Raw genomic sequence first — 144,179 nt, forward strand, 5'->3', positions numbered from 1 at the left:
TGTTGTTCCTTATTTTGGGAAAAACTTCTCAGTCTTTAATTATTAAATAGGATGTTAGTTGTTTGTAGTCTTCCCCCCCAACCCCCCCGTAAGGGCCAAGTTTGAATCCGCCACCTCCAGTATATGGGGCCAGCGTCCTACTCCTTTGAGCCAGAGGTGCCGTCCATTGTTTGTAGTTTTTTAAAACAAGTTTGGTGAGTGTTCTCATCATGAAAACATGTGGAATTTTATCACATGTTATCTCTATAGCTGTTGAGATGGTCACGTGTTTTCCCATTACTCTAGTGATACGTCACATACCACATTTTAGTGGTATTTCAAGTTCATCAATATTCCCATGTTAAAACCAACTTGCATTTCTGCTACTATTTTGTTGAGCATTTTTGTATCTATATGTATGAGGATAGTTTTGGTTTGTCGTTTTCTTTTACTTCGAAGAATTTATCTAGTTTTGGTGTCAAGATAATATGTTGACCTCAAAGAATGAATTAGAAGTGTTTTTTTCTTTCTCTCTGTCTCTCTTTTATGGGAAAAGCTTAAGAAGGATTAGCATTAGTTTTCATTTAAAGATTTGGTAAAGTTTACAAGTGAAGTTACCTTGTCCTGGCCTTTTTTTGTTGGCAGATTTTTGATTACTAACTCAACATTTTTATGTGTTATACGTGTATTCAGATTTCTATTCAGGATAATCTGGGGAATTTTTGTGTGTTTTTATCTAGGTTATCTAATTTGTTATTATAAAATTGTTCACTGTATTCCCTTACAATCATTTATTACTTCTGTAATTTATGAATCCACCTGTAATTTCTGATCTTAGTGATCTGAGTTTTTTTCTCAGTCATCATTTTAGTTAAAGGTTTATCAAATTTAACTTTTCAAAGGAACACCCTTTGGTTTTATTGATTTTCTCTACTGTTATTCTGTTTTCTATTTTGGTTCTTTATGCTCTAATCTTTACTATTTTCTTCCATCTGTTTTCTTTCCGTTTACTTTGCTCTTATCTGTTTCATCAAAGTGAAAGTCCATTGATTCGAGATTCTTTTTCATATGGGCATTTGCAGCTGTGCGTTGCCCTCTGGTAAGTTTTAGTGCACGGTGCTTTCATTTTATTGAGTTAAAGTGTTTTCTAACATTCCTTGTGCTATCCTCTCTGACCTAATAGTTATTAAGCAGCCCATTTTTAAATATTCACGTATTTGTGAATTTCCTGATTCATAATTTTGTTCCACTGGTGGTTGGATAGCGTACTTTATAAGATACTGTTATTTTTAAAATTTCTTGAGCCTTGTTTTATGTCCTAACTTAGGCCCTATCCAGGGACATGTTCTGGGTGACAGAGCCTGGGGCCCAGTTTTCTGGGCAGAGGGCTCCACACTTGCTGGTTGGAGGAAGGGCCCCTGAAGTCTGTCTGACCAACCAGAGTGAGAGTGCTTGTTTTTGGTGCAAAAGGAAGAAGAAATCTTTAAAATGCTTTTTTTAAAGGCCAGCGGGTACATAAAGTGAAAAAGAAGGAGCCCTGTCTGCCCACCTGGGGGAAGCAGCCATGTGCTCCTAAGGGAAGGAGCTACTAAGGCTGGAGCTTCCCTCCCAGTCGACCCCAACTTCTGGGGCCTGTGGCTTCTCACTGGGCTACCAAGAGCCTCATAAACTTGGTACTTTGAACCCACTTCTAAGCGCCACCCCTCCCACCCCCCACCCACCCAGTCTACCTTCTTATGCTCCCCCAGGTTTCTCTGGTGAGTGACCTTATCTGAAGCGCAATTCTGGCAACAAATACCCGGGGCACTACAATGAGGGCACTGAGTCCAGTGTCCAAGGCTTGGATTCAGGGGGCAGGTGGTGGAGTGGAGGTGGTGTAGGGGGTGGGGGGGCTGCTTTCCCTCTCCCAATGTGTGTACACAGGGGGCTGCAGAAGCTGGGGCAGGACCACTCTTCAGCCCTCGCCTCTGCCCATGGGGATGAGGGTGGAACCCCACACCGCTTAGTCACGGACACCTGGACACGGAGCTGGAAGGACGCACAGGAGCTGCTGCCCCTCAGCAGTGCGGCAGGACAAGACCCACAGGCTGTGACCACTCAAGTCTCCTCTTCCAGAGGGCACAAGCCCACCAGATCCAAGTGTGAGACCAGCGAGTCCCCAGGGCCCTCGCTCACAGCAGAGCTGCCAGGGCCCAAGAGGGACGCTCACAGGCTCCGCAGCCCTGGCCCCTGCAGCGTCACTCAAGAGTATCTGTCAGGTACTAGACCCCTTATGGCACTGTCCGATGCCGGCTGGCTCCTGGGGCCCGTTACTGGGACCCCTGATGGCATTGCCCAAGACCAGCTGCTCCTGGGGCCCGTGCAGCTCCGAGGGCGCAGCTGAGGGTGCAGCCGGGTGGAGCGAAAGGGACGGCACTGCTGGAGAGTTGGGCGGCTCCGAGGACCTCTGATGCCAAGATGAGAGTTTCTAAACAGCCACTATCGCTCAGGCCCTTCCCTATTTGTAGGAATGGCAGTTGGGCCGGCCTGGTCGGAGCACCTGTTCTGCCGGGCAGGCTGCCTGAGCGCGGGGCTGCGCTGACCTCACCCAGGCTCCTTTCTCTTTCCTGTTTTCCACCTGTCCCCCCATCTGCATGGGTCACCCTTCTGTAACAGGTTACCTGCGTGGTCTCTAAGTCAGGAATCAAGTCAGACCATCAGGCTGAAGGGTCAGGAAGCGGCTGTTTTCCGGGGTCAGCAGAGTGGCCAGTCGGCTCACTCCACGTCTTCGTCTGGGCCCGAGGTACCCAGAAGCTTTTCAGTGAAGCAAGCCGAATGCAAACTCACACGAGAAATGATCCTGAGATCGAAACTGCAAATTTAGGATGAAAAGCAACAATGCATTTAGATGGAAGGATTCGATTTGTTTAGAATTGAGCTTTGAGGACTGTGGGGAATGGAGGGAGGGACAGTAACGAGCTCAGGCTGGGCCGAGAGGGCAGCCCGCAGTGGTCCAGGCAGCAGGTGCTTGGTCCCCGGGCGCTGGTGACACAGACCAAGGTGGATTTGAGTGGGAAGAGCCAGGGCCCCGCCACAGCCCCTCCCCACACTAAATCATATCACGTATGGGTACAAATCAAGTCGCTGACAGAGTTTGGTTTCTTGGGGGCGACATCACTTACACGGTGGCACCTGGAGAAGGAGGGAAGCTGCCCCCGGAGTCAGGTGCCAGTTAACTCTAAAGAAGGATCCTCGCACCCTGAGATTTTTCGAAAAATTGGAAAATGCTGACACCTTTATTTTCTCCCAGCATTTTCAACTCATGAGGCTTCTGGGGAGAAATATTAACCCTGAAATTTGAATTGCTCTGGAGCCCCACAAAATTGAATAAAATTCTATCGAGTAAAATAACTGTTCATGACTGTTCCGTCTCACAGACACTAGAAGCAAACGGTTCTCCGGTTGGCTCTTGGCTGTCAAGGGAGGAGCAGAGAAAGGTGACGGATGCAGAAAACTTTCTTACAAATGTATAAATGGCAATTCCACAGCGGGTGTTGCTATCAATATCCATTTCAATATATTTACACCTTAATTCCTCATACGGCTCCCGAGAAGAAGTGGGATCTCACAAAGAAATTTGATTCTGTAAATTAAAAAAAAAGTTTTGAATCTGGAGGAACATTAACACAACAGTTACCATCTCTTACAGGAAGCGTAACTCTGTCACCCTCCTCTCCTCCCTCCCTCCTTCTGTCCTCTCCTCTCCTCCCTACCCTCCTTCCACCCTCTCCAATCTCTTTATTCCCTTTCCTCCCTTCTTTCTTCCCAGCCTTCGCCTTCCTTCCTCCCTTCTTCCTTCCCCTCCCTTCCTTTTTTCCTCACTCCCTCACTTCCTTCCTTCTCTCCCTTCTTTCCTTCCCATCTGTCTTTTTTCCTCCCATACACAGTGCAGAGATCCATTCACCTCTGAAAGGACAGAAAGGAAGACAGCGCAGCTGGGAGCACCCTGGTGCAGGCTGCAATCCTGGTGAATAATGCTGCTGTCATAACAGCGGGGATAATTTAATGCTGGCACTTAGCAACATGGTAAATAGCTTGTCAGACATCAGTGGCGACAGAGTCGACTGAACTGCCCATGACAAGTTCTGAAATATTAATCTTCTGTTAGGTTGAGGCTGTGTCAGGAGGAGAGACCCAGGGAGCAGCTGCAGGACAGATTCAAATGTAAGCAAATCAGTATAATTTTTAACAGAAAGTTTTTTTTTTTTGGTTTGTTTTTGCTTTAAAATATTTCATCTGTGAAGCAGTGACTCAAGAGTTCAGATATAGTTCCACCTTAGAGAAAACGATTAGCTCTTCTAAATGATGGAAGACTTTTTTCTGTCAATGGTATGTAAACCTGGCCAGCACTTCCTTCTTTTCCTTCCTGAAAAAAATGTGCTTTTACTCATCAAAAGTTAGAGAATGTGTGTTAGAGTTTAAATATCTTATTATAGAAAGTAATAAATACTCAACCTTTTAAATATCTTATCATAGAAAGTAATAAATACTCTAACCTAGTAATAATGTTAGACTTATAAAAGGGTACACACACTTCAATATGTAAGAAAACTAACAAAAATGTCTTTAGCATCTACCATTTAAAATGATGTACATGAATTTCCAATTTTTTTTATTTTTAACATGATATTGACAGTAATGTTGGAACCTATTGGTTTTTACCTCATATTTGTCTAAATGTAATTGCCATACAGGAAACTAATTTTACCCATTAGATGTGATTTGGGTGCAAGATTGAGTGAGAATGATGAGAGGGGAAGTGGATAAAATAAAAGTATTTATAGTTTGTCTTTTCCCAGGATCCTCTTGAAATGGCCAATGACAATATGTCTGATAATAATTGAAATACATAAGTAAAATGTAAATTAAAAGGGGGAAAAGAAAAAATGTCTTCTGCTTTTAGTATATATTTTAATTTCTTGTATAAGTCTTATGTGTTTTTCTTCCTCTGCAAAGAGATTTCATGAATTTATGTGAATATTAAAAAGAACCAGACAAGGCTGTCCTCACTCACCACCACTATTCCACATAGTGCTGGAATTTCTAGCCAATGCAATCAGGCAAGAGAAGGAAATAAAGGGCATCCAAATGGGAAAAGGAGGTCAAATTCTTGCTCTTTGCCAACAATATGATCTTATACTTAGAAAACCCCAGAGACTCAACCATAAGACTCCTGAAAGTGAATAAGAAATACAGTAACATCTCAGGGTATAAAACCAATGTCCACAAATCAGTAGCATTTGTAGATGCCAATAATAGCCAAGTCAAGAAGCTAATCAAAGGGACAATTCTCTTCACAGCAGTTTCCAAGAAAATGAAATACCAGGCAGCACCTGTGGCTCAGTGAGTAGGGAGCCGGCCCCATATACTGAGGGTGGCAAGTTCAAACCCTGCCGTAACAGAACTGCAACAAAAAATAGCCAAGTGTTATGGTGGGCACCTGTGGTCCAAGCTTCTCAGGAGGCTGAGGCAATAGAATTGCCTAAGCCCAAGAGCTGGAGGTTGCTGTGAGCTGTGATGCCACAGCACTCTACTGAGGGTGACAAAATAAAACTCTGTCTCTAAAAATAAACAAAAGAAAGAAAGAAATACCTAGGAATATACCTAACAAAAGTGCTGAAGGACCTCACAACCTCACAAAGAGAATTATGAAACCCTAACAAAAGAAATAGCTGAGTAAATTAACAAATGGAGACATACCATGCTCCCAGCTGGGAAGAAATAACATTGTCAAAATGTCTATACTGCCCAAGGCAATCTACAGATTCAATGCAATCCCATTAAAACAACAACATCATACTTAGAAGAACTGGAAAAAATAGTTCTTCATTTTGTATGGAACCAGAAAAAAACTCCACATAACCAAAGCTATTCTTCGTAATAAAAACAAAGCTGGAGGCCTTACTCTACCAGACTTCAGGCTACATTACAGTCCACAGTGATCAAAACAGCATGGTATTGGCACCAAAATAGAGACATAGACAAACGGAACAGAATAGAAAACCAAGAGATGAAACCAGTCTCTAGTAGCCATCTGATCTTTGATAAACCAAACAAAAGCATATACTTGGGAAAAGAACCATTATTCAATAAATGGTTCTGGGAGAGCTGGATAATCGCATGTAAAAGACTGAAATTGAATTTGCACATTTGACCACTTACAAAAATTGACTCAAAGATGTATAAAAGATTTAAATCTAAGACATGAAATGATAAAAATCCTAGAAGAAATTGCGGAAAAGACTCTTGAGGATGTCGGCACAGGGAAAGAGTTTATGAAGAAGACTTCAGTGGCAATTGCAATAGCAAAAACAAATAGGACTTAATTAAATTGAAAAGCTTTTGCACAGCTAAGGACAAAATAATTAAAGCAAACGGACAAGCTTCAGAATGGGAAAAGATATTTGCATGTTATGAATCTGACAAAGGCTTGATAACTAAGATCTATCGTGAACTAAAATTAATCAACAAAAAAGAACGAACAATCCCATCTGTCACTGAGCAAGAGATATGAACAGACAAATGGCTAAGAAACATGAAAAAATGCTCATCCTCCCTAATCATCAGAGAAATGTGAATCAACACCCCTCTGACATATCACTGAACCCCAGTGAGAATAGCCCATGTCACACAGTCCAAGAGTTGCAGATGCTGGCGTGGGTTTGGAGAGAGAGGGACACTTTTATACTGCCAGGGAGCCTGCAAACTAGTACAGCCCCTTTGCAAAGAAGTATGGAGAATCTTCAAGGAACTTAAATTAGACTTTCCCTGTGACCAGCAATCCTACTACCAGGCATCTGCTCAGATGAAAAAAAAATCGTTTTATCATAAAGAGATTTGCACTAAAATGTTTATCACAGCTCAATTTACAATAACCAAGATGTGGAAACAACCTAAATACCCATCAATTCAGGAATGGATTGACAAGCTGTAGTATATGTACACCATGGAGTACTATTCAGTTGTAAGAAAACATGGAGACTTTACGTCTTTTGTATTAACCTGGGTGGAGCTGAAACACATTCTTCTTTATAAAATATCATAAGAAGGGAAAAGTAAGTATCCAATGTGCTCAATTTTATTATGAAGCCAGTAGATGATCTAGCACATACCCACATAGGGGAAAAATCTTAATTCTATTCAAGTTGAGGGGAGAGGGAAGGAGAGAGGGGGCAAGGAGGGGACTGGTGTGCTCCCACCTAAAGGGAACAATTTAGGGGTCTATGGCACACCTTTTAGGTATGGGACACAACTACAACAGGGACTTTACCTAACAAATCCAAACACTGTGGTTTGTACCCTCACAATTATCTGATATAAGTAAAAAGTAATGCAAGGAATTAAATTACATAAAAGGAGAATTGAGACTTTTTAAAAAGATTGGTAGAATTTGGGGAGTTGTTGAGGATAGACATGTCCCCCCATGCCTCTGATATGTGGTCTTGTCTGGACCCAGTTGGGAAGCCCATGGCACCATCCCAATGGCACGGGTAACCAGGGCTTCCATAATTCACTTTATATACTTCAGCAAGAAAAACATTTCTTTTTTTTTTTTTTGTCTTTCTTTTCTTTTTTTAAATTAAATCATAGCTGTGTACATTAATGCGATCATGAGGCACCATACACTGGTTTTATAGATCGTTTGACACATTGTCATCACACTGGTTAACATAGCCTTCCTGGCATTTTCTTAGTTTTTGTGTTAAGATATTTATATTCTACATTTACTAAGTTTCACATGTACCCTTGTAAGATGCACCGTAGGTGTAATCCCACCAATCACCCTCCCTCCGCCAATGTCCCCCCTCCCTTCCCAATATTCTTAGGTTATAACTGGGTTATAGCTTTCATGTGAAGGCCATAAATTAGTTTCATAGTAGGGCTGAGTATATTGGATACTTTTTCTTCCATTCTTGAGATACTTTACTAAGAAGAATATGTTCCAGCTCCATCCATGTAAATATGAAAGAGGTAAAGTCTCCATCTTTCTTTAAGGCTGCATAATATTCCATGGTGTACATATACCACAATTTATTAATCCATTCATGGATCGATGGGCACTTGGGCTTTTTCCATGACTTAGCAATTATGAATTGGGCTGCAATAAACATTCTGGTATAAATATCTTTGTTATAATGTGATTTTTGGTCTTCTGGGTATATACCTAGTAGAGGAATTATAGGATTGAATGGCAGATCTAGTTTTAGATCTCTAAGTTTTCTCCAAACATCTTTCCAAAAGGACTGTATTAATTTGCATTCCCACCAGCAGTGTAGAAGTGTTCCCTTTTCTCCACATCCACGCCAACATCTCTGGTCTTGGGATTTTGTGATATGGGCTAATCTTATTGGAGTTAGATGATATCTCAAAGTATTTTTGATTTGCATTTCTCTGATGATTAAAGATGATGAGCAATTTTTCATATGTCTGTAGGCCATGCACCTGTCTTCTTCAGAGAATTTTATCTTCAAGTCCCTTGCCCAGCCTGTGATGGAATCACTTGTTCTTTTCTTGCGTACAAGTTTGAGTTCTCTGTGGATTCTGGTTTTTAAACCTTTGTCAGAGACATAACCTACAAATATCTTCACCCATTCTGAGGGCTGTTTGCTTGCTTTACTTACTGTGTTCTTGGCTATGCAGAAGCTTTTTAGTTTGATGAGGTCCCAGTAGTGTATTTTTGAAGCTGCTTCAAATGCCTGGGGGGTCCTCCTCATAAAATATTCACCCAGACCGATTTCTTCAAGGGTTTTCCCTGCACTCTCTTCTAGTATTTTTATAGTTTCATATCTTAAGTTTAAATCTCTAATCCAGGGAGAGTCTATCTTAGTTAATGGTGAAAGGTGTGGGTCCAGCCAGTTCACCCAGCACCATTTGTTAAATAGGGAATCTTTTCCCCACTGAATGTTTTTAATTGGCTTGTCAAAGATCAAATGACAGAAAGTAGCTGGGTTCATCTCTTGGTTCTGTATTCTGTACCAGACATCTACTTCTCTGTTTTTGTGCCAGTACCATGCTGTTTTGATCACTATCGATTTATAGTATAGTTTGAGGTCTGGTAGTGTGATTCCTCCTGCTTTGTTTTGATTTCTGAGTAATGTCTTGGCTATTCAAGATTTTTTCTATTTCCATGTAAAATTAAGTATTATTTTTTCAAGATCTTTATGACAGTGGCGCTTTAATAGGGATTGCATTAAAATTGTATATTGCTTTGGGTAGTATGGACATTTTAACAATGTTGATTCTTCCCAGCCATGAGCATGGTATGTTTTTCCATTTGTTAACATTTTCAGCTATTTCTTTCCTTGGAGTTTCATAGTTCTCTTTATAGAGATCTTTCACGTCCTTTGTTAGAAAAACTCTCAAATATTTCATCTTCTTTGGCACTACTGTGAATGTAATAGAGTCCTTAACTGTTTTTTCAGCTTGACTATAGTTGGTGTATATAAAGGCTACCGATTTATGAATGTTGATTTTGTAACCTGAGATGCTGCTGTATTCCTTGATCACTTCTAAGAGTTTTGTAGTAGAATTCCTGGTGTTTTCCAGATATACACTCATATCATCTGCGAAGAGCGAAATTTTGATCTCTTCTGACCCTATATGGATACACTTGATCGCCTTTTCTTCCCTAATTGCAATAGCTAAAAACTTTCATTACAATGTTAAAGAGCAGTGGAGACAATGGGCAGCCTTGTCTGGTTCCTGATCTGAGTGGAAATTATTTCAATTTAACTCCATTCAATATGATATTGGCTGTGGGTTTGCTGTAGATGGCCTCTATTAGTTTAAGAAATGTCCCTTCTATACCAATTTTCTTAAGTGTTCTGATCATGAAGGGATGCTGGATATTATCAAAAGCTTTTTCTGCATCAATTGAGAGAATCATATGGTCTTTGTTTTTTAATTTGTTTAGGTGCTGAATTATACTTATAGATTTATGTATATTGAACCAGCCTTGAGACCCTGGGATAAAACCGACTTGGTCATGATGTATAATTTGTTTGATGTGTTGCTGGATTCTTTTTGTTAGGATCTTATTGAATATTTTTGCATCTATATTCATTAGTGATATTGGTCTGTAAATTTTCTTTGCTTGTTGGGTCTTTTCCAGGTTTGGGGATGAGGGTGATGTTTGCTTCATAGAACATGTTGGGTAGTTTTCCTTCTTTTTCTACATTTTGGAACAGGTTGAGTAATATAGGTACTAGTTCCTCTTTAAAGTTGTGGTAGAATTCTGACATGAAGCCATATAGTCCCGGGCTTTTCTTTTTAGGGAGATTTCGTATGGTTGATGCTATTTCAGAACTTGATATTGGCCTGTTCAACATTTCCACTTGATTCTGGCTAAGTCTTAGAAGGTGACATGCTTCTAAGTATTGGTCAATTTCCTTGAGATTTTCATATTTCTGAGAATAAAGTTTCTTGAAATATTCACTAAGGATTTTTTGAATTTCTGAGGAGTCTGTTGTTATTTCTGACATTTTTGATTGATGAGATTAGAGATTTTACTCTTTTTTTTTCCTGGTTAGTTTAGCCAAAGGTTTATCTACTTTATCGCCCTTTTCGAAAAACCAACTTTTTGATTTAATAATCTGTTGTATAATTCTTTTGTTTTCAATTTCATTTAATTCTGCTCTAATTTTGGTTATTTCTTTTCCTCTACTGGGTTTGGGGTTGGAATGTTCTTCCTTTTCCAGTTGCGTGAGATGTCCCATTAAGTTGTTAACTTCCTCTCTTTCTGTTCTCTTGAGGAAGGCTTGCAGTGCTATAAATTTCCCTCTTAGGACTGCCTTTGCGGTATCCCAGAGGTTCTGATAATTCGTGTCTTCATTGTCATTTTGTTCCAAAAAATTGGCAATTTCCTTCTTAATCTCATCTCTGTCCCAGCTATCATTCAGCATAATGTTATTTAACTTCCATGTTTTTGTATGAGTATGCAGATTCCCGTTGTTACTGAGTTCAACTTTTATTCCATGGTGGTCTGAGAAGATCCAAGGAATAATTTCTATTCCTTTAAATTTACTGAGGTTACACTTGTGACCTAAGATGTGATCGATTTTGGAGTATGTTCCATGGGCTGATGAGAAGTATGTGTATTCACTTTTGTTGGGTTGAAATGTTCTGTAGATGTCTGCTAAATCCAAATGTTGGATGGTTAGGTTTTAATCTAAAACTTCTTTGCTCAGCTTCTTATTGGAGGATCTATCCAACACTGCCAAAGGAGTGTTGAAATCTCTGACTATTATGGAGCTGGAGGAAATCATGTTGCTCATGTCTGTTAGAGTTTCTCTTATAAATGGAGGTGCTTTCTGCTTGGGTGCATAAATATTAATAATTGAAATCTCATCATATTTAGTATTACCCTTAACAAATATGAAGTGACCATTCTTATCCTTCTTTACTTTTATTGGTTTAAAGCCTATTGTGTCTGCAAATAGAATTGCAACACCTGCTTTTTTCTGAGTACCATTTGCCTGAAATATGGACAACCATCCTTTCACCCTGAGTCTATATTTATCTTTTAAGGTAAGATGTGACTCTTGTATGCAGCAAATATCTGGCCTGAATTTTTGTATCCAGTCAGCTAACCTGTGCCTCTTTAGAGGACAGTTTAAGCCATTCACATTAATGGAGAATATTGATAAGTTTTATAAAATTTTGGCTATTGAGTTTTTCAAAAGTCCAGTGGACATTTTTAATCCTTTTGCCACTGTGGAAGTTGGAATTTGATCAAAAGTTTCTGAGTGAGATTACTTTTGTGGAGGATAGATCTGAGAATATCCTGAAGAGCTGCTTTGGTTATGGCAATTTCTTCAACATATGAATGTCATTAAAGTATTTAATTACTCCATCATAAATGAAACTCAGTTTATCTGGATACAGGATCCGGGGTTGACAGTTATTTTGCTTTAGGAGATTAAAAGTCGATGACCACCCTCTTCTGGCTTGAAAAGTTTCAGCAGAGAGATCTGCAGTCATTCTAATATTCTTCCGTTTGTAGGTAATGGATTTCTTACATCTGGTTGCTTTCAGAATTTTCTCCTTCTTTTCAACTTTAGTGAAGTTAATTATGATATGCCTGGGGGATGTCTTATTCAGGTTGAGTCATGCTGGGATTCTGAAACTGTCTGCTATCTGAGTTTCAGAATCTCTCAGCATGTCTGGAAAATTCTCTTTCATAATTTAATGAAGAATGGCCTCTGTGCCTTGCAAGGCCCCTTCATCACTTTCAGGGATTCCAACGAGGCAGATATTAGCCTTCTTCAAATTATCCCAGAGCTCTCAGAGAGAATGATCCATTTTGCTCTCCATTTCTCTTCCTCTTTGAGAGTTTGGGAGCATTCAAAAGCTTTGTCTTCAATGTCAGAAATCCTTTCTTCTGTTTGCTCCACTCTGTTACTGATGGATTCTACTGTATTTTTTAGATCTTTGAGGGCTGCAAATTCTTGCTTCAGTGTGTCGAAATCTTTGGTGGTTTTGTCGTTAAAGTCATTAAATTCTTGAGACAACTTTTGAATTTCTTCTTGAATTTCTAATTCCAACTTTTGGATTGCTCCTCAAATTTCTAATTCCAAATTTTCCGGCATTCTATTAATCTTGTTTGCAATCCAAATTCTGAATTCTATTTCTGACATCTCGGCCAGCTGTTTATAAATGGGATCTTCAGTTACATCTGCCATATCTTTCCTTGGTGGGGGGGGGTCGATCTATTCTGGTTATTCATGTTACCAGAGTTTTCTTTTTTCTTATTTCTTCCCATGATTATTTTACACCATTTGATTTTTCCCCTGGAGCTTTGTTGAGGACCCGTACAGCGCTATGGCCTGAGAAACTGGGGCCTATTTTGTGTGGTGGGGCTAAGTAGTTCTGTCTTGTTTTCAGCTGGTCTCTGTCCAACCCTAGTGAAACAGTTACTCTGGGTTGAAGTCTCAGATGTGGAGAAATATCAGCAATTAAGTCACCCCGTCCCCCACAGGCAACAATTGGAAAAGAAAAATCAAACCTTCCTACAACCACACACCCAGGGAACCACTTGAATAGTCCTTGGGTGATAGGCTCAGTTCAAAATGTCCAAATCAATTGTTTCGGTCAGCACTTGTCTCAGGTCAGAGAGTATAAAAGGTCTCTGGCAACTGGATGGCAGGGGTCTGGTGACAACTCAGATATGACTTGCTCCAGTGCTCCATGAAGTCAGGAGGATCCACCCAGAAAATAGATTAGTCTGGGAAGGTTGAAGCCTCCTTCCCTACCTTGCACCTCTGTCACACCCAGTCACTGATAGCCCCTCAGGGCTGTGACCCAGTTGCCTCTAGTGAACAGATACTCCAGGGGTTTGCACCTGCCTGAATCACAAGGAAATCTATATTTGGTCAGCCAGGTCGCTGCGCTCTGCCTCTATCCAGCAGGGGAATTTGAGGCCTGACAACCTTGGGCTCTTCATGGAGGCTGGGGTTTTTCACTCAGTTCCAGCCCCGCCCCTGATTGATGTTACTGACAGAACAGAAGAGAACAATTTTGCGGGAATTTGTTTCTGTCCCTGCTAAATTCCCTGCAGAAGAGAAGCTGTTTTGAGTTCCCAGAGCCTGTGCCTCCAGCCCTGTCTTTGCTCCTGCAGGTTTGTATTCGGTTAGCTGTCAGTTCTAGCCTCCTGCCTTCCTTTGTTTATAGGCAGATGATCCCCTCAGGGCCGGGTACGTCTTAGGCTCAGTAAAGCGGTCCTCTGGGTCAGCCCTGCCCTGGGAATTTCCTAGCTCTGTGCGTGTGTTTTCTAGTCCCCACACTCCACCCAGGCCGATACCACCCAGGCAACACCTTTACTCATGGGGCCTGTGTTTCTGTCCCAGATCTGTTCCGTGGTGGTTGCCACCTGAGAAGATGCCCGGCCTCCTCTGGTTGCCCAGGGAGACAGGGGGTGTGGCTTTGGAATATTCAGGAGTGAGCCCTATTTTTGCCAAAAACGGCTGCTGCTCTGCACCTCGGGGCACTGCCGCTCCAGTGTGGTTCCCTCTCAGCCAACCATCCTCGCCTCACTACCGTGCCAAAGAATCAGCACTGACCAGCTGCAGTCTAGGCCCTGTCCACACCGGCTCAAGAAATTACCCAAGAATCTGGACTCCTGGGGGACAAGCCTCCAGACCTCAGAGTGAGAGTGGAGGGGAGTGCTGGGAGCTCAGAATTGCAGGTAGAGAATACATACAGTTTTATGCCTGGCAGGAGAATGCTGTGGCACCCTAGTAAGTGAGGTAGGTTCAGTTTTTGGAGGGTCTCTCCTGTGGAGTGTAGTGGGAGGAACTTTGAACTCTGCTTGTTTATTTGTGGGGCACTCCAAGCCATTCTCATGGGGGAGGGGACTCCCATCCACTTGGTGATGGATTTTGTACCTTTCGTTTGTATCCTTGGGGTTGCAGCTCGCCTCAGTAGGGTTGATGTGCATTCTTCAATCTTCTCTCTTGGTGCAGCTCTAATCCACCAGGTTCCTTGCTAAATTTCTGTCCTTTAACTCTCCTTCTGGACGGGAGCCTCTGTGGTAGGCTGGCTTCAGTCAGCCATCTTGTCTCCACCTCCGAGCAAGGAAAACATTTTAATATGAGTTTGTTAATTATTTTCACCTCCATCATGTTTCAAATATCAGCATAGCAGCTGAATTTTATTTAAAATAGGATTATGTAAAATTCATTTCAGATTGTTTCAGAAAAACTCCTCTGCTTTCTGCTGAGAAGGCCCCCCTTGCCTAGCGGGCAAGCCTTGGGAAGTGTGGTCAAGGGAAGAAGGGAGCATTCACCGTTAGCCAAAAACTCAGATGTCCACTTACAAATTCAGTGACAGGACTATTCTTGGCATTTTTGGTGTCTCTTCACAGACTTGAATTAATCTGCTGCAAACACCATTGAAATAAATACATTTTAGAAAAAGGTGGAAATGCTTACCTGACCTCCCAAATTTCACGTCATGTATGAGAACTGACACCTGCCGCCCCCATTTCTGATGCCTATTTTTAATTTCATAAATCTAAATGGGATGAAAGTAAACTTTTGGAATGTTGAATTACTTGCACTGTATGGGGGGATTCAATGTGCAATTCACCTCTTCCTATTTAGCACTTTATTTGATTCTACTACCAATTACTGTTGGACTAAATTGATTCTCAAGGCACCAATTTCTCCAAATGACTGACAGGGGTGACTGGCTTAGGCGGAGCAATGAGCACTCGGAGTGGGGGGAGCTGAGCAGACTCTGGGTGTGACTGGTCTTGCAGCTGGAGGTGAGGAAGGAGCAGCCAGGGTTCTGTGTCCCGGCCACGGCCTTCAGGGCTGCAGGGCCTGCACTTCTCAGCAGCACCATAGCAACAACACTCCTGGCCACCCTGCACTGGTACAACTACCAGGCCAGCCCAGGGACCTCCCTGGGTCTAAGAGAGGTTTCCTCTAATCCAAGTGTAAGAGGAGAGGGCCAGAGCCAGACCAGGGCAGCTCTTTGCCTCTGGGTATGTAAGGAGTACAGAGGCCACTCAGCTGAGCCCTTGTGATATGCGTCTGAACACTTTTTTGCGAAAGCAGTGCTCATTTAGCAGCACGGTTAAATGTGTACAATAAATATGCCTTACGAACAGTAGTACAAGACTGTTATGAGTTGAGGACTATTAGGGATGGCAATTTTCAGGACCTAGTGTACTATTCAAATTATAACAGCATTGCACATGCGTAGCGGGAACATTGAGAGGTGTATGCGTGCGTGGACACATGTAGTCCCTCACACATGTCAGGGGACACCTCCGGCCAGCACGTTTGGAAGAGCATACTTGCTCAGCAGCATCTGGTGTTCCCTGACCCTCCCCAGAGAGGGCACACATTTAAAACAATGTTGCTGTGTTGCACACGGAGACCTTAGGTATGAATCAGGAAAGAAGCACAGGTCAGCTATGCTAGGGTCACTGGCAATCACCTAAAACCTAAGTTTTAGGGATTTTGGAGGAGGCCTTCACCATTCACTAGACTGGGAGGGATTACACTGGTAGGTTGGGGCCAGAATATATCTTGACTCTCCAGAGAAGTTCTATACCTCTTATAGATGTGAGTGTCATTTAAAGCCAGAAGCTGATAAAGCGAATGAAAAATGAGACTGTGGTATCGACTTGTCAAATGATTTCATCACAAGGGAAGATTAGGATGCGTGGCAAGGAACTGGCTTCCCAAATCACCAATTCCAATGATATTAATGGTCCCTGATCTAGGAAGCTGGCACAAATAATTCTGTCAAAAGATTGAGGGTGCAACATTAGATGCTATTTACTGATAAATGATGGGCCACTTCATTAGCTAATGTTGAAAAATCATGGTAGACATAACAGAATTATTAAGGCTTGTATAGAAATCCTATTCTATAATGAGTTATTACCTTAAAATAATAGCAGCAATATGTTACAATTAAGCACCTTAAAAAGGAGCTTTCCTCAAGAAAGGTGTCAGCCTTTGAGTGATCCCCTGAACCGCTGCTCGTTACAAATGAGTTCTGCCAGCCACCATCCATCAAAAATGCATTTTCATTAACTAATTAAAAGACACGGCAAAGTTGCACGGGCCAGCATCTTTCTCGGTGACAGGAAGTAACACACCTGAACAGTGAGGCCATGGAGCACTCTCCTATCGTTATGGCATTTTGCTTAGTTGTGTTAACACCAGTCATGGCCCTGCTCCCCTCAGCATTTGCTGCAGGGCGGCCACAGAGCAGCCAGGCCCTGGAAACGCAGGACCCCTCTGCCTCCTGTGCTGGTTCCTCTGCACAAGCAGGCTGATTGGCTGAGATGTAATTAGGATACTTCTGAGGACTGTAATTTTTGTGCACCAGTTTGGATTATTCCTCTTAGAAACATAAACACAAAACAAAATATAGCACAAGACTGCTGAAAAATAAGGGATGATAGCTGGGCATTGTGACTGGCACCTGTAGTTGCAGCTATTTGGGAGGCTGAGGCAAGAGAATCGCTTTAGCCCAAGAGTTTGAGGTTGCTGTGAGATGTGATGCCATGGCACTCTACTGAGGATAACATAGTGAGACTTTGTCTCAAAAAAAAAAAAGAAAAAAATAATATTTCTATTAGGAAAACACTTTGTATCCTTAGTCATATAAGTAAGCATCAAAATGTTGCTTATGGGATTATATATTTACTTGAATTTGACCCTTAGTTCCCAAGTGGAGCTCAAAGAAATTGATCCAAATCATCCCGGCCTTTTGGGGATGAGACCTATATTTATAATTGAGTTTTGACTTTGTACAATGGTTGTTACTCATTATGCACCTGCTGGAGGCACATCTAATTCTAGTCAGCCGTGCTGGTCATCATGCTCTCACCAGGTCCATTTGGTTGAGATTTTCTGGAGTTGCAGGTAGAGAAAGACCTCCAGGTCTTTGAACCCAAGGTCATGAATTCTGAGAGGCAACGCTGGGAGGGGACAAACCCAGAGCTGGCTCTTAGTCCCCACAGCTTTCCTCCATGGCATGACTTGCCTTGCGTGGTGTTTGCTTTTGTTGTCAGGGAATTTAATTTGAAACTGAAGCAACATCAGATTTCACTCAAGAAGTACCAGTGATTGCTCTTGTCTGAATACAGTTGCAGTCATCATGGATATTTCTGATAGTTGTCAAAAAATCCAGGGGAAGGACATAGATGGTTTTATAAGATAATATATTTTCACTTGGTTCACATTGAAGAGATTTGACAAGGACAGCATGTCCTATGGCTAGAACAATTGGAGACCACATGTAGATCTCTAAGTTGATATGAATTTCAACACCCTTATCTTAACATGTTTAGGAATAGGAAAGTTTTATGATTTATTATTACAAGCCATAAAATTTCTTGATGAGAAAATACAGCTGCAATGATGAGCCTGTTGAACTCATCTTCTTTCAAGTCATGTTTGATAAACAAAATTGTTTACACAATTGAAATTGTGGAAATTAATTAATGACGTTTGTTGATCTATGCCTGCCTGGAGCTGGAATGTCAACCCCCCATCATAAAACAAAGTTGCATCCTCTGCATTGCTTTTTATGTGTCATGTGGTCATAAAAGAAAAACCGCAGGAGACCAGTGGGAAAACTGGTAAAGATTTCTAAGATAGTACTTTGATGTTAAAATATAATTTATCTGGCTGGGTGCAGTGGCTCATGCCTATAATCCTAGCACACTGGGAGGCCGAGGTGGTAGATTGCTTGAGCTCAGGAGTTTGAGACCAGCCTGAGCAAGAGTGAGACCCTGTCTCTACTAAAATAGAAAAACTAGCCAGGCCTTGTGGCAGGTATCTATAGTCCCAGCTACTTGGGAGGCTGAGGCAAGAGGATCTCTTGAGCCCAAGAGTTTGAGGTTGCTGTGAGTTATTTTGCCACAGCACTCTACCCAGGGCGACAGAGTGAGACTCTGTCTCAAATGTACACACATACATATGTTTATATGTGTATGTGTATATGTGTGTGTGTATATACTTATGTTTGTGTATATATGTGTGTATATATGAGTGTGTGCATATATGTGTGTGTATATATGTCTATGTGTGTGTATATATGTATGTGTGTATGTATGTATATAAGTGTGTGTGTATATAAATGTATGTGTGTATATATATGTGTGTATGTATATGTATGTCTGTGTATATGTGTGTATGTGTATGTGTATATGTGTGTGTGTATATATGTATGTTTGTGTATATATGTGTGTGTGTATATATGTATGTTTGTGTATATATGTGTGTGTATATATGTATCTATGTGTGTGTATATATGTATGTGTGTATATATGTGTGTATGTATGTATATAAGTGTGTGTGTATATATGTGTGTGTATATTTATGTGTGTGTATACATATGTATATATGTGTATATAAATGTGTGTATGTATGTATATAAGTGTGTGTGTATATATGTGTGTGTATATAAATGTATGTGTGTATATATATGTGTGTATGTATATGCATGTCTGTGTATATGTGTGTATGTGTATGTGTATATGTGTGTGTGTATATATGTATGTTTGGGTATATATATGTGTGTGTATATATATATCTATGTATGTATGTATATATGTGTGCCTGTATGTATATAATTGTGTGTGTATATATATGTGTGTGTGTATATTTATGTGTGTGCATACATATGTATATGTGTGTATATAAATGTATGTGTGTATATATGTGTGTATGTATATGGATGTCTGTGTATATGTGTGTGTATATGTCTGTATATGTGTGTGTATATGTATGTGTGTATATGCATGTGTGTATATGTGTGTGTATATATGTATGTGTGCGTATATATGTGTGTATGTATATGGATGTCTGTGTATATGTATGTGTGTGTGTATATGTGTGTGTGTATGTCTGTATATGTGTGTATATATGCATGTGTGTATATGTGTGTGTATATATGTATGTGTGCATATATATGTGTGTATGTGTATGAATATATATGTGTGTGTATATTTGTGTTTGTATGTGTGTGTATATATATGTGTGTGTATATATGTATGTGTGTATATATCTGTGTATGTATGTATATAAGTGTGTATGTATATATGTGTGTGTATATATATATACGTGTGTATATATGTATGTGTGTATATATGTGTGTATGTATGTATATATGTGTGTGTATATTTATGTGTGTATACATATGTATATACGTGTATATAAATGTATGTGTGTATATATGTGTGTGTATGTATATGGATGTCTGTGTATATGTGTGTATGTGTGTGTATATGTCTGTATATGTGTGTGTATATGCATGGGTGTATATGTGTGTCTATATATGTATATGTGCGTATATATGTGTGTATGTGTATGAATATATTTGTGTGTGTATATATATCTATGTGTGTATACATATGTATATATGTGTATATAAATGTATGTGTGTATATATATGTGTGTGTATATGGATGTCTGTGTATATGTGTGTATGTGTGTGCGTATATGTGTGTGTATATGTCTGTATTTGTGTGTGTATATGTGTGTCTATATATGTATATGTGAGTATATATATGTGTGTATGTGTATGAATATATATGTGTGTGTATATTTGTGTTTGTATGTGTGTGTATATATATATCTGGAATAAGTATACATATACATGGATTAATACAGTATATTAACTGTAGAAAATAAAATTAGTAAGTAGGAATTTTGTGTTTTGTTCTTTATATATGGACTTTCTAATGAGGTATATCAAAATTCTCTACCCATTTATTAACTAAAAAGCTCTGCTCACATCTCTTGATAAATATTCCCTGTGTAGTATGGCAAAGATTGTATTTAATTTGGCTAATTTAAGGTAATAAATAACTAAAAATATATATTGCTTCCACAACTTAAGTCTTCAAAGTTAGAATTATTAATTGCATTTAATTTCTGTATAAAAAGTTGTGATAGATGTTACAAGGAGATAGATGGCATCTCAGTCTACTGAAATTATGTTCCTTGGAGACAGAATCACTTCTTTGACCAGAGAAACTGAGCTATAAAGTGGAGGAGCCAATTTTGGTGTCACTGTTACATGACCTCAGAGATCACTGCCACGAGAGCGGCCAATGGAAAGTCCAGGTTTCTGAGAATGGAAAAAAATCTAGAACTCAACACAGGGACAGGCCCTCCCGGAAGGGTTTCCCTCCCGGAAGGGACCTCTGCACCTGCCCAAGCTCCGCCAGGAGGAGGCCCCACGCAGCACAGCTCTGCGCTCCGCCATTTCCCACCAAGTGTGTTGGGAAAAGAGAAGGGAGTTTAATGGCAAAGTAATTATATTTAAAAGGTGTGGTTTTCAAAGCCCAATTATGAAGACATTTCATTGAGCAAGCTATCAGGAGAGTCTTATTTCCTTTTCTGGGGCGTGTGTGTGTGTGCGTGGCGGGGCAGAAGAGGCTGATCCATGGCCGAGGCAGGGGTGAGTGGAGGGAGACGGGAACAGGTCGCCGGCTTCGCTGGAGTGTCTGTCCTTGTGTTAGGGGCCACTGGGCTGGGGCCCTGCGGGAACAGGTATCCCAAGGGTGCCAAGCCTCCCCACCCCCACCCCATGCACACACACCCCTTACCCAGAGAGCAAACTGTGGACACAGGAGACCCTCGGTCCCACTTTCCTAGATTATATGACGCTTGGGTTTATAAGGTGGAGCCAGAAAGGAAATCATTTTGTCAAAGGCCACAGGGACAGGGGTCATGGGCGGTGGCCCCACACCTTTCAGCAACCCCCACCGACTGCCAACACGGGAACATGCTCCACCTCTCGGGGGCCTCTGCCCTCTCAAGGTGGGGGCCTGGCTCAGAGCCTGTGGTGGGCCACCGAGCGGGTCCCCCTCAGAGCCTGGTGTCCAGCTGACCGCAGGGCAGCGCCAGCCTGGCCCTGCTGCTCCACTGGTTGTGTGGGTCGCTGGCTGGACTGGGCGCTGTCTTGAACCAGGCAGATCACACCGTCCCCCCTCTTTAAAACAGCATCTGGTTAATATAATACGGTCCCATAATTCATTTTTAACTCCTGTAATTGCCCCAGTCACTTCATCATTACAAATATTAGGAATCAGAGGACAGGAGCAGCGATCCTTCCGCCCGGACTGAGGACTGCGGCGCGGAGGCAGCTAATCTAATTAGGAGGGAAGCTGAGCTGAACCGCCGGTTCCCCAAGCTTAGCATTCACAAGCCGGGTCCCAGCAGATGCACTGCGAAATTAATTTCCTCTGGTGTAACCAGAAACTCTCTGTTATGCAATTTCCATTTCACAGATGATAACCTATTATCACTTTATTCAAGGAAAATGTGTTAATAGCCACGAGGAAAATTGAATTATTCATATTTGCTCATTTCTGTTCTGAGGCGGGCCCTGCTCTTTGCATGCGCTGGGAGAAGGCTAATGTAAACATGACCAGATCCTTGTAAATTGGCTTGTAGAAGAGGCTGTTAGCGCACTGCCTGGGGACACTCCAAGATCGGGGATGACTGATCCGGGTGAAGTGATGGCATGTGGGAGGCAGGCATTTACCAGGTGGTGGTGTGCGCTAATGGGAGCCAGGTCAGACGCGTCAGCTGCCACTTCACAACTTCAGCCTCGCTGGGATGCAGAGACAGGGAAGCAAGCGCTGTGTAACAAGTGGCTACGGCTCCTGGGTCTGAACGTCTGGGCTGCGCAGGTGTCTGGAAAACAAAGGGAGGCTTTTGGGCAAAGCGGGAGGGGACGCCCCTCCCACGGGCTGGGGTGAGTGCCAGCCTTGGCCACGCTCCATCGGGAACCACGCCCACCAGTCGGTGCACGTATTTTCAGGGTTTTGCAAAAAGCGAGTGACATGTTTTTAGAAACCACTTTAGACCAGGGATTAAGACCCCAGGTTCTCTCTCCTCTGAGGTCACCCGCGGTGGAGACTCGCTGGGTCCCTGGTAGCAGTCATCTCTTTTTCCTCATAAATCCAGAATTCCCAGGTTGCTAGTTTCTTTCCTTGTTATTAAATCACAGGGCAGGTGATATTTGGCTTGTATGGAGTTTTCAGATCCCTGCGGCTTCTTCTGTCCTGACTCTCTACTGGGAGATGTCAGATGCGGAGACCGGGCGAGCACCCTGGTTTCCAACACACTTTATGTTTTATAAGCAGAGAGGGAGAAAAAACAGACCAGGTCCTTTCAAAGTTGGTAGAAGGAAACAGGCTGGGGCGGCTGGGCAGAGAACTGACCAGAGGCCCCTGCAGGAGTTCCCTCCCTCAGCCCAGTCGGGAGTCCAGAGGAGGGTCTTCCCATCAGGGGAGGGGGTGAGTGTGAGGAAGGCTGGCTGTGGGGAGTGTCTGAGGGTCCGGGTTTTAGCCAGAGGGGACGGAGACAGAGTCAGGAGCTCAGGTCCACAAGGGGCCGGGGAGGCTGCTCCCTGGTTGGGGACAGGTCTGCGGATGCCTGATGGCCGGAACCGCATGAGGCCGAGAACTGTCGGTGGGAGGGGCAGGGAAGGCCTCTGGGGAGGCTGATGCTCCATCAAAAGGTCCTGAGGACACTGTGGAAAAAATATGTCCAAAGCCCTTGGCAGCAGTAAATAATTGACCAACCTGACCAGCTGTGGGTGAGAAACGTCCTCCCCTGGCCGTGGGCTGAGGGCCTCCTCCCTGCCTGTGGCCACAGAGGAAGCTCTGGGCTTCAGAACCCCTTTTGCTTTTTGAAAATTAATATTCTTCTCATTCTAAGGCATGATCAACAAAGACATCATAAAAATAAAGAGGAAGCTTTTTGAAGATCGTAAAAATGAAGAATAAATTGAATTCACTTATGCTGTAGATACAATTCTCTTGTTGCCCTTTTGAGAATATCAGGCCTGGCCCTGGCAGATCAGAACAAAAGCATTCTGAATACATTAATACAAATATATACATTCTGATCAGACATTACTTCTTAGGTATTTATGAGCATAATTATCTTCAGAGCAACAGAGACAAAGTCTCAGCCCCTCCAGAGACGCTCACTGGTACTTTTTGCACAGAGTATGACTGGAATTTCAAAACTATCATTTTTATGACTAATTAAAATAAATATCTAAAGCATAACATATTCTATTGTTTACACTGATCTTTAGTATTAAGTATTGTAAGCCCATATTTTATTATGTAGAAGATTTTATTGAGATACAGTGATAGATTGATAGAACAAAGTCTTAATTCTCAGGGTCAGCATGTAGCTGTCACATTGCCCCACATTTCATTTTGTAATCAAATGCTTTATATTGAGATGATCGTAGATTCACGTTCAGTTATCTGAGGGAGTCCATGTGCCATTTATCCATTTTCCCAAAAGGGTGACAAACTTTGGAACAGTGTCACTCCCAGAAATTGACTCTGATGCAATCCATTTATTATGTTTGAATTTCCACAATTTCATATGTGCTTGTGTGTGTTTTTAGCATGTTATTGTATCACATGTGCAGACTGTGTGTCCATGAACACAGACAGCCAGGATAACAGCACCCACTAGCATAAAACCTTTCACAGACCCCGACCCTCCTGCCTCTCCCTCCCCACTCCCCAGCCTGCATCCTTAACCCCTGGGCACATCTAGACTTTATATTATATGAAAGATATATATAATATAATATATATATAAATATATACATTATATACATTTATATATTAATATAAATGTTTAATATAAATTTTAATATAAAATATATATTATATATTTATATAATATATATTATTTTATAATATCTAATAATATAAAAATAAAATTGTAAATTAAGTATATTTTTGGGATTTGTTTTTTTTCACATAACACAGTTCTCTTTAGCTTGTTGTGCATGTCAATGATTCCTTTTTATTGCCAAGTAATATTCCCAGAAATGATATACCACAGTTTGTTGATCAGTCAACCGTTGAAGGACATTGAGGTTGTTTGCAGTTTGGGGGCTGCTCAAACAGCTCTGGGAACATTCCTGTTCAGTATTTTGTATGAATCTAAAATTTCCTTTCTCTGGGATAAATGCCAGGAAGTCAATTTCAATCCTGGCACTTGACACAGTATTTTAAGAGATTGCCAAACTGTTTCCCGGAGGGACCATTTTGCATTCCTGACAGCATCTTATCAGGGATCCATCTGGTCAAAATTTGGTGTTGTCAACCTTGCTTTTTTGTTTCAGCCGTCCTGATAGGTGTGTAGTGACATCTCCTGTGGTTTTAATTTGCATTTCCCTAATGGCTGATAATGTTGAACATCACTGCATGTGCTGCTGCCATCTGCGTGTCCTCTGGGGTGACATGGCTGTTCACGTCTCATGTCTGTTTTCAGATTGGATTGTTTTATCCCTGTTGAGTTGTGAGACTTCCACACGTAGCGGAGATACTACCACGTTTCCCCGAAAATAAGACCAACTTACAGGAAAGATAAGACGTCCCCTGAAAATAAGACCTAGCACATCTTTGGGAGCACACCTTAAAATAAGACATTGTCTTATTTTCGGGGAAACAGGGTAGTTCTTTGTCAGATGTGTGACCTGCAGATATGTGTTTCTCTTCTCATCCGTTGCCTGCCTTTTTGTCCTCCCAACAAGAACTTAAATAGAGAAAAGCTTTTAATGTTGATGAAGTTGAATGTGCCAGTTTTTCCGTATGGATCACGCCTTTGGTGTCAAGTCTAATAAACAGTACCAAGTGCAGAAGATTTTTCTCAATTTTTTTCCGAAATGTCTTCCTTCCTTCCTTCCTTCCTTCCTTCCTTCCTTCCTTCCTTCCTTCCTTCCTTCCTTCCTTCCTTCCTTTCTCCCTCCCTCCTTCCCACCCTCCTTCCCTCCCTCCCTCCCTCTTTCCCTCCCTCTCTCTCTTTCTTTCTTTTTCTTTACTGTACATTGGAAGAAGAGTTGTCTTGGGCCACCCATTTAAATACACAAACACAGTGAAAGCTGATGAGCGAAGAAAAAAAGGATACAGCCCATAGAGCAAAGAAAAAAAGGATACAGTCCATAGGATATGGTGATATCCAACACCATAAATAAGCAAAAAGTACTTACAAAATCAGCACTGAGCCCTCAGTCTGCAGGTTGAATGCCCTGATCTAATTCGTCTCAACATTAATGGTGAGAGGTGGTTATTTCTTATCCAGGTTGTGATATTCCTGGTTCTTAGTATGATGAGTGATTATTTTATTGTATCCTGGACACTTTGACTATTACATTAGGGACTCTGAGTCTTATTTAATTTTTCTTACCTTAGTACACAGGTCTTGGTATAATTTTGTGGGCTATGGTGCCAATTTGATTTTCAGCTTTGTGATGTTATTTTGGTCTGGCGGCATATGTGTTTTGCTGGGGTGCATGGGACTTGCAGGTCTCCCCTGAGGGGTGACAGGAGTTTCCTGGGACCCTAGCTCCCTGTCCTTGGATGAGCTGCTTGTGTCAGACCTCCCCGTGCTGCAGCCCATCAGTTGCCTGGTGTCTCTGTTTGAGGAAGGAGGACTTCATGCTTGTGGGACCAAGAAGCCTCCTGGGTCAGCTCCCAGGATGAGCTTCCTCTCGCTGTGCCACCACACCTGCCCAGGTGTATCTAGGTTGGGAAGAAAAGGTCAGGCCCAGATGGAGAAAGAAGCCACTTGTTGTGGCAGGCTCCCCCTCACCAGGCCATGGATCTTCCTGGGCTCACCCACTATTGGTGGCAGATTTAATCCAGGGAGATGAGAGCCTCCTTGGGCTGCCTTCTGTTCTAAGGCACAACACTTTCAGTCAGCACTTTAAATAGGGTTGTTTTTGTTGTTGTTTTGTCTTGTTGCTTAGAAAATAGTTACGGATTTTTTTTTTTTTTTAGACAGTCTCACTTTGTTGCCTTTGGTAGATTGCTGTGGCATCATAGCTCACAGCAACCTCAAACTCTTGGGCTCAAGCGATTCTCTTCCCTCAGACTTCCAAGTGGCTGATACGATAGGTGCCCACCAAAACACCTGGCTATTTTTAGAGATGGGGGTCTCACTCTTGCTCAGGCTGGTCTCAAACTCGTGAGCTCAGGCGATCCACCTGCCGCGGCCTCCCAGAGTGCTGAGATTATAGGCGCAAGCTACCGCATCTGGCTTAGTTACAGACATTAATGTTACTTGGTACCTCACAGGTTTTCTCTTCCTTATTGGTGCCACCTAACCAGTTTTCACCACCTGCCTATTGACCCTGATGCAGCCGTTCTTGTACTTCTGGTGGAATACTCCCTTATCTGGGCACTCCAACAGACTTACACAGCGTGCATTCCTGTCCAGACTACATGATTGAACTTCCGTGCAGGGACAGACGGTGCTCTCCAGATTACTCCAACATCTACCTGGACTCTGCCCTGAGGTCAGCTTCTGGGAACTGCTGGAGTCTCTTAAAATCCACACACACCAGGCTTGGCACGTCCAGTGAAGCACCCTTCCTGGGGACACCTGGGTGCTTCCCTGGGTGGGGGGTGGACACAGGGAGCTGTGGGCACCACTGGCACCTAGGACAGAGTCCACACACTCACATAGGGCTCCCATGAGGTGCTTCTGGAAGAGGGAGGTGCATTTTAGCAGCCTTGAAGTACAAGGTAGAAGGGATTGTTTAGTAAACTTCCTGGGATGGAGAGTAGGCCCAAGGATGCAGAGGGATGGGGGGCCCAGCAGTGAGAAACACCTGAGGTTAGGTGCAGGCATTGCACTGTAGCCTGGAGAGTGTGCCCAAAATGCCTTTGCCTTTGTCCCTGAGGCCTGTCAACATCTGTGTTCCATGGCAGGGATTCCGGCTGTAGCTCGAGGCAGGTGCCAATCAGTGGCCAAGCTCTGAGCGGGCTCAGTGTGACCGAGAGTCCTTACCCGCGGGAGAGGGAGGCCAATGTGATGGAGGGAGGGGCTGGAAGGGGAGAACAGGCGGCCTCCAGAAGGTGCAAAAGGCAAGGAAAGCACTGTCCCGGGGATCCCCAGACAGGAGTCCTTGTCTCGCAAACACCTTGATTTTAGTCCAGTGGGACTCATCTGACCTCTGACCTCCAGAATTGTAAGATGATGCGTGACACAGTGTGAAGCAACTCAGTTTGTGGTGATTGTCACAGGGGCAACAGGGGACGGACAAGCCATTGGAAGGGATGCCGGGAAGAGCATTTCCACAAAAATGGCCCTGTAGGACCAGGAGGCTGTTGACAGCCTGGAGCCAGTCCAGAGACTGCAGGACTCAGGACTCAACTCAGAGGTGGGCTGGGGCCAACAGGCCAGGGCATCAGGGTCAGGACACAAGCCGGATGGAAACAGGACACTGTTTGGAAAGGACAGGGGAACCAGTGCAGTGAGGAGCAGTCTTTGCCGTGGGACAGTAGCATTTAGAATCGGGAAGGAGAGCAGGGTCCTGGCAGGGGTCTTGTTGAGAGCTGGACAGATGGCCATGTGTGGTTAGATGTTTATGGGGCATGGCCTAGTGTGGAAAGGGTCTGGGATTAGAGAGGAGGTAGGGGCAAGAGATAAAAGTTCAGAGGTCATCAGCATATAGATGGCAATTGGAACTTCAGCTAGGGATCAAGAAAGAAGGTACTAAGAAAACCATAAGATGGCAGAGTGGAAGAGGTTATAATAAGAGGAACAAGGATAAGAAGAACATGTGGGGAAAAGAAAGGGAAACATAATTAAAAAGAATAAGTAGACGAGGAGAAAGGGAGGCAAAATGGTAGTGATGCTGTCTGGAAGAAGATGGGCCCAGGATAAACTTCCCTCCCTGGGACTCTGCTCTGCCCTGCTGCAGAGCCCTGAATGGGAGGGCAGGTCACCCCCACCCAGCCTGCTCAAGGGTAGTGATCAGGTCTGTTCTGAGCAGGGCACCTTGGGGAAGACCCTGAGTCAGTCCAGTCCTGAGGGCCTAGCATTCCCCAAGATCCCCTGAGGGAAATCTCCTGGCAAAGCATTTTCGCCAGCCTCCTCGCCCACCAGCTCCTTCACAACCCTGCCCACCTGCTACTTCACAGCTCCACCCACCTGCTCCTTCATAGCATCACCCACCTGCTCATTCATAGCATCACCCACCTGCTCCTTCACAGCCCCTCCCACCTGCTCCTTCACAGTCCCACCCACCTGCTCCTTCACAGCCCCACACACCTGCTCCTTCACAGCCCCACCCACCTGCTCCTTCACAGCCCCACACACCTGCTCCTTCACAGCATGACCCACCTGCTCCTTCACAGCTCCACCCACCTGCTCCTTCATAGCATCACCCACCTGCTCATTCATAGCATCACCCACCTGCTCCTTCACAGTCCCACCCACCTGCTCCTTCACAGCCCCACACACCTGCTCCTTCACAGCATGACCCACCTGCTCCTTCACAGCCCCACCCACCTGCTCCTTCACAGCCCCACCAACCTGCTCCTTCACAGTCCCACCCACCTGCTCTTTCACAGCCCCACCCACCTGCTCCTTCACAGCCCCACACACCTGCTCCTTCACAGCATGACCCACCTGCTCCTTCACAGCCCCACCCACCTGCTCCTTCACAGCCCCACACACCTGCTCCTTCACAGCCTTGCCCACCTGCTCCTTCACAGCCCCACCAATCTGCTCCTTCGCAGCCCCACCCACCTGCTCTTTCACAGCCCCACCCACCTGCTCCTTCACAGCCCCACACACCTGCTCCTTCACAGCATGACCCACCTGCTCCTTCACAGCACCACCCACCTGCTCCTTCACAGCCCCACCCACCTGCTCCTTCACAGCCCCACCCACCTGCTCCTTCACAGCCCCACACACCTGCTCCTTCACAGCCCCACCCACCTGCTCCTTCACAGCCTTGCCCACCTGCTCCTTCACAGCCCCACCCACCTGCTCCTTCACAGCTCCACACACCTGCTCCTTCACAGCCCCACCCACCTGCTCCTTCACAGCTCCACACACCTGCTCCTTCACAGCCCCACCTGCTCCTTCACAACCCCACCCCACCTGCTCCTTCACAGCCCCAGCCCACCTGCTCCTTCACAGCCCCACCCACCTGCTCCTTCACAGCCCCACCCACCTGCTCCTTCACAGCACCACCCACCTGCTCCTTAGCACAGTGTAGTTCTAGGATCCCTTCCTGCTTCCTTGGCATCACTGTTGACAGCCCTCTGAATGGCCTTTGTTCTATGCTGCTCCTCTTGAAAACAATACCTGGCCAGCCTTGGTGGTTCACACCTATAATCCTAGCACTCTGGGAAGCCGAGGTGAGTGGAATGCCTGAGCTCATGAGTTCGAGACCAGCCTGAGCCTGAGCCAGAGCCAGAGCAAGACCTTGTCTCTAAAAACAAAAAAAAAAGAAAGAAAGAAATCTGAGTGTTCTGGTGGGCACCTGTAGTCCCAGCTACTTGGGAGGCTGAGGCAAGAGACTCACTTACGCCCAAGAGTTTGAGGTTACTGTGAGCTTTGACGCCACAGCACTCTACCAAGGGTGACGAAGTAAAACTTTGTCTCAAAACGAACAAAAAAGGAAAGAAAACAATCCCTCGGATGGGACTTTCCTCTTGCAAAGGGAAGCAGGACAGTGACTCGTCCATGCAGCTGCGACAGCACTGGCTAGCATGGCCAATGTCGTACCTGTGCCCACACTTTCTAGCCAACCTCCCTGGGAGTCCTGGTGCAAATTAAGATAAATTAAAACACGTGAAGATCTTGAAATCGGGCAGGACAAACTCATTGTTGGTTCAGCAGCCACGGGAGTTGGCTCTCATCAGTGCCGGAGCCAACTGTTAAATTTTCGGGAGTTTCCTGAGCCAGTTGACATCAAGTTGTGGCTGGAAATCAGCCACAGTAGGAAACTGGCAAGCAGCACAAATTGGGTATTTTGTTTTTGGTTTTGAAGAACCAGTTGGTAAACATTTATCAGTATGCCACTGAATCATCCTTTGAATCTTTTAGTAGTGACTTGTTTCAAAGTGTACAGCTGTTATATCTCCTTATTTTACTTATCATGATCACTTGGGATTTAATTTTTTCAGGTAACATACTCCCCCAGGCCTTATTGCCACTGCCCAGTTTGTACTGTCCCCAGATTGGGTTAGAGTCCTTTTGTTTCATGGATGAAAGCTCCTACAATTCACTGCAAGGGGAGACTAAAGACAGAGCCCTGAGCAGAAGCAGGGAATAGCAGAGTCACTGCAGTGGGGACCCAAGGCAGTGTCGTGCTCACTGAGGGGACCACAGGCTCAACAGAAGCCTGGGAGGAAGGCGTAGGATGGAGGGGAAGCCAGGCTGGGTGCAGGAGTGTCTGGGGACAATGCCAGAGTGTCCCCCCTTGGCCTGACACCTGCTGCAGACGCTGCTGCTCTCAGTCCCTGTCCCTGCTCCTCGCCCCCCACATCCCCTCTCACTGCGCAGATCCCAGGGTCAGCCTGTAATCTCTAGTTGCTGAGATCACCGAAAGTGACTTCTCTGTCCTCTTCTTTCCCATTTCCTAAGTCAGTCCTCCCTGCGGGAACTCCTTACACACAGGATGAAGATACTAACGCAGGAACTTCAAATGACCACGGTAGCACATATACAAGGTGGCCCCAAACTGCGAATGCCCTGTCCCTCACACTGACACTTGCCAGTCAAAGTTCCTGCTTAATAAAATTCTATTACTGCTCATGTAACCAAAAATGGACTCAATTTCTTTCTTCAAATAAAAATAGTTCAGATGATCCCAAGTTGATGTTCCCAGCCGTGAGATCTTCTGATGGGTTTGTGAGTTTGATCTCAACACCCCACAAATCACGTAGTAGAAGGCAGAGGTCAACCACCCTATAAAAAAGAATGGAGGAAAGAAAGTGAAAAGAAATGAGACAGCAAAATAAAATAAAAAACACAGATGGGAACTTTTCCTAAAAAGAAAGTATCCAGGGACTAAATGAAGACCAGTCCTACCACCGGACAGGACGGAGGGAGCATCAAAAAGTAAGTGGTGTCCTTCAGGGCAGAAAATCAGCTGCAAATCAGGTGGTCACCTCCGTCCACTGACCACCTCAAGTTGACCCAGGGTTCACGGACTGGACATGTACCACACCCAGGCTCAGCACAATAGGCCTAGTTCCTAATGTGACCACCTCCGTCTGTTACCAGTTTGTTATGGTACCTTGAGGGCCAATGTACGGAGGTTCTGCAGTATTTATTTTAAATAGGTAGATTATATTCCTGCCATTGGCCTCAACAGGTGAATATATACTATTTTCAAAATTATCAAAAATCTACATTTATCTTTAGCAACTCAGATTGAAATATCCTCAATGTCTTCACATAGAATCCAAAATGCCTATTGGATAGAGAACCAACTGTCTTAAATATAAACTGCTGTGTAATGTTTTAAGAATTTAGATGATTCAGAAACACATTTCATGCAGAGAACTCAAGAAGTGTTATTCACAGTTACTTTGATCTCTGGTGAGTTATTTAAGAGAACTTTGCATATTATTATACTGTTCTTTTATTATTATTATTATTATTATTATTTTGGGGGTTTTTTATTTGTTGTTGTTTTTGGCCAAGGCTGGGTTTGAACCCACCACCTCTGGCCTATGGGGCTAGCGCCCTACTCCTTTGAGCCATAGAAGCCGCCCTATTACACTGTTCTTAACAAAACTATTTGACTATTTTATTACCTTAGTTATAATTTGTGATGCCCAGGGTAAATATAAATTTGACATATCAAAAACAGTACGTTCTGTTTGAGACAAGTGTGCATGACTAGTTTCTTTATTTTTCACAATTTTTATCTCATTGTAGATACATGCCTTAAAAATGCTGTTGATACAGTGTTGTTGTTAAAAAAAAAATCTTGTAATGTCGCTCACCACAGTTACTATAAGGGGAGACTGCTCCCCCACCATCAGACTGCTCCCTCTCCACGTCCAGGCCAGCGGTCACTCTTGTTGACCCGTATGTGTCCAGAGGGATGTGTTTATTTAGAGCCAGCCTCCACCAAAATGAGCTCCTAGCTCTCTGGCTGAGGCACAGAGAACAGTGCAGGGGAAAAGACAAAGGATTGTTCATAAAATGTTGATAGAAGAAACCACACTTTGATGTATGTGCAGGAAGTGTGTCAACTTTTAATCCTGAAAGAGGAGAATGGATTTGATTCTTTTTGTCAAACTTATAAAGTGGGAATGGATAAAATGGATAAAATTTTATCCTCAAAATCCATTTCGAGGATAAAAATAGCCCAACTCTGTGCCTAATTGTTAAGCAAAAGGCATGATGTAAGTACACACGGTTTTTATTATGGTTTGTAAAAACACTTGGATTTCTGATTATAATGGGAAAAAAAAAAAAAGAATTCCAGAATCCTCTCCTCTCCAAGCCTGATGAAAACTTAAAATTACTGTCAGGTGTCAAAATTCAAGCACCGTAGCAACCCAACCAGTGTGGTCTGGAAACTTCTCTGCTTCTGGGTAGCCGGTCAGCAGACAAAGCTTGGCCGCCCTGTGAAGGCAGCACCTGTTGCCACTTAAGGCCCCCCCAACAAGTCATGGGAATTTGATGTCAGTACTGGTGCCAACAATGGAAAAATCTAATTGATTTGAAAATATAGTTTTCTCTCAAAATAAGCAGAACAGGATTCCAAAATTAAGGCAGTTCTACAATGGCAATGCAACAAATTTGATTCTTGTAAAACAGCTTAGTGTCATTCAATACCTGATTTAATCCAGTGTGTTAATAAGACTGAGGTTCCTGATGTGATGTTTGACCCAGACAGAGAAGGGCTCTGTTCACCCACCTGCCCTCCGCCCGCCGTCCCCACCCTCTACCCCTCCCCCCAACCTGCCCATAACCCCCACCCCACCCCTTAACTGCTGAGCAATTTTAGACCCTCTGATCACAACCATAAGAAGGCAGCTCCATGGGAGAAACCCCGACGCCCCTGAGAAATAGCGGGACACCGTGTGAGGTGAGGTAGTGGAATATTGACATCCCAGGTAATTTAAGGACAAACAGGAGTGGAGGGAGAGGATGGAGGAGCTCCTTGAAAAGGGAGGCTGTGAAGAAACAAGAGGAAAGTGGTGGTGTAGCCAAAGAGCATTAACTGTTCTGATGTACATACCGTGTTCAGGAGGAGAGTCAACAAGATACAAGTCTGAAGATCAGTAGGCAGATCCTAAAATAAATTCACATTTTGAAACTATTTGATGATGGGCAATGATGTTTGATTAAGACCTGCCCCTCTCCCTAAAAAACGAAAAAGAAAAAGAAAGGCATTGATTTCTATTTTACTAGCCTCACTCTTGCTGTGGTGAGTCTCTTTCTGAGCAACGGGAAGGAGACGTTTTTTCTGTGGCCGTAACAAGCATGGAACACAGTTGTCATCAGGACAGACGCTGAGGGACAGCATGAGAAACTGTAGTTACAGCAATAAAGTTGATACCCACCAGCTTCCCTCCACACCAAAATGTCTCCTCCACACAGCTACAGAAGAGACAGCGGCCCAGTTATTGCCTTCTGCGGTTTGTTTAAAGGAGGCAAAATTCCCCCAGGACCACAGACAATCTCAGACACTGTGCGTCCAACACTCATGCCAGAGTTACAGACGTGGTTCTGATTATAGAAATTCAAAATATTTGAAGGGGAAAAATTACCTCTCTCTTTCCTGCCTCCCTTTTTTTCCCTCCCACTGAACAAACAAGGCACCTGATGAACATATATTTATATATTTTTTTCTCTGTTTTTTTTTTTTTTTTTTGTAGTTTTTGGCTGGGGCTGGGGCTGGGTTTGAACCCACCATCTCTGGCATATGGTACTCTTGAGCCACAGGCACCACCCATGAACATATATTTTTTAACATCAAAGATTGTATCCATTGAAAAGAACTCAAGGCTAGAGTTGGTTACAATCTTTTCCTAGAGGCTACGGCTCCCACAACCCATGGAAATGGGGCGGCACAGTGCTGCTGTCTCCTGTGGCTTCCCCCAAGTGCCTGCTGTCCCTTAAAGTGTCCTTTGGGATACTCAGCTTTAAATTGACCAACTTTCACAGGAAAGTGAGAGTAGGGAGGGTAACCCACAGACTCAAGTCTGGCCCCGGGACGTGTGTGGCCACAGCCTCAGGCCGCAGGGTCCCTGCCAGCAACACCCAGGAGGGCAGCTTTGTGGTTAGAACCGCCTCTGCCTGGCTGAAGAGGCTGAGTGTCTCGCAGCTGGAAGAAAGCTCTCCAACTCTCCTAAGCCTTAGCTCCTGAAGCCTAAACCCATTTCCTCTTCTCCTGTCCTCAGGGTAGAGAGGGAACAGCTGGTCACCACCCTCCACACAATAGCCCTTCACTATCCTGAAGACGGTTATTAGGTCAGCTTCCCTCCTCCAGGCTAAACAATCCCAGATCCTTTAATCTTCCTTTGCAGCTCCTATTTTCCGAGTCTTTAATCGTTTCTGCTGCTCTCCACTGAATCCCTTTCAGCTCCTTAAGTCCTCCCAGCCACCTCCTCAGAGGGCGGCTGGGAAGCCGAGCAGCCGGAGGGCACAGCAGTGCTGTCTCAGATGACAGCGAGTCCTGCCCCATGGCACAGCCCAGTGACTTTAATGCCTGTCCACGTTCCTTCTGATAGGAAGCAAGGAGCTCAATCACCTCCTCCTGCCAATAAAAAGGAAGGTGATAACAACAGTTATGATAATTAAAAAAAAAAACCTGATGTAACAAAAACAAGACATTGGGACAAATGTCAAATTTTTAAAACCATAAATATGGCAGTTGGAAAAGTGTAAGTAATTACCATTTGGATTGGAGACTATCTCCCCTGTGAATTTTAAAGAATTAACTAGGTTACTATATCAATCCTTTTTTCTTTTTTTAGTTCTGAAACTATCTTGTTGCATTCTTTCTGAAGAGGGTCTAAGGCCCTTTTCTGTCCAAGTTCAGCAAATTCCTGCAACAGGGGCTTGCAAACTGAGCTATGGGTTGGCATCACCTGAGGACCCCTACTCCTCTGAGTCCGGCTGTTTGTGTGGGAGGTGGCCCTGGTCCAGTGTGTCGGCAGCGCTCCCCATGAGAAAGCCACCAGCAGCAGGTGGCAGCCTGGCACCAACTGCGCCTACCCTGCCCACGGGCCTGAGTGTGGGAGGCAGCACTCCACTGGGCCGAATGGCTCACTTCCTCTGACCATCTAGTTGAATTTCATGGTCATGATTAAATCTGGTGTTATTCTTGGCGTTACCTGCCGCTCCCAGCTTGGTTTCATTGTACACTTAATGAACATACTTTCCATCCTACCATTCAGAAAACTGGTGAAAGTCCTTAAACAGCATCGAACCCAAGATTTTCCTCAGGAAAGCCCCACTTCTTGTGCTCTCTGGTGTTGACTCTGAGTGCAGCCTCCCAGGGTCATCTTACCTGTGATGTGCACAGTCTTAGCCGTGTGTGTTGGATAGAATTTCCTGTACCACAAACACGAGCGTCCCAGGAAACAAAGAAGAGTCTGAGTAGAGTTCCATGTTTACTACAGCTCAAGTGAGACATTTCTTACCTATCTGGTTAAAAGTATCCTGCTGATTTTTTTTCATTAACTAGCTACTTAGAAAAGCAGTTGATACTATTTCCAAAGAAGAAATAAATTTCTTCAAATACATGAATAATATTTCATTCACATCATTTTTTAAAAAATATTTAAAATGTGTGAGTTTAAAGCACAGCTGAACATATAATAGCTTCAATTGAATTTCATAATATATTTTCAAACTCAAGATATCTTGTACTATATATTTTCATACTAATAAGTGGTAAAATGATGGAGTTTTTGAATATCTAAACATGCTTTTAGATTCTTTCAATGAGTATTCATGGAACACCTGCTATGTGCCCCAAACATCAATAAAAATGAGCTCCGGGCTCTTTAAAATGCATGTCTACATTTAATAGATGGCCCTAATCTTTGAGTCAGATGCTGGGTCATTTCCAGACAGATCTTTGGGTCCTTCTAAGATACTGTTTGTGCTTCCTGAATAGAAGCAGAGGGAAGTGGTCTTTCTCGAAAGACCAGCACAGATCTCTAGAGTCAGAAGTTGGGACAGGATTGGCTCCAACCACTTTAAAGTGTCTCAGCCCTTCCTTACAGTGATTAATCAGAGATAGCCAGAGAACATGTTATCTTCTGATGAAACGATGCCTCTTTTTTCCCCCTTTATTTAAAAGTAATCTCTAGTTTTGTCTCTGCAGTGATACAAGGACCACGGAAGTCTTTGCCTAAAGACAACTGAAGACACAGCATTTGTTCTAACCTGTCACCCTGGGGGCGCTTTCCAAGCTCTTCCTTGTTTAGAAATGAAATAATATTGTTTCACATGTGGCAATTTCCTTTTATTCTTGAAACAAGCAAACTGTAATATGCAAAATAGAACAGGATAAAAGCACAATTACAGCCTTATTTATTCATACCATATTAATGTAATATAATTATCCAGTAAATAGGCAGAATCTTATGAATATGCAACAGTAACAGCAACAAAAGCTACAAAGTGGTTATTTTAATGAACACATATAAAACAAGAACTTTAAAGGACTAGACAATATTTTTATGTTCTAAAATGACAACGAGTTGAGCTTGGCAAACACCAAGTTCCGTGGCAGTGACTCGATCTCCCACAAGAGGGAAAGCAGAGGGGAGGCCCCGTATCTCGCCTGGAGACTCAGCAAGGGGAGGACTGGCCCCTCACGGGCTGTCCCTGCATGCACCGGGGGAGGAGGGCAATGCTCCCCTGTCGTCCTCCACAAGTAAAGGTGGGAAAATAAAAGAAGCTGAAATGTCAGACAGCTTGACATTCAACCAAACAGGTGGCTGCAGTGTCCCAGGGCCTTCTCTAAGGGTTAAAATTAGTAAGTGGCAAGAGAGGTTCAGGCTGCTCTCAGAGCAGGCCCAGAAGGCGGGCGCTGGTCATGCAGAAGGTTCAGGGGCAGCATGGAGGGGACCAGATAGAACAACCTGACCACAGCCCCCAGCCCCGCAGGTGAACAGGGCCCAAGGGGCTATCAGGGGAGACAGCAACCCAGGCTCCATGTGAGGATGGACACGTCACAGTTCCCACCGCGCGGTCCCAAGGTCTCACCTGGACACACAGTCCTCAGCTCCGGTTCAGCTGGTCAGCCTGTATCTGTAGCCCACTAGACTCAGCCCATCGTGTGTTCCTGCCTCAAATAAAAGTTGATCTGAAATATGAAGAGTAAGGAAAAGAGATCTGGCTGTGGGGGGCTCCTTCCTATAATCTCAGCACTTCGGGAGGCGAGGCGGGAAGATCACGTGAGCTCAAGAGTTCGAGATCAACATGAGCAAAGAAAGACCCCATCTCTACTCAAAATAGAAAAAATCAGGCAGGTGTTGTGGTGGGCACCTGTATTCTCAGCTACTTGGAGGCTGAGGTAGGATCACTTGAGTCCAGGAGTTTGAGGTTGTTGTGAGCGAGACTGACACCATGGCTTTCAAGTCTAGGAGGCAGAGTGTGACTTCGTCTGAAAATAAATAAATAATAAAAATTAATTAATTAATTAATTAATTAATTTAATTAAAAATAAAAAGGAGAAAAATCTGAGCCTAAAATGGCACAGTTACAATATACATAGTTTTTCTGAGCTCTGTGTACCAACATTGTTGAATTACTTTCTCTTATTTTACCTGATCCTAAAATACTTTGTAAATGCTGTACTGTATTTACTTTGTAAATACTGTACGGTTATCTTGCAGAATTGCAGAAAGATTAAACCATAAATTGAAGGAGGAAAGGAAAAAAGTAAAGTAGAATAAATTCACTGATGGTTGTTTAGGTAACAGAAGTCAAAGAATATCATTAAAATACGTATTTGTAATATATATATATTTAAAGTTTGATCAAGAAAACGGGGCAAAATAGAGGTTTTAAGGACAGTTTAAATACAAAGTTAACCATGCAAACAAAATATTAAACTTTCCTAAATACTAAAATAAATGTGAAGCATACAGAGAAAAATATGGTTTTCACATAGGAAAGAGTATAGCAAAACTAACATAATATCCATAGAAATATTAAAATAAATATGGTGACAAAGTTGAGACAAAATATATCAGGCCTATCAATAACTAAATGAGTTTCAGTCACCTATTAAAGAGAATGACTCTCAAATCTGACCAGCAGAGTAATCGCACGTGTGCGAGTGGGTGCGGGAGTATGTGCCCTGTGTCCATGTGATTATATATAAATATATGACCGAACACAAATATGCACAGCTATAACTGAGTAAATAAGAAACCCAAGAATAAATGAAGAAGAAACAATATATCATTAAATCAAAACAGTAAAATGTGGACTTTGCAGTCTCTAGTACCAATCAAAATATTATCCAAGCTCAAAGGCAAGGGCTTCTTTTAATACAAAAAGATTCAATTAATACTAAATATATCACAAATATAAATAACTTTGTATCAAATAATATAGCAACTACGTTTATAAAGAAGAAATAAGGGAAAATTAAAGACAAATAATACTGACAGGAGATTCTAACACTGCTCTGAGTATGAGGCAGAGCACGGGAACCAGCTGTGACTTTACAAGGGAATTAGCAAGTTGTGTAAAGGTCCAGTATAAATAATAATCTCGTAATACAATAGAATGAAAAGTAATGTCAAATTACTTTCAAAAATGTCTTCTATTAAGAAGTTTAAAGGAGGGCGGCGCCTGTGGCTCAAGGAGTAGGGCACCGGTCCCGTATGCCAGAGGTGGCGGGTTCAAACCCAGCCCCGGCCAAAACCACACACACACACACACACACAAAGACGTTTAAAGGAAAAGAACCTTCTAAAATAGTGGTTCTCAACCTGTGGGTTGCGACCCATAGGAACTGTATTAAAGGATTGCGGCATTAGGAAGGTTGAGAACCACTGTTGTAAAATAATTTGTAAATAAAAGAAATATAGGCTATAATATGGAATTTAGAAAAATAATGATGAAACATTGACAGTCAACATTATGGGAAATATGAAAGAGTGATCACGAAAAACGTTATGGCTTTAAACAGTTACATCAGCTTAAAATGAAAACAAATGAATGAATTAAGTTTCCAGCTGAAAGTCTAGTAAAAATTTCAAGATAAAGCCTATGAGAGAAAATAATGAAAATAAAAGTCAAAAGTACTGAGCAAAAATAAAAGTTTGTTTAATAAACCTAAATTCTCTTTTTAAAATAAGAAATCACATAACTCATCAGCCAATTTAATCAAGAAAAGAGAGACACCAAAAGTCTACTTATTCAGAAATGTCAAAGGAGAAATATGACAGAAAAAAAATAATGACATTGCTTGAAAATGTCTCTTGTCAATAAATTCAAAATGTTGGATGAAATGAAGACTTTTATAAAAGAAATGATTACCATACTAGAGCACTGGTGTCAGAAAACTCACAGGGAAGAGAAGGACCCTGGTGAATCCATGGGGGGAATGTACAGAGCTTTGTAAGACCAGGAAATTCCACGATACAAAAATTGCTCCAGAACGTATGCATAAATAAAAGCCTCCCAAATATTTTATGAAGATAGATAGTGTAACAATGATATATAAACCTTATAAAAAGAAAAATATTCCCCGTGTCCAAGTGGGATTCATTCCTGGAATGCAATATGGGTTCAATATTTTAAAAAACACAATGCACATAATACATCATCATATTACTGGATCTATGAAGGAAATCCTTATACATTGTTTTAAACCTTGAAAAGCTTTTATTAAAATTCAACACCTATTCTTGATTTAAGACAACAACAACACAACACACAGAAAGGAATAAGACCTGGCCGGTCCTTCCCTGTCACGGGCCTCAGCAGGTCACTCAATGACATGTGCCAGAAACAGAATTTGGTAACAAGTTGCTCTGGAGGAATTACTAGAAACAAGGCACTAATTGGTTAATGGAAGAAACCAATTAGACATAAAAAATTAAGAGGGTCCCTATTTATAGATGACATGAATATATCTGGAAAATGCTAGATAATCCAAGTGAGGAATAACTGAACCAGTAATTAAATTCAACGAGTAGTAGGAAACACAATCAGCATGGGGCATCCATCTTTCACAAACACAAACCACAAAAACTGGGGATTAATGATACAAAAATGCATTTAGAAAAACAGAAGGTATAATAATTAGCAATAAGTTTAAAAATATGTGTGCAAAATCTTTATCAGAAGTGTCTTAAGACCTCCTGAAGGACACCAATGTGGACATGGACAGATTCAAAGGCATCGCTGGTCTTGAGTAAGATGACTCAGCCACAAACGTGCACTGTTCACTAGTAAATGGCACTCTGAAAACACCAGGGGGCCCTCTCACGGAGCCAGACGTGTTGATACTAATGTCTTCATGAAAAGTAAACGTAGGGCAGCGCCTGTGGCTCAGGGGGTAGAGCACCAGCCCCATATACCAAGGGTGGCAGGTTCAAGCCTGGCCCCAGCCAAACTGCAACAACAACAACAAAAAAAAAATAGCTGAGTGTTGTGGTGGGCACCTGTAGCCCCAGTACTCGGAGGCTCAGGCAAGAGAATCGCCTAAGCCCAGGAGTTGGAGGTTGCTGTGAGCTATGATGCCACAGCACTCTACCGAGGGCAATAAGGTGAGAATCTGTCTCTACAAAAAAAAAAGTAAACGTAAAGTGAAAGTAAAAGTAAAGATTTCTCTGTAGCACAGGATGCTGTGTGATACCATTTGGCCCACAGTAGAGTTGCTTTCAAGAAAGAGCCAATGGGGAAATGGGGAAAATGGACTGAACGTTGGAGGAAAATAGGAAATGCCGAACTAGGTCTGTACATGTTGAATTTAGACGTCCTGTGGAGACAGCGTGGGTTTGACTCCAGACCACGGCAGCAACGGGCACCTGGCCATGAGTCACATAAATTCTTAGGCTTCCCCCGGGAAACCAGCACGTCATGTTTACGCTGTGCCATGGTCTATGACGTGTGCCGTAGCATCGTGTGAAAACAGTGCACATGCCTTCGCCTTACTGCGAAAACATCCTGACCATCGTTTGGGACTCGGGATGGTACTAATCTTGCTGCTGGCGGAGGGCCTTCCTCAGTGCCGACCGAGCCACTGACCAGGGAGGAGGCTGCTGGCGGAGGGGGTGGCTGTGGCTGCTGCTTTAAAATAAGACAACAGTGACATTTGCCGCATCCGTTGACTCTCCCTTTGGTGAAAGATTTCTCAGTAGCATGAAAGGCTGTTTATAGCTTTTTACCCACAAAAGAATTTTCAAAATTGGAGTCAATCCTCCCAAACCTGCCACTGCTTAATCAACTAAGTTTATGGAATATTCTAAATTCTTTGTTGTTTCAATAATGCCTACAGCATCCTGGCCAGGAGTAGTTTCCATCTCGGGAAATCACTGCCTTTGTTCTTCCATGAGAAGCTTCATCCTGAGATCGCAGCAATTTGGTCCCATCTTCGCCCCGACTTCTGAACCCGGCTCTCTCCACCACACCTACAGAGATTTCTTCCACTGAAGTCTTGAATGGCCAAATTCATGGTGGTGGGAATCAGCATTTCTTAAACTCCTATTGATAGTTTGACCTCCTCCCATGAATCAGCGGTATTCGTAATGGCATCTAGAATAATAAATCCTTTCCAGAATGTTTTCAACCTACTTTTCCCAGACCCATTAGAGGAATCACCGTCTATGGCATCTACAGCCTCAAAATACATATTTCTGAAATAGTAAGTCATGGAAGTTGGGTTACTCTTTTATCTTGAAGCTTCAGAGTGGTAATCAGGTGACCAGGCATGATAACAACATGGTTGTCCTTGTGTGTCTCCACCAGGGCTCTCCAGGGACCAGGTGCGTTATCAGTGAAAAGTAATATTTGGCGGGGAGTCTTTTTTCTGGGTCATATTTCTCAAAAGTGTGCTTAAAACATTCAACCTAAACCATGCTGTAAACAGATATTCTGTCATCTAGGCTCTGTTGTTCCATTTCCAGAGTATAGGCAGAATGGGTTTGGTATAATTCTGAAGAGCCTTAGATTTTCAGAATGACCAATGAACACAGGCTTTACCTTAAAGTAGCCAGTGGCATTAGCCCCTTGCAAGAGAGTCAGCTGTTCCTTTGACACTTCGAAGCCAGGTGTGTGTGGACTTTTCCTGCCCAGCTATTTTAGGGCCGACGCCATCCTCTTCCACGTAGCAGGCTGTCTTCTCTACATAGCAAGCCCCCTGCTTAGTGGAACCCCTAACTCCATCCCTTCCAGGAGCAGGCTGTCTTCTCTACACTGCAAACCTCCCGTTTAGTGGAACCCCTAACTCCATCCCTTCCAGGAGCAGGCTGTCTTCTCTACACTGCAAACCTCCCGCTTAGTGGAACCCCTAACTCCATCCCCTTCCGGGAGCAGGCTGTCTTCTCTACACTGCAAACCTCCCGCTTAGTGGAACCCCTAACTCCATCCCCTTCCGGGAGCAGGCTGTCTTCTCTACACTGCAAGCCTCCCGCTTAGTGGAACCCCTAACTCCATCCCCTTCTGGGAGCAGGCTGTCTTCTCTACACTGCAAACCTCCCGCTTAGTGGAACCCCTAACTCCATCCCCTTCCAGGAGCAGGCTGTCTTCTCTACACTGCAAATCTCCCGTTTAGTGGAACCCCTAACTCCATCCCCTTCCGGGAGCAGGCTGTCTTCTCTACACTGCAAACCTCCCGCTTAGTGGAACCCCTAACTCCATCCCCTTCCAGGAGCAGGCTGTCTTCTCTACACTACAAACCTCCTGCTTAGTGGAACCCCTAACTCCATCCCATTCCGGGAGCAGGCTGTCTTCTCTACACTGCAAACCTCCCGCTTAGTGGAACCCCTAACTCCATCCCCTTCCGGGAGCAGGCTGTCTTCTCTACACTGCAAACCTCCTGCTTAGTAGAACCCCTAACTCCATCCCTTCCAGGAGCAGGCTGTCTTCTCTACACTGCAAACCTCCCGTTTAGTAGAACCCCTAACTCCATCCCCTTCCAGGAGCAGGCTGTCTTCTCTACACTGCAAACCTCCCGCTTAGTGGAACCCCTAACTCCATCCCCTTCCGGGAGCAGGCTGTCTTCTCTACACTGCAAACCTCCCGCTTAGTGGAACCCCTAACTCCATCCCCTTCCAGGAGCAGGCTGTCTTCTCTACACTGCAAGCCCCCTGCTTAGTGGAACCTCTAACTCCATCCCTTCCAGGAGCAGGCTGTCTTCTCTACACTGCAAACCTCCCGTTTAGTGGAACCCCTAACTCCATCCCCTTCCGGGAGCAGGCTGTCTTCTCTACACTGCAAACCTCCTCTTTAGTGGTGCCACCTCCATCGGAGATCTGAGCTAGATCTTCTGCTATGGTTTCTACATCAGCACTTGGGCTTCACCTGGCACTTCTATGTTATGGAGATTTCTTTATCCTTAAAGCTTGAGAACCAACCTTGCTATCTTCACACTTTTCTCCTGCAGCTTCCTCAGCCCTCTCAGCCTTGCTGGAGTTGAAGAGACCTACAGCTTTGTTCTGGATTATGCTTTAACTTACAGGAACATAATAGCAGATTTAATTCTTCTATCCAGACCATTCAAACGTTCACTGTGTCAGCAATAAGGCTGTTTTGCTTCTTTAAGATTCATGCGTTCACTGGGGTGGCAGTTTTAATTTCCTTCAACAGCTTTTACTTCGCCTTCACGAGCTGGCCATTTGGCACAGGAGGCCGTGCCTGGAGCCTACCTGGGCCCTCTCCTCCTTCTCATCATGCCTAAGCATTTCTAGCCCTTGATTTAAAATGAGAGGCACATGACTCTTTCTTTCATTTGAACACTTACAGGCTGTTTTAGGGTTTTTAATTGCCCTGATTTCAATATTGCAGAGTCTCAGGGAGGAGGGAGGCCCAAGGAGTGGGCTGGGGCCAGAATAAGAAGTGAAAAATCTGTAAAACACAATAAAATGAGGTTCTCCTGTGCAATGAACGTAGCATCTCAGGAAGCAGGCCAGAGTTGTTTTTGCTGTTTTTGCTCCCTCCCTTTTTAATAAATGGTTCTTGGTCATCTGAGCGGCCGTTCAGAGGAAGATAAGTTTAGATCAATACCTCACACTGCACATAGAGTAAGTTGAAATCAATCAGGAATCTAAGTGTAAAAACAACATCATAAAAACAACAGAAGGAAACTCAAGTGAGTTTCTGTAGAGAAATTATAAGGAAAGGCCTTCTAACCGTACATCACAATGTCCATGGGGCAAAAGGAGATACTAAGGTCATTTTATTAAGGAAATACTAATGTTAGTTTACTAAAATAAAATAGAAGAAAAGTCAGTAAAATAGAATATCTGCTTGAGAAAAATGCTGTGTGTCTATGTGTATCTGTGAGTGTGCGTGTGAGTGTGTGTGAGTGTGCATGTGGGAGTGTGTGTGAGAGTGTGCATGTGGGAGTGAGAGTGTATGTGTGTGCACACATGTGGGAGTGTGGGAGTGAGTGTGCATATAGGACTGTGTGTGTGAGTGCGAGTGTGTGAGTGTGTGTGAGCATGCAGAGTATGCGTGGGGGAGAGTGCATGAGTGTGTAAGAGAGTGTGTGAGTCAGTGTGTGGGAATGTGTGTGTGAGAGTGTGTGAGTGTGTCTGCAAAAGTGTGTGAGTGTGAGTGAGTGTGTGGGAGTGTGATTGTGAGAGTGTGTGAATGAGTGTGAGCATGTGCACAAATAAACAGCTGAAGCTGCTGATGCTCAAAGATGCCAGCAGCTCCAGGGTCAGAGTGTAAACCCGCAGCTTTGCACAGCTCGGTCCCTCCGGATTTCAGAGGTGGTTTCTTTGGGATCCGTTAACAACCCACTGGTGCACGTCTGCTCCTCAGAACCTCCCCAGCGCCTGTAAGTCTCATTTACATCCCAGGTGTCCCAGCTGGGTGCTCGGTGTAGCTGTGGGTGGGCAGTTTGGGGGGTGAGGTGCCTTCGTAGGAGCAACCCAGGGCCCAAATTTCCTTACAATTTCTTTTTGAAATCATTCTCCGAAGCGAGGTAGTGTGGGAAAGTGTTTCAAACCCTGACTCTGGAGGCGGCCTCCCTGGGTGCAAGTCAGCTGTGTGTGTGACGTGAAGCAAGCCATTTAACCTGGGACTCTGTGTCTTTACCTGCAAAGGGGGAAATCGTGGCCCTCACTGAGGGGGTCTCTTGTGCCAGAAGAAGGATGATGCAGATGGAGCCTCGGAGCGCCGCCTCGCACACGGACCCCCAGCTGCCTTCCCTGTTAGGCTGTTACTTCTCACATAATTACAAAATTTTAAGTCATCGTATGTCAGCTCTAGAAAAGATAGAAAAATATATTAGAAAGAATTATTTTTTTCCAATATAGGGCTAATTATTATAAAGGTTTTTTCCATGTAACTATCGTATTTTTCCTTAAAAATCAGTTAAAAAAATGTTAAGTGTGCTCCATACACACCTGAGATGTTCTCCTTGAGAACGGGGCCCGTGTCTCATGTATCTTCTCTTTCCTGCACCTCACACTGCACAGAGTTGACAAAAAATAAAAAAAAAACAGACCTGAAAAGGTGTGAGAGTAGAATCCGTGAGATGAAGTGAACCTAGTGCAGTCGACCATTAAAAAATGCTGTGTCTGTTAGTGACACTGGGCTCACCAACTGTGCAGTAAGGACATGAGGTGGCTGCCACCCCACACGCTTAGGGACATCTGGACCTCCCAGACTTGACTCTGCCCTGGTCTTTCATGCACCCCCCCAATCCCCACAGTCTCTGCTTTACTTCCAGGACATCCTGCACAGTTCATTTCACTGCACATTTTTACATTTCCTAAAATAACCTTGACAGTAAGGAGGAGGTTTTTAAACTTTGCAGAGAATTCTTGTTCTTTCCCAATGCAGTTACCCTCTCATCATAAGACATTTTCAACTAGCAATTCTGTAACTCTAACGATTCTAGTCACTAGAGTGTAAACGTAAGCCCTCTACAGGTCAGGAGCTCACAGCCAGCTCTTCCCCCACCTCCTGCACCTGCTGACCCACAGTGCTGTGCACCTGAGGATGGAGAAAAACAACACAAAACGTCCCCTCCCCTCCCCAGGAGGTGATGGGTTTTCTAGGTTTGGCAATGGAGACATTTAGAAGAGTAAAAGTGTGCCATTGTTCCACCATCAAGAGATACCTCAATCTGAAGATGCTGCTGTATTTATTTTTCTACAAATATGATTTGGTTTCACAAATTCTAGATTCATGTAGTGCAATAAGGACATTACAAAGGTTTTAAAAGGTTTTAAGAAACAGCCCCAAATTTCTGAGAAGGTAACATACCCCTTTCCTGGTTTCCAGATGATTGTGCATTTAGCTATAACCTTGTCAACATTGGTATTATAACTTGTTTAAAATTCAGCCAATGTTATTGATAAACAAAGGTAATGCATTGGAGTGGCTGCGCTTTGCCTCACAGATTGAGGCTTTTTTCTTGTGTCAATGGCCGTTCGTTTTACTTACCGCTGCATTGCCTGTTCATGTTTTTTATCCACTTTTTTTATCCTAATGACTTGTAGTGGTTTTTGAAAGCTATGTGAACAGTAACCCTCTGTCATATAGATTGCTGCCAGCTTTGAGTTTTGCTCTGGGTGTCTGTGACAATATCAAGGCTGAGCCTGGCTCCGGTCTCTACCATCCTTGTTTTTTGTATTCTCTTCTACGCTACTCGAATATTTAAAATGTGTTTTCCTATCTATCTGCACAGCAAACGTTTTTCTTCTTTTTCTGTATAATGTCATTTTTCACTTTCAGTCTTTGATCTCAGTGGATATTAGTTTATGTTGATGTCAATGTAAGTACATAAATGTAACCTATAAATGTAAGTTTGATATGAAGTAAGACTGAACTTCTTTTCTTCTAATGGGTAATTTCTTTTATCAGAAATAGTTATTGAGCTATCATTTGTTTTCCCATTAATTTACAATGATCATGAATTTATGTGCACCCCATTTATATAATGTCAGACCGGACTTTGGATCATCTATTTTCTTTCTTTTATCTGTTTGCCTTTTTATTGTTATCAGTATGATATCCTCTTAAATATTGGAGTTTTTGTGACTTTTCACCCTTTTTCTTAGGAAAATGATTAAAATTAATTCATTTGTTATAGAAAATACAGAGGCAAAACAAAAAAAAAAACACCTATAATCTTGCAACTAAGAGATAATCATATTTGCATTGCAATTTATAGCATTTCAGATTTTTTTTCATACATTCTATTTATTTACTTATACATTTCTTCTCAATTGGGTCAGACCCTCCATACCACACATTTTCCTGGAGCACTGTTGTTCCCCCACTGACCTCCCTCTCCCCCACCCTGTGACCTCTGCCAAGACCACAGCCTCTAGGAGTGGCCTGTACTGGGGTCTTCTGGGAAACGTTCCCCCAGCTTGCAGCCACCAGGGTCTCTGTGCTGCTCTTCCGATTCCCTGACATCCTGTCACCCTTCTGTCCCTACCTCAGAGAGCAGCTCCCAGGACTTTATCACTTTCTGCCCTCTGTGGAGGAAAATCTTTCCAGTGCTAGCCTGGGTTTCGTCAGAGGAATGCTGGATCATTGCTTATTAAAAACTTCTCTTATGTCATAAAGTGGCCGACTCCTAACTCCCTTAGCTTCTCAGAGCTAAAGAAGAATTGTAAAATGGGGCATAGACTTTAATCATACTGTGAAAAGTCCTGACAGACGCAGGGGCAGCAATATAACATCAGCAGCCCCATAGTGGGGGAATTGCTGTAACCCTCATAAAAACACCTGTGCAAACGAAACCATTTTCCCTTCAGGAGGCATGCGGCTCTGAAAGGTCAGGCGGCTCATTTCCCTCCAGTGCCGGCAGTCAACGGGATACAGGCGCCGCCAACCCAGTGAAGTTCCACGGGGGTTGTGCATGCCTGTATGGCAACAGAGAGATTGAATTGCGATTATTTACTATTTATTGCAGAAGAAGATAGTTGATTCAATGTGTCAAGGTCTCGGGGGGTGGGGCAGGGAGAAAGGAAGTCAGAGAGACAGACAGAGAAGGGAGGCAAAGACCCTGAAACACATCAACTTCTGCAATGAGCCTTTATGGCTAAAGAATTAAGCAGGTTATTCCTGCAGCCACCATGTGCAATCACAGTGAAGTTAAAACTATCTGGAAAGGAATCCTACTGATCCTACTGGGAGCGTTTAGGTCTACAATTACAGTAAATGAAGATTCAGAATTAGCAAAACCATTTCACTTAATTAGAAACATTAAATAAGCAGTACCAAATGTACAGTAGTGTGTGCACTAAAATGAGGAAAAAGAGCTGACCCGAAAAGCGTTTTATTTATTTGCTTTTTTATTTGTTTACTTATCTTTTTTTAGAAAACTATTAATATGTTAGCAACTAAGAGATAAAATAAGATGTTGTTACTAAAGCAAGTACTTTTGTCCCTAACATATATGCGTGTGTAAATATAAACCAGTATATAAAAATAGACATGCACATGTCAGTAGCTTTTGAAGATTCAGTACCCTGCAATAACTAAATAAAAAAGTGGTTTTTACAGAGGATGTTAAACAGCTATTTTTTAAAGAAATATTTTCTTCTGTTGACATAATTTTCCAACAGTTATTTACTAACCTTGATGATTTTCAGTATTAATAGTAATTCTCTGAGTGTGAGCTTAGCGAAGGGCTAATGGAGTCTCTAATCGAATTTCTGGAAAGACAAAGGGAGAAGGATGGAAAGAGGAAAGGAGGAAGATAGATAGATAGATAGATAGATAGATAGATAGATAGATAGATAGATAGATAGATAGATAGACAGACAGATAGATAGACAGATAGAGAGGAAAGTGATGAAAAGGATCTCTCCATGAGAGCTTCCAAAGACGGCCCACGAGAACTCCACTGCTCCACTTCACAATCTGACATGTACAAGGAAAGTGTTAGTAGAACTTCCTCTGCACTGGAATTTTTCAAAGGAAGGGAGCAGTTCAGACACAGATTTATCTTTAAAGGCAAGTATGTGAATGTTTTTCAAAACTGTATCATTCTGTCTGTGACCTTAGCAAGTCTGCTGCAGGAACCCACATCCGCCACAGTCTACACCAGGGTCTTCATCAGCAGCCACGGTCTTGAGTGCAGTCAAGTAAGAAAGTTTGGCTTGACTGTTACCTCAGTCAGCTTGGCCTCTGATTATTTTATCTGTATTATTTTCATTTCAAATATTACAGAAAAACATGGCAAACCCCATTTTTCACATTGGGATCAGCTGTGACATTGTGTTGTCATGTCTCGACACACGTTTAAGATAGATACCAATTAAAGTTGCGGAACAAAACATTTAATTATCCCGATGCTTGATTAAATAATGAAATTATTTTCCCTATTACTCAAGTCGCATTTACTATTCTTGGGTCAAGTGTTTGATTAAATAGACAATTGCGAGATGCAACCTTTCAAACGCTTCGTGAGTGTTTACCTCCAACTTCTTAGGAACCATAGTTAGAATTAGAAACTTTCACGGCAATATTTGTTCTACTTGCTGGTACTACAAAAGGCCTGCAAGAGATCGCCGTCTTCCAAATCAGGAAAATCCTATGTAGAGTTTCTCTATCAGATATAAAGACAGAACGTGAGTATGAAAGAAATTAACTGTGTATAACTTTTATAAAATAATGTCTATTTCTGTATTCAGAAATACATTAAATGTTTTCCTTCCAAACATGGTTTTCCTTCCTATGATACTGAAAAGATGAGGATGGTTTGGAGATGATTTGTTCTATAATTATGGGGACCAAATTTTCCAAAGCAGAATGAAATCTCGCCAAGGATGCCTGCTCTGACAAACTGGGGCAGTAATTCTAAGCAGGTGGCCACGTTGTGGCCACCAGCCAATCCCCCGACTGTTGTGAGCAAAGCCTCATGGCAGCAGGGCCACGCTCTCTTGCCGGTGCATGGCCAGTGGCCAGCTTTGTGCAACAACTGTGGGTCCAGTGGAGAAGGGAGTCACTGCGACGGAGACCACATGACCAGCAAAGCTTTGAGCTATTGGCTGTCTGGTCCCACCCAGAGACTTTGCTGATTCCTGACTTTGCGTGTGGGTCGTTCTGAGCAACCAGAAGGAAAGGGCTGCTGCAACTCTGACTTCTGTGGCTGTGCTGCCCCAACAGTGGCTCCAGGGAAAAACACAGTCCAGAGAGAAATGTCAAAACAAAACTGCCCGCTGATGATGGCAATCTCGTCCACACCAGAGATCACCACTCCCATCGTTCTGAAGCCGACTTGCCTCCGAGGCTGAGTGTTCCCCATGGGGTGAGGCCTGGAGAGGGGCAGACACCTTCCTGGCCCCTGCCCCTCAGCCTTGGACCTGCAGCTCAGGAATTGAGCCCTGACCAAGTGGGGCATTTGTATGTGTCTATTCCCACATTCTTTAAAATGTGAAAGAAAACAAAATTATGCTCCTTGATGAGATATGTACTTCGAATTTGAGAGGAAAGTTAGGATTTAAATTTCCTCCTTGTTGGGCTATGGGCACACTAAGCGGGCTCACTGCACCATCACAGCCACATCGGGGTCCGTGCAGCAGAGAGGGCTGCTGGGTTTCACTCTGACCACCAAGATGGACTGATGTCCTCGCAGTTAAGTGTATTTAACGGCTTGTCTGGGTTGAATTCTGTCCGTCACTAGTACCTGAGCTGAATGCTGGCCACGTGTTGTGGAATCCACGTATCTCTGTTTCAACATAATAATTTGAAACTACCAAAGGCTCCTCCCCTTCCTATGGGTTGTGGTTTGGAGTCCAGCAGCCCATGAGTGTGGCGGTCAGCTGGTGTGGTCATCTCCTCCCGGTTCCTGGTGTGGTGCGGAGGGTTCCCCATCTCAGACTCCACCAGTACAAGCGGCCCAGCCCAGGAGGACGGGTCCCCCCTTTCCCTGAGGTCTTCCAGGAGGTGAAGCAAGCCCGCCCCCAGCACCTCCGGGTTTCCCCGTCCGATGGAGCCTCTGTCGGTGCCCTGGGTAACTGGCCATTATTTTCATTCCTATTGTGAACAGAACCAAAATGTAGCCAGCTGTGTGAGTGGTGACCACCTTTGCCATAGGAAAAGTTAAAACCTAACCAACTCAGAGGTTGCCAGAATTAGGAAACCCCAAACAGTTTTCATTTACATGACAATGCACTTCTTGGTCACAGATAGCAGCCAAGGAGTTAGTTCTTTTTCAACATTTCCCTGATTTCCATGTGATTTTGTTTTGGCTCTAAAATTTATACTCTCAAATTCAATGTTGGCAGAAATATGAAATTAAACAAGTTTTTTGACTTGTTGATTTAAAAATATGAATGGCCTTATTTTTGCCTTTTAAAGAAAATATGCTGGCGAGAACATATAAAAATCTGAAAGTCAACAGTAAAAAACTTAAAAGAAATAATTTGTGATTTTCATGCTTGTGTATTTGGCTTTTTATTATGAATAATGTACATTTGATTATTTTAACTAGGTATCCATGTATTTGAAATTTCAATGTCAAGAATACAAAAATGAGTTTGTAATTTTCTTAGGAAAAGACTAATTGTTGTCCTGAATGTGTCAAATATATATGGTTAAACATAATGACTGCGAAGAAATCCCACGCAGGGTGGTAGAGAGGGTTTGGTTCTTTCCTGGGGGCAGCTTTTTCCTAACTGGTATTTGCTTGGTTCTCCACCATGCCTGGCCTCCGCTCTGAGCAGAGAGGCCAGTGGATGTCCCAGGGATGGGAGCTGAACTATCTCAGACACCCCAGGTCCTGGTCAAGTGCAGGCAGCACAGAGGAAGATGCTTTCTTTAAAATAATGGGTCAGTGGCTCTTCTGAAAATATTATAGTTTCCGAAAAGAAAGGACACACAAGTTGTGTATGTGAAGAGTGCCCACTCCTGCAGGTGGGCACGCGGTGAGAAGATGCTGTCCAAGCAGTGACCACACAGCCCTGTGCTTCCGCCGGAGGTCAGAGATCCAGCAGGCAGCCTCTGAAGCAGAGCTAAGCTTTTGTGTCTCAGAACTGTTATTACAGATTTAGTGGGACAAGAAATGAGTCTTCTCTATTATCATCAAAAGCATATTGTTTCATATAAACATTTATTGATGCGTGCTTGAAAATTAGTTCCTTTTCCCCTTAGACTTGACATAGTCCAGTACACAGGAAAAAAAGAATCAGCTATTTTTTTAAATTAAATACTCATTATAGAGAAAGGGGTTTGTGATTTTTCTTTGCAATATTTGTTATATTTATATAAATATTTATGGATGTGTATACTCTGTGCTTGTGAGTCCACACTAAGTAGTACACTCTGTGTTAGAATATTCGTTCCCTTATAAACCATATAACCAGTATGAGTTCCCTAACTTGGTTTTTTAAGATTAAAAAAAGAATATCCTTTAAAGAAAGCCCTTTAACAGTTTAGGATAACCCTCACATAATTTTCACAGGTTTGAAATCAGAAAACATCAGTTCCAGTATTTTTTTTCTTTTCTCACCATTTGCAGGGTGCAGTGTTTTACTCTCACTTGGTTATTTTTAGTGCTTTCCAAATAGGCATCACCTTTATCTTGATCACATATTTAAAATATTACTTACTAATTTCTCTGAACAAAAGAAGTGTTTTCTCTATAAATCTCAAACATGAAAGGAAACTTGAAGCAGTAGAAATAAATGTTTGAATCAGGAAACTTTTGTTACCTAATGTTTTGTTTCCTAGCATCTTAATAGGCCCTGGTAGTATTTGGATGACTGCTTCCCATTAGCAGTCACTGAATGGCTAATTCCCTCCTCATTTTTTTCCCAACTTGCAACTTCAAGCACCCAACTTTCCCGTCGTCACCCTCTAATTGTCACACCCACTGGGGAGACTCTGGGTGGCTTAAGGAGAGGCAAGGAGTTTGTTTCTTCCGGCTCCTCCCTGGCCTCCCGGGGGAGGCTGCTACTCCCTGGGCTCCCAGCAAAGGGAGGGTGCTGTGGCCTCTCCCTGGTCTCACTGGAGGCCCCAGCTGGAACCTGCCTACAGATCAGACCCCACTGCTGTGAGAGCCACCTGCAGGGAGCTAGGCGCTTGCAGGAGCCTTGGATGAGACAGGGAGTTGGGAGGCCAGCAGCAGGTGGGGGCGGGGCGGGGTGGGGAGCGCGGAGCCGGCGGTGGCCGCCAGGTGGCAGCATTTCCCCCGCGCGGTGGCAGGTGGCAGCCCCAGGCCAGGGCGGCCACCCAGACCAGAGGCCCAGCAGGTGAAAGGGGCTTTCCTCAGCTTCTGACGACCGTCTACGGCCCTCAGTGTCCACTCTTGTCAAGTATACCTCCAGCCCAGGAGTCTCAGGAGAAGCCCTTGGATGTTTTTCCTTCTAAATTTCGAACAGGTGAAGCCTATTTTTTTTTCACCTAGAAAATCAAACTTTTATTAGGTATTTCCTTGGCTCCGCCAAAAATATTTAGGCAGTATGCCTACTTCCAGAATCTTTTTGACTTTACATTTCCCTCATTACTCTCAATTTCCACGCCAAAAAATATAGCTAGATATATGGATAGATACTGCAACTCAGAAAAATAAGGTGGGCATTTATTAATGAAATTTTTCACAGAGATCAGATTTGTTTTGTTTCATACACATATAGAGTATATTTGAAATGAAGTTCTGAGAGATGACCAGGGTTATGTAGCAATTGGAGCCTGTGTGTTAATCATGTAAAGTGTGTTAAGATGTGGCTCCTTCATGGGACAGCAGGGTTCCCTTCTCAGGACTGACCATGTTCGGGGGGACCCGGTGTCTGCTCAGCCCAACAGCACTGCAAGGTGGTTTGAAATACTTAGCAGCCTTTATTGGGATGCGAGTTTGTAGTTGGGTTTTTACTGGGAGCCCTTGACTATTTATTTCTGAACAATATTTGTTTCTTTTTTTGTTTGTTTGTTTGCAGTTTTGTCTGAGGCTGGGCTTGAACCCACCACCCCCGGTATATGGGGCCAGTGCCCTACCCCTTGAGCCACAAGCGCCACCCAATATTTGTTTTTAGATCAAAAATTCTTACTTACAGTGATTTTAGAAACTTAACTCTATATTTTATATTATTTTTTTCTCCTGAAGGTTAGACAGACAGATATATTGTATATGTGTATATAAGTGGGCGTGTATATATACATATATATAATTTAAAGAAATTTACTAATATTTTGTTGACAGCATAATAAAAAATGGTTAGAAAGGTGATTTTAAAAGTTGTTTGAAATGTTTGTATGCTATATTTGGTAAAGATGTACAAGGTATTTTCTTCAATACTATCTTTGAAAATTATGAATGGAAATCACTGCCAGGGTTCCACACTATTAAGTGTGTGCCCTTTCATGAAAATTGCCAAAATGTCATCATTCTAAGATTCCAGATATGCAGGGCTCATAGCCATGTGGAAAGCTGAAAGCGTCCGCGTTCTCACAGCCGTGTGGAAAGCTCACAGTGTCCGCGTCGCTGAACAAGGTCCACAGTCTGCAGCTTTGGGCTGGTTACGTATCCTAACAACATTAGTTACCACAGCACTGTGTGAGCAAGCAGGGCATTTATAAAATAGTGAATATAATACTGTCTACAGTTTAAATTCAGGAAAAATATAAGGTTGTAGTTGACTGTGACTCTGATCCAAGGCCCTAAAACACTTCCATTATTTGCAGAATCTATTGAACATCACACTTATTTTTCTTTTCAATGCTGTCTAGGCCTCCCAAGGAGTTTTGATACACAAAAATTATTGATCAAATAATTGGACCTTTTAGCATTTTGATCTGAGCAATTATATGGAGTTGAATAATTCCATCTTCAATCATTATTTAAAAATATAAGATAGACTCTTGGTCCCGTTCTTTATAGAAATGGAAAGTGCTTGTAGAATAATTGTGAGCCCAAACATGGGTCATGCAAGTGGTCTTCTTTGCTTCAGTTCCTCACAGTTACAAGTTATTTCATGACCAAAGACCCTGAAAACGAAATCTTTCTTGGCTCCACCTTATGTAAAGCAAAATAGAAATAAAATTATTTATGCATAGAAAATGTGTCCTTCCTTCCTATGCATTCCTGACGTCTGGCCAAGTATGTCTTTGGAGTTATTTAGCAAAAATACGAAATGATATCATTTTTTAATTTTTTTATTTAATTTTTATTAAATCATAACTGTATACATGTATGGGATACAATGTGATGATTTGATGTACCATCACCTCACTTACTTTTTTTGGTAAGACATTTATAATATCCTCTTAGTTGTTCTGAAATGTACCCTCGCCTTGTGCACCTTAGGTGAGATCCCACCAAACACCCTCTGTCCAGTCACCCTCCCCACCTCCTTCTGTCTGGACTATATTTGTGTTTTATCATTCATATGAATGTGTACATGATTATATATTGGTTTCATAATAGTATTGAGTACATTGGATACTTTTTTTTTTCAATTCTTGAGATACTTTACTAAGAAGAATATGTTCCAGCTCCATCCAGGTAAACATTAAAGATGTGAAGTCTCCATCGTTTTTATGGCTGCATAGTATTCTATGGTGTATATATACATATATACCACAACTTGTTAATCCATTCATGGATTGATGGGCATTGGGGCTGCTTCCACAACTTGGCAATTATGAATTGGGATGCAAGAAACATTCTGGTCCGAATTTCTTTTTTGTTTTCTTTTTTTTATTACTAAATCATAGCTGTGTACATTAATGCAATCATGGGGTACAATGTGCTGGTTTTATATACAATTTGAAATATTTTCATCTAACTGGTTAACATAGCCTTCACGGTATTTTCTTAGTTATTGTGTTAAGACATTTATATTCTACATTTAGTAAATTTCACATATACCCTTGTAAGATGCACCATAGTTGTAAAATGATTTTTGTTCATCTGGGTAGATACCTAGTAATAGAACTGAAGGATCAAACTCTAGGTTAACTTTTAGTTCCTTGAGAATTCTCCATACTTCTCCCAAAATGGGAGAAGATTTTTGCAGGTTATGATTGTGACAAAAGTCTGATAACTGGAATCTACAGAGAATTCAAATTAATAAGAAAAGAACAAAAAACCTCATTTCTTTGTGGGCAAGGAACTTGAACAGAAACTTCTCTGAAGATGACAGGTGCATGGCCTACAGACACATGAAAAAATGCTCATCACCTTTAATCATCAGAGAAATGCAAATCAAAATTACTTTGAAATGTGGGAGGGGAATAAAAAAAATTACTTTGAGCTACCATCTAACTGCAGTAAGATGAGCCCACATTGCAGTGTCCCAGAACTGGAAACACTGACACGGATACAGAGAGAAGGGAACACATCTACCTTGATGGTGGGAATGCAAACTGATACAGCCTTTTTGGAAATGATATAATTCTTACTTTCATATTTCATTTTTTTAGAAAAAAATTCTTGCCCAAAATTCTGTTCTGGAGTAGCGTTCAGAGTGATGTTTTCCCTCAACTTTAGAGTACTCTAATCACTAGCACCAGATAGCGAGCTTGTGGGGGTCTAAACTGGAAGGATACTCAGGGCCTCTCCAGGTACAATTCTCAGATTCAGAGTGATTTTTGCTCTGTGACCAGAAAACACATTTGGGTTTACAAAACGTGCACAAATTATCAACCAGGATATGTGTAGTTTGTATGTCCTGGGTCCACAAAAGCATTAGCTGGGCGGCAGTTTGGTATTGTACGGGATAAAATACGTGCTCTGCTCGTGAGAGGTCTATGCGCTGCCCGGGGCCGGCCTGGGGCTCAGCCTGGGCTCTCATCTGAAGCTACATGGTCAGTGAGGACAAAGACACAGAGGGTGTCCTCTGGACCACTGTGATTCCAGCACATCAGCAGGGGCCTGTGGGCCCGGCTGGCACCTGGGTGTCGTTGACACCTGTCCTGCAGTTTGTGAAACCTGTGACTGGTCATGAAAAACGTAACGAGTGTGCACGATGCCATCTATGACTGGCCATACTGACCGTTGACTGTGCTGTAGTCTGGTCCTCACAGCATTTGAACTTTCTGGGCTGGGCCGGGGCAGCAGCCACACAGGGATCTCTGGAGTTGTCAATTGTATTCTGTGTGCCTGGGGTGATACTAAGGCCCGGGGGCTCCTGGCCCTGGGCAGAGGCAGGAACGCACTGGACAGAGACTGCTGGTGTCTGGGCTCCCCACCCTGTCAGGCACTTACACTCAGCGAATGCGGGGACGATTGATACTGAATGATAAGCTGTACTGCTGAATATTATATTTTTTCTAATGACTCATTATCATGAAATGATGAGGAGATGAGTAGAATATAAGTGTATTAAAAACATAATTGCTTTTCTATTCAAACAGCACATGCTGTGTGTGTTGGGGGGAGAAGCCGAGTGAATAGGAGAATTTCAGTTGCTTTTTGGTTTGTGACAGTGGTTGCCATAAATGCATATTTAAAGTACTATTTGCCTTAATTCCAAACTGACCTGGTCATTTCTTTTGGCCACAGCACACACGTACTGTGCATTCGGAAGGCTTTCCCAGCAACATTGCTACCGAAGGCTGTGCAGTCACCTGTAAGCCGTTCCTGGCGTCTTCATCAGCCCAGACTCGGTATTTACCGATAGAGCTTGCAGCACTGAGGGAGGGACACAGCTTAATAGGAAATCGCATGCACTGTGGCACACGCACACATACATGCATGTAGGCACACTTGTGAATATTTGCACATTCGTGTAGTATGAGTACATAAAGCTTGTGCACGCATGTACATATACATGCACACATATGCTTCACATGTACATAGTACATAGAACAGCTATCTGGAAATACAAAACTATATATATAAAATTTAGTAAAACTTAGAGTGAACAAAAAAATGGTATCCATGCAAATTATTAACACCCATAAACTTAGACTAAGTGCTTAAGACGTGGGCACGCACACACACACACACACACATGCACAGAGGGTGTGTCCTGGGCGTGTGTGGGCTGTGTCCTGGTCACACAGTGTGTCCTGGGCGTGTGTGGTCTGTGTCCTGGTCACACAGTGTGTCCTGGGCGTGTGTGGGCTGTGTCCTGGTCACACAGTGCGTCCTGGGCCTGTGTGGTCTGTGTCCTGGTCGCACAGTGTGTCCTGGGCGTGTGTGGACTGTGTCCTGGTCGCACAGTGTGTCCTGGGCCTGTGTGGTCTGTGTCCTGGTCGCACAGTGTGTCCTGGGCCTGTGTGGTCTGTGTCCTGGTCGCACAGTGTGTCCTGGGTGTGTGTGGTCTGTGTCCTGGTCGCACAGTGTGTCCTGGGCGTGTGTGGACTGTGCCCTGGTCACACAGCGTGTCCTGTGCGTGTGTGGTCTGTGTCCTGGTCACACAGCGTGTCCAGGGCGTGTGTGGTCTGTGTCCTGGTCACACAGCGTGTCCTGCGCCTGTGTGGTCTGTGTCCTGGTCACACAGCATGTCCTGGGCGTGTGTGGTCTGTGTCCTGGTCCAGCAGCATCTTACCCACACTCACTGTCTGCTCTCTCATGGTCAGCATGCATGCCCTTGCCTCCCCCAGTCCTCCAGCGAAATCAGGCCCTATATTTCTTGGGTTGACCATTTCATTCCGGAACACTCTTGGTTTTTTAGTAGTTCCTTTGAAGCATCACTTGTTTCAGGTACTATCAAAATTAGAAATTGCAAAAGAACTATGCATAACACATCAAGTTATTTATTTCATCTCATATCTAAACGCATCCCGACTAAGTGTGTTACACTGTATGTATTTTAATTTGATGTTTAACATGAGTTTTTTAATTCCTCATATTTTAAGGAACCAATAAATCACTGCTAACATTTAGAAGTGACCTGGTACCCGTGAGCGTCTCTAGGGTGTGGGACGGCTGAGTGCCTGTGGATGGGTGCAGGGACATGGGCTGGGAGCTCCACCCAGCACAAATTGGATGGGCTAACCCTCCCGCCGTCCTCTGAAAGGAGCTGTGACAATAGAGAGATGACACTTATACAGTCAGACATCGTTATATAATTACTGCATTGAATGTTTCCCCGCGTATAATGTTCAAGTTCAGAAATCTCAGTCAGGGGCCCATAAAACGATTCTTGCGTTTTATGTTTTTCTGCTTATGCTGTTTTATTTCCCTCTTTTGGGGAAAAATATAAAAATAATTTACTGAAGTAATAATTAGCGCTTATAAAGCACTTTGTAACCTACGACAATCTGTGAATTGCTACCCGAAGGTGGTTGTAGTTGCCTAAATGTTTAGTACTCGGGGACACTGCGGGAGAGGCCTTTTCTTGCAGGTGACATGTATGAAACTTGTTAAGCCTCACACAGTCCTGGAGAGGTGGAGGCTCCCTGGGACTTGGCTGTGGGTCCAGATTCTTCCCAAGGTACCTCCCACCACTGTGATGACAGGTGACATCAGCCTTCAGGCGATGAATTTTGGGGGCACCCCGGGAGCACAGGTGGCCCGGGATCACGCCCCAGCTGCGGTGGTCCCATGAGGACGCTTGGGATCACCTGTAGAGGCTGATGAGCCTGCACTCTGCTCCAGTCCGTCCTCTGAGCCCCGGTCATCGTGCCAGCTGAGGGGGTGCTGCTGTCCCTCCATTTTACAGACGAGGAGATTAATGCAGCTGGAAAGTGGTGGGATTGCAAATTCCCTTGGGCCTGGCTGCAAAATCACTACATGGAAATGGTTCTTCACTGGGGAGCAAAAACAGGCCAGCACAGCCTGGGGGCCCCTCTGCACCTTCTGCTGGTGTGTTTGGGGGGCACCTGCCATCACCAGGCACCGTGGATGCCTGAGTGGACGGTCCATTGGCAGGCGGGGTGCGGCCGCCTTCTGCCTTCAACATTGGACTCTGGGCAGGCCTTCTCTCGGGGTGCCACCCATTGTTCACACCGGGCCAGTGGCGTCTTCCTCTCAGTCACACCCAATGAAGGCTGGGCCTCTGCTCCCAGGGCCTCCCTCACTGTGGACACAGCGCCGCCTCCCAGGTACCAGTGCGTTCCTCAGGCCTCCTGTCACCCGCACGGCTGCGTTCCTGGCCTCCGGCCACCTCATCGCCTCTCACTGCTGCCAGCTCTGGCCACACACAGCTCCCACTCACATGTTCCTGCACATGGCTGGCCAGGACCACAGCCTGTGAGGACAGTGACCGCTGCTCTGCGGGGCGCCCGGTGGCTGCGGCACACCCACACCCTTCCAGGAGGGTCCCTGGGAGCTGCACTTCCATGAGAGTGGACGAAAACGAAAGCTGGGAAAGGGACAGTTGTGTTCCTTTCAGAAGCTGCTGTGTGTTCCACGCGCACACACCCGTGTGCCTGAGAGCAGAATGCTAGTCCTTCCTCCCTTGAGCCGGCGTCCTGAAGGATACTTAGCTCTGCATTTGTAAATCCTCCTTTCTCTCTCACACACATACATACGTGCGTTCACACGTGCACATACATGAAGTCGTTGCAATTCAGCTTTTTCCTGAGTCGAAAATGATTTCCCTGTGGCTGCTTTAGTGACTGTCCTCGTCAAGCTCTAGCGGCCAGGAAGCTCTTCCACACGTTTTATTCCAGGTCCTGTTTTCCAAGTAAATCGTGCTCAGATTTACTGGCTCTCATGTCCTCCCCTTTATATCTTCTTCTCCTTTTCAATGTCCACAGTACACTTTTTTTTTTTAATTAATTTTTTTTTTTTTTTTTGTAGAGACAGAGTCTCACTTTATGGCCCTCGGTAGAGTGCGGTGGCCTCACACAGCTCACAGCAACCTCCAACTCCTGGGCTTAAGCGATTCTCTTGCCTCAGCCTCCCGAGTAGCTGGGATTACAGGCGCCACCACAACGCCTGGCTATTTTTTGGTTGTAGTTTGGCCGGGGCCGGGTTTGAACCCGCCACCCTCGGTATATGGGGCCAGCGCCTTACCGACTGAGCCACAGGCGCCGCCCCACAGTACACTTTTTGAACTCAAAGGAGTGTGTCCCCCAGAGTCAGGTCCGTCCTGGGCAGAAAGGTTAGACATTTATTGAGTTGTATCGGCAGCCGCGGAGACGCTGTTAGAGACTCTGTTAGGGGGGTCTGCGGCTGTAAGCCTTAGTGTCCCTGTGGCCTTAAAAGATGTTGCATCCTAGGGACTGTAAACATTGCATTTGGAATTTTAGGACTTTATATGGTGTGATATTATTGTGCCACACACACACACAATCTCCATACATATTTGCAGAAATAGATGGGGGATGCAATTCTGTCTTACTTTGTATGCACAAAATAGCAACCATTTAACTGTTAGCTGTGTTTTAATGGTGCCTTGAGATGAATTTAAGAAAAATATACTTCCAGTGTAACATCACTGTCATACGTAATGGATAATGATGGTGTTTCACTTGAGCGGAGATATATTAGGATGTTAGGACAAAAGTACATTTGAGATCCCAGCCTGACTAGCTGTTCTTGCCCACACTTGTCTCTGTACTTATTTATATGTTTTCAAAGTGTGGGATCTCTGGGAATGAGAGAATCATTTTTCTGAGCTATAAAACACTTCCATTTATTTAAAATGTAAAGAGAATTTGGTCATGCACACAAAGAAAGTTTACCTTTGTCTTCCGCCTTGTTTAAAAGTCGTACAAGTTTTATTAAGTTAATGTCAAATAATTACTAATATTTTGAAGTAAAATGTATTATTGTATGTCGACGGTTATTTTAACAGAGACATGGTGTCTACTGCTGTGGTACATGTATGTTTTTTTCAGGCATGGGCATACAGATGCAGTTCTGGAGAGAGAAATAATAGGCACACACGTGTGTTCAAGTTCAGGTGATTGAGTTTCTGAATTCATCCCGGACAAAGTGCTCCACAGCTCCCTCCTGCACATCACTGCAGCCGCCTTCCAGGTCCTCCCCCGGGACACTGTGCACTGACCCAGCTCCTGGGCCTCCCTGCAAAGCACTGTTTCTAAGATGAGTTTGCAAACTTAATTGTCAGACCTCATACTGTGACAGCTCTGATGTCCATTCTAGAAAAAAGTACTTCCAAAATTGCTTTGAAGGGCAGACTAGGCCCGAGTGTCAGTGCACAGCTTCCCCAAAGGAGCACTTTGAAGGTGACCAGAGTGATATTCAGCAGGAAGGGGTGTGGCACTTTCTCTAGGATGACTCTGCAAACTTCATTGTCCAACCTCCCATGTGCCTTTGTGTAATTGATATGTCATTTTATGTGTAATTTACTTTTACCAAATAGTAAAAATAAAGATGTGTTTAGTCAAAAAAGGACATACAATCCTAAAGGTAGAGATGTGTAAAATTAATCAAGCTTTTTTAAAAATTGTATTTCTCAGAGCTCATGCAATGCTATTTTAAATCTTATTGGAATGTGTCTCCGTCATAGAGTGTGGTGCCCTTGCAACCCATGTGGGCGGTTTTAGGAGTCCATCAGCATAACACACGCCAGTTTCCATTCTGATTGTCAGACAAGAGCGTGCCCTTGCCTGGGGACAGCCCAGGAGTGAGGAGCAGCCGGGGGCCTTCCCAGGGCCACAGTGGCACCTGGTGGGCAGGTGCAGGCTGAGCACACATTGTCCTCCAGGGCACCACAATGGAAATATCATAAACCCAGAAGACCAAGTATAATTTAGCCCCATTCTCAGCTGCTGAAGACTCAAGTTCAGAGTCTTAGTGGTATCTTTCTACCTATGTTTATTGGACTTTATTCAGAGCCTGAGACTTTACCAGTGGACACCCTGACCAAAGGGCCCCTGGAATGGCCAGGGTGCTCTGTCACCTGCAGAGACCTACTCCCAGAATCTTCACCAGCTGCAAGACACAGTGAACCCTGAGATAGCTCTCACCTGTGAGCCTCCTTAGAGCACTCTGTAAGAGAAAAGCCACACCCCCACAGGGAAAGCACTCATGTAGGCTCCAGGAAAAATCCGAGGGGAAAGTACCTCCATGTGAGCAGCTTGTCTTTTGTAATCCTGCAGGTTGTAGATGCTGACCTCTCAGCATCAGGGAGCCGGTGATAAAGAAGTCAGAAACAACAAAGGGAAGAGAGGACTGGGCTTTGCGTCAGGTGCAGCTGAGGGTGTGGGGTTCTACAATTTCTCTACCATTTGGCTCTTCTGGATGAAATGGGAGCGAGTTCAAGGCGCCCGCATAGGGCTGGCGCGGCAGTGCCGTGACCCAGCCAGCACCTCGCGCTTCACACCAGCCATTTTATTCCTTGTAATGACGCTGAATGACCCAGTATCTTGTAAAATGAAATTGAAATCTGCAGCGAGGCAGTACTTCTGCTATTAAAATGATTTTTTCTTTGTAATGGAGCACTGCCAGTCCAACCATTTGTAAATTGCAATTAAAATCTGAAGCCGGCAGCACTTTTGCAATTAAAACTGGAATTTAAAAAAAAAAATTCTGCACCAATCTAGATAATTAGATAGGAACCGAAATACCCATTTATTACGCATATGGACATGTACGAGGAAATAATTTGAAATTTATTATACAAGATATTCTCTTTGTAACGAGGAATATGCTAAATAGCAAAACAAATTGTTTTCATATTCCCTCCAACTGAACCTGCTCTGGAGAAGGGTGTTGGATGTGCAGGCTCCAGTCCGCTCACGGCTTTCTTTTTCCCACTTCCCTTCAGGTTCTTTGTTTTGGTTGTCAATTATGATGATGTTAAAGTTGTCAGAGTACCTATGGAAGATGACCAGCGTCTTATGGCATGAATCACATTGATTTGCTAATTATTTAACCGCAGTTTTCAGGAAGTTTGCAGTACAGTTGTAATTCAATTCTGCTGGTGAAAAGTTTCATGAAACATGAGAATTATCTCCACTCAGGAAAGTTATCTGAAGGTTTAATTCTCCAAATCTCTTCCCAGAGAGGACATGCTGTCACAAGCCAGTGAACCTCGTGACAATATCTTCCTTCTCTGATTGTGTTAAGGGTCCAGTCTGCGCAAAGCTGCATTTAAGGCGTCATGGTAGTGACATCTGAGGATCATGCTGAGTCACCAGGCGCAGTTCCCTGACGATTATCTTCATAAGGGTTTAGAAATTCATATTTGGTTGAAAATTCAAATTCACCTACACACAGTTGTATACATATTCTGTTTATTCAATACTTGTGTAAAAACATGTGGCCCTTTGATTTAAACTTTGTATTTTTATATAGTAGTGTCTCTTCCTTTGATTTCCTCTGTAAGTGAAATCATACTATTATCACAATGTAGGCGGTCTGGTATTTGGAAGGTAATACAGCATCGGGCTATTGGAAGCAGTGTCATTTAGGAACCAAAAACTTAAAAAAATGACCAGGGCAAACCAGTTGTTTCTCTCCCTGGACCAGAATGCCTGGCCTTTGTTTCCTCTTTCACCTGAGTATTTTTGCTATCAAGTTTCTCTGTCCTACAATACACGGATTTACATGTCAGCATCCAGCAGCAACCAGCTTGCCCGTCCCCCACTTGAGAAACGAGGGGCCCTCTGGCTGCTCATGCAGGTGGCTCGCCTGGGCGAGGGTGGGCTCCGGCCCTGGGGCACGGAGAGGGCTTCCCTGAGCCAGCCGAGGCGCCAGAATAACACACGTCCTGCTCAAGCACAAGTCCATCTGTTTTGCACACTTTCTAGAGAGGAAAAATATTTTTAAACAGGTATTTTCAAATAACCCCACACTAAACCATTTTGGCCCACTGAGTTTACAGGGAGATGTATCTCAGGAGAGTGACTGGGAGTAGAAGGGTCCTGAGCGGGGGAGCTGACGACAAGGTCCACAGCCAAGGAGGCAACAGGAGAAGATGGTGGCCACGGCCGACACCCGATGATTGGGATGCCCACACACATTTCAGAACTCAAAATGCCACATGCGCCCCAATAGCTCAGTTCAGACCCAATTAAATTATACCTGTCCAGCATTCCCCGAAACACCTGCCCAACCTCGGCCTTGCCAGACCGTCCCAGGCGCCCCCTAGAAACCAAGCTCCTCTCCTCAGCCCACCCTCAGGGCAGCCTGACAGTCTGAGGTGTTTTCACCCTCATTATCTTACCTTGCTCTGAATTTACACAATTGAAAATACAAAGCATAACGACCGGAACCTAATTCTCTGACTTGCTCAATCTGTACCTTAAAGCAAAATAAACAGATTGGTTCTTACCCCGCATTTGTGATGTTTCCTGTGGTTATTACAGACACTTCTCTGGGGTTATATTGTTGTTTAAGACACAATTCAGATACCACACTGTAGTTCAGCATTTTTAGTGTATTTGAGTTGTGTGACCATCACCACAATATACTTCTAGAACCTTCCATCACACCAAAATAGACCCTGTCCCAGGAGAGCCGTCTCTCCCCACCCTCCCTGCGCCGGAGCCCAGCCCTGACCAGCTTTCTGTCTGTCAATGTCCATGTTCTGGACATTTCCTGCAAATGAAATCACACGTGACCCTATGTTTACCCTCTGCTATTGCTTTACTTTTCTTGAATTTCCAGCTCAAGGTCCCACAACCATCTTCCCTTGTGGGTGTCCAGCCTCTTCTTGCCAGAAGCCCACAGGGCAAGGTTGGGCTTGGACTTGGTTTGGGTTCCCCAGAGAACCACTCCCTTGAGTCACCGTACATCAGCCCCACCCGCCAACCTTCCTCTGCCAAACAGTGTCTTCTCCTCACATTTTCTACTGACATTTTGGTACTTTCACTCTGAAAAGCAGGATGCCATATCTGTGGGCTGTGATGCTGACATCTCACCCCATCTGTGAAGGAGCCCAAGAAACTCCCCACTCTGAGCCTCTGCAGAGACCCCTGGGGACTGCTCAGGGACCACCCGGCATTCCTGCAAAGAATCTATTCCATAAACAAATTCCCCTTCAAATATCTTCTTTTATAAATACATGAAAATTTCAGAGATTGGTTAGAAAACAAAGTATTGAGAAAGGAATATTTATTTCCTTAACAGAGGAAAATAACTACACCAAGTGGGCACTTAGTAGCGCTCTGCGGCTCTCAGTGCGGGAGGAGTTACTCTTGTGCACTGAAAACAAAGGCTCATTTCCTGTTTCTATCTTAAGCAAAAGAGATGATGAAGGAACAGGGCGAAGACCACAAATCCACATCCGTTTAAACCTCGGAGCCCCGGCTCTTTCTGGGATGTTGACATTCGTATGTTGTGGAGTGACCCAAATGCACTATACTCATCAAATTTCTATCAATACTAATTTACTAATATCAATAATAATCTGTTTCCCAGTGGATCGGCCCTCCCAAGCCGGGGGTTGTGCGCCCCCCAGCTCCCTGAGCTCTTCAGCGTAGGTGTCGATAAAACTGACTGCTGCTCTCAAGCTATTGACAGTTATTAAAAATGACCTTGATGTAATTTCATGCCTATCAAAACAAAGAGCATATGCTAAGGATTATGAGAAGCTGCGTGCAGGGAAGAGCTAACAGTGGAACCACCGGGCAGGGATGGCTCTGCCTCTTGCCGATTATCAGGTTTTCTCAGCCTCTCCTTCCTTCCCTGAAACACTGAGCGCTCCCGGGGACAGGCACCTGCTCTCTGGAGGGCTTAATTGGAGCTCTTTGGGGGCTCTCCTGTGTTTTGCAGAGAGCTGCTGCAGCGCTGTCCTGGCAGTTAATGTGGTGTAGAATGTCATAGGCTCTGCTTAAGACCTCTGGATGCAAACGGCACGGGCTGATCAATGGTCCTGGTGGACACCCCGGCTCCTGAGCAGAGGCCCCAGATCCAGAGCACTCGTCCTATTTTTCCATCACGTTGTCAGTGCATTGATCTGGCCCATTTTTAAAAGCCTGCCTTCCCTCCAGCTGTGCAGGAGGATGTATTTAATAGACAGCCTTGTATGCATCCTTGAAAAGCTACGGAGTGTGAATATTCAATAGCTAGTTTATTAATAACTGTAACTAACACTGTGAAAGGCACCCTCTGTGTGCACAGAACCATTGTGCTGAGCAAGCGTCAGGGCGGCATGGAACCTGCCAGTTAGGGACGTCGACTGCTCCAAGGTGACCCGAGCTGCAGTCCTTCTGTGGAGTGTCCTAACTGTGGACCCTTAAACCACCACTCGTAGATTCTTCCAGTTAAGACACATCCCCATTGCCTTGATGGGGGTTTATATAGCATATGGCAGACCATTCAACTTTTGCTTTTAAAGAAAACATACTCATTGTAAAACTTGCCATTCACTTATTTCTTGATGGGTATCCCTGAAAGTGATCGTAAGGCCCTTCCAGGAATTTTCCTCAATCCTGTCGAATGATAATTTGTTCTGCTGCAGTCTTTTTCAGTGGGCAATAATGGCTTGGAGAAAATTCAGAACAGTTTCCTGCATAGGAGAATTGCAATTGATTGATGCTGAAAGAAAAAATAAGCAAAACGAAGCAAACCCCATCAGAAGAACACGCCGCCCACGCTGGCACCGTCCACCAGCGAAGCCTCAGCAGCTTGGTTTTTATTTTCTTTCTTTGACTTTTGACAATTTTTTGTGTTTATAAAATCGGAAGTTCCTTGGCTTGTTATTCTTTTTTATTTAGGGGGATGAATTCCAACGGAGTAGTCTCTACATGCAGCTCTTTCACCTCCAAGGCCAAATTGCTGTTTTGGAAACCTCTAGAAGGATTAGCAGTTGTGATGACAAGGGGCTGAGGCACACAGGGCTGGCAGGAAGCTGCTGCCACGGCCTTATTGGTGTGTGGGGGTGTGTGTGTGTGCGCGTGTCTGGGCATGTGTGTGTGTGGCATGTATGTGCGGGTGTGGAGTGTGTGTGTAGAGGGTGTGTGTGTGTGCGTGTCTGGGCATGTGTGTGTGTGTGGTGTGTGCATGTCTGGGCATGTGTGTGTGGCATGTATGTGCGTGTGTGGAGGGTGTGTGTGTGTGACACACAAGTGTGCGTGTGTTTGTGTGTGTGTACTTTACTACAGCACAATAATTTCCAAACTTTCTCACAGCATGCCACACACACCACATGTGGGAAGTTGAACAACATATTTACACCACAGGCTGGTGGTTGGCCTTTTACCACATTAGGCTCATATTTAAGGGGAAGGCACATGCCCTAATTTTTGATGGTGGGAGGGATGTCAAGAAATGTAGGGACTTGTTTTAAAACAACTGCACATGGAAAGGAAAAGTCACAGTAGGGGCCACTGCTGGCTGTTTGTCTGTTTAGAGCAGACCTAAGGAAGTCCTAATAATTATTTCTACTCACCAAAGGAACAACATATTTGCATTTGGGACTGTTGCACCAGTTCATCACATAGATGACAGGTGGCGCCCATACGCCATGTGTCTGGGAGGAAGTATTCAGCTTTCTACCTAAAACTCCATGACCATGGCTTAGCTCCCTCCCCCAGGAGTCACCTGTCATCAGTTCAAGAATTCTTGAAAAGTCTTACTCATATGCTTGAGTAAAAGCAAGTGAAATGCGTTTCTGAGAAGTTGGGAAACCACTTCTGGACAGAGAGAGCCAAAAAGAATAAGTGAATGAGAGACTTGGGGGAGACACATCAAAGTGAAGAGACGTCCTGAGGGTGCTTCTGATCATGGATGGACACACCCCAGATGGGCTTCATGCACCCTGATATAGGACATGGGACAGGATGTCAGGGTGACTTGTCAAGGTGACCACAGAGCAGGTGCACTGGTGCCAGCAGCCCCTCCCCCATGAACAGCGCGCAGATGAAACCAGAGACAAGTCAGGCAGACTGAGGGACAGGTGGCATATTGAAGTGTACTCATCCATCCACCATCCTGGTCTCTCTGGGTTTCTGCCCTATGCATGTTAAATCACAGTTGTCACAGTTGCCACATGGTCCAAAGGAGGGCTGCTGGAGCACCAGCCATCAATCTCATCTTCTGGAAGGGAGAAGAAGAGGCAAAGGGAAAAGGCTGTGAAATCCCCCACTGTCTTCCAAGAGCCTGTCCTGGAAGTCCCAGAAGGAAGAAGAGGCGGTCCCCCGATGACTGCCGTGGCCTCACATGCCTCCTCTCTGCCTTCCAACTACTGTTTCTTCCTCTCCAGTCTCCCACGGAAAGTGCCCAAATCTGGATCCTCATTTGTGGAGACATCTCCACAGCTTTGACAGAGCGTGTCCCCCTCCTTGAAGCAACATCTTCATGAGACCCTGGATTCAGAAGACGTGTCATCTCAGTCACTAGTGAGAGTGACGGAGCCTCGTGCCCATGTGGAGATGTGGGGCGGCTGATCTGGGCCTCACCTGTGCTCTCATTGATGGCACATTTGAAGGGTCAGGTGAAACTCCCTCAATTTCTCTCCCCCGGCTGGTGAGTGAGGACACACAATACTCAGTTTTGAGAGTGGTGAGGACTAAGTAACACATGCGAGGAACCTTCCACAAACCACATTCACCCAGTTCTTAGCCTCCTCACCGTTGCTGCTGTTATCAGGCTGGCATGAGGCACAGCGGGGCCTCCACAGCTGACCAGACGCATGCCCCATGTCTCCGTGAAGACTGACCTCTGTATACTGATCCCTTCTGTGACTTGCTTCATTCTGCTTAGAATACAGTTCAGCCAGAAATGATAGAGAAGTGTTTCAGGAAAGTTGGTTTCGTCACAAACCAAGAGCGCAGTGTTTTGGCCCCGTCAGACAGTCCATCTCCCACGGCAGAATTTGCAGGTGTAGCTTTCGAAGGTTTTGTGGCCATGGATGCTGAGGTGACAACCTGTAATGCTGTAACGCACCTGGCCCAGGAGCAACTTCCAAGTGATAGTGACAGAAGTGCAGACCAGCATAAAAAGTGCACAAAGCTGCTGAGGAACTGGAAGAAACAATTGAGGGAGACACAGAAGCTGCAGAGACTCCAGCAGAAGAGGAAGTCGGGCGCTGATCAGGCAGCTGGAGTCATCGCAGCGGGAAAGTGCCCAGCGGTGCTGGATGGTGTGGTCAGCGCTGGGAGCCCTTTCTCCACTTACATTTTGATAAGAATAAGAAGCAGACCAAGATTTACTATGTTTTCAGGAAGTGTGATTAAACCACGAGAAACGGTAATGTTGGTTTTGCATGATACCGTGTGTATGATCTTACTGTGTTCTGATGACGTAGGATTTCGTGTATCTCTGATAAAAGCTGCACAAGAAAGTACAGCGCTGGTCTGTATCAGGACAGCTGGCCACTTCCTCAGGTTGGCCAGATGGCTGCAGTCCCTGAGGTGGTCAGCCTACGGGGGCTGTCCTTGTGGGAGAGGAAGAGAGGGTGCAGGCTGTTCAGGTGAAAACTCCGAGCGATCAGCTGGACAAGCCTCCGGAATGCACTGCGTGTGACAGGAGTTACGTTTCAAGTGGCTCGAGAGTATACATGTTTTGGGAGTCTTGAGCATTTCAGGAGGTTGCAGAGAGCTTTGGGAAGTGAAGGCTGCTATAGTGAGTTACTTCAAGACATGTGAAGGGACGTGGGAGCAACAGTGAGGCCACAGCACGTCACAGACAGTGTGACAGGCAACACCTGAGCGTGGGCTCCCCATTTCCTGTCTTCTCCGAGGTAACCAGAGGAAGTCTTACAGAACCTGCTGTTCCATCCATCTGTGGAGGGCTGTGCCCCTCAGGGAGGTCAAGGCCTTCAACAAAGCCTCTGTGTGCTCACAGTGGGTGCAGAAACAGTTCTCTGGGGAAACCAGCTCTGCCCCATGGCACAAGCTCATTCCCATGATGTGAACACTCACACCCTGCCAGCTTCCAGAACCCTGGGAACATCAACTGCTGACCATGTCCTGAACACCCTGGCCGTCAGCTCTCACAGATGCCCAGCCCTTGCAGCCCACCATGGGCTGCCCACTCCTGGGACCCGAGAGTAACACTGTCCCCACTGTTCCCTCTTCTCTGCCCTGTGTAGTTTTACACACTGGCTTCCTATTGTCCTCAAGATTTTATTGAAGGTGAGTATTCTACAGTAAAACAAATAAACATACAAACAACATATGTATATGTTTGTATGTCTGCATATATAGTATACCTGTGTATACGTATTTACGTAAAAAGACATAGCTGTGCATATGTAATTTTTACATAAATATTTGTAAATATTTGTATATTCTATATGCAAGCATTTGTATATTCTATATGCAAGCATATATATGTATATATTCATATACACACATCAAACTGTCAGTTATATGCATGGAAATCATATATCAAATCATATGTCAAATGTCAGTGTTATATTGCTGGAAAAAGCTGGCATATATTATAAATTCTAATCAGCTTGTCAAATATTATTCATTAGTAAACAAGAGAAGGATATCTTTGTCAAAGTAACGTGAAACCCATTTTCCAAGTTTGTGGCTTCAAGTCAAGAACCACGGGCAGTTGAGAGGGAGGTTCTTGGCGACAGCCAATGTGTCACGTTAACAGTAAGAGACAGAGGTGGCCAGGCGGAGGCCTGCAATCCACTTTGCTGGCCTCGTTTGCATCCAACACTTCCCGAATGAATTTGCGAAACATAGAGTCTCGAGTGTGATTGATAATTTACCTGCCTATGACTAATTTTCAAATCCATCTCAACCAACACCTCCTTCAGCCACAGACCCTCGAGTTCATCATGTGAACTGCAGATTGAACGGAAGATGCACCTGTTGCTGCACTTCAGATAATGGGCCCTCCCACCTGCTGCCACAGCTCAATCATCACACACACACACACACACACACACACACACACACACACAGCAGTTCATGCTTAAAACACCACCATCTCTGACCATGAGCCCCATCCCCTGAGAACTGACCCCGCTGATGCAAGATCAGCATTGACCTATGTCAATGCCAGTCACTCTCTGATCTGAAGCTGACAACGATTCTCTTATGACTCAGTACACGTGTTCAACGTGTTCAAGGTGGGGCCTTATCAAACATGCTGTGTGACATCTTCATCACGTCCATCCCCAGTGACCCCATTAGTGTCCACTGTCTCATGGAGGCTTTACTAGGACAGGATGCAGACGTCAGGACGTGCCAACCTTGCCCCGTCCTTGACAGGGTGGGTGTGGGCACCCGGCACTCTGCAGCCTGTCTCCACTCTCAGGGTACCAGTGATTGGACAGCCCCTGACCCTCTGTGTGAGCTGCAGGGCAATCTGCCCTGGCCACAGTGTGCTCATACTATGATTTGCCTGCCTGATAGTCATAGCCCGTTCTTTTGTGCTAAGAACACTGACTTTGTGTGTGTGTAAATGATGTGCCTGAACACTGAAGTTCACTGTCAAGGTGACCAGGCCAGAGTGCCCAGGTGCTGGGCAAACAACAGGCTGGATGCTGCTGTGAAGGTGTTTCTTGGATGGGGTTAACATTTACATCAGCCATTAAAAAGATGGAGACTTTACATCTGTTGTATTAACCTGGATGGAGTTGAAACTCATTCTTCTTAGTAAAGTATCACAAGAATGGAAAAACAGTTATCCAATGTGCTCAATACTAATATGAAGCCAGTAGATGATCTGATGCATGTCCACATAAGACAAAAAAGTCAATTCAAGACGGGGGGTGGGGGTGAGGAGCGGGAAGGAGGGAGGAGAGAGAGAAGAGGGAAGGGTGGAGGGGGAGAGGGGAGGCCGAATGGGGAGAAAGGAGGGGAGTGTCGTGCTCCCGCATGATGGTGGGTACAATGTAAGAGTATCCAGCACACCTCCTGGGTGGGGGACTTTACCACAGGAACTTTTTCTAACAAATGCAAACATCATAACCTAATTGTACCTTCACATTAATCTGAAATTTAGAAAAAAGCCATTTACGTCAGTCGACTCTGAGTAAAGCAAATCACCTTCCATCATGTGGTCTCTTTGAATCCACAGCAGGCCTTACAAGGAAACACTGGCTTCCCTCAAGGAGAAAGAAATTCTACACAGACTCAAACCGCAGCATCAGCTCTGTCCTGGTCTCCAGCCAGCTGCCCACTTGACCAGTGCAGCTCTCAGACCTGCCGGCCTCAGTTCCTTAAATTTACTTTCTCTCTCTGTATCTATGTCTCTGTCTGTGTATACGTATGTGTACACCTGTGCCTGTGCACACGTGCGTTTCTGTGGGTGTCTGTCCGTGTGTGCGTCTGTGAACATTACACATGCCTGTGTGTGTGTGTCTACAAGGGCACAGATGTGTGTAAGTGAACACACCTGTGAATGCCGCGTGTGTGTCTGTGTATTTCCACGTGTGTGTTCACTTGCACGCCTATGCCTGCATGTATGTCTACCCTGGTATCTGTGTCACACGTGTGTCCGTGTTCATGTGTGTGCCCATCTGTGCTCATGTGTCCACATGCGTGTCTGTGTTCACGTGTGCATGTACACATGATGTCTGTATGTATGTATAAGCACATCCATAGTTTCTGTTATGCAGTGTCCACATTAAAATACCAAACTTTCTTACAGTTAGGTTTGGTCATGGTAATACCCAGTGGCAAGTGACATCTCAAAAAAAGATGGCTGGATGTAGTTACGGGGAAATTTATTTTCTTGTTAAAAAAGAACTGGTTTTGGCCAGGCATGGTGGCTCAAGACTGTATCCTAGCACTGTAGGAGGCCGAGATGGGTGGATTACTTGAGTTCATGAGTTCAAGACCATCCTGAGCAAGCGTGAGATCCCCATCTCTACTGATAATAGGAAAACTGAGGCAAGAGGATCACTTGAGCCAAGAGTTGGAGGTTGTTGGGAGCTGTGATGCCACAGCCCTCTACCCAGGGTGACAGTTTGAGATTCTGTCTCAAAAAAAAAAAAGAAAGAAAGAAAGAAAAAGACCCAGTTTACTGGCTGCACCCTTCATCCTCGCCCCTCCCTCCAGTCCGGAGGGCACACTTGGACTTTGGGCCCGTAGACTGCTGAGCTGGAGGAGGAAACAGCTGCACACCCAGGAATGCTGCGGTCACCACAGAGCGTCAAGTTAGAGGCCAGACCCATGAGCACAGAAAGAAGACGGCCAGCATACACAAGCCAACTTCCAGACATCTTCCTACAGAAATACAGGCTGGAATACAATGGGAAATATTTTTCAGTTGTAAAGAAAATAGCAATCCACTTAGATTCCTACAATAAAATATATTTTAACATATAAGTAAAGATGTAGTAAACGTCTTTTCAAACATTCAGAGTGTTTACCACTCCTGAACTCCAAACAAAAGTAGGAATGAAGAATGTAATGACAAAGCAAGCAATTTGTCCTGTAGAAGGAAGAAATTGAGATGTAGAAATAAAATTGATTTATGTAGCAAACAAATAAATATAAGTAAGCATCAACTATACAAAATGGCAGATGACTAATAATTTTTATGGATTAAAATTAAAGTGGGAAGTTATATCTGGCAGTGTGATAAATGATATTTCTAAAGAAAATTATTTCTATGACCTTCTCTGGGGCAAAATATTAGAGGCTTGGAATAGATAAGGTAATAACAACAGGAGGTGAGATTTTGACCTCCAGAGCGGGACACTAGGGGCCACTGCAAGGCCCTCTGGACCCTGTGATGGGCCCTAAGCCCTGGGAAAGGTTAACACACCACCTGCCTGCTGAGGAGGAAACTGGGAGGGGCCTGCATCTGTTGTCTTGCTCTTCTGGTTAGAAAATACAGTAACGACTACAAACTATTCTCTTGTGAACATGTAACTATGCAGCCCTGTCCTGATCTATCCTGAGGTCACATGAGTGTTCTCAGCACCCTTGGGGGAAGCCAAGCAGGACTCCCTGTCTAACTAACCCCAGGGAGCTGCTCCCGTCCCTGCTGAAGACACAGGAACCAAACACCCCCTGGAGAGAAGCCTCAGTGCAGTCCTGGGATTCTCAGAGAAGAAAGTAAGTAATAATAATTACATAAGTCACCATAAGTTAAGAGTTGGCAGAAATCAAGATAAAATAAAAACAAACTGTAAGTTTGACCTCCTTCGATTGCAGGTCATTGAATAATACTAAATAATTAAAAATAAAAAGAGTATAAGGGTACACAAGATAGGATTGTAAATATTCAAGTCTTAAAACACTACAAAAAGTAGTTAGATTTGTAAAAGAGCATTATTTGTTTCTCAAGCTTATTTGTTCTAGAGTTTTAGAAGTACAGATGTTGCCTGTAAAAACAAACAAACAAAAATAAGGGATGTTTCAAACAGCAGAGCTGAAGCAGCCAAAAAGTACATAGTAAACCAATGAGCTGGAAGATAGATTAAATGAAAATTCCTAAAAATAAAAAAAAATAATAAGTCGACAAGGTAACAAAATAATAAAACAGAAATTGAGACCAGAAAGGTGAAACAGCGGCTCTCATACAATTGCCAGTGATATCATTCTAATCAACGTCCCAGAAAGTTGGAACAGAGACTACCTAGTTCAGTAATTTTTTAGGCAAATTCTTATAAAGAAGAAGATCCTAGAGCTCAAAGTTAGCGAGCTGGGTGGTGCCAGTGGCTCAAAGGAGTAGGACGCCAGCCCCGTATGCCAGAGGTGATGAGTTCAAACACAGCCCTGGCCAAAAACTGCAAAAAAAAAAAAAAAAAAGTTAGCAAGCTAAGAATTCTATAAACTGAAACTGCTGCAGTTTGAAGGTGTGACCTATTACAAAAGCAGACTTTTTCACACTCAAAACAAAATAAAAGAACTCTGTGAAACTACCTTACCTGGGTACTCACTGTTGTCTCACCCAGGTACATATCGTGGCTATTTCTCTCGCTTTTTCCTTAAGAATTTATCAATTTAAAAAATACTTATGGTTTGATCACATTATACGTATTTTTGATTCTTAGCTAATTAAAAATATTAATTGGTAATGAACTCACAGACAAAAATCCCATTTTTATTTATTTTTTTTAATTAAATCATAGCTGTGTACATCGATATGATCATAGGGCATCATTCACTAGCTTCACAGACCGTTTGACACACTTTCATCACACTGGTTAGCATAGCCTTCCTGGCATTCTCTCAGTTACTGTGCCAAGACACTTACATTCCACATTTACCAAGTTTCACATATACCCTTGTAAGATGCACCACTGGTGTAATCCCACCCATCCCCTTCCCTCTACCCACCTCCCCCTCCCTCCCCTCCCTTTCCCCCTTCCCCCTATTCTTAGGTTGTAACTGGATTATGGCTTTCATGTGAAAACCCTAAATTAGTTTCATAGTAGGGCTGAGTACATTGGGTACTTTTTCTTCCATTCTTGAGATACTTTATTAAGAAGAATATGTTCCAGCTCCATCCATGTAAACATGAAAGAGGTAAAGTCTCCTTAAAAATCCTATTTTTAACCTGATTAAATAATCTCCTTAATTTTCTGCTGCACCCTTCACACAGAACGCCCTCTGTACCTTTACTCAGCTGGGCTCCACAGCACATACAATCAAATAGCCATGGTGAAAAGTCTTTAGCTTTGATTTATGTATAATCTGAAACCATATTGTCTGGTCAGTGATGAGGTAGCTGCTTGATACATTAATTTAAATTTAACTTATATTCTTAACATTTGCCCCTGAATTTAGGTACTCCATTTCAATTATTTATGGTGTATACTTTTGGTACATATCCCTCTAGGGTTGTTCATTTTTATTTCTTTTTAGAAAACTTCCAATTATTAATTTTGCAACATGTAGTCATAAATTCTGTAGACTATTACGGTTTGAGCCTTTGCTTCTCCACTGCAACGACAGCTTAGGTCTTCAGTCAGAGATGAAATCTGTATGTCACCACCTGCTGTTATTGATTTGCTGACCGTTTCTCCTGCCACATTGTTTGTTTCTGTTTGAACAGATTTAAAACTAAGTGGCCTTTAGATGGATAGAGATGGTAAAGATAAAGGTATGGATACAGATATAGATAGGATATAGCTAGAGACAGAGATATAAAAATAGATATTCTCCCAGCGGGGTGGGTGGCAGGGACAGCGTGTGGGCAGCCAGCAGACAGGAGACCAAGCTGCTACTCACTGCCCCTAACTAGGGGCCCCTGCGGCCAAGTCATGTTTGAGGATCTTTCAGTGGCTCACCTACAAAAGTGGGACTCTTGGTTGACACCATTGTTTAGTTCGCTTAGTGTCAAGATTATAAAATTGCATAAATCATAAACGTGCCCTCTCCATTTGTCTGACCAGGTAAGAAACTTACCGAGGTGACAGACATAGAACTCGTAACCCACAGGCTTCCCACTGAGCCCTCCCACCGCACTGCGTCTCTACTCACAGAACCACACACCTTAAATTTCTGCTGGCTCCCAGACAATGATTCTGACACTATGCCACCAACTCCTAGAATTATCCCCAAATGAGGCAATCTTATCTTTTAGAAAGGGGCCGGCCAAACATCCTACTTCATCGAGAACTTATGATAGGCAGTTTGACATACCTTCAAAAACTAAATTCCCCAAAGACTTAATTTTAGCTCCTGGGTGCTCACTGGGAAGTTTCTTTTTAAACCATAATGACATATCTCAACTGACTGCATCAAAATATTTTTCTGCTGAACTCAATATCTGGGCCACTTGAAGGCAATTTGTACAGCCTTATTATTTTCTATGCAAACGTCACACGATCCTGTTCTTTGGATGTCTGGTAACTTCTTTTGTTGTGAAGTGGACATTTTGGATATGACATTGCAAACACTCTGAATTCAAATGAGCCTGCTTCCCCATGCAGACACAGATGTTGGTGCTGCTGTTCTTGTTGGTTATTTATTTAGCGGCTTTGCTGGGCAAATGCAATGAAGTTCGTTTCCCCAGCCCTGTGAAGCCTCTAATGTTTCTGTTCATTTTTCCTTATTTTTAACTTTTTGTTTTTAAGCACAGATTCCCAGAGTTCTCCCCTGGGTCAGCATAACTCAATATTAGCAAGGATTGGTAAGAGCTAGTGCTTAAGCCTCCCAATCCTGCAAAGCTCTCGCCCTTTGCTGGAAGATCTGTGTGTGGAGGGGTAATGTTCCCAGGTCCTTCCCCGGTCCCACCAGGGACTCGTCACTCCAAATGCCAGCTCTGGTTGCCCCAAGCGGGCACACCCTAGTACTTACATGCATGGCATTACAGACCCCTGAGGATATAATCGTTCCAAGGCCCTTTTAATTATCTTTTAACCTGGTTCTTTCTGTTCAAGTCATCAGTGGGATGTTGTTTTGTTGCTACTAATTGTATGAACGTCAGCCTTCTCTTAATTGCACACTCCTAATATCGATATTAATTTTTGATAAAGCCTTAAGGCTTGTATTCCTTCATGCCATATCCCTACACATTCAGCTTCCTCAGCATTGGTAGGTAGGTGTTAACCTTGTGCTACTTGGTCAGAGCTGGAGGTGAGAGAGAGGGTGGCCTGTTTCTCTCGAGTGACACCTCCACCTTAAAATAGAATTGGGAGCATGGACGTCCTCCATCAGGGAACATCTGACTTTGGGGTGGGAGTTGGTGACAGTGGTGGGGGTGACTGAGAACATATATTTTGGCTTGATGCACTCAGGCTTGAGCCTCCAGCCTTCAAGGGGGAGTTGGGCATCTGAAACAACCCTCCTGTTCTTGGTCACTCCCACCCAGAGGAGAATTTTGACAACACAGAGCTTGAAGGGAGATGTGAGACAAGGGGACACCTCCAGGCTGAAGCTGTAGCCTTTGTTGAAGAGCTTGGGGGAAAAAGCGACTTGGAAGCCATCCTGAGTAGCTGTCAAAGCAGGGAGCAGATCATGACTCAACAGCACCTCACACACTTCCAACTGAGATTCAGCAGATTTTCTAGGACAAAAGATTCTGAATTTGCTGTCTGTCCTGAGGTCAAATGCCAGACACTTTAAATGGCTTGTATTTTGTAATTTTCATCAGTAAAATGGTTGTTTCATTGAGGAAGAATCTTCTGAGCTCCTGGCATAACCTTTTCAATTCTCCCAAGATTGTTTTTTTAATTGGTTCTCTGAAGCATCACGACTGTGGCTGGGTTTCATAGGATAGGAGGATTTGACATGGATATAAGCACCTAGAACTCTCACAAGGCTGCGTCCTGAGGCTTCTCACTGTGGTGGGGGGGAGAAACGGGATCTGGCAGAGGGTGGCTGGGCCATGAGGGGCAGTGATAATGTCCTCTGTGGGTCTTGTGTTAGCTGGGATGGCCTCAACATGGTCCTGAAGGTGATGCCCTTTACATCTTCCTCATCAGCCTGGCACTGGATGTAGGCTGTCCCTAGGAAGGGGGCATGATCTCAGAGAGATGGCTCTCCCTAGCAGAGAAATTCCTGCAGAGGCCAATATCATGAGCTGAGAGTCAACATCTCACCTCACTCAGCCCCTGGGAAAGATTCTTATTTGTTGTTCTTCCCAAGTAAAGGCTAAAATTTATGTATTTTATCAATTCTGAGGAGTTATAATTCATTAGATTTTATAATGCAACCTCTTTCCAATTTTCTCAGTTGTCTGATTCAATTCGATTCTATTCAATCTGTCTGATATTTCTTTTAGAATTATACTAATCCATTTATTTCTGTCTCTTAATCTCAAAATTATTTTGGTTCAGTTTTTTTCTTTGAGATGCCATTTGAGTGCTTTCTTAGATATATTTTTTCAATTTGCTAATCATTTTATCATCTCTGTTTATTTATCATTTATACTTTCCACTGAGCATTTAATTCAGTTACTGTAGTTTCTTTTCAAACACAGTCATTTCCAAATTGGGTCATTTTTAACTATTTCTTAAGCCTTCTTCATGTTTCCACTTTTCATTGCTTCACTACGTCATGCGTTCTGTGCTGCAGCTGGTAGTTCCGACGTCTGTGGTCTCCGCGGACCTGACCCTGCTGTTCCTCACCAGGTGCTACCTATCCTTGCATTACTTTTATTGTGAACTCGTATTCCTAGGAACTGTTTCTTTGAGAATATTTTAACTCCTAGGTTTAAATCACATTCCTCCAGAAAGGATTTTCACTTCCCAGTACTGGTCAGTAATTCCCAGGGGATATGACATTCTTCTCCATATTTCCCTAGCTCCTCTGTGAGGAAGTCACCTACTAGGGACCCCAGGTCGGTGACAGGGGGGTCATCCTGCCCTCCAGCTCTACATGAGCAGCCTGCTGCTCTACGTTGCCAGGGAACCAAACTTGCCCCTAGAATAACTCTTCAGGCTTCCTGCTGTTTTTATCCTCATGATACATGTGGAACTGTACGTCTTCTTCACCTCTTCTCCTGTACCGAAGCCTCTGCTCACATCGCACCTGGACAACTGCAAGCCCCTCCATACCAACCCCACCTTCTATCACCTACACTGAGCTTCATCAGCCCGCTCCCCACACTGCATTCAGAGCAACCCTCTAGAAACAAAAGTCTGTCTATGTCACTTAAGCTTTAAATGACATGATCACACACAAAAAAATTCTTTGTAAATATACAATAAATTCCAACAGATAAATTCCAATCTCTTATCTTTCTTATCTGTCCTCTGCCTATGTTAGTGTCCCCCCACGTGCTGTGTTTCAGACACACAGGCATCTGGTTTGTTTGTCAGGAAAGCCATACTCCTTGTGCCGATAGTCCCCACACCTGCCCTTCCCGCTGCACCTGCTGTAGATCAAGGTCAAAGCTTGATACGCTCATGATACAGTGAAACATAAACCTTATGACACAGGAAACATAAAGCCTGTGGTGTTTTCTCTGTGCACAGGAGACACAGCTCCTGTGGGTAAGTCGCCCGGGGTCCTCCACAGCTGCCTCATACCCCTGAACCGACCTTCCATACAGGCCACACGCTGGCAGGACCCAGGGCACAGTTTGCAGCTGTGCCCACCACTTGTGCCTGTGAGTCCCAAATGGCGGATGCCACTGAGTGGCCTGAGCATCCTCACACCCAGTTAAGGCCTTGCACTGTTTCCTAGAACATAGCTCTCCCCAGATCTCCTGCCCAGATCCCTTCTCATTCCTTAGGAACACACTTTGCCTTTCTTTTCTAAGAAGGGTTCCTTATTCTAAACTAGTTTTCTCTATCCCTGCACCCTGTTTCTTAATACTCACCATGATCAAAGTACACAACACAGAGGCATTCACTTGTGCAGTAAGTACTTGGCCTGATAGCTAAGTTCATGAACTTGCCACCGCACCCTTACTTGGGCAGCACTGTGCACACAGCTCACTGAGGTTTCCCAGCCTTGGTGCATCAGCGTTCCCGGCTGTGTTTGTGTTAATGTGTGGCCGTGTCTTGCCGAGTAGTTTCATTCTTGTGGTGTGTTTTTTGTGTGTCATCATGAGAATGTTGGCGCTTGAATTAGAGCAATGGACATTCATAAATTTCTCGTTAAAGTTGGTAAGAGTGGAAGTGAAATTAGGGACATGTTAGTCCACGTTTATGGGGATAATTCTAAGGAAAAAAATTTGAGTGTATAAATGGATTAAATGTTTTTTTGAGGGGAGAGAGCATCACTGATGAAGAGAGATCAGGTGGCCAGGAATGAGCAGAACTGAGGAAATCTTGCAAAAACTAGTCAAAGTATGCATCAAAATTGTCAGCTGACTTTGAGAATCAGAGCCGGTCAAGGGAACGTGGAGAAACAGGAAAATCTTCACTTGGCTCTTGCACCCTGATTATGACACACCAGCTCACAGGGTCCTGTCTGTGAGGGAGTTTTTAGCCAGTAAACAAATAGCTTCCCAAGGGAGATACCTGGAAGGTTATTGCAGTGATACTCACCAAGGAGGTACTAGCCCAGTTTCTAGGTCACAGTGAGGTATATAACACATTTCTAGGTTGAGTTCACAAACTTAACTGTCAGCATGTGCATAATTCCCAGTCTGTAAAATTGGACACAAGAAATATGGCATTTGACTTCTGAGAAATGTCTCTTAAAACATCTCAATTTCGCTAGACAACCCCTCAGAGTATCAGGTGCGGCCCACACGCCCACCCACCCTCTCCAGCGCACCCTGGGGCTTCCCTCTGTGTCCTGGACGGCGGGACCTGCTCTGTGCAGCAGGAGACCCGCAGCAGCCTGGCCAGCCGGGGGTTCTGTCCCGCTGCCCAGCACTGCGGCTCACCTAGGGTGGACCTCTTCAGGCCGCCAAACCCATGCCTGGCAACTCCCTGCATGTTTTATTACATTTGTTTTAAAACCAATATGGTGACCCTCCAGGGACGCAGAATGCTTGATGAGGCCCACAGTGCAGGGTCCGCAGCATGATGCGCCTGTTCTCACCTGGCACCTGCTTATCACCTGCGCCTGGCTGAGCTCCTACGCCCCGCCTCTCCCGGCTGCCGAGCTGCAGGGCTGCTCCCCGCCCCCCACGATCTCCCCCTGCTGGCCATCCCCGTCCCTGCTGCTCCCAGACCCCCACACCCTCCCCCTGCTGGCCGCCCCTCTCCTTGCTGCTCCCAGCTCCCCTCACCTCCACAAGCTGAGGGCCAATTCGTTTAATTGCCTGACTTGTTTGCGCTCCGGACACGAATGGGAGCTGGTACTTCTGTTTGGGCCCTAAAACATAACATGTGCCTTCTGGGAATAAGGAAGCACAGAAGTCCTGGCGAGGATCTGGGCTGCAGTCACAGCCCCAAGGTTCCCCTCCTGTTGGCGCTGGGCCTCCCGGTCAGGCTCTGCCTCTGTGGAGAACCCGAGCAAGTGACCACACGCAGAGCCCAGGGCTTGTCCCTGGAGACCCTGTTGGGGGGGGGGGGGGGAGAGTGGCTCTCCCTGCTGCTCCTGTGTTCAACTCTCTGTCCTCTGGTTGCACAGATGCTCGTTCACACTTCCCTCAGGGAGGTTCTGGGGGAGTGGATGTGTGTGTCCGGGGCTCATCTGTGACCTGTCGGTTTATGGGGACTTAACTTTCCTATATGGTACGTAGAAAGGATCTATTTTGATTTCGTCCTCAACTACTCTAGAACTAGTTTGAAATATTTCCTCTGTGAGTAGTTTATTTGTATAAGGCAAAATCATCCTACCACAATAAATGGAGTGAAAACGCTCCAATCATAAAAATTCAGGGTTCTCTTAGGTGAAGTCAACAAAAATCAATGAATCAACAATTTTTAGCCCATACTATCGCAAAAGGCACAAAAGTAAAGATTGGTGTAATCTATGTCACTAAGAAAATGCTGATGTCACAATTTTATTTCCTAATCATACCTCTCCTTAACCCATCTTCCATTAAAAACAAATAAGCAAGAAATCAAACAAATCCAGAAATAATAAATGACATTTCTCATTATTTGAGCAGTGTGTGTGGCAGAAGGACAGGTGCCAATTTCCAAATGTGTGAGACTGGATTTTGAAGTATTTACTATACTCCACTCTTATACACACTAAGGGATGTTTTCAGATATTTGACTGTTTTTACGTAATCTGTCAATTTACTTTATCAATAGTGTACTTTTACAAATTATTAGATCTTTGCCTATGTTTTAGCATCTGCTAGAGAAACATCCCATTGTCTAGAATATGTGAAAATGGGTTCCAAGCTACTGTCAGGTAAGCTGCTGACAGGCCCAGGGAAGTTTCCAAGAAGAAGGCAACCTTCCCAGCAGTCTCAGAGGTTTAAAGAGAACAGGTTTTATGCTTTTTGTTTTGTTTTGCACTGGGATAGGAAGTGGAAGAGTGAAGAAGTTTCCAAATTAAGACTGACAAACCTGCTTTCTTCTGCCAGTGTAGCAAGATGTGGCACATTCTGTTAAAAAAAAAATCTAATTGCTTCAACTTTGCAGCCAGTGGAAATTTTATCCGCATCCTTCAAATAGATCTGATTCTATCATTTGATGATAATGTAAATTTCTTCACCTTTTTCTTCACAGGTAGGTGAGTGTGACAGTAGTTTTGGCTATGTTTCGGAGAGCGAGAAGCCATTTTAAATTGGAAAATGTTTCACGTTTGGTAGCAAAACACACGGGGCTGGAGTGGCGCCTGTGGCTCAGAGGAGTGGGGCACTGGCCCCATATACTGGAGGTGGTGGGTTCAAACCCGGCCCCAGCTAAAAACTGCAAAAAAAAAAATAAATAAAAATACATGGAGGCATCCATTAATAAAGGACTTACCTTCAAAAGAGTTATATGATATAAATTTTATTTTTCAAAGTGGGATGCATGTATAGTAAGATAGTGTCCTTTTAAGGAGACATTTCCCTCCAATATTTTATCCTTTTTTCTGGGTTTAAGCGTGTTCTTATTTAATTTGTTGAAATCTCAGAGAAAAAAAAATGCTTCACTAGTCTTGAAACAAGATTTATAATAAAACAGAACAGGTGTAAGTTTTGACATGTCCAACTGCAGGCACATTTCTCTTCCCCTGTGTCCAAACTTTAATCAGGATCCTTTGTCGTACAATGAAGGATGAGTAAAGCCCACTATTTTGTAAGCATGTGCACATCCAGATCCTTCATAATATTAGTTAAAATCAATGTGCTGCTTTTTTAATTATTGCTCATGGTACAAAGCAGGGAAGGCTCATTTAGGAATGGATCGATATTGGAAAGGGATTGGTAGACGGCGGAGCAGTCCATCAGGCGGCTTGATGTGAAAATCATTGGGTCTGCGCGGCGCTGGCCCTGGTGATCAGCGGTGCGCCTGCAGCCGGCGGGGGGCGGCGTGGTGGGCGCAGCTTCCCGGACCCGCGCTGGGCTCTGAGACGCTCCTGCAGGGGCCGCTGCCCGCGCACCGCGTTGCACGCGTCTTCAGTGGAGAGGTGATTAAGAAAACCTACCTCTGCCCGGTTTTTATTGATCACATGTAGCAAAGTTTGGGCTGCCCAGAAGACTCCTTTTCTTTCTTCCCTGCACAGTTTTTTTTTAAGCTTCCGGATGTTGATGAGCAGATATGACAGGCTGTCCTGCGTGCCACCTGCTCCTGAAGATGGGCAGTGGCCCTCCCGTCCTGTATGTAGGAAGAGGCGAGGCCGGGTGGGGTCGCTGGAGAGGAATCTCAGCCTGAGGCAGGGCCAAGGTCGCCAGACCATGTGGCCCAACCAGAACCCTTCATTCTTGATTTTATCGCACACATTCATCTTGAAAACATTCTTGGGGAGGAGGGGGTGAAGAGCGCTCCATAAACTTAAAATCTGTAACTGCTTCAATAATACATTTCCACATAGCACGTTCTTGAAATCTACTTTCTTGAACAAATGTACGATTTTAATGGAGACCAGAGAGTAGTCATCATCATAGCTTGGTTATCTCAGATGCGTGGACTACCTTTCTACCCATTTTGATTATTATTGTATTAAATTGGGGATATGTGCTTGAGATAGTATTTTTTATTACTGCACCGGACTGTCTGCTGCAGAAGGACACTGTGTTATGACCCGGCAGGGCTCATCTTCCTCTGTGCTCAGGCCACTTGTGGGCCACAGACCTGTCCCCTGCGTGGCCCTGCCCTGTCCGTGGTTCTGCCCAACACTCGGCTGCCAGTTTGAGCACCTGAGTCCGAGCTCCAGGCTGTGCTTGGCCATTGACAACATTGATTTCCGGTCACTGCTGACCTAGGCTTGACTGGTGAACCTCTTATCTTTTTTTTACTTTTTAATGATCATGTGCTGTTTATTTTAATTTATTGTTTTTTGACTAATCATTTTGCTGATCAGACAGTCTGATTTTTGACTCCCAGCCAACATTAATAGTAATTCTATAGAAAATGAAGATAGTGGTCAGATAAATATAGCAAAATACAGAAATCGTGGACCCTCAGGAAAAAAAAAAAACAAAACTATAGATTTTTCACAGAGAAAAGCACACACAATATTTAGAATGTCTAGCAAAAGCGTCAATATGTGATATTTTACAATTTTACATTAAACTACGAAATGCAAAGATCAGCTATGTTAGCTTTGGTAAATATACCATGAATACCAGCAAATAAGGGCAAGTGTGGAGGAGGAGGGCGCAGCGGTCTCCCACTTTAAGGAACTTCAATACATAATATAAAATAGAAATATTAAATGCATAGGCCAATGGACATCTGATTCACTTGTTTACGAAAAAAAGGATTTTTTCTTTTTTTCTCTCTTTTACGTCTTTTGTACATAGATCGTAAATACATGTATGCCATTTTCAGTGTGTTGATTATTTGTACAAATTGGAGTGCTTACATCATACTAGTCAGCATAGCTTTCACCTCATTTACCCAATTATAGCATTAGGACATTTGTGTTCTACACATGATAGCTCCAACTTGTACTTGCAATGTGCTCCATAGGTGTGGTCCCCCTACTATCTTCTACTATTCCTCCCACCTCTCCCCGTCCGTCTCCCTCCCCTTTCCCTCCTTTATCTTTAATGTATCTTTAAATGTTGAACTCCCAAATGCATGTAGATGCTCGTATTAAAAATGGGTGCACTCTCTTCTTCTCTCCCCCACTGCCCTGTGTTAAGATTTATATTATTTTATTTTTATCACTTTTGACGTTTGATTTGTCTTCTTTCGTGTATATAATTTTTTATTTCTCCTTTCCATTTATCTGAGAACTTACTTCACAAAACACGTTTTCAGAATGTTTGACTTTGCAGCCCAAGTCTGAGCTGAAACGTGTTGGCCCCACGCCCCCCACTTGTGCACGTGTGTGATGAAAGTTTGACCTGTCCTTTTTTTTAGATGTGTTTTCACCAATGCCAGATGTTACATTAGCATCTGTTCCAAGGAAATATGAGTCAATAAATCTTCATAAAAGCTTGATGTAAAAACATTGAAAGTTTACATGGTAAAAAATAAAAAAAGCAAGTAGAAACCATCACACTGAAATGAAATACCAAGCACAACAAAAGAAGCATAATTTTTCCGATCTTATAGAATTATAAAGGCAACAAATTAGAAGCTATTGAGGGAAATTAAGTAGTCATTTATCTGTGTTTGTGAAATTAACTCCTTGTCATGCAGTGCTTGTGAGTGCCAAGTACAAGGAAACACTGCCAGAGTGTGTGCTCAGGTTGACAAGCTAGCAGAGCTCCTACTGGGCAAAAGATAATTCCTTACTGAGAAGTAACAACAATATGGTGGGATAAAATAACATCAAAATACAGGAGACCCGCCACGGCTGACCACCTCCCCACACTGAGCACCTCCCTGAGCTGACCTCATTTTCACAGACTGGACATGCACCACATGTGTGTGGCAGTACAGCAGGCCTCATTCCTTACGGCAACCACCTCCCTGTGTTGACCACTTTGTTACAGCCCCTTGGGAGGTCATCTTACAGAGGTTCTGCTGTATTCCTAATACAAACCCCTAGAAGTATTTAATAAAGGGGCAAGTAAAATTACTTGGTTTGCAACGTGTATCTTATGAAAATAAAGCAGCCTTTCTAGGTACTCACAAGAAGGAAGACCTGAAGACATAAGTCTTGAGCATGGCTGCTAGAACTGACCTGACTAGGAGCAGTCAGGACACAAAGTCTGTTTCCCAAGTTTTGTTGCCTGTGAAGAGATTGAAAGTACTATCTGTAGCTTGCAGAGCTGAGAATTGAGACTGAGGCAATTGTTTTTACCAGAGCCCTTGAAAGATTACAACTTAGTCAAAGTGTTGACCAAACAAACAAATAGCAATTCACTCAAGAAACCAAAAGGAAGCTTTCTGCCCCTTCCACTAGGCTCTGGGTTAAAAACAATCAAGGGACTCTCTGAGCATTGGACTCCCTGAGTATGCAATGCTCCTTCTTATGGAGTGACAGTTTGCATTTACTCAACTTATTAGTTGAGAAAATATTATGATATTGGATGCTGGGCCAATAATAACCTCATAAGGTCATAGGAAAACAAAAATAACTTTTTGAGGTATGTTTGCACAACCCACACTAGGGGTTGGCACGGAAAAGATGAAAATACGGTCAAAACTGGGAAAAAAAGAACTGCTAGCAACCAACCCAGAAGACACAGCCAAGGGGTTACTAAGCCCATAAGAAAAGTTCTAAATAGTAAAGTATTGATACAAAAGAGATATGAACTACTTCTGTCGGGAAGAAGATGCCACCCTCACCGCTCTGTCCACAGTACACGGAGGACAAGGCATCCAGCAGAAACTCTAAAGTCCAAAGTTGTTTGGAGATGACACATAGAAATGCTGGTGGAATCTGCTGAAAAGCACCCAGAATTGACAAGTGAGCAACTTCGCAAGGTTCCGACACAAAAGATCAGTGTGGAAAAATCTCTTGCATTTTGATATACTGTCAATGAACAACTGAAAATTTAAATTTTATCTGCATCAAATTTAAATTTATTTAAATTTAAATTGCATCGAATGTTAGAAAATACTTAGGGACAAATATTAAAAAGATGCCCAATACTGCACACTGGAAAAGTTGCTGAGAGAAATTAGGGAAGATTTAAACATATGAAGAGTTGCATGATGTTCATGCATCGGAAGATTCAATATATATTTGAGATGTCAATTCTCCCCAAATTGGTCTGTAGATTGAATAGATTCTCAATCAAAATCTAATCAGTCTTTTACAGAAATTGATAAGCGCATTCTAAAACTCATGGGGAAATGCGTGGCGCCCTAAACAGCGAAAACAATTTTTCAAGAAGAACCACGACGTTGGAATGGCAGCCCTAGCTGATTTCAAATCTTATTATAAAGCCACATTAATCAAGACGATGGGTATGGTTGCCAAAATAGACAAATGGGTCTGTGAAACAGAATACTTGAGCCATAAAAATAAAAATAAAAAAACTAACTCTGAATTAATCATAGTCCTGTATTTAAACCTTAATGTGCTACTGCTTCTAAAATAAATTATTCGAAAAAATATTTGCATCTTGGGTTAGGAGAATAATTTACAAATATTATGCTGAAAGCAAAACATATAAAAGAAAAAGGTGATGATAATATAGCAACAAAATTAAGGACTTCCACTCTTTGAAAGCCAAGGCTAACACATCAAAAAATGAAAATGAAAAAATATTTGCAAAGTAAATATTTATATTTGATATAGGATTTATATCTACAAATATGGAGAATACACAAAATTCAATAATACGAAAGTGAACAACCCAATTCAAAAAGGTAAAAACTTTCAAGCTTTGAACAGATATTTCTTTAAAGAAGATACGCAAATTACAAACAAGCACATGAGAAGATACCCAGGATAATGCATCACTGAGTAAATGCCAGTTAAAATGACAAGGAGATATCACCACCCACCTGTCAGAATGGCTAAAATTGAAAGCCCGAGCCTGCCACATGTTGACGAGATGCGGAGGAACTAGAACTCTTGTACAGTAATCCTGCAGATGTGGACTAGTACACCCATTCTGGAAAACACTTCCACAGCCTCTGAACAATACCAGCATATACCTAGCACCTGAATCAGCTATTCTACTCCTCGGTATTTACCCCAGAGTAAGAAAGCACACACCCGTGCAAATACCTGAACACAGATGCTCCTAGCAGCTCCATTTGTAATAGCCAACTACTGGAAACAACCCACATGTCCATTAAAGGCAGGAGATATAGTCACCCAGTCACTGTTTAAGCATCAAAAGCAGTGAGGTTGCTGCATCAACATGTAAGACTCTCAAAAATGTTATGCTGTGTGGAGGAAGACCAAACAGAACCAAGGTGCACAATTCTCAGCTTCCTATTGCTGCTGTCAGAGGTAACCGCAAAGGTGGGACATCAAACAACACAAACTTAATCCTCACCCAGCTCTGAGAGGCAGGAGCCTGAAGGGCTAAACCCTCAAAGGACCTTGCAATGACCCTGGGCCCATCACACAATTCAGGACACTCTCTCCATATCAAGGTCCTTAACTTAATCACATAGGATAGCATATTTCCAGGCTCCAGGGAATAGGACCTGGACATCTTTAGGGGCCAATATGGTGCGTGCCACAATGCTGTATGAGTCCATTTACATGGAATTCTAAAGAATTTGGACACAAACCTGTGGTTAGAGAAGGCAGATCAGTACTGTCCGAAGGGGAAAGGAACAGGAACAAGCAGAAGGAGGTGATTTGGGAAGTGAAAAATATGGTCATGGTCTTGAGTGCAGTGTGTGCACATGTGAGAAGTGAGTAGGTGTGCACTTTAAATATGCACAGGGCATTGAATGCCGGCTAAGGCTCAGAAATGTAAAACAAGCCTGTTCTGATAGATGACATCAGAAAATTAATATGTGACCAATCATTAAGTTTTTAAGGAAAAGGAAGACAGAGAAGTTTGAAACAAAAATCCCAGGGATAAATGATTAGCTCATTAAAACAGAAATCAAAAACTCAATGGTGAGATTAAATAGCAAATAGACAAAGCTCAAAAGAAAATTAAGACATTCAAAATAAAGCATGAAGAAATTACACTGTGGATAGTCCGTAGCAGTGAAAACAGGGAAAATATTATAAGAGGTGAGTAGAGAGGAGGAGCACAAGAAGGAAAGAGTCCAACTTACACACCAACAGGAGAAGAGAAGGAAGGGGAACGGGGTCACATTTGGATACAGGGCATGTGACTTGGGTTCAGGAAGTGCAGCGAGTCCAAGGAAGATAAAGAAAATTCATGGCAAGACCCGTCCTAATAAAACTACGGACTCCCGAGATGAAAGGTAAAGCCACAAAGCAGTCACACAGACAAGGCAACCTTCAAAGGCACGATGATCAGACCGACACATGTTTCCCCACAGCCGACATGGGGAGAAGGTAGAATGTCTTCAGATTTCTGAAGAAATGTAACTGCCAAGTAGTAATTTTATATGCCTTCAAAGAGTGAGGAGCGAGGAGCGTATATGTATTTACAAAGGCCTGAGAGAGTTTACTGCTCACAGACTTGATGATGGGACATCTAAATATACACTTCAGGAGAAAGGAAACTGGATGTGGAAAAGGGACCAGCATTCATCAAGAAATAGCAATCACAGAAAACAGCAAATCCATAAATAAAGCTAAGGAAATATTACCTGCATAAGACAACAGCCAACACAGTTCCTGAAGGTATGAGTATCCAAGCAAGATATGATTAAATTACTAGGAAAAGTAACATAAACACGGAAGGAGCCTCTTTAAAATCAGAAGAGTTGCTGAAGGAAAATAAAGATGGTAATTCATTTTAGGTTTTGCTGATGCTGATACACAAAAAATGTTAGTAGTTATCCCTGAATATTGCAAAAATGATTAACTATTGCTAATGAGGTAGAAGAAAATCAAGGTAGAAAGAATTTAACACCCAAAAGAAAATGGGAAAAAAATAGAAAATATGTGTCATTGGTCCTGACCCTCAGCCCTTGACCATGTGCCTTACTGTTACCCTCGTCCCGTCACCTGCATGTCCTTAGCCCCACCTAACAAACACTACCCATCAAACTTCTAGGAGGCAGACAAAAGATAGCACTAAGAAGAATGTTTAAATGCATTAAAATAAAAGAAATTCAATTAATTAGCTTAGTATCCAAGTCAAGAAGTGGGAATGGTAACAGAGTAAACCCAAACAGTTAAAAGTAAGAACATATTTAACTGAAGAATAGGAAATAATTTGCTTTTTTTTAAGATAATTTATTTTATTATTTTATTTTTATTTATTTATCTGCTTTTTGAGACAGAGTCTCGCTATGTCACCCTTGGTAGAGTGCCGTGGCATCACAGCAACCTCACAGCAACCTCAAATTCTTGGGCATAAGTGATTCTTTTGCCTCAGCCACCCAAGTAGCTGGGACCACAGGTGCCCGGGGCCATGCCCTGATATTTTGTTATTGTTGTTGTTGTCATTGTTTAGCTGGCCCGGACTGGGTTCGAACCTGCCAGCCCTAGTGTATATGGTCAGTGCCCTAACCACTGAGCGACAGGCACCAAGCCAGGAAATAATTTGATAGAGGAAAAAAACAAAACTGAAGGACCAACATCATCGACACCTTTAAAGGAGCAATAAAAGGAGCATAAAATAGTCAGGTTTATCTAAGAAAAATGACTGGAGTCCCCCACACAAACATATACATTTAGACTATACCGGGGGTCTAGAACAACAGGAGGAGGTGTTAAAAATTATAAGAGAATATTACAACACTACACCAATAACTCAGAATTATATATGTCTACTTGTAAAGAGAGAACTTTATATGCATAAGTATAAAAATATACCTAGAACTTTATATGTAATGGTAAATATATATGTAAACATTATACAATATATGGAAAAACATCAATTTCCTATAACTAAACACATACACACATGCATTTAGGACAAATGAACATTAAAAAAAAAAACAGAATTTGCATGTTCCATGTTTAAAATGCTTTGCACTGTACAAAATTTAATAACTTTAATATTATTTAAACTATTACTTTAAATTATTTTTTACAAAGATAATCAGGGTGCTTTGAGGAATGATACTTGGGTGAGCCCAGAGGTCTCTCCTGGGACCAGCCTGGGGCTCCCTGGGAATCCCCAGACTCAGCCCGAAGACTGTCCAGGGCAGAGGATCGCGGGGCCTCAGAAAGGCGGGGACCCCAGGCACAGCCATCCTGCTCCGAGGAGACAGTCTGAGCAAGAGGCCACAAGACTCTCAGGAAATGGGCAGGAAATGTCCCCTCCTCCCGATGTCAAGTGAGCGCCTTCAGGTCTGCCTGTCCTGGCTGACCGCAGCAGACTCCGGAAATGTTTCCAGAAGTCTAGCTAGTGGGGGGCCAGTGTCTCCCCGCGGGGGGTGGTTTTCCACCTGTCACAGGGACGCTGCCGTCTCAGCCCCTAGTCCCCGCCCAGGCCTCTAGGAGGAGGCGCGTGTTGCAGCAGCGAGGCCTCGCTTCCTGCTTACGGCCTCCCGAGTCCAGACCCCACCGAGGGCGTCCCCTTACCGGCGCAGAAGCATTGGGTCGTGACATAAATCGCCCAGGGTTACACAGGATCGCAGAGGCAAGAGTGAACCCCATGACCGCAAGCTAGAAAGTAGAGTGGCCCCGTCATCCTGGTGCTAAAGCCGCCCTGTTCTGGAGCTTGTTTTTGTTTGGTTTGTTTTTCAATTTTTTTAGTACATTTCAAAACGCTAGAAAAGGTTGATAGATCACCGGTTTGGAGTTCTGGCTAAAAGGAAAGTTTGGTTCTGCAATGAAAACCTGAGAGCAGGCGATGTGGGATTTGAGGCCCCACAGAGGTGCGTGGGGCGGAGATGGGCTGGAGCTTTGTCCTAGCTGAGCCGAGGACACGTGATGACTTGGGGCAAGCGCTGTTTGGGAGAAGCAGCAGCTGGGCATGATCCCGCCCTGTGGGATAAATTCAAAAGGAAGCCGCAGAGCAAGCAGTCCCAGCAGCTCAGTGACACAGCCCTGGACTGTCACCCGCAGTATAAAGTGAACATCTGTGGGCCTGTAGGGATGTGAATAAACGATTGAATAAATCAATCCGGGCAGAATTCCAGAGTGTGTGGAACACAGGCGCCAGGTCTTGGGTGTGGGCTGTGCACAGGGACTGCCCAACAGCACAGTACGCAAACAAGGAATAAAACGTCACTTCCGGTGGATGAACCTGACAAGCACACTTCCGCCGGGTGATTGAGGTCAAAGTTGGCAGTAGTTAACTCCTGTCAGTGGGGTGCAACATCACAGAAAGCCACACATGTCACCAGGGCTTTCCTCCCCCAGACCCTCCCCCATCACAAGAGAAAACGCACCAGGCACATTCCAGCAGAGGAGCGCCTTGCCCTGTCTCTGGATCACCAAGGTCACCAAATGAAAGGGTCGCCAAAAACAAGGAAAACCAGAGAAACTGCCCCAGGGGTGGGGCTAAGGGGAAGCGACGGCTGCATGTAATTTGGCGATCTGTATAGGGTTCTGGGACACAAAGAGGACTTTAGGTTAAAAACTGAGAGAATTTGCATGAAGTATTGACTCCAGCGAATAACGTCGTATCCATATTGGTTTGTTAATAAATGCTCGGCACTAAGCAGGGTGTTTCTAATGGGGGAAGCTACAGAGCTATGCGGGAGCTCTACCCTCCTCTGGATTGGTCTTTGAACCTCAAACGGTTCTAAAAAATGATGTTAAAAACAAACCAGGCAACAACAATGGAATATGTCTAAAATCCACATCATTGTAGCATTTACCCGGCAGCCACCACTACTCAGAGTAGTTTCACTTCATTTTTTATTTTATTTTATAGAATTAGTTGAGAAAAGTGTGCAGCTAATTTTACTGCTTGGTAGTTTTAACAATGGACAAGTATATCCTCAAATTTGGATTAAAAACATTGCTCCCTGGTGGACACCCTCTATACCAGCTGCCATCTGAAAATGAATTTTCACAGCTTAGTTTTAAGCACCTTGAAGACGGGAGTTTATAATGGAAGTGCTGACACAATCGGAACGGGAGTGGTGTGAATGCTGCGCTATAATTTATACTGTCAGCCCATATTCCAGCACTTTCTCTATGCACTGTGTTTCGCACAAATAAGAGAGGAAGGCTCTGCAGTGAATTATTGTGCAATTAATCATTTGACCATGAGGGATTCATTTACTAATTAAAAACGCAAAAAGAGTAAATTGAAATAACCAGTGACTCCTAAATCATGTCTGTTGAAGCATCAGCTGCACGGTAATAAATCACAGTGTATCAATCAGAGTCCTGCACATCCGGACACCTGTACCTCGGGCCGTACTGACGCAGTCCTCTGTGCAGGGACACTTTTTGTATACACAGCAACTAAACTAAAGATGTAGGTAAATACGCACGCATGTGCCTATACACATATGTGTGTACGTGTACATTAATCCATGCAATATCGAATCTAAAAAAATAGAAATGGTCATAGTAAATCCTGAAGTGAAAAAGCAACAGAAAACACAGAGCGATGTTCGTGTACACAAACAGGAAGTCCTCCTTCGTAGCACATTGCTTATGTTACCCTGGAACTCACCCCGGATGCCTTGATTCTTTTGACACAGGTTAGCTCAGCAAGAAAAAATTAGACAACTTAGCAATTTTCAACACAAGTTTGAAATTTTCTTAGGAGGAATTTAGTGAAGCCACAGGCGGGTCACCGCCAAGCAGAACTGGCGCCGTTTCAAAGCTCTCCAAGTTTGCGTGATCCCCAGGTTAGCCCTGCGCTCTGACCCACACGCCAGGAGTCAGGAGAAACAGAGCCGCATTTAGCTTTAGCCAAATGTGGTTGGGGCCATTGTTAAAACTACCAAGCACATAAAATTACCCGCGCACCTTTCTCAACTAATTCTTGGCAACCTTTTGACAAGGTTTTATGCCAAAGGTTCCTGAATTCTGCCCCCTGCAGGACATGGGAGTTGTGCAGGGCCCCTCCCCCACCTGAAAAGTAACGGAGACCCTTCGCCCCTCTGCGGTCAGGAGACTGGGCGGTGATGGGAGGGAGGGAAAGCAGGACACTGTCCTTAACATTCCTGGTGTGAAAAGAACGTCCTTGGGCCCTGGTGGCCAGGTTGAGAGGATGCCACAATGTGGGAAAGTGGGCTGTACTGTCGCCATCAGAAGCAACGTCCGCGTTGCGCCCAGACCGCCCTCCGCAGGCCCCGGCTGGTGTTTCCTCCCCACGGAGGGTGAAACCTGCAGAGGTCATGCTTGTTGGACTTGTGCCGAGAGGGAGAATCCGCGCCAGGGAGAGGAACGGAAAGAGCGTCCCCTTCGCAGTGCGCAGCACGCGGTTCTGTGCTGCAGACGGAAGGGCGCTGCCAACCGCGCTCATCCACGCTGTGCGCTCAACACCTGCACGCAGGACGCGGGGTTAGATGCTCGGAATAGGGCGGCCAAACGGACAGGCCCTGTCTTCTTAGTCTTTTTTATTCCAGATGGTAGAGACATATAAAAAAAAAATTGAGAAAAACATAGAGAAGTTTTTATAATGGGATAATATAAACATAATTTTTGGAGTAACATTAAGTATGATATTAAGAGTTTAGGTGGAGTTAGACAAACTTGAACTTAAAAATCTCAGCTTTTCATGTACTAAGGGCTGACCTTGGGCATCTGTAAGTGGAGCCCCAACAGAAGGAGTTTTAGTGAGGATTAAGGCGGAAAATGTGTACAAAAACCTGGCTCACAGCACAACAGTACTAAGTGACAGAAATCAAAACTATCATTTTCACAATACGTTTTATCGTCCTTTCATCTACCTTACATCTTACAGAATTTTTCAGAATTTTACTTTTTGGTTTCTAATCTCCACACCAATTTTAACTTTTTCTGCATTGTTCATTTTCTATTTTCCTTCTCAGGTTCATTGTAACTTTGCGTCCTGTGCACACACACCCCCATCCCTACACTGACTCTTCCTTACAATACAAGGCACAATTAAAAGTCCACTATTTAGTTGGAGTGGCATAAAATGTATTTAGACTATTAAACAATCCTTTGACAATGTTTTATACCAAATACCAAGGGACTGGAAAACTGATTTTCGTGAATCCTTAGGTATTTTGGTTAGAAATAATGTTACTTAATAACTTCATAAATGATCTGAAAAAGCAAATAGCTTTTGTTTGTTTGCTTGGTTTAGAATAGTTTGCAAGTGATACCCTGGCCCTCCTGGTCAGCACTTTATACACATACAACACAAAATTAGCATCAGGAAATGTAAATTCTAGTTTGAGTATTTCAATGAAGGAGGTAAGGTGCATTTTAGTTTAGGGGCATGATTTCCCATCCACAAGATGAGAATGGTGGAAAACAGTACTCTTAATAGAAGAAACTCCTTTTTTCCAAATAGCTATATATCTATCCATATAGATAAAGAGAGAGTTTCGTGTGCACACACACCCACCTCTATGTTTAAGGTCGTGGGAATATGAAAGCCACAGGGATAACCTTCAAGAAGTCTCAGGCATCTCATAGCTTCGACTATCATTTGTATACTGAAGACAACTAAACCCATCCTGTCTGTCCTTTCTTCTCAGAGTTCTGGTCTCAGAATCTGTCTCTTCTACTGAATGTTCCTGACTTTAGATCCCTTAGGTAGCTCAAATCTGGTTTGTCAAGATGTGTGGAGGGTACACACGCACCAGAGCTGTGCTCCCTCTGAGATTTCTACAGTGGAGATGCTATTACAAGGGGGCAGAGATGGATTCAGGTTTTAAAGAGCATGAATCTTGAGCAGTTACATGGGGGAAGACATTTTTAAGGAAAATGATGCGGAAATGTGAATAAAGTACGTGGTACAGGGACTTGAAAAAGGCCTCCTGTGAGGCTCCACTAGCTGCACCATAAAACTGCCCCTGGGCACACCAGACCTTCGGGCACTGGGTACTGATTCCTCTTCCAACCTTTCTTCATCCTCCAGCCTTTACCCCTGTCTCTCCCTTTGTGCATGACTTCAGTCCAGTTGAGGAGCCTTCGTTACCCCTCCACCTTGGCTGGGTCCTCCTCCTGTAATCCTGATGTTGGACGGCTCTGTTCAGTAATTGTCAGGTTACTCTTCCTTATCACGTGCTTCTTGGAGTAGAAGCTCTGACCCTATATCCCTGATATGAGACCTGGAAGGTGCTCAGTGAAGGTTTAATAAATGTGTTTGAGCAGAAATTTATCCAATGGTGGATTGTAGAGAAATGACTTGATTCTCCTTTGAGGCCAGGGATGAAAACTTAAGTCTTTTTAATGCGGTGAGTAGAAAATTTATAGAATACATTGTCTTAAAAAATATAAAATTAAACACACATTTATGCTCAGGTGTTAAAAAACTATAGTAACTACTAAGGAAAAATAGGATGGTTATAAAAGGGAATCTTCATTCTTTCAGATTGACAACATGGAGAATGACAAGGCACTGAAATTAAGGACAGATGTTAGGGAAATGTTTCCAATTGTTATTGATTTGAGGGGGAGATGGTATTTGGCGTTTTTATTTCATTACAATTTTTAATGTAAGACAGAGCACAGGTTTAGCCTGAGGTCAGAGTGACCAGTGGCACTGACACCTGGCTTTAGAACGAGTTGCTTTCTGAGTGAACAGAACGGGACGTGGCCACGGTGATGAGTAGGGGCAGGGATCCTACCTGAGGACTTGTGCCCGTGCTGACCGCTGATCCTGCAAGCATGTAATGCATACTGGGAAAAGAACGCCCACTTTATGTAACTATTGTTCATATTACAGTGGGCACTGTAATATGAAATCTTTTATGATGTCTGAATAGTGATGATGATGCAAAAATATTGCGAAGTTATTCAGGATAAGCAGATCTACCAAAGGGTAAGATGTACCTTCAGGATGGCTCAGACCATCTGGCCTAAAAATGAACCAGGTCTAGGTTTTGCTGCTTTGGTTAAAATACCTGTGACAGGAGTTGATCAAAATTATGTTATTAGGAAATAAATCAATGTTATGAAACTAAAAGCAAATTAAGAACCTTTGAAAGTGAGGTTGTATTTGAAACCCCCGTTGCTTTACTTCTCTCGTAGCACTTGTCTAATATACAGTATAATCTGCTTGTTCACATTCGTGTGGTCTGAGTTCCTCCTGCTGGAAGGTAAGAGCTCTGAGGACTGGGATTTCCATCTGTTTTGTTCCTACAGCTGTACCCCGAGCACATAGAAAAGTGCTTCAACGAACATTTGTAAAGCAGTCGTCTGTCTTTTTTTTTCCTCTCTCGTTTTTAGATCTGTCAGTAATGCCAGCCATTTACTTCTTTTAAAGCACTTTTACTCTGTAGAAGGTGATATGTTCACTGGTTGTGTGATGAAGCGTGCACAAAATAAATGAATCAGGAAGTCTCTGACTTCCTGGAGCTCACAATATAGCAAGCGTTGAGAGTCTATGAAGAACTTCATTACGTGGGGGAGAGTGTGGTGTCAGAGCGGCCTCAGCGGTATCCATGTCCACAGTCAAGTGCATGGGACAAACCCCTGGCCCGTGAGCAGCCATCCTGGGGTGGAGTGAAGAGGAAGCAGAAAGCAGGGGGAGCCAGAGGCACTCCCCTGGGCCCAGCATTGGGGTCAGACTGCTCAGGGCTCACTGGTGGCCACTCGGCGAGATATTTACAGTCAGGAAACTTGGTGCCTGGACAGGCTGGAGAACAGCAGGAAGCCACACTGCCCAGGTGTCGCTCTCCTGATGGCATCTCCGCCTTACAAATGCAGGTATTTTAAAGTGGTAAGATGAGGAACACTTTAAAGTACCTGACCCAAACATGAAACAATGATAACAGTTTTGAAAACAGTAAAACTGTAAAATAAAACATTCATTCTTAATTTCTTATTTCGTACAGTTTGCAGTACACAGATGTGTGTGTGTCTGTGTGTGTCTCTATTTTTCATATTACGTGGCTGAAAACTGGACAATAGCTAAAATTTTTTCCAAAATGTAGGGAAAACATAGCTAAAGGTGCTTTCTTTCCATTCTAAAAACAGTACTCATTTCCAAGATACTGTGTTTAAGAGTCTTTGGTCATCATCTTGGGATACAGAGATAAAGGTTTGAGGGCACTGAGCTTTTAACACCAGTGGAAGGCATTTGCCCGAGGGCCCTGAAAGGGTTACTATATCTCCCCAACCTAACTACCCCCCAAAGAGCAATTTCCTCCTCCCTCAGCCACACCATTAGCCTCACATTCTCCACTTTCATGTATCTTCAAATAGTTCCCAGAGGGTGACTTAATAAATCTGGAAACGCTAAAATCCAAACTTATGAAATGCCTTTTAAGCATAAGTGCACTCTCTGTTCCCTAAAACATCCTTCTCCACAAGCTCACGGCACGTCCCACCGTCCCAGAGTGTGTGTGCTCATAAGCAATACAAACTGAAGTCAGACGTTCCCAGACAATGCTGACTTTCAGAACAGCAAATGGCCACTGACTTAATACAGTCAGTTATTGGGTTTGAATGTTGATTTGTTCTTTTCTGAGTTGTTGAAAGTCGACCTTCTGGAGTGAGCACCGCTCCCAGGCATTGCTGTTCCGTTACCAGTTGTGATCCAACCGAATGCGGATTCTTGCCCTTTGATGGCGAATGTTGACAAGAATAACAAGACCATTTTCTACTAATGTTCATGTTTCAAGATCCACATTTTGAATTTTTATAGTGTCAGCAGCAAATATGGTTTACTATAAAAAACAGTTATATTTGTTTGCTGTTGTGAAGACCAACATTAATTCTAGTACTGTGTAAAATATCTTCCTTATTACATCCACGTGAACACAAATTCAATTCAGCAAAGACTGACGAGACTGAGAATCATCATGTTCCACTCACCCCGAGAGTCCATTTGCGGTGAAACTCCAGTGCCAAGTGGACATTGGATTTGAGCAGATTATTAGATCAAAAGGGAAGGCAAACAGCCTCTTTTAAAGTCTTATGTCGGCAATCGGCAATTTTACCAGAAAATTCAGTGTACTTTAAAAATCAGAAAGAAGAATAAAAATTAAATTAAATATATAGAAATTAAAATAATGAAATGAATTATTAATACAAGTGACTGTTACATTAATTTTGTATCCCAAACCATATGTAATTCTTTTTGTGTAATTGTCACCTGTAAAATCCATTGCAATTTTTATTATTTTTTTAAATGAAGAAAAAATGGTAATATTCAAAACCAAGGGACGCTGAAAATATTCTCAGACTCTAGGCCCACATTATTTTACTTTGAATAGCAACTATGGAAACATTACCCGCCTGTCTGATTTCTCTGGATTCCTCATGGAGAGAAGGGATAACAGCAATCAGTCTTTACCGAGCGGCTGCGGCAGGAGGCCCTACCGCAGCCAATTCAGCTCATGCTATTTAACTTGCACAAGAATCCTTGCACCAGCTTTTTAAGTGAAATGGTATAATATTTTACCCAATTTTGATTGTAAGAAAATTTTGATGCTAAATGATTAATAATAATCATATGCCTTTAGTACACCTCAGTGCTGGGATAGGATGACCCGGGGCTTTCTGTTCCCAAGATTAAGAAAGAGTAAGAGGATCACTTCCCATTCCTTACAGGTGGGCACAGTTAAAAAGGTGATGAGGGACTACACAGTTTAATATGCAAGGTTCGGGCTGGGTATGGTGCCTCATGCTTGTAATCCTAGCACTCTGGGAAGCCCAGGTGGGGAGGTCACCTGAGCTCAGGAGTTTGACACCAAGAGCAAGACCCTGTCTCTACTAAAAATAGAAAGTACAGCCATGTGTTGTGGTGGGTGCCAATAGTCCCAACTACTTGGGAAGCTGAGACAAGAGGATCACTTGAGCCTAGGAGTTTGAGGTTGCTGTGATGCCACTGCATTCTACCCAGGGCAACAGCGTCCAAAAAAAAAAAAGTTGCATATATTTTTCATAAGATCACACCTTCAATAATACTTTAAAATAGCAAAAAGACTTGATTTGTTATTGGCTTAAAAATACTGCTTTTTAATGTTATAGAAATATCAGGCATCACAGTTCATTTAAATCCGTATTTTGAGAAGTTCACTGCCTTTGATTTCTTGTTTCCATTTATAATATTTACTTTCTTCCTGTTGCCTAGCACATGTTTACACATTTTTTTTTGATTCAAAATATTTGGCCAGTTGAACAACTCATATTTTCTGATTATTTTCTCTCATTCATAGATGGCAAGGAGGAAGGAGGCTCCCACGGGGATGAACCGCCCTGCCCCTGCACCAGGCTTTCGGCCCTACAGGTGTCCCCAGTTCACAAGCAAGGTGCCCATGAGGGAAATTCAGGAACCACAAAGCTTCAGCTCCGCTGCTTCTTCCTCAGTCTCGCAGAGGTGCCATCACCTGCCGGCCACCAGCACCCTGAGTCGCAGCCTGGAGCAGACTCACCAACTGCCCCCTTCGCTGGGCCTTGCTGTGAGTCTCGTCCCATAGGCCGTGTGCCCGCTGTCTCCACTTCGCACACTCAGCTCGTGAGCTGTGCAAGTACCTAGTGCACCTTCATCATGAGTGTTCACCACTGCTGCTTGTCAGGAGAGTCACTCTGGTGCCACGCCCTCTGTCCGGTGGGGGTTACTTCTCTAGCAAACAGATGTCACTGGGGTCTGCGAACTCTGAAACCGAAGGCTGATACTTACCTTGCATCTTAACAGTGTGGTGCTGTGAGATCTATAAATTAAAATTATCGATACATTATGTGTCTCCAGGAACTTTTAAAAGTATTTTTTAAAGTTCTTCTAAAGTACAATGGCCAGTCCAATGAATTCCAAGTTATTAACTGTGCTGTGCACATGTCTATTCTGTGGGAGACTAATGTATGTGTTTATTTGAAATTACTTTTCTTAGCATACCTTTCTTTTTTTTCAAAGTCTTAAAAATGTAGTTTATTTTACCATTTAAAATATTTTATCATGGATAATGTTTTATTCAGAGTGCTTAGTCAGCTGCTGAATATCCATATGGCCATATTAATATTGTTGACTCACATCATCTTTTTTCTTTAATTAATTATTTTATTTTATTAATTTATTTATTTTTGAGACAGAGTCTTATTATGGCGCCCTTGGTAGAGTGCTCTGATGTCATAGCTCACAGCAACCTTCAACTCTTGGGCTGAAGCGATTCTCTTGCCTCAGCCTCCCAAGTAACTGTGACTACAGACACCTACCACAATGCTCAGCTATTTTGTTGTTGTTGTTGTTGTTGTTGTTGTTGCTGTTTAGCAGGCCCTCAAAAAATTAAAAACTGAACTACCATACGATCCAGCAATCCCACTTCTGGGTATAGATCTAAAAAACTTAAAATTGGGATTTCAAAAAGATATCCACACTGCCACATTCATTGCACCATTATCACAAAAAGCCCATAGCTCAGTGGTTAGGGCACCAGCCACATGCACTGTGGCTGGTGGGTTCCAAAACCGGCCAGGGCCTGCTAAGCATACCTTTCTTATCACAAGCATCTCTTATAGATAGCTCATCTTACACACACATGTTCTGTACACAGAGGGTGTAACCAAAGGTAATACTCACTGACACTTACAAAAGTAGTTGTTGGACATGTCCTTTTAATCCAGTTGTGGAGAAGGTCACGTGGTTGCAGCACGTTACAGCATTTGACCAACACTTCAAAATAAATCCCAACCTGTACCATGTAAATAATGAATTTGCACAGGTAAATGGTGTGGTGGGATGAGGTCGCTGAGTTTCAGCTCTCACATCTGTGTCTCTGGGGTGCCTGGAGTACACAACACAGAGGAGTTGTTTAACAGTTATCTGCCATCCCCACTTGTCTTCAAATATCGTGATTTAGATAGAACTCTAATGCATGGGAGCAACTTGTCCCCCGAGCATTCCTCAGAATATAAATTAAGTGATATTATAACAGAAGCCCTCTCCTAGCTCAGCATAATGAATATGAACCATCATGTTCTCCTGACCAGGGTGATGGTAAGAGAATGAATTACTCTGTTAACATCTCTTTTAAGTAGCATTAGTGGTAATAAATGGAGAGATTTAACGTAATACTGATAATATTATTCATGCAAAAATAGCACACTTTATCTTGTTAAAACAATTAAAATGTGCTTTCAGGATATTTTACAGCGCAGAGATATGACGCTAGTGAGTGCTTATTGCATGGTACTGAACACATCAGCGTTAGCCAGTAATGCTGATAATCTGATAAAATCGAAAAGCTGATTTGGGTGCTATGCTAATTCAGGATCATCTTCTTGGCCCTAGGTACTACCCAAATGCTGCATACGATTGCAGCAAGCTTTAGTGGTGATATCAGATTAAATTCAATCCTTTTGCTGATAATTTTTTTTTCAAAGAAATTACATCCACCGGTCCTCAGCATAAACCCTCTTTAGCTGTTAAGCAGCCTGTAATATTGCATTTTAAGCCTTGTATATTGCTGTTTTCTTCCCAGACATATTTAAGCTTTGTTGTCAGTTATAGATCATCTTATCCCAATCATGTAAATCCAAAAACAAAAAAAAGCATAGATAACTTACATGCATTGCCCGTGACCTTATTCTGAACATAGCATTAAAGCTAACCTTGGTCAACGGCCAAATCTAGTATCATTACATGAATGAAGACAGCACAACCTTCCTCTCACACAGCTCACCATTTAGTGCTTTAGACTGTTTTGTAAATAATTGTATTCACCATAAAAAATGTTCTAAACAAAGGCAAGTTGGTTGATGGGAAAGGGCCTTCTTTCATTTTGAATTGATAAAAGAATTCGGGAATTAGATGTGATGGTTGGATGACATTATGAACACGTGAAAGGCCACTTTAAAACGGTGAAATGGTGACTTTCAGGGTCTGTGTTTAGCACTATTAAAAAAAAAAGTGAGTGGGTTCTGATATGCAGATCAGTGCATCAGCTGCCCCTTGCCCCTGGAAAGAATGAAACTTTATTTTTATTTATTTTTATTAAACCATAGCTGTGTACATTAGTATGATCGTAGGGCACCATACACTTGGTTCATAGATCGTTTGACACATTTTCATCACATTAGTTAATATAGATTTTGTAGCATTTTTATGCATCTTCATATATTTTTGTGAGATATATTCTTCCTTCTTGGTGGGGTTTCTAAATGGTGTTTCTACATATTAGCACAATTTTGTAAGACTCTTTCCAGAGAAGGTTCCCCTCTACCCAACACACAAACATTTTTAAATTTTGGCCAGGAGGAACGATAGTTTTTAACCTCAAAAATGTGAAGTCAAATCAATGGTCTTAAATGTTTTTCTCATTAAAAGGGACTCATAAGTTATGAGTTATAATTATGATTATACCTCTCATAAGTTATAGTTATGATAATAACTCTCATAAGTTATAATTATGATTATGATCATATATTAAGATCATTATCTTTACTATTTCTATATACACTTGTTATATGTTGGAAGAAACAATTATCTTCAAAATCTTGCCGACATGGTACACTGGGGAAATTTTCTTATTTTAGTTAAGACTTCAGCAAAGCCCAGTAAATGGCAATGTCTGTCCTATTTCCCATCAGCTTTTTAATTACTCTCAGCATGGTCGTTTTGACTTGATCCCACATAAATTTTGCACGTATGAGTGGAGCTGAAGTTTCCAAGGCGAGATCAGGTTTGCATTACGGACAAAACACATATTTACATGAATGAGCCTCCTTGACTGTACATAATTAGTCAGGGGACAGGAGACTAATAGGATCCTCAGAGTAAGGACTTAAAGTATTAGTTTCTCATATTTATGATTAATGCTTTTCTTATCAGCCTGAGGCTCTGAATGAGATCATGAAGCACGTGGGGGTTAAATGATTCTTTGTTACAAATACAGACATTATACTCCAGTGAAGCCCAAAGGAAAATATTGACTTGCTACTCATACCTTCATCAGAAATAAGCCAACTTGGAGCCAGGAAAAGTTGGTTTTTATTATTTATACTTTTAAGTTATACTCTAAATGCCTTCTTAAGGATTGACATGTTTAGATGATACTCTTCCCGTTAGCGGCGGGCAAATTGCCATGCAGATGTTCATCTTAATATTCTTTTTTAAATGGCCTACACTTGCACGGTTTGTTACATCTCTGCTTATTCATTTGTTTGTTGGTAAAGAACTCCCAGGATCATATACAAACAATAACTTTCCAAAGTAATGGAGGTGTTACAGTGTGCACATTGATTACTGCAGCTGGATTGGATAATAGAATTCATATTTGGCATCAGTAAATTGCAAATGTTCCCCAGGGGGCAACATCACTCTGGTTAAAAATCACCAAACTGTTTCAAGAGGTTCCTAAACTTCTCAGTTCACGATGCCCTAATGTCTCAGCATTGTTTTTCTGAAACTCCTCTAGGCCAAAAGAAATAGCAAACCGTTGAGTGTATTAAATAGTTAGATTCAAACAACTTTAATAGTACATATATCCTAAAAACTCTGGAGCTATTTGGAAAAAAAAATAAAAAAAATAAAATGGAGATAAAACCATTAAAAAAGTCAATTTCATTCTTAATTGCAAATACTGGTAGATGGGATGGTTGCACCTGTTGTGCACTGCACAATTTCTCCAACATTGATATCGGATCAGACGCCATCACCCTCAGGGGTCAGTCACATTGATTTCCATGAGGCACATGATTTTCCACATGACAATCTCCCAAACCCAGTTTCCCCCAAATGTACTGTCATTGGAAAGGATGGAGAACCATCCAAAGTGAGGACTGGGCATCACCTTCAGCTCAGTGTGTGAAGTGTGGGACTCATGTCAGACGCGTCCCCTGGTGCACAGTTCATAGGGACTGCAAAACTAAGCCATGTCCAAGGTGCCATTCAGTTCTTACAGTTAACAAGTGTTGTGTGTGCCATGAGAACCCATAACAGTGTGTTGCATGCCTCCTACACGTGAAGTGCTGGGAGTGTCAACAGCTGTGTGGGGACATGCGGTGTGATGGTCACATTGAAATGTGCCTCAGACAGAAAATCCCCAGGATGCCCTGCAGCTCAGGCTGGTAATGCCGGAGGGGCTTCTGGGGGGTTGGCAATGATCCAGGGGTACCAAGGAGATGGAATGTGCTGAACACTGTGAGGGTGGAAGGATCTGTGGCATGTGTCAGGGAAGATAGGGACACAGGGTCACTGCCCAGCAGAGCAGCCAGGTGCGCTTTGCTGGGATGAAGAGCACAACAGACCAGGTGGATTCAATTGGGGCCAGAGAAGAGAGGGGGATGCAGCTTCTGGCTCAGATGTTCCTGAGACACTCTAGTGAAGGTTCCTAATGGAATCTTAAACTACAGATGTGGAGTCACAGGCTTGAATGAGATCCCCAGAAAAAGCATGAGAACTCTCCAAGAAGGTGGAGGAGGCTGAGGCCAGTTGTCCAAGGCCAGCAGGAAATCCAGACCAAGGATGGGAAGAAACTAGTGTGATTTTGGTTGTACAAACAAAATAAGTATGTTTGGAGAAATACTTTGGTCGGTAAAAGAAAAAAATAAGTCCAGGCTGGCTTAGCTCCAAAGACTGCATTTTTCCCTCAAACTGCCCTTTTGATATGTCATGTGCGACAGGGGAAAGAAGGCTAATAAATAAACAGAGGACTGTGAGGAAAACAACTGGAAGCCACATGTGTTCCCTTCACAGAGGGGAGGGCTGCCGTGGACTGGGGTGGGCTCACTCGATCGCATGCAGCACCTGGTGAAGTGGCCAAAGAAAAATACATGTTCTTCTAATGAAATAATTGAAATAAAAAAAATTAAAAATGTTAATCTATTTTAGGAATAAAATAGGATCTTGGGGCATCATACAACTTCCCCACAGTCACACAGTGAGGAGCCTGCAGGCTCAGGCACATCCAGCTGCAAAATCTGTCCCAGTAGAACCCTTGACCAGCACCTGGAAATGTGCATGAGCCACAGGCAGCAGATTTGCAAGAAGAGAATGCCAGCCTTGTAATTTGGATGTCCAACCTATATTATCATGAAGAAATCCACATTTAGCTGAGGATGCTTTTGAAGGGTTATTGGGTATGCATAGTCTAATCACAGGTGTGCAAAGGCAGCCACTGTTGGTGAGATGGTCCCACGAGTTGGTAGAAAACTTTAAAAGGGTAATTTGACAATAAATATATATCAAAAACCTAAAAATACAGAAACATTTTGACCCCAAAATTCCACTTGTAAAAACTTGCAGGAATTTATACTAACTCCGACCCTAGGATCAACTATACCCTAAAAAAGAAAAAAAAAAAAAAAGATAGAAACAATCTAAATGGAGTATGAATGATAATTCCATGGGTTGGTTAGTCATATAGTCATTAAGATTTTTGTGTAAAGGACTTATATTCATGGTATCATGTTAAGTGAAAAATAAAAATTAGAAACAGTCTGATCTTCATTTTGTGAAAAGAAGATCTTCATCTCTTAAGATGAAGCAAAAGGAATTTCACACCAAAGTGTGTCACTTAGGGTCTGAGGATGTTCTGTGAAGGTCTGACAGGTGAGCAGGGGAATGAGGTGAGATCACACCTCAGATTATCCTGGGAAAGCATGTTCTGGAAAAGAGATGCATGGTAGCTGCCGGGAGGTGAATAATCAGAGAGAAGCGAGTGGCTGTGATTATCATCATGAGGGATGATGCGTGGGGTTTTTCCACCCCAGCTTCCCAAACCACATAAACAAGAAAATAAACCCTCAATGCCATATAGTCTTTGGGCTATCGAGTGTGGCTCTTACAATCTAAAATCCATGAAGAAAGCTTAAGGATACTTAATTATAATTTCAGCTGTTGGACAAAGGGCTGAAAGGAGGTTTGATTTAGATAAAGTTAGAAATAACCAGAACTGTTATTTGCATTATTCATTACTATAGCCCAGATGAGGGACAAGGACCAATCATGTGAATATAAAAACATACTGAAATGTGGATGAGCATATTAAAAAATGATTGAATTAATAAGATCCAAACCTGGTTGGCGCAGCCTCGTGGGGCTGCCTGGTCTGGCTGGCGTAAAGATGGTCTTGGAGAAAGAGCTTCTACAGTGCTGGCTTTGGGTGAGCTCCCTCCTGCACATGTAGTAGGCCGCTTTCTCCCTGTGCCCTCATGGGGCGGGAGGTGGGAAGGGGTGCTGCTGTCTCTTGTAATAAGGGCACTAATCCCATGGTAAGGACCGCATCTCACCCCAACCACCTCCCAAAGACCCCACCTCCAAACACCGTCACACTGGGGATCGGGGCTCCAACATGTGACCTGCAGGGAGATGGGGTCTGTCCATCACACTGGTGATTAGCTTCAAAAAACTATTTAATTTAATTTCATATTTAAATATTCTTCAAAATGAAATTGTATGAAAGCCAACAAAATGCATAGTGTTTGGTTTTTTAAATAATTTTGCGTCTACATGAAATAATGAAGAAACTATACCTGGCAAGTTGAAGCCAGTTTCCACACCGTCTCTGAAGCCATGGAGCAGCCTAGTGCTGTCATGGGGCCTGGCTTTGCCATCCGGAGCACTCGGCTCACCCTTAGCTCTGAGCTGACCACAATGGTGGGTCCACATCATGGCCAGTGTGCCCAGTCTGCACTCCAGGGAGCCAGTCTGGGTGGCCTTCCTTCTCCTGGCTCCAAGGGCTTTGCCCACTCTGTAGGCTGCCCCTGTCCTCTTCCCTGTCCTGTCCTGGGACACACACCATAAGGTTTGACTATGAGGTTTGGAAGCACTTTTCCTAGAAAAGCCTCTGATTCAAGATGACTGTGGTTAATTCATTGGTCCAAAGACTCTGCCAATCTCAATTTCAAGAGAAAAGTCAGGATCAAGATTTAAAGTAACAGAACCCTTGCTCATTTCTTATAAGGATGGCCAGGCGACCAGAGGAGGGTGAGCTCTGCCAAACCACTGAAGATGCTTTCCATGAAGGAGCAGTCATTAGAGCAGCAAGGGACACCCCAGGACGCACTGGGGCACGAAGATAACAGGGGGTGTGAAGGCACTGCATCTGTGTATGAGGAACTGAGGCTTGAGGCCTGTCAAGGAGAAACAATGTCCCCAGGAGACCCAGCGAGGCAGAGTGCATAGTTACAGATTTAAAGCATGCTTGGTCATCTGCCACTGAAAATTTCGACTTGGGAAGCCAAAAGCATTATGGGAAGCAGTTGCCTAAGTCACAATGTGACCCCGCAGCCCCTGTTTTTGTCCTCAGCTTAGCTTCCTAATGTCATTCCATTATGAAAACAAAGCGACTCCAGAGTGAGCGGCATGAAAGATAAAAGAGATTCTGCCAAGTAATGGAAACAACAACAACAAAAAATCAAAAGCAAGCCCCCTTGGTGCCTGGTAAATTGGGTTATATCCCAGCTAGCAAAATCAGAAATCTTGACTTTGGTCCTGAAGCCCAAGGTTATATTCAGAAATGTTCTCTTCAATCGGCCATTTGGATTTAGAAGCAAGAGGAGACGCTGCTCTAATGAACCTTCTCTATATTTTTCCCAAGATATTTCATGTTAGAGCAGACACATAAACACAGATTTGAAGTTTGGTTCACATAATGTGAAGAATCTCTTCGTGATGGATTCTAGGGCCCAGGATTGGATGAGAGGGACACAGCCCTGAGCCCGGGGAGAAGAAAACTTGGTCATCTGACCGTCCTCGGTAATCTGCGTTACATAGCTCTGCCTCTGACATGTTAGAGGAAATCTTTCCTTTTGTATATTTCTATAGGTAGCTGCAGCAAATAAATGAAGTTCCAGATTATGGCTGATTCCATGAACCTGGTTACTCTCACTGTAAATGGGCACTTGAAATTCATTCCAAAGCTACAGGGTGATTACAATGGTTTCCAGATATAAGGAGGGAGAAGAGAACTATAACACAGAAATACAATTTACAATTAATTAGGATTACAATTAATTTACAATTAATCAAATGAATGGGGCAGCTGATTAAAAAACGAGGGTATCCCAGCGTTCACCTGCGTTTCGGTTTTTGTGAACATTGAGGGGAAAGGAAGGTGGGCTTTGCGAAGAAACTGAGCAACCCAGGATCATCTCCTTAGAGTCACAGATGTGGTTTTTATCCCTTTGTAAATATTTGCTAACTTTCTGTTCCCTTAGCATTAGACTTTTAATTGCAGTGTTAGAATTGGAGTTTTAGTTTGAGTGACCCCTTGGGCTTTGATCTGTTTTCACCTCTCTCTCAGTCACCAGGAGTGGGATGGCTGTCTTCACCCAGCCAGCCTGTACCAGACCACGGTGGCCCTGGGGTGGGGTTAGGGACTCTGCAGGCCAAGAGCTATTGTGGCTTTCGTTCTCTGGTCAACCCTCTCCTCTGCCGTCCAGCCTGAGTCTGAAGCTTGGTTTTGTTTTCTCCAGCCGTTTTGCTGGCTGGCTAGATGGGCCTGGACCCTGAGTCATGTGCGTCCTCTTGTGGTTCCCGTATGCCTCTGTCCTCCCTGGGACCTGACATCCCAGCATCACTGCTCCTTTTGGGGCCAGCAGGGTCCTGGTTCCATCTGGGCCCCTGGGCCTGTGTTTGTCTTCTCTGAGGCACTATTTTTAAACCCTTCATTCAGCATCTTTTCTGCTTTGGAGCAGAGAATACATAAAAGCCAAAATGTACTGCTCTGACTTAACCATATTTTTGAAACAAAATAATCTGACGCTGAGATACAGTTGACTTTGGCTCGCGGATGCCGTGCACCGCTGCTTTCTCAGAGTCAGTGCCTGGGGAGCAGCCACCTTCCTTTCCCAACAGCTCTGAGAAGGCACATTCCAGAACCCTCTATTCTTCCCACAGGGATATTCTACTAGAGGGAACCTTTCTTCCCCCTAACTGAAGTCATTGTCCAGTGTCACAGCTGGTGACTTAGAGTTCTTGGCAGAAATGACGGGTTCGCTGCCCGTGACTTCCAGAGAGGCCTGGGGTGCACAGCCTGAGAGAGCTCCAAGCCTCGGCCTGGTGGACTCTGATATTCAAAATGGATATTAATGGCCTTTGATGCTGCCAGCGTGGAAGCTTATTTCTTCTGATCATGATTAAATTGATCCAAATTTGTAGCAATAAATTTGTATATATTCTTAAGTCAGGAAAAAAAACAAAACTGATAATGTTCTCTTGAAAAGTCTTCGCTCATATAGTAACTGAATAGTAGTTTATGTGGAAATAAACAAAGAATGACACTCGGCATAGTAAATTACTTTACAAGGCTTTTCATTTTTTGATGTGAATTTTTCTATGCTTGACAGCCATTTTAGGCTATAAAGTCATTAATAGATGCATTTAATGCAACAATTGCACATCTTGGAACATTGAGGGAGACAGACGGGAGTGCTGAAGAGAGGAAAACCCACACACAGAGACACGAGCAGAGACGGATGGGGGCAGATGGACAGAGGGTGGAGGAAGATACACGGGCCACAAACACACAGACACAGGAAAACCCACACTCAGAGACAGAGGCAGAGAGAGATGGGGGAGATGGACAGAGGGTGGAGGAAGATACACGGGCCACAAACACACAGACACAGGAAAACCCACACTCAGAGACAGAGGCAGAGAGAGATGGGGGAGATGGACAGAGGGTGGAGGAAGATACACGGGCCACAAACACACAGACACAGGAAAACCCACACTCAGAGACAGAGGCAGAGAGAGATGGGGGGAGATGGACAGAGGGTGGAGGAAGATACACGGGCCACAAACGCACAGACACAGGAAAACCCACACTCAGAGACAGAGGCAGAGAGAGATGGGGGGAGATGGACAGAGGGTGGAGGAAGGTACACGGGCCACAAACACACAGACAGAGCAAAACCCACACTCAGAGACAGAGGCAGAGAGAGATGGGGGGAGATGGACAGATGGTGGAGGAAGGTACACGGGCCACAAACACACAGACAGAGCAAAACCCATACTCAGAGACCGAAGCAGAGAGATATTCGTACAGATGTTTGTACACAGGCGCGTTTGTATGCACAGACCATGGAAGGCAGTGGGAGTAGGGCCAGGAGAAGAACAACAGACAAATATCAGTTGGGAACATTGTGGAATATACCTGACCAGGGTCCTTGAAAACTGGACAGGTCATCAAAGGCAAGGAAGGTCTGAGAAACTCTTGGAGTTCAGGGACTCACAGGGTTCCGTGATAACTAGGTGGCAGGTGGTGCCCTGGTGTGATCCTGGGCAGGAAAAGGGCCTTGGGGAGAAGCTGGTGGGATCCAGGGAAAGGTTGAGATGGTGACTGTGACCTCTCTGGGCTTGTTCTTCATTGTGACTCACACACCTGGCAACGAAAGGGGGAAGGTGACACATCGGGGCCTCACTCCACTATCATCACAATAATTTTGTGAATGTGAAATTATTCTATAATTATTAATTTACTTAAATACTATAAAGTGAAGCTTGAAGATATACTACCTGGGAGCTGAGGCTGGCATGCCCTTGCTGGTCCTGCGTGACAGCCTCTTCTGGTTTCCCCTTAACCTACCCCTTCCTGTTTGATAGGTGTTAAGTCTTTCGCCATAGAGATGGGGTGCTGTGTAGTGTGAGGCTTCCTCCTTCCCGACTCTGCCTTCCCTGTGCCCTGTGTCCCTGCAGCACAGAACTTTCCGGAATGCCCTGGTACCTGGTCAGGCAGGGAACCTAGAAGAATTCAGGTTCCTTTCACCTCCTGCTCAATCACGGCAAGCCAGTTCTCACAAACACAGGACTCATCTGTTGTTTACAAACACAATGACATCTAGACTTTTTGTTTTTCCCTTGAAAATCCTCAATTTATAATTCTGAGAGTTGTGTTTGAATTGTCTTTCACATTGGCTTAGGACTTATGTTTCTTTTTCTTGTAACTTTCTAAAAGATTTAGGATACAACAGTATGTTCTGAAAAGTAAGGGACATGAGACATTTGTAGTTGAAATAGAAAGGAAAACAGTTAATTTCACTCCGGATGACAGTTTTTCAGTGAACAATGGCCTCCTGGAGTTGACAAGAGACAGTAATAAGTGAGGGAGAGGAGGGCTGAGTCGCCGCTGCTCCCTGCAAGCAATCACCGGAGAACATCCACTGTCTTCCAGCCGAAATACTATTAATACATGTGTCAGCCGGACAGCGGATCTCACAGAGCGCGCACATTGGAACAGCACAGGGGGAAAATGAAGGGTATCCTCGGGGACAGACTCCTCTTTTTCTCTGAGAGAGTCTTCATTATTCAGGCATTGTGATACTTTCCCTTTATTTGTGTAAAGATTAAATTGCACGTGATTTCTAATGTCTCTGCTACTCCAACTGTCATAGGTCAGTGACCTTCATGCAAGCCAGATAATAGATACATCGTCCGCTGTTCGGGCCGCTGCTGTTCCTCCACAGCCCAGTACTTCCCTATTGTTATAAGTCGAAAGCAATTAAATAAAAATACAAGATGAGGCAACTCGAGGATCCTGAGAATTTCATATAAATCTTTCCATGGCTGCGGTGTTTTCACATAAGTCCGAGTTATTACCCCGTGGAAGGCTGAGGAGACAGGCCAGGGAGGGGCCTGGAGCAGAGAGGAAAGGAACCATACAGGAGGTGGAAGACGTTCACGAGCAAGTGCCGGACAAGGTGGCCCCGAGGAACACACTCTCCACCTCTTTGAAGCTCCGATTAAGAGCCGCCGATGAAACCTGCATGCGTTGATGCATGTTGAGGCTGCTCCTCACCCTTCTCGGTCCTCCCAGTCTATAGACACAGATTTAATTCCGGAAACCCATCCTGGAAAAAAATTTAAAAAAATAATTGATTGTTCCATCTTCTAAATGGTTGTTCCAATGGCAGAGATCTCTGTAATAGTTAATGTTTCAGAAGAACTGTCCTAGCAAATTAGGTCACAGGGGCGGGGGGCGCACCCTTCACCCTGCACTGTGGCGCTCAGTCCTTTATGAGTGAAACTCCCTTTACTTGGAGCCCCCTCCCCACATTCTGCCAGCTTGTTCATCTAGTCGAAACCTAAGGGCACTGCTCCTCCTGAAGGTGTCCCCAGGAATGTGCTCACACCTGGATCAGGGAAGACAGCAGGTGAGTGACTCTGCACCCTTGGACTTTGCAACTCTGCTCTCAAGAGCTGTGCCCGGAGCCCAGCCTGTCTGCTCTGGAATGTCCTTCTCTGGCTGCTCAGGAAGTGCCGACCTTGACTTCCTCATTGGCACTGACTCCTGTGATCATCTTTGACCATGTTCATTCTGGGTTAGGCGCTGAGCTTCTACTGTAAATGGAGAAACAAAACTCCAGGGGAGTGAACTGGCCAGAGACCACTCAGCTGCCGCCTCGTCTGAAATACAGAAGGGCAGTGCGGTGAGTTTCAGACCAGAGTGAAGATCCCAGTGCTGCCGTGATGGGCGCTTGGCCAGGAAGGGCCACTGCTCATGATTGAGGGGAGGTAGGCACAGGACCTAAAACAGGAGGGAAAACCTTAGCAGTGGCTCTCAGACACTCCCCCAAGGGACATCAGGCAATATCTGGGCACATGGGGAATTTCTGGTGCTCCAGCACAAAGAGAGCCATGCTGATATGCGGTGTGCAGAGGTGAGGGGCACTGCTCAGCGTCCCCCAATGCACAGGCAGCCCCCGCAGAAAGATCTGGCCCAACACACCCATATAGTCAAGCTAGAGAAACCCCGACCTAGCCTGAAATATAAAGGAAAGCCAGGCATTGGGTCCAGCTGGGTGGGAAGGGATCTGAGTAACAGAGAGAACGGGGCATGAGGGAGGCCCCAGCAGGAAGCCCCAGCACGTGAATGGAGCAGGGCGGAGATGTGCTGGGAGCCCAGCAGACCCGAGGAGTGAGTTAGAGAATAGTCAGAGCTATGAGGAAACTGAAGGCTGAAGGTAGGCACTTAAACCTCTAGGGCTGTGTTGTTCAAAGAACTCAGATACTAGACTCTGAGGCAAGGGCAAACCTCCTTACAAGGAGTGACCCTTGGGTGAGGACCTAAGTTCAACTGGAATCCAAGGACCACAGAAAATCTCACTGAACCCAACAGCACCAGGTATCAGGGAGACGCATGTCATAACCACAGTGACGTACCAACTCTCACACCCCTTAGGATATCTATTATCGATGAAAGAAAAACAAAAGTTACATGTGTTAGCAAAAGTGTAGAGGAATTAGAACCTCGTGCGTGGTTGGCAGCGAGGTAAGATGGCACAGCTGCTGTGGAGAATAGTTTGGAAATCAGTTCCACAGCAATGTAAATCAAACTGACACTACTGTACCCTAAAAAACCATTAAGCTGGTAAGTTTTATGTTATGCACTTTTCCTGCAACAAGAAATAAGCTGCTCATTTGAAGAAGGTGAAAAAGGATGCAGGTATTAAAGAACCACAGCACTCTGGCTGTGAGAGCAAGCCGGGGCTGAATCGCCCTTTGACCTTCCACAAACCCCTGCAGTGTGGCGGCAGGCTAAGCCCTGCATTTCGCACAGTGTCATAACCACCTTAGAGACTCGCGTCTGTCGTTGGGAGCTCACAGTGTAGTAGGGAGGAAGAGCTGTGTCCAACCACCTCCCGGCTTTTAAGGGCAACTGTGACACGTGCTGGTGAGAGGCAGGGGTTGGGCGCAGGGGACCTGGCAGTGAGGAAGCTGCCCCAAAGAGGAACTCCGAGCCAGGACAGGAAAGTGACTAGGAGTAGATCAGGGGTGGGAGGCACAGTGGGAGAGACGAAGGACTCTGGACACACAAGGCACAGAGCAGGGGTGCTGTGCGTCCAGACGTGGAAGTGAGCCTGGGTGTCTGGGACAAGGGCAAACGTGGTGAAAAATGAGGCTGCAGAGCTCAGAAGGGACCTGCTCAGGCCTCTGCATTTGGTCAGGAACATCAGCCGTTGTCCCAAGCAACTGGGAAGCCATTGAAGGTTTTAAGCAAAGGAAAGTTTTTTGACATGGAACTCTGTTGGCCGTGTGAAGACTGGATGAAGGTTGTGAGAGAAATGGCAAGTGAGGAGCGGTGAGGCAGGGCGGCCAAGTGCCCACAGAAGTCTCTGATGCGTTCCCATGCTCCATGCAAATATAAGCTTCCGCGTTTTTTTCTCGCAGGGTGGACAGCCTCCCCATCAGCAGAATTCCTCATATAAAAGTGTTGAAGGTTTGCACAGCACTTAAGTCTTATGTGGGAGAATTTAAAAACATCTATCGTTATGAACTTCCAATTCAATTCCATAATTTCCTTCTCTGCGAGGTAGCGCAATTCCATTGTTACATATTTTCCTCTGAAGAGTTTCAAGTGTATTCTGATCATTTGCAGACACTTGTGAAGAGTACTGGCAGAGCTCCGCCTTTATTGTAGCGAAGATCCCTGACTGGGAGCCCCGGCACCGCCCTCCTAGAGAGGCTCTCCTGAGGCTGTCACTGGCGCAGTGCCTTGGAGGGAGGCCCCGGTTGCGAAGTCACCTGCGGGGACACTGGAAGAGGGGGCAGGAGGTGGAAGTGGCATCAAGAGAGGGGCCACTGTCCTAGTCTTCACAAGAGAATCTGTGTCCATGTTTCTGTGTGTGCAGATGGGTGTGTGTGTAGGTGCAAGTGTGTTCTGGTGTTTGTGCCCATGTGGGTATGTCTGTGTATCCAGTGCACATGTGCAAGTATGTTCTGGTGTGTCTGTGTCTGCATGTGTTGCTGTGTGGTGTGCATGTAGGTGTGAATCTGCATGTGCGTAAGTGTCTGTGCACATGTGCATACCTGTATGCATGATGTGTGTGCTCATGTACATGCATTTTGATGTGTATATGTGTGAGAATATGTATGCACACATGTGTGTGTTTGATGTGTGTTCATGTGTGTGTTGGGTGTGTATTTGTGTGTGTCTCTGGGTACACATGTGGGTGTATAGGTGTGTGCGCTTATGTGTGCTTTTGTGAGTGTGTGTGCTCATGTGTGCTTGGTATGCATGCATGTGTGTGTATGTAGGTGTACATGTGCGTGTGTGTTCATATGGTTGTGTGCATGTGTTTGTGTATCATGTGGTGTGCATGTTGGTGCATATGTGTGCACGTGGGTATATGTATGCATGTGTGTGGGGTGTGTGTGTATGTATGCATATGTTTGTGTGTGCATGTGGGTGTGCATGTGTGTGGGTACATTTTTTGCATGTGGTTTGCATGTGGGTGTACGTGTGCATGTGGTATGCATGTGGATATATGTGCACACGTGGGTGGTGTGTAGGCATGTGTGTGCTTACATGCGTGTGCACATGCATGTGCATGTGGATGTGTGTGTGTGTGGTGTGCATGTGTGCTTGTGTGCACATGCTGAGACTGTCTCCCTGCCCTTGGATCTGTCCCCTTCCCTGCACTCAGAGGCTCCTTCTTTTCTCCTCAGACACCTGTCTCCACTTGGTGTCCCTGGGCTCACTTCATTACCATAGATCATTGGGTTCAAAGTCAGACCTGACCAATTAAAGACCAAAAAATAAAAGCAGAAAAGTGGCAAACTGTACTCTTTCTCGGTGCGTCACAATCAGCAAATAGACAAGCCTTCGCGGTTTCTATCATTAAGAATGAGAAGCGCAGGCTGCTTGAGGACGTTTGTTAATCAGCAATATCCATCTGCAGCCTTTGTTCGGCCAGACTGCGCCGCTCCCTCCTGGACGAGCATGTTTATCGTGGTCTCCTGAAAGCCCAGAAGCCCATAGGTCAGAGAACAGCGTTTTGATGGATTATGGGATTGTAACTGTCCCTGCCAGTTGACAGCTTTTATTGGCTGGGAGGATGAGCCTGTAAACCTTTATATAATTATTGTATTAAAGGCACTGTGCCTCTGTGTTGCTGGCGCTTGTTCAGGGATCAATGTGGAGATAATTTCAAAAATGAATAGTAAGTATTGATCGTCCCATGGTGGGGCCTTATCAGTGGCTGAGGCCGAGGGCTGCAGATTATAACTTCAATGTCATTTATGATGATATGATGCGTATTGCAGGGGAGCAATTTAAACAAAGGGCTGATTTAATTCACAGTGGATTTTTGTGGTGTGATGGGTAATAAATCACAATCTATGTAATTTTTAGAAATGAACATGTTAGCAGTAGTTCAGGGCAGTTCCTGGGAGATCTGGAAATGACCAGGGAGGGGGAGACATTAGCCGAGAGCCCCCCTGAATGATTGGGCTTCTCTCGATTCTGGCATTCACACGACCTTGGGGTCCCTGCTGGCAGCTGCTGGTTAATTTTCTTCACTGAGGACACAGTTTAACTTTCTATCTGTCTGCCAATTACCTGACATTTTCAACTTATCACCTTCTATTTTTTAAATGATTGGAGGCACATCCACATTTTGACATTTTTTTTTAAAGCAAGTATTCATTCTGTTTGCTGTGAGGTATCCCTCTGACATCCTGCGGTAGTATCCCCTTTCCTAACAAAAATTAACATCAGTGTACATAACAACATGAAGAGAAGATTCAGGCATTTTTTATTGCAATTTCCTGGGTTAGATGCCGTCAACACCCTAATTCCCACCTTAGCAATAGACATGTGCAGGGAGACAGACAAATAACCTCTAAGAGAAAGTATACTCAGTGGCACTTGTTTGAGGAGGGTTTTACTCTTTAAAAACAAATCATTGTCAAGTTACTCATTAAGGAATATCAGCACAATAGGGACAGATTGATTAACCCTTCTAAAAAAAAATTAAAGCAAAAGTCACGAATTATAACTTGTTGATTTCAATTATTATGATACTGACAACATGTTTTACATCCATGTCAGAGAAAGAGAATTTCAATATTTCAAGGCTCTTGGATACTGATCCCTAGGAAAGAGCATTAATGGACTAGAAAATTAAAAACAGAATCCAGGCTGGGTCTGCACAAGGGGAGAGATCTCCTGGACCCACATGATGCCTAGGGGAGTCCTGGTGCCAAGGCCCCAGTGTCCAGGGGCCCCTCTGAGCACCATTTAACAAGCTGGAGGACCTGGGTGTTTGGGCCACACACACATGAGAAATCTTATATCCAAGGTCAAGTTTTACACTAAATGGTTCAGACTCAATAAACAAGGACATGTATTGGAGGGCAGATTTCTCAGCCTGCAGATTTATCACCATTGCTCATTACCTGAGATATGCAGCCGCCACGTAGAGCTCTCGGGTCGCAGCCCCGGAGAGCCAAAAATTACAAGAAATCTTACTTGATACCATCTCTGGATTGCTTACCTTATTTTTATTTTGTTATCTTTTTAATCTCTTCGTACTTTCTAAAAGCAATCGTGAATCTAATCTTTCCCCTTGCATATCCATTTGCGGTGGAAAGACTTTTGTTTTATCATAAATAATTTACCTGTATCTTTTTTTAGAAACTTGTGCTCCTCTCATGTCTGAGCACGTTCATTCTGCTCCTCCACCTGACATTCAGTCTGCTTGCAGAACACACTGCTTCATACCAGTCATCTTACAGGCTCCTCCCTGCCACACACGCGTGTGTTCCGAGTCTCTGGAAATGTCCAAGCTGTCTCCTTCCCTCCTCTTACATTCATCTCTTATCTCACTTTGTCCACCTGTCACCTTTTCTTTTTACTTTCCTCTACCCTGGTCGTAGAAAGATCACTGCCTTTCCCTCTGCCTGATCTATTCCAGCCAAGTCATGGGTAAAGCTGGGAAGGGAATCTCCATAGTCCTTGGAGTAGCATCTGCATTCCACGTATGCAGACAATTTTACACTGTCCCTTCACATTTCCATGCAGCACTCTGCTCCCTCAAACTCAGTCTTCTTCCTTGCCTGCAGCTGTCTCCTCCAGAATATTTTTGTGAGAATACTGCTCTCGCTCCCCATAAAGATATTGCATCCTCTATCTTTGATTTTTAACTTATAGTCTTGACCAGTGGTTTTCAGCCATGTGCCATGAGAGGATCTTAGGGTGTGCCATGAAAATTTTTAAAGATAATTAGTTAGGCGTGGCGCCTGTAACTCAGTGGTTAGGGCACCAGCCACATACACTGGGGCTGGCAGGTTCTAACCCACCCAGGCCTGCTAAACAACAATGACAACAACAACAACAACAACAAATAGCCAGGCATTGTGGCAGACGCCTGTAGTCCCAGCTACTGGGAGGCTGAGGCAAGAGAATCACTTAAGCCCAAAAGTTTGAGGTTGCTGTGAGCTGTGACACCATCCGCACTCTACCAAGGGCCACGCAGTGAAACTCTGTCTCAAAAAAAAAGAATAAATAAATAAATAAATAAATTATTTTCAAAAGAAGTTCAAAGAATATTCTAAGTATATTCTTTTTTTTTGTTTTGTTTTGTTTATTTTTTTGATCAATATAACTTAAATGTGCTGTGTAAATTTAACTATAGGTTCAAGTGTGATCTGAGATTTAAAAAAAGAAAAGGGTTGAAAAACACTGGTCTAGATTTTTGACTTTTTAACATAAAAACATTGATAAAGATCTCAACGACAGACTCTGATTGCCTCCCGGCATGCGTGGGCTTAATGCTGAGTCCTGGAGGTGCAGAGATCAGAGCCGAAGGAGTCCCCACCACAGAGCGTGAGAGCCACGTGGCAGCGCAGACACAGCAGAAGTCTGCAGGTGGAAGGTGAGAGGTCTCCATGTTGGCAGGATTTAAATACAGCTGCGAAGGCCAGCTAGGGCTGCTCAGAAAATAGGGTGGCTGAACCAAATGTGGACAATGATCAGGGCTTGTTGGGCAGACAGAGGAAAGCAGGTGTTTGGCACAGAGGTGAGAGCGTGAGAAGCCAGGACGCTGAGCTGTGGCTCAAGGACAGGCATGCTGAGGGGCGGGGCCAGGGGTACTGAGGGGTGGGGTCAGCTGTGCTGAGGGATGGGGCCAAGGGTGCTGAGGGGCGGGGCCAGGGGTGCTGAGGGGTGGGGTCAGCTGTGCTGAGGGTTGGGGCCAGGAATGCTGATGAGTGGGGCCAGGGGTGCTGAGGGGTGTGGCCAGGAATGCTGATGGGTGGGGCCAGGGGTGCTGGGGGTGGGGCCAGGGGTGCTGAGGGGCGGGGCCAGGGGTGCTGAGGGGTGTGGCCAGGAATGCTGATGGGTGGGGCCGGGGTACTGTGGGTGGTGCCAGGGGTGCTGAGGGGCGGGGCCAGGGGTACTGAGGGGTGGGGCCAGGGGTGCTGAGGGGTGGGGCCGTGCTGGGAGGCACCCAAGTGACAGGAAGCTGGTCAGAGATGAGGGTTACTTTGGTCCCACTGTTTCCATGTTCCACTGTTCTGAGGACTTATCCACTTAATAGCTTCCTAAGTAATCATTTTGGAAAGTTATACCAATAAAATACTATGGTCTTTAAATTTTCCCCAATTTAAGGCCTCATTACCTCCCGTAATAAGCGTACAGTCGCGTTCGCAGCCCTGTACTGTACTTAAAAGCCAGTGGGCATTTAATGAGGAAAATGCCTTTTAAATGGTGAATTTTCTGGTGTTTTCTGGTATCTTCACTATTTCACGTCTTATGTTAATAAGAATAGAAGTGTAATTAACTGACTTTTCAACCTAAATGCTGTATTTCCTCTCGAAAATTAGAAATGTGAATTACGCGAGCAAGCCTTATGTTGAGTCTTTCACTTGCGCTGTCCGAGCTGGGTTCATTAATTTAGATGCACTCCTGATCATACCGTCCTGGGAGTTACCTCATTTTAACAATTATAACAAATTTCAAAGCATGACTATAAGTCAGAAAAAATAAAAAGTCTAAACCCTTCAAATGACTTAGCTTGTATTAATAATATTCATATTTATGTGATATTTTATTATTTACATGTTGTGGCTTCTCTGATCCGTGCAATGAAGATGCAAAAGGAAACTTGTTTTCTCATTAGTATGAGCTTACTGTCGTTAATAATGGACATTACTGTGTCATTATAACGTCAGTGCCGTTTACTGAGCACGTCCACATGGGAACGAGACATTGTGACACTTTTCATGGTCTTCCAGGTGCTCCGCTGTCACTGCGGTGAGGACCCCACTGTACAGGTGAGGGTGTGGTTGGTGTGAAGGTCACAGGGGAGAGGAAGATGCCAGCTCAGTTCTCCCCTGACTCAAAATTAATTGGAGTCTCCAAAAGGCATTAATTACCTCCTGAATAGGTTACAACCTGAACAGTTTTAGAGAATAAAGCGTTTATTCTGGTCTTCTGAGGCCTCAAGCAAAGGAAATTGGATTATATTTCTCCATTATCTATTCTGAAAATACCTCTTGTGTTTGGAGAAAATGACAAAATGAATTTTTGTTTCAATGAGGTTAAATATATTTTAACATTTATCCATAGACTAGCGCATGGAACCTCCCCCCTACTCCTGGGGTGTTCCTGACAAGGCCCAGGACAAAGGAAAGTCCCCCCAGGGCGGCGTGCCCCTTATTTTCCTAGATAGACTGAGGCTGGCCAAGACTCCCACAGAATGCTCATGGCCAAACACAGGCTATGTGTACCTTCCTGCCCCAGAACCAGATCCCAGCAGCCAGCGCCTCCTACCAGGCAAACATCCTCAGCCCTGATGAAGGCTCACCCTCCTCCCACCCTACTGTGTGCTCACCCTCCTCCCACCCTACTGTGTGCTCACCTCCCACCCTACCGTGTACTCACCTCCTCCCACCCTACTGTGTACTCACCCTCCTCTCACCCTACTGTGTGCTCACCCTCCTCCCACCCTACTGTGTGCTCACCCTCCTCCCACCCTACGGTGTGCTCACCCTCCTCCCACCCTACTGTGTACTCACCCTCCTCTCACCCTACTGTGTACTCACCCTCCCACCCTACTGTGTACTCACCCTCCTCCCACCCTACTGTGTACTCACCCTCCTCTCACCCTACTGTGTGCTCACCTCCTCCCACCCTACGGTGTGCTCACCCTCCTCTCACCCTACTGTGTGCTCACCTCCTCCCACCCTACTGTGTGCTCACCTCCTCCCACCCTACTGTGTACTCACCCTCCTCCCACCCTACTGTGTACTCACCCTCCTCTCACCCTACTGTGTGCTCACCCTCCTCCCACCCTACTGTGTGCTCACCTCCTCCCACCCTACTGTGTGCTCACCTCCTCTCACCCTACTGTGTGTTCACCCTCCTCCCACCCTACTGTGTACTCACCTTCCTGCCACCCTACTGTGTGCTCACCTCCTCCCACCCTACTGTGGGCTCACCCTCCTCCCACCCTACTGTGTGCTCACCTCCTCCCACCCTACTGTGTACTCACCCTCCTCCCACCCTACTGTGTACTCACCCTCCTCTCACCCTACTGTGTGCTCACCTCCTCCCACCCTACTGTGTGCTCACCCTTCTCTCACCCTACTGTGTGCTCACCCTCCTCCCACCCTACTGTGTACTCACCCTCCCACCCTACTGTGTGCTCACCCTTCTCTCACCCTACTGTGTGCTCACCCTCCTCCCACCCTACTGTGTACTCACCTCCTCCCACCCTACTGTGTGCTCACCCTCCTCCCACCCTACTGTGTGCTCACCCTCCTCCCACCCTACTGTGTACTCACCTCCTCCCACCCTACTGTGTACTCACCCTCCTCCCACCCTACTGTGGGCTCACCTCCTCCCACCCTACTGTGGGCTCACCTCCTCCCACCTTACTGTGTGCTCATCTCCTCCCACCCTACTGTGTACTCACCTCCTCCCACCTTACTGTGTGCTCATCTCCTCCAACCCTACTATGTGCTCACCCTCCTCCCACCCTACTGTGTACTCACCTCCTCCCACCTTACTGTGTGCTCACCCTTCTCTCACCCTACTGTGTGCTCACCCTCCTCCCACCCTACTGTGTGCTCACCCTTCTCTCACCCTACTATGTGCTCACCCTCCTCCCACCCTACTGTGTACTCACCTCCTCCCACCCTACTGTGTACTCACCCTCCTCCCACCCTACTGTGTGCTCATCTCCTCCCACCCTACTGTGTACTCACCTCCTCCCACCTTACTGTGTGCTCATCTCCTCCAACCCTACTATGTGCTCACCCTCCTCCCACCCTACTGTGTACTCACCTCCTCCCACCCTACTGTGTGCTCACCTCCTCCCACCCTACTGTGTGCTCACCCTTCTCCCACCCTACTGTGTGCTCACCTCCTCCCACCTTACTGTGTGCTCACCCTTCTCCCACCCTACTGTGTACTCACCTTCCTGCCACCCTACTGTGTGCTCACCTCCTCCCACCCTACTGTGTACTCACCTCCTCCCACCTTACTGTGTGCTCATCTCCTCCAACCCTACTATGTGCTCACCCTCCTCCCACCCTACTGTGTACTCACCTCCTCCCACCCTACTGTGTGCTCACCTCCTCCCACCCTACTGTGTGCTCACCCTTCTCCCACCCTACTGTGTGCTCACCTCCTCCCACCTTACTGTGTGCTCACCCTTCTCCCACCCTACTGTGTACTCACCTTCCTGCCACCCTACTGTGTGCTCACCTCCTCCCACCCTACTGTGTGCTCACCCTTCTCCCACCCTACTGTGTGCTCACCTCCTCCCACCCTACTGTGTGCTCATCTCCTCCAACCCTACTGTGTGCTCACCTCCTCCCACCCTACTGTGTGCTCACCCTTCTCTTACCCTACTGTGTGCTCACCTCCTCCCACCCTACTGTGTACTCACCTCCTCCCACCCTACTGTGTGCTCACCCTCCTCCCACCCTACTGTGTGCTCACCCTTCTCTTACCCTACTGTGTGCTCACCTCCTCCCACCCTACTATGTACACACCCTCCTCTCACCCTACTGTACACTCACCTCCTTTTGCCCTTCTGTGTGCTCACCCTCCTCCTGCCCTACTAGGTACTCACCCTCCTCCCACCCTACTGTGTACACACCCTCCTCCCACCCTACTATGTGCACACCCTCCTTCTGTCCTACTGTGCACTCACCTTTCTGTGCATGTTAGATAAAAAAGCAGGTGGTTTTGATGCCTTGTAGTCAACAATTCTATACAATTAAATAAATTGTTGTCCTTAAATTTATTCTAAATGTTTACCAATGTGAATATGCACAATAAAGAGGAGATCAGACACTGTAACTCAAAGAACAGACATAGAATACAAGTTTTCAGACCAGAGAACTTGTCAGGGCCTGACCCAAGATAGAAGCCCTGCATCCTGCATGTGCATGAGCCCGGTGCCTTGCGTGGGTGTGAGCCCTGTGCCCTGCATGTATGTGAGCCCTGCACTCTGTGTGTGTTTGAGCCCTGCGCCCTGTGTGTGTGTGAGCCCTGCACCCTGTGTGTGTATGAGTCCTGCACTCTGTGTGTGAGCCCTGCATTCTATGTGTGTGTGAGCCCTGCTCCCTGATTGTGTGTGAGCCCTGCACCCTGTGCGTGTATGAGCCCTGTGCTGTGTGTGTGTGTGAGCCCTGCTCCCTGATTGTGTGTGAGCCCTGCACCCTGTGCGTGTATGAGCCCTGCGCTCTGTGTGTGTGTGAGCCCTGTGCTCTGTGTGTGAGCCCTGCGCCCTGTGTGTGTGTGAGCCCTGTGCCCTGCATGTATGTGAGCCCTGCTCCCTGATTGTGTGTGAGCCCTGCACTCTGTGTGTGTGTGAGCCCTGCGCTCTGTGTGTGTGTGAGCCCTGCTCCCTGTGTGTGTGTGAGCCCTGCACCCTCTGTGTGTGTGAGCCCTGCTCTCTATGTGTGTGTGAGCCCTGCTCCCTGATTGTGTATGAGCCCTGCACACTGTGTGTGTATGAGCCCTGCACCCTGTGTGTGTGTGAGCCCTGCGCCCTCTGTGTGTGTGAGCCCTTCTCTCTACGTGTGTGTGAGCCCTGCGCCCTGCGTGTGTGTGAGCCCTGCTCTCTATGTGTGTGTGAGCCCTGCTCCCTGATTGTGTATGAGCCCTGCACACTGTGTGTGTATGAGCCCTGCACCCTGTGTGTGTGTGAGCCCTGCGCCCTCTGTGTGTGTGAGCCCTTCTCTCTACGTGTGTGTGAGCCCTGCGCCCTGCGTGTGTGTGAGCCCTGCTCTCTATGTGTGTGTGAGCCCTGCTCTCTATGTGTGTGAGAGTCCTGTGCCCTGCATGTGTGTGAGCCCTGCTCTCTATGTGTGTGTGAGCTCTGCGCCCTGTGTATGTGTGAGCCCTGCTCTCTATGTGTGTGTGAGCCTTGCGCCCTGTGTGTGTGTGAGCCCTGTGCCCTGCATGTATGTGAGCCCTGTTTCCTGTGTATGTAAACACACACACCACACATGCAATTCCTGCTTATTCGTGTTAGTGGATGGGGTCAGAGATGCGGATAAATCAATGTATCTGACTATTCTAAAATAATTACTATTGATCCATGGAGGACTGTAATTCTTGCCTTTATATTTGAATATTGATATATATGACACCCTGGAAGTCCAGAGTCTTTGAAGTAAAATGATGATGACATCTTGCAGACATCCCGTCTCAAATGTGTTTGCTCCAGCTTCCGAATCCAGTGTCTACCCAGCGGAGCTGCTGGCTCGTGTTGCGCCCTGCTGCTGAAGGCTGTGGTTCCTGCTACAGATGAGCGAGTCATCTGAAAGGAGGCTACGAGGTGGCTTTCACAGGGCTACTCACCCATGGGTGAGATGGGAGGTGGCACTCCCAGGAGCAGTGCTGGGAGGCTCAGCCCCAGGGTGGTGGCCTCTGGGGGCCCTGCTGCCTGCTTTCCCACAGAGGGGGATGAACAAAGGCCTTAATTACACCTTCCTCTTGCCCGGAGCTCCAGGACTGAATCCCACTGGATCCCCTGTTGGCCTAGAGATGGAGCCCATTGGATCAGCCTCTCAGAACACAGGGCAGAGGGGGGAAGGGCAGGGGAAGTCTGAGTGGGAGAGGGAAGACCCCAGGTGCTAGCTCCCTGGTACATTTAGGACCCCATATTGGGGTGGGGGAGAGGTGTGTGGCCAGACCCCAAGATTAGAACTCACAAGTCAGTGAAGGGGGATGTGTGGAGCCATCTGCAGATAGCAACTGCAGGATGGAGATGGAGTGTGGACAGTGCGGGCATGTGGTCCAAGGGGAGAGGATGGAGCCAGTAGACTGTGGACAGCAGGGGGCTGCTAGGGGACACCACCTGGGTGAGCGCTGAATGACAAAATAGGGAGAGCAATGTGGCTGAGCAGCTCCCAGCAGCCAGGAAAGGAGCCCCATGATTTTGGCAGAAGGGGATGGCAGGTGCTAGGACGGTGCAGTGTGCCAGGTAGTGACAGGAGGTGCTGGGAATAGTGTCCAGGAGTGGGTAGGGCAGCACGGAGAAGAGTGAGTGAGACTGAGGCCGCACCCAGGACGGAGAGAAAGGGTGAAATCCGGTGACTGTTAGGAGTGGACCAGGGAGGTGCCAGGGGACAGAGTGGCCATGAAGCAGTCAGTGTTGAGAACAGAACAGAAGTGTCTAAGGAACGCTGAGGGAGGCATGTGTTTTTCTATTTGAAAAAATTCTTTTTATAAAGTTACACATTTTAAATGATTTTCAGTCTATAACGAAGTAAAAAATAAGAGATTCATCTACTAGGTATATATCCAAAAGACCAAAAATCACTTTGTAACAAAGATATTTGCACCAGATTGTTCATTGCAGCTCAATTCATAATAGCCAAGTCATGGAAGAAGCCCAAGTGCCCATCGACCCATGAATGGATTAATAAATTGTGGTATATGTGTACCATGAAATAATATGCAGCCATAAAAAAGATGGAGACTTTACCTCTTTTAGGTTTACGTGGATGGAGCGGGAACATGTCCTTCTTAGTGAAGTATCTCAAGAATGGAAGAAAAAGTAGCCCATGTGCTCAGTACTATTATGAAACCAATTTACAATCACTCACACTTTCATGTGAAGAACAGATTACAACTATGGCCCAAGATGAAGGAGGGAGGAAAGGGGATGGGAGGGGGATGAGAGGGGATGGGAGGGGACGGAGAGGTCAGACGAGGGAGGGTGAATGGTGGGATCACACCAGTGGTGCATAATGCAAGGATACATGTCAGATCTATTAGTTAGTGTAAAGTGTAAGTGTCTTAACATAATAATTAAGTAAACAAGATGAGGTTTATATTAACCAGTGTGATGTAAGCATTCCTAATTCTATATGAAATCAGCACATTGTACCCCATAAATGCATTAATATACATGATCTATGTGTTTATGATTTAATAAAAAAATATATAAAATAAAAGAAACAGCAGTAAATGACTATTAGTAACTATGGCTTCTAAGCGATGGCTAGAGCTTATCTTTCCAATGTGAGCATCCTGGGAACTGCGGTGAGCCTGCTGGGGACTGCCTGCTACACAGACACGTCATGACATAATGCTTGACACATGGAGGGGACCACATGAATCCTAGTGTGCAAAGTTCCTTTGTGGAATCTCATTTCACCTGTATTTCTATATACAGCAATATAACAGTTTGCTTGCAAAATGCAGTTACCTCTGCCCAAGCCATTTAATGATCCCAAAATATTCCATAATGTTTTTACCATTATTTTTAACCTTTCTTTGTCACAGAAGATTTTGTTACTTATAATTTCTTCATGATAAATGTGATAAATATTTTGTGGAGATAACTCTGGTATGTAGATGTTTTGTTTAGTGTAACTTAAAACATGTTGAACCTCAGATTTGGAGAAAGTGTCCAGCTGGCTCTGTCTCGCGTGCAGTTAGAAATGTCTCTATCCCAGCCAGATGCCTCCTTCTACCAGATTTTAATTTAATTTAATTTTTTTTTTTATTTTTTAATTTTTTTGTGGTTTTTGGCCTGGGCTGGGTTTGAACCCGCCACCTCCAGCATATGGGACCGGCGCCCTATTCCTTGAGCCACAGGCACCGCCCCAGATTTTAATTTTAAAGGCTTGATGTTCCCCCTACCAGGATCTCCTCGTGGAGAGACCTCAGTGAAGCCGGGACAATGGTCGATTATCTAAGATGAAGTGTACGGGTAAAGACTGGGATGGTCCCATGCCCGTGTGCCACCTGGGGATGTGAAAAGTAATAAGAGTTAAGACAGGGACCAAGGGGCTTCCAGGGAGGATGCACAAAGCCAGGAGGAGAGAGTGCCATCCCTTCTCAGTGAAGAGGGCCAGCCAGTTTTATTTCCTCTCCTTCTCAGGAGATGGTCAGGGCTGGAAAGGCTGATTTTTGGTTGTCAGGCAGCAGGTGTTGGTCAGGGCCAGAGGCTGGTATGGCGCTGCCCACTGAGGCCTGGGACAAGGCGACAACACAGGGTCAGGGTCAACCAGAGAGCAGCATTGTTTCAGGACAGGTGGGCATAGACAGCACCAGCGTCAAGATCATCTAATTAAACATTTCACAACAGAGATTATTCACCAATAGAACACTTTTCCCAGAAGGTATCTTTCGGGCTCCACCTCCGTGGTGGAGGTGGTGACATTCTCCAAGATGTAATGTCCAGAGCAGAGTATGGGAGTTGTGCGCACAGGGGTGCACAGGTGGGGAGACCCGTCTACAAAAGCAAGGTGAGCAAGACCCTAGCTGCAAAAGTCAGCAGAGGAACACGTTCAGGACCACGCTGCCCTCACCGGTCAGTTTAAATTGTGAGCAAAACGTCCCTCGCTGCAGATCTAACAACAGTATTTCCTGCTGCCAAGCCATGAATGAGCTAATTGTGTTCAACTAGTTCACCTTACAAAGAATTTTCTTTCTTTATGTGAAAAGAGCCATGATTTATTAATTTTCGGTTCTATTATTTGCTATAGCCTTTCCCTAGCATCTTCCTTGTAAATCACCTCCCTATTGAAACTAATCCTGATATCACAATGTAATTAGTGTAGATTGCAGGACATGTGTAAAATAAAACAAGCAAATTTAAACTATCTGGGCAGCAGCCTTTCACGAGGCAGTGTACGGGCCCTTTGGGGAGGGTTCCCAGGGCAGGATCTGTCACCCTGGCGGACATCCAACACAAGAGGTGTCACAACTGGGCAGCAGACACTTGGAAGAGAGAGGGGGACGCTGCAAAGGACTAAATTAGTAAAGGGAACGTAATTACCTTGCTTCTAGCCTCCCTCCGGTCAGTATTCCAACTGAACACAAATAAAACTCAGCATTTTTATAAATGTGCTACTCCAGACGTAGAATGATTCTTTTCTTAACCATCTATCTGGAAATGTAGGGGCCATTTCTTCTTCTTTGCTTTATCTATAGAGTTAGAAAGAACAAGGATCACATTATGTTCATTAAAATAGATATCCATATCCTTTTGTTTTTTTTAAGCAGCCAGTTCTGACTTTTGTTTACCAACTTAGAAAACGTGAACAAAGGCTTGATTAAAGAGATCCACTATTTGGTGTGAACAATGCACCCAATGTCGGGACGCTGCCAGGATGCTCTGCGGTGCTGTGCCCGTCAGCACACACTCACATGCTGGGGTCACGACATAGGGCAGGACGTATTTCAAGACAAGGGGATAACTCTAGCCAAAGTACAGAAAATGTGACGAAAGTCATTTCTGGACTTTTCCATTTATGAATAAGAATGATTAAAGAGGAAGAAGGCTGTTTTCTTTGGCATTTAATATTTCCTATTTTACAGTCTTTTAAAATTGTTTTAAAACCTCTCTTTCTTGGAAAAAGACCCAGTAGCGTTTACCCAGGACTTCTTTGTTCAACTTTGAACTATACTTGGAAGAACTGTAGCTTTCGACCTTGTTAATTGCAAGCTAAGGAGAAGCAAAGCACCAGTGTGTCAGGAAATCTTCCAAGGGTGCCCCTCATGCTGAGGGCACACCCCCTGCCGCTGCTCCTGCATGGGGAGGTGAGAGGACTGGCCAGTAGCTCTGCCCAGCTGCGGGCACAGGGCCCGGGAATGCAACCCGGTCTCCAGAACTTCTCAGGCTGCCGTTTCATCCACCTTCATCTAGGTTGGACAGCCAGGGCGGCCTGCTTCAGATCTCTTGCCAGGGCACATGTCTCATTAATGCAATTTGTCAGATGTATGATTTTTCATTCCTAAATAATGACAGACTACGTGAAAAGACCAAATGACTATAGAGGCAAAGGGAAGGATGAGCAGTAAGGTGCAGAAATGTGGCTCCGGGAACAGCCAGCGCTGATGACTTCAGGGAGCCATCTTCGTTTCCATGGAAGAAGAATGCTCCTTAAGAAGACTACTTTGAAATTCCTCAGTTTTGCCGTTGTGTTTGCTTGCTTCTGAAATCTGATAATTAAACTGTTATACGTAAGGTATTTGAAACAGTTTGAGGAGGTCTTACATAAAATAATAACCCCTTAGATAATATTTCTCTAATCTGGTTCTACCCTAAAAGTCACACCATATGATTTGAGGCAGAAAAATAAAAACCCTTATATTTATGAAAATCAGAATAAAAATATAGCACAGAGTTTTTAGTTTCATAGTCATCTGCATATAGTTTGTGTGTGGTGTTGATTTACTTTAAGCTCAAAACTACACAGACAGATACACACCCTGTGGTTTTATGTTTTTAATGTCTCCCCCACTCACTGTCCTGTTAGCCTCTTCATATATAAATATACACACACACATATATATTTATATCTGTATATTCCACACACATAAATACAAGCCAAACAAATTGGTACGTATGTGCCAGTCGCCAAAGGCAGCTTTCTCCGACCCTCGCGTGCAGAATGCACCTGTCTGCAGACCACGCTGTGTGCTCGCCACATCATTACCAGCTCAGGGGGAATCATTCAGACCAATGCAATTTACTCAATATTGGTCAGTTTGACTTCTGACCCTGGTCCCTGGACAGCGTATCCTTGGCAACCCTTGCTGTGTGTGTGAACTCAGGATGTGCTCATTGGTCTTGTTGGTGACAGCTTGCTAAGGGCTGCTGAATGTAGCCTGGTCATTTCACAGAAATTAGCAATCCAATCATCCTCTAATTCTGATCAGAGGGATAGTTAGACAAGGACACCCACAGTCAGGGGTGTTTTTTAGGCACTGCCTGGGAGCTGCAGGCCTCTGGTTAGTGCCTTTCATTCCTCATGAAATGTGAGTGGTTTTCTTTGTTGTTTTATGGGGTGGGGGAGGAGTTAGATGTGTTTCATCACCTGTTCGAGAGATCTCTGCATCTAAAATGTGAGCGCTGATCCCCAAACTGGCAAAATGAAGCTGAAAATTTTGCAGAGAATATTCCTTAGAAAATGTCATGGGATATTTTCATTTTTGTATTTGATTTATTTTATGTGTTACAAATGTCACTGTGTATATTTAAGGTATACAGCAGGATAGAATGTGACCCATGTGAATATTAAACAGGTGTCCGTGGTGGAGCAAAGGAATCATCCACCACCTCACAATTACCCACTTCTTCACTTTTTAATTTTGAATGAGCTAATTGCCAAGAAGATACACTATATCTTTATGTATTACTGTGGAACTGTGGAAATTAGCAATATATAAATATGGGAAGGAATGCCTAAACCATGAAGAAAATTCTGAAAATTGCATTTTCTATAGAGGCTATTGTTGCCAAGTAACTAAAATTCAGTACCAGAATTTGGTAGCTATAACACACTTTCTAGGAGACAGTCGGGTAATTAGAGAATATGAATTATTATAAAGTAAATAGCTTGATTTGTACTTACAGAAAATGCCCAATTATCTCACACATATCCCCAAATTTCACATGAAAGACACCTGTCTTAGCCGATGATGTTAATATCTTGCTTCAATTTAACACTTTATTTTCTTTCTCAAGGTTTAGAAGTATTGGTGTTCACCTTCAAAGACAAGAGAGTATTTGTGAGCTGTCCCTGCAGCCCCCACCGGCGAGGGATGCTGAGCACGCGGCTACAGCACACCCTCCACTGCCTGCCCCGTTCCGGAAAGTTAAGAAGCAAAGAAGGAAACAAATGGATGGTGGAGAGAGAGGGAGAGGGAGGGAGGAAGGCTGGCTGTCCTCACACGCCCGCTGATGAGCATCCACGCTAACGCCTCTAAAGAGTTGAGGGGCCTCCTCCATGCGGGGCGTCAGCGCGGGTTGAGCCCCAGCACTGCAGCAATGACAGCACCTCAGCGCCACCAGCCACACCTGTGATGGTGGAAGTGGTGGGTGCCTCTTCTGCATTTGGAAAAATCTAGTTAAGATTTAATTGTGAAATCCCATAATTTTGATTCTCTATTCAGGGGCAGACAATCCTTGCATGAGTTTGAAGAATTTGATCACTGTATACACTTTCTGGTGCTATCTGACATCTATAAAATGTAATAATGATAATGAATTTAAGAGATTCTTGCTGAGCCAAATCTAGAATAGGTAAGACCATCCCCAGAACTGACATGCTAGATTTCTATCAGTCATTTTCACCTCCTTCTATTTCACCTGTTTGTGATCCACTCCCTTTGAGCTCAGCCTCACCTCCCTCCATCCCCACCCCCTTAGCATTTGTACCAAAAACTACAATGAAATGGAGCACATGCCCTTGGTGGGCAGTGCTGTTCAAGAAAGCTTGCCAAGTGCTCAAGGAAGCCACTTTCCACCTGCTGGGTGCCCACATGGGGGCAGGGTGATGTCCAAGTCACTATGCTGGTCCAGGGAGTGCACCAGGCTAGACCAATCTTTCTTCAAATACCTACACCAAACCGGGGGGGGGGGATAGCCTGTCTAGTAATGTTTTATCTGCATAAAAGGTTAATATAGGATAAACGTAGTCACCCATTGTTTTATAATAAAAATTACATGTATGTATAATTTTTATGCATGTGTAAAAATGAGAGTTCAAAAAATACTCCCATATATAAAGAGTGTGCTGTGCCTCTATTTTGTGAAAGATTCTATTTTTCTAGCCGTATGGTATGTACCACTGTTACCAGGTTGTTTGTAACAAAACAACAGACATCTTTGAAACTTTTATTATAAATAAGGCCCTGAAAGTTACAGTGGAAAAAGATTTTTGATTTTTGCCCTCAAGGAGCTAATACTTGTACTATAAATTTTACTACAAATTTCATCATTCTTCTCATTATTTTATTTTATGCCTTAATGTTATATTCGGGGGAATAAAATCATTCTCTCTGAAAATCTTACATTGTCAATACATTTCTGTGGTTGAAACAATTTTTACACAATCAAGTATAAATTTGTGGTGGGATCAAGTTTCTTTGAAACTAAGGGTTCACTAAGCCACAATCATCCTGTTTAATCCTTTATGTAGCCATAAAATCCTAACAAAATTACATAGCACCCATAAAATTACAGAAACTATCTATAAAATGATACTTTTAGAGAAACCATATGTGAATCAGAAACCCATTCATATTGGTTTTCTAAGACACCTGGTCCTGGGAAATAAGCAGTTTTCTTTTTTTAAGGGCATATGAGCCCAGAATTTGGACACACTCTAGAGCTGCCTTGCCGCTCATGGCTGGTCATGGAAGAAAACTAGCTCATGGCCCCAGGAAACAAGCAACAGAATTTGTGGCATGTTATGAGAGGGAAGGACATGATACACCCTCTGGTGCCAAAGATAGCCCCCACACTGTTCTCTATAAGCAGAACTTGTCCTCGGAACAAAATACAGAACGGAAGCAGCTGGAAGTTGGTCTGGGCAGCCCATCCCCACCCAGGACCCCCTTGGAGGTGCTCCTGTCTAGACCCTGAGCCCAGAGCATGAGGTCAGCTCAGGTGACAGCCCTGGGCCAACAGGATATCTGGGGTGCCAGGGACAGGCTCAATGCAAATGGAGTTGAGGATGAAGTAGGAGCCGGGTCAGCTTCCCATGTAGGACCATCTCCCATAGACCAGATAAAGTGGGGAGCACTTCCCTGTGTTGACAGGGGTAGGATTTCCAGAATGAGACACGCTTAGCCTCAGCTCAAGTCAACTCAGAGTGTCTGGGGCCTTGAAATATAAATATGATTTGACTCTTTCTAAATATAAACTTTTAGAGAGTAGTCTATATTCCATGATATTCCTGATTTTGAGCCAAATTCATAACTTTTCCCTATTGAAAGCTATACTTTTGAAATTGCAATTTAGTATTTATTACTAAAAACACTCAGGTTTTCCCAAATGGATTGTCTACATGTTTATTTGCTGTTCGTTATTTAGAGGTGGTGGGAAGCCTGACTCAACAGTAAAGACTTTTGGGTCTCATAGATCTGCATTCACTCTGCTCTTGCCCAGGGGAAGCCTGGCAAATTTTTTCACCATTCTCTTCCCTCATCTATGATGCTTAGACGCTTGCTTCACTGACTTGTGAACTGTAGGGATTGCACATTAAATGCCTAAAGTAAGCTTTTATTTATTTTTTTTTGACACATTAAATTTTGTTTTAATACTTCTTTGGGGAAAAAAGAATCACACTTGTCGTAAATGAACAAGAAACATTTTTACGCTATTATTTGTATCTACCATGCCATGAATTCATAGAGGAAGAGGTTCCAGCAGCTCAGGGAGGCACCTTGCCATTGAATATGACAAAGTATTGATTGACTTTTGAATTCATGGGAAATAGGTCCTAGAACCTTGTATCACTGTTACATGGGGACTATTGGTTATCCTGTGTGCTATGCTGTACACATATTATGCCATGAGCTCATGGGGAATAAATAGGTTCTTGCACCTAAAAACATGGGTCCACTAGTATTCCTGTGTGCTATGTTATATGCTTATTATGCCATGAATTCATAGGGAATGGGTTCCAGGAGCTCAGGCTCCTTTCCGTTGGTTCTCACAAAGTGGGCTTCTCTGGGTGGCGCAGGCTGGCGCTTCAGTTGAACCCAGGTACCTTTCTCTTTGGCTTCCTTCTTTTTCTGATCATTTTCCTTCACACATTTCAGGAAGCTATCTTGGCTTTTGGAGTGCTTAATATGCTCAATATGAACATTAATCCTCTTCAGGAGGATCTTGCCCTTAACGTGTTTGTTTACAACAATGCCAACAGCATGTTGGGTAACATTGTAGACTCATCCAGTTTTCCATGGTAACATTTGTGTGGCATGCCTTTTTGAACAGTATCCATTCCCTTGATGTCTACAATATCACCTTTCTTTTGGATTCGCATATATGTGGCCAAAGGAACAACTCCATGTTTTCTAAAAGGCCTAGAGAACATGTATCGGGGGCCTCTCCTCTTTCCCTTTGTGTTTGTCATTTTGGTGAATTACTGGAAGATGGCATCTCTGGCCGAAAGGAAGCTAAAGTAGGCTTTGATAATAATACACCCCATGTGTAATTTTTATGTCTAAGTACTTTTTGTTTGGTGCTTGTAAGCATTTTATCCAGCATGTCCTTGTCTTTCATAGCTTTTTTAAAAATCCCATCTGCACTTACATTTTATAAAATCTTTGGTTATACTTTTATTATTAATATTTGTTCAAAATCCACTTTGGAATTTTATTGTTAAATGTCATTTTTTGAAAGAAAGAGCCAAATTTTGTGACTGTTTATGAGAAAAACATTAGCTAAATAGCACATTCATATGTCGTGGTCAGCCGAACATATCAAATGTTTATGCTCATGAACTGAATTATGTGATATAGGGGGAGGATACTGATAAATAGCTCTTTAATGCTGATTAGCAACAATCTCTTAAATATCATCACCATAAGCTAAAATTGTTATTTTCTGAATTCATTCCTAAGCAATACACTAACCTCAGGGATATATTTTGGAAAGATACAAACTCTGCAACCATGAAATGATTTAGTCATGAAAATGAGATGAGCTACCCTCTGTTTCTTCAGGCTGTGACTTTATCAGACTTGCTGTCATGAAATCTATTTGGCTGAGATCACGGGGCAAGCAACACCTAGAGTCCTCATGTGTAAAGTGTGCACAGCAGTGATCAAGTGGGCAGGCGCTTACAGACCCCGCACGCGGCAGGCAGGATGGAGAGCGGCCCACTGCGCGCTTCTGGGATGGAGTGAGGGACGAAGAGCAGACATATGGTGCACTTACTTTGAGATCATGTGGCCAAAATTAAGCATCTTTGTTCTTTAAGTAGCAATTATCTTCCCCAAACAGCAATGACTTTGGTTTGCTTCAGTCATGATGGATCTTGAAATTTAATTTGACTTGAAAAGAGACAGTTCAACCCCACATCAGCCCCAGTCAGGTGTCCTTGGCACCCCCAGCCTCAGCCACTGTCAGGTGTCCTTGGCACCCCCAGCCTCAGCCCCAGTCAGGTGTCCTCTGTCACTATCAGTCTGATTTCTTCTCCTTTCATATGGAAACCCCCTGATGGCTCAGAGCTGATCCCCCTTATGTTTCTTTTTAACTTTCTCCACAAGTGCTTAACACTATCTTAAAAATTAAAAAAAATTATTAAAATAGCCATTTATAAATATATATGTATGTTAGAATATATAAAGTCAACATTCATGATGAAATAATCATTAGCCTTTCTAGGAACATAAGTTCACGTATTAACACTTAGGGACACTGGCAACTCTTACCATATGCTAAAGATATTTCTAATGTAGGGTGGGACCTATAGCTCAGTGCATAGGGCACTGGCCAATCGCGCCAGGGCTAGTAGGTCTGAACCCAGCCCCAGTCTACTAAAAACAAAAAAATAGCTGGGCGTTGTGGTGGGCACCTGTAGGCCCAGCTACTGGGGAGGCTGAGGCAAAAGAATTGCTTAAGCCCAAGAGTTTGAGATTGCTGTGAGCTGTGATACCACTGCACTCTACAGAGGGCAACATAGTAAGACTCTGTCTCATAAAAAAAAAAAAAGGTATTTCTAATGTAGACTTGATTCTCTGTATAGGGGTCCTGTATCCACAGACTCCACAACCCATAAGTAAAAAGTATTCTGAAGAAAATTAATAGCTAGGGGGTGGTGCCTGTGGCTCAATGAGTAGGGTGCTGGCCCCATATACCAAGGATGGTGGATTCAAACCAGGCCCCGGCCAAACTGCAACAAAAACATAGCTGGGCGTTGTGGCGGGCGCCTATAGTCCCAGCTACTCAAGAGGCTGAGGCAAGAGAATCGCCTAAGCCCAAAAGCTGGAGGTTGCTGTGAACTGTAACACCACAGCACTGTACCATGGGCTATAAAGTGAGACTCTGTCTCTTAAAAAAAAAAAGAAAGAAAGAAAAGAAAATGAACAGCTGCTTCTGTACTGAACACGTGAAGACTTTTTTCAGCCGTTATTTCCTAAACAATATAGCGTTAATAATATAACACCTGTTTGCATAGCTTTCACACTGGATGTGGTACAGTAAGCAATGCAGATACGATGTCAAGTGTACAGAAAGCATCACCACAGGTTTACTGCAAATATGGCACCATTTTAGGTCAGGGGTTTAAGCATCTGTGGGTTTTGCTATCTGTAGGGAGTCCTGGAACCAATCCCCAGTAGACACAGGGGGAAAATTACACGTTTTAATTTTCAAAAGCTTATAAGATCATCTATTAAATTTCTATTTAGGGGCTTAATCATTTTAGGAGTTCTATTGTTTTGTGTGTCCTAATGCTATTGATTGAGTTCTTGTTACAAAGATAGCAATTAATAAGCAAACACTTGATTCACCAAGACTCTGTGATCTCTTCTTAAAGAGAATAATGGTGTTCAAAAATAGTAAAATTAAGTTAATAATTGGAATCCTTCCATTCAGAAAGGGACTTTGTCTTTGCATTTTTCTGCCCATCATCTTGTTGCCACACAAAGCACCCTACCCAGCTGGAGGTGCCGTCTGGGGTGGGGAGCTGGGCTGCTCCCAGGCCACCTACAGAAAGGAGCCCCACGGCTGGACCCCAGCCTCCTTTGCCCCTGCAAGGTGGGCAACAATTTTGCCAGATCTACATATTTTTAAGAAAAGCTGAAAATCCCTAAGTTCATCTAAAAACTCACAATTTTTAAATTTTAACTGAAGTAAAAAAATTATCGTATAAGCAAAACCAAATACTTCTTGGGAGGCATGAAGACGCTTAGTGGGTCAGGGTGCTCCATTTCAGGTCACGGAAAGCCCGGGCAGGCTCCAGCTCCCTAGGACGCTCACTTTATCCCTCACAATGGGACACAGTTGCCTGGTGAAATGACAGCAAGCCTGTCCCATAGCTGTGACCTTGGAGAAACAAGCATCTTGCTTGAGACTCGGTGTTTTTGTGAAAGACCAGAACTGGAACCACAGGACACTGTACGTTAGGGTTAAAACAAAGAAAACCAGAATTCAGAAGAGGTCTAAAGTTGAGCAGGTGCAAGCAGATGGTTACTACTGAATGAAGCTGGACCGTGCACTTTGTAATGTGCACTGTGGGTCAGGTGAGGCCTTTGGTAAGAGGCTCCCTGCTCTAGACCAGGGGTGTCCAAGCCAACAAGGATGTCCCCACCATGTGGGGGGGGGCACATGCATGAGCCTACATAGCTGTGCGCAGAACGTGTCTAGATGACTCCCAAGTCCAGGTTGCACGTGCTGTTTCCAACACACCCTCTCCGTAACCTTCAGCACTGGTTGCAAGACACGATTTTAGGCATTGCTGAAAAGTGCTTCTGGTGACTTTTCTCAGGACACAATCTCCTTGCAGCCCCCTTTCAGCACAGTTTCATCCTTGCCTTTAAGCCTTGGGTATGTCCAGTATAGCGAATAAAAAGCTATTGTTACGCATTCTGATAACTCTGTAAATATTTTCTTGTACCAGAATTGTTATTATGCAGCCCTCCTTTGGGCTGGTTTCATCACCTTGCACTGTGGAATAGCTTTACAGTGCATTACGACAGCCAGAAGAACATATATATATATATATATATATATATATGTATAAATATATATTTAAAAATATATTGGAGAGTTGTATACAAATGAGCAAGGGATTTGTTGAAACTTACAGCATAGTACATACCCCAAATTACTGAAGAAAATCGCTGGCATTAGTGTGCAGCAAATGTGTTCTTTTGGTTCCATCACTAACAAAGTGCCTCATCATAAAAATACATTTGGTTTTTAGGGTACCATATTGTTAAAATTAGTAACTCACATTGAATAAATGAATGCATTTTATCAGTAACAAATTTCACTACATTTTACCGATTTTGACACAGGTGGATACAGCACTTCTATTCTTCAGTCGTTCCAGGTGGATCTGAGTTTTATATTCCAACTTTTAATACAGTTTTTGAGTTTTTGTGTGACTTGAATTTTTAATCTTTCTGTAAAATACATAACTTAAATGAGCATATGAAACGTGTATCTTTTCTTCAGCTACCAGATTTGATATAAAGGTTGTAACCTAGGTGTATAGACAGTGGATCCTGGATGGAACTGGCTTCTTTATGGGGAAGAATATAATTCTACACGAGGACGCAATGACTCCAAACCCATGTCCTGCCTGTGTGCGTACCCAGTTAAACACTGGAAATAAAAATTGGTGAAAAAAAAAAAAAGGTAAACGAATACTTAATCCTTTTTCTGATTTCAAATTCAAATTTAAAAACTTGTGTATTCAAGTTTTGCAAAATTGGAAGATATTTTTATTTCCTCTGATTGATTTCTAGAACTCTGATTTAAGGAAAAAGTATTCAAATTTATTTTTTACATCTAAATTTAGAACTTCGCTTGTTTATTTTATGGTCTAAATTAAATTTTCTTTTGCTAATGTCAGAATGTAAATATTACAGTCACTGAAATAATAGGATCCACCATTGTTTCACGTATTTCAGTATAAAATATTATAACAGAAATTCTATAGTTACTAAACTCATATGACTGGGTAGAATTCTAACTGCATCCTTTATCAATTTTGAAATTAATTAAGTACCTGTGATTTTAATGCTAGGCTTTAGAGTTGAAAGAAAGCCCGGAACTCTCTGACAATTAAATATTTTGTATTATTTTAGCTAAAAGGAAATGCCAACAGGCTGCTATTTCAGTTGGCTCTTTGTTCAGTACTGTCCAAACAAATTCCCAATAAAATAAGATTGCTTTTAACAATTCTGACTTGTCTAAGAAGATTGAACTGCGGAGATTACCTTTTCATCAACACACACACATTTTCTCTGTCGGCCATCTAGACACACACACAAAAACAAACTTGTAATGAGCAGGCACTTTATCAAGCCCCTTCTGCACCCTTCATTAAACGACAGAAAATTGCTCTTCGCTGGGTCTGTCAATGCAGCTCTCCCTCCCAGAAACCCATTTGTTTCACATGCTAGCACCGAATATTGCAGGGATTTGCAGATTTTAAGTGACAAATTGTGCCTAAGTTTACATCGCTTTCAAGTTGTGGTTTGTTTTGGCTAGTTGGGGTTTTGTTTTGCATGATTTTTAATGAGCTCAGACCAGCCCTGACAGGAAATGCCCTAGGATTCACAGTCCACACTGCAGACCAAGGTGTCTAAACTCAGGCCCTTCGCAGTCCAATCTTCTCCCTTTGGGTAAATGCACTTACAGGATTCTTTACCCCCAAACAATCTCTATGTGAAGTGCGATAGATGTGGCTGGTCTAGACTCTAAAAGCATGAGCACAATGGGAAAGGTGCTCTTTCCTTGGGCTCTTCTGTTCTTCATTAAATCTTATTGAATTTGTCATCTCGTTTTAATTGCATTTACATGTAACGGTGGGGAAGGGATTTTTTTTTCTTTTCTTTTTTTAATAAGTTAAAAACGTAACAATTTGATACCTTCTGAGAGAGCAGCTCTTTTATATCTATTCAGATAAGGAAGAACCAACAGGGGCAGCTTTGTCAGGACCGCATTCTGAGGTATAGGGTCCTAATCGATGCAAATTATCGAGCTCTTCCGCCCCGTCACAGAGCCAGCATAACGAAGGGGCTGGGGCCTGTACAGTGATTATTTATTCATACCAAAAGATTAACTGCACGCCAAGGTTGCCAAGCTGCTATTGTAAAGGTGAGGGGACGGGTGAACTGAGTTTGCGGGGACAGAAGATGACAGCTTCCATGAAGGCACAGCAGAGCTCATGTTCACTTGTGCTCTGAGTTTCCATCCAAGCAGCTGGAGCCGGGTTTGGACAGAGCCTGCAGTGGGCCCTGCCCTTTAATTGTCATCTCCAGAGCAGAGAGCCATTAACTTCCAACTCACCGACCACTCCCTCTCTTCAGCACTGTGTCATGTGTCCATTTGGGATAGTGAAATAAATGCGATTTCCATGTTGTTTTAGCTACTTACACTTTGTGGGATTTTTTAGCCGCTTTTTTTGACCTTAACAGACTACTTTCCACACATAGCAGGCGCAGGGCTCTTGTTTAGATATGATTTATGATGCTACATTAACCCTTCATTGACCTAGAAATGCCCTAATATTAAAACAGTTTGACACACAGAAAATCAAAAGCTCTTTTATTGAAAGCACTATTGTCCGCATCATAAGTTTCCTCCACGTGAGGCCACAGCCACCCCATCAATTTCCCACGACTATCGAGCACTGTATTGAAAAACTAATGGACAGAATCCTTCGTCATTTCTGTCCCAGTGACCAGCAAATAGCTCAGGGAGCATCTCCCCCCTTCCTATCACTCCAGGCATTTCTAAATGACACAGTCAAGATAACGCACGAGCGTTTTAGGAAAAAGATGCATTGCAAGTGTGGGGGTGGGTGGCAGAGGGTCCCTTTGTCTGCTCACTGGCTTGTGAAGTTGTGACTTTGTTCTCTCCTATTTCTTGCCCCAAGTTCATTTAAACACAAGAGGAAAAACACCTCTTTTAACCCAGGAGAGTGGCCACCAACTTCACAGGAATGGGATTTCAAGGGCAAGAGTGATTTAAATTTAGCTAACGTTTTACTTCGTAATAACATAAATCCTGGAGTGAATATGGAAAGTAGTTATTTATGGGTGGCTAACGCTCACCTGGTCAGCACGGGCTTGAGCCTCCCTGGTCTTAAAATACTGACTTCACAGTGGGTGCCCTGAGGCCTCCCCAGCCGCACCCCTTTGAGGAAGCGGGTCCTTCACCCCAGCACTGGGCAGTGGCATGAACTGGCTATCTGCCATCAGGGTGCACCTTTCTCTGAACCCAGAGGCCGGGATTCAGCACTGGGTTCTGCCCAGTGCAAGAAATGAGGAAGAGGTGGATTACATCAGAGTCAGGGACCCCCCGTTTAAGCAAGTCATGTGTATGGCAAACACCAACAGGCTTAGTGAGCAAGAAATGGACACCTGACCAAAACAGCAGTGGCAAACACTCTGTCCTCAGCCGAGTCCTGAGTCCCCAGTGCCCGTGAGAAGGTCTGGCCAGATGACAAGGCTCTATGACAGCCCAGTCCCCCCATGGCCTCGAGCGGCAGGCTGTGTGCAGGCCGTGTGCAGGCCTCACTGTGCGCACCCAGGCTTGCCACTTGCTCCCACAAACACAAAGCCCTGTCTTGTGTTTGTCTGGTCATGTACGATGTGCAGACGCAGGCCAGGGCACACGCTAAGACCTCAGGCATGAAATTTAAAATGGAATCCTGTCAAATCATAGGAACTCAAGTGTAATTCTCACAGCATGGCTGACAGCAGGCTAATTAGTGACGGGGGGAGCGTCCCCCTTCACCTTTAAGGTCACAAGCCATGTACTTCCCTTGTTTATTAGCTTAACACAAAGGGTCATTATGGTAATCCCACCCTCCATGGGGGCTGGGTGTTTTTTCTATTTTGGCTTCACTTTGATTCTGGGTAATAAAGCTTTGTGAATACATGTATTATAATACAGCTTTGACAATATTTTAATTAGTATTTATAATGTCTTTCAAAGCATTTTCAC

This window comes from Nycticebus coucang, chromosome 19, assembly GCF_027406575.1.
Source record: "Nycticebus coucang isolate mNycCou1 chromosome 19, mNycCou1.pri, whole genome shotgun sequence".
Classification (NCBI taxonomy): Eukaryota; Metazoa; Chordata; class Mammalia; order Primates; family Lorisidae; genus Nycticebus; species Nycticebus coucang.